The following is a 144,179-nucleotide window of genomic DNA, read 5'->3' as shown; positions in this document are numbered from 1 at the left end:
ATAAACCTGACAAAGTATACAACTTTGACAAGTAACATGGAAGGCAAGTATTGCTCAGCATTAAGAAACATTAATCACCAATATGGGGATCGCCTACATGTATATCTATTTATTGTTGCACAAAGTTAATAGCTATTTAAGTGTTTTGACACCCTTCGCTTTTCCTGTTTACGAACTGATTATTGACAGGTTTCTGTATAAATATTATTTATCAAAATAAAAGACCATTTCTTAATGACAAATCGAACTGTAATTTTGCTGTTAGTAAAGTGAAAAGACATTTAGTTGTCACTGTTGATCTAATTTGTATGTTTCATGTTAAATCAATTTCTAATAAAGACAACTGTAGTATTTTTGAGGGAACAGTTTTTAATAAACGAAGAAGTAAATTATTCCTATCTATAATCTTGTATTTGTTTATCTCGTTTTGTCACAATTTTGTATTCCATCATTTTACGACCAGGTTAATCATAGTAGTTCAAATCAATTAGACAATAGAAATAAACGAAAGAGTGTCTGTCATTTTTTTTATAATTCACTTGAAAGTGAAGGGCCTTTACAAATGCCGAAAGTCTTCTGTTAAAATTGCTACTCAAACAAGCATGGCGTGGAATTCTGTATATTCCAATAGGAGTCGACCGTAGAACAAAAGACAAAGATGTGAATAATCAAATTTGACCGTCAACAATCAGCACAACATGAAACATGAAACATGAAAACTTAATTAAACGCCTATTTCTACATATACAATATGTATTCAATGGCGTTGTACATAAATGACATATAAAATACAAAAATACTATATATATACAAAAATACAATATGTATGTACTATACCAAAAATTGAAAATATATACCGAAAGACTCCTGTCTAATAAGATGTGAAAATTCATATGAGAAAACAAACAGCCTGATTATGCTACAGCATAACTCTGGCGAACAACAACCAACCACAATAATTATTTCATAGTTTCCAGCCTTGGATGGGCACATAAGGAATATTTCAAGGTCAAACATGTTTGAAAGTGCACGACTCTCCTTTAACTGAGACAGGGGTGAACTAAAACAGCCTACATGTAAAAACACAGTAAAAAATGATCTGAGTCATCGATCGTTACTACACGACACAAAAACAAATTACAAAAAAAACAAAGACAAAAAGTACCGCTCTTATTCCACTCTCAATAACTAGTTCAAAGTCCAATTTCAGTCCATAAATAGGTTGGTCCCTTCCGTAAAACATTCAGTATGACTTCGGAATATACAAGTATTGTCAAGAATTTCAATAACGGCCGGGAAACAGACTGGTCAATAAAGAGCTCATAGCATTTTCTGAATTGAAGTATTATGTAAGATGAAAATATTTAGTTAACCTCTAGATGCAATTTGATGAGAAACTTTCTTCTTGGCGAATGCATGCCCATCAGCTTCTTGTGAAACTTTCTCTTTGGAGTATATTAGCATTTTGAATTCGTAATTCAATATTTTGCTCTATAATCTCTTGTACTAGAAACGCGTTGTTGTCAATTAAAGAACTGATATTCGGGAATAAATGCGTATGCTGTTATTATTTATCTTAATATAAAACTCGTGAAGGAAAGTGTTTTGTCTAAATAGAACTAGTTCCATCAAATTGTTTTTCTTCCTCAATTATATGGCGTTCAAATTCTTTTTGTCAAAAACAAATATAGTTTTGTTTTATGACTTCCTACACAAATCTCGGTTGTCAAATGCTTATTCACTTTTGTTTTATGGCTTTCAATATAAAAGGAATTATAAATACAGGAACAATAGAGATGAAAATTGCTTTTACCAACGACTTGTTTTAATATTCTTCACAGTACTTGTATATAAATGTCAAACAGCATTCTATCGCGTAAAAAAAGTACAAATAAATAATGAACATTATCATCACTTAAAGACATGCAAACTAATAGAAAATAGCAATACCAATTTCTGCAAGACATGACATTTAAAACTTCGATATAATAAAACCAGATTCAAGCTGGTATGAAAAGGATATCTAAGACAGAACGTTCATAACATGCTGGAACTACTAGTATAATAGTCCTAGGAAAATAACATGGACCCTCATTTATTACAAAATTACGTTATATGACTGAAGTTCTCTTCTTTTTATACCACAAATTGCGTTAATCTAATTTAGATATAAATCACTGACTACAAATTCAAATTAAACCGTATATATTCTTTAAGGTTACATTCATATTAAATCAGAGTGAGTCAAATTCAGTATATTTTTTTGGAAGATTAAAAGAGATTGCATTTTCATTTTTCAAATTAGCACACCGAAAGATTTTCTTTGTGTATATGACATCATACAGTCTATACGCTTTTAAACTGTACTCGTTAACCGAACACTTTTATTTGTAATAGTTATCTCCCTAAACACTATTTTCTTATTATGAGATTTACTTCGCAACCTTATAAGAAAGCGACAAATTTATTTTTTCCAAATTGCTGACCAGTATATCCTCCGGATGTTACGTTTAAGTTTGACCGAAGCTTTTCGAAGACTTCACATGAGAGTTATTTGTACCCATTTGTATATAAAATATTAAAGTGAAATGTAACTGTAACTGGTAAACCGTAAGTGAAAGAGAACGGTCGTCTGTAAGATTGAGTTACGTTTATCCTTGCAAAATAATAATAGTCGCTATCATCATGCTATATTTATGAATTGAGCTTTTGTTTTTTATATGCGAGTCTTCAATTTCATTAACATTAAGCAAACAATTCAATTACATTTTTGCCGTTTCATTGACAAATTGAGAAAATACTATAATAGTTTACTTTTATAAATTGATATTGATGGAAAGGTGTCTTATTGACACCCATACCACATCTTCTTACATCTATATAGTCAACACATTTCTTCGTCTACCATGTTTAGGTGCTGATGATTTGTAAGTTAATCGCATCTGAATTTCACCAGAATTTTCTTTTAATAACCAGGTTATTGTAATATGATTTCAAAACTCACAGGTTATATGTATATTTTAAGATTTCTATATTGAAAAAAATGTGTTCATTAAACATGAGAATTAGATATAAGTTCGACCATTTTCTCTTTTTGTCACTGTCGTTTTGAAATAAACAGCAATTAAATACACATTCATCATGATCAGATGAATCAAATAGTTTGATAATCGTTTTCATGCTTATTATTTCCCTTCAAGTATCATTATAAACTCAGGGTAAAATGATCTGAAAATTTCCAAATTAAAACCGATATTAAAATCAAAGTGCCCCTGGAGATATTTATCGCATTTCAATTTGAAATGTTAAAATATTCGCAAAATAGTGTCTTTTTTTTTGCATGCATTAAGAATAAAATCGTTCTGTTCAAATGCCTTTGGAGATTTACTTTATTTTTAGAATGGATCCTACGCCGACGTTTATTGATGAAATAACTACTACAATAAAATTTTATGTTTGAAAAAAATAATTCTTAAGGGAAGAAAGTCTTTGATTCTTGATTTTTTTTACCGAGATAGCAGAAGTAACATCTAATGGCTTCGCCTATTATTTCTTAATTAATTGACTACTTAATTATAAAAAAAATATACAACATCTGTAACAAGTGTAATGCACGATTCAGATGACGAGTTTCATGTCATATAGTCTTTCGTGTTTTTGTAGTGTTTGTCGTTATAATTATTTGTCATATACTTCTTCAAGTTATGATTGTTTATAGTCACCTCGTATTTTCTGCTTTATTGTATGAATTCATTGTTTCAAAAATTGGCATGTGAAAGTAAATTCGTCACATGATGATTTAATATAAAAAAAAGGATGTATGATCAATCTAAATAGATAAAAAAAAAAAAAAAAAAAAAAAAAAAAAACACGAAAAAGGAGGAACGAAAATCACTATAGATAGAAGAAAAAAGCATATTATTTTTTTTTATCATTAATTTTGTTAATCGTTTCTTTCTGTGTACAATGTTCTTGAGTAATTTACAACCGTGATGTAATTTCAGTTTATGTCGAAACATGTAATTTTCACAATAATGAAATGAACGTCTACAGTAGATAAAAGCATACAGTCAACCTGTCAATCATTGATACATCAACAGACTAGACTTCAGTAAAATTAGGTTGTCCATTGATGTAAAGAACAATTACAGGACGCTTCGAAATGACCAAGAAGGAAATTGAAACTAATAAATGTGCTTTTATTCATCAGCATATATGAATAAAACGGAATGCATAAAAACGAGATATTCTAGGTTAAATACTACTCCCAACCTCATAAGAATCATTATAGGTAAAGTACCACACCCGACATCATAAGAACCAATGAAGGTAAAATACAACCCCTGACCTCATAATAATCAAAGGAGGTAAAGTACCACTCCCCACCTCATAAGAATCAATCTAGGTAAAGTACCACTCCCCACCTCATAAGAATCAATCTAGGTTAAGCACTACTCCCGACCTCATTCGAATTATTGGAGTTACTTCCGCTGTCAGTAAAGCTAGTACCGTGTATGACCACCTCTCTCTCCGCGGCATGGATGCTATAAATGTTATAATGTTGTTGCGCCGAATTACTCGATATTCCTGCTGCAACATTTGTCGCAACTGATAAAGGGTCTGAGGCAGGGTTTGACGCTGGTGCACACATTTATTCAGTTGGTCTCATATATGCTCAATGTGATTCAAGTCCGGTGATTTGAACGGTAGCCAAGGTAGCATTTTGGTGTAATTCCGCTCTAGGTTGTCCATTGTTAAACACGCTGTGTGAGGCGTAGAATTGTCCTGCTGAAATAACTCCCTTATCCCTCAATAACAAGCATAAGGTGAGGTTGGGGAATTTAGTGTTTATGCCTTCGAGCCGTTCAATTACCCGAAAAATGTACCCGTTCCGTCTAACGGTCATAAAACCACATCATGACACTTCCTCCATAGACGCTGTCTTTTTTTTGAACACACGAGGAAGCAAAACGCCCATTCATGCGCAGGTAGACAAATATTTCCACCACGTTTCTGAAGAATAAAAAGAACCTCACCACTGAACCAGATTCTGCGCCAGTTGCGAAATGTTCTGTCTGTTTAACGGCATAAACGGGCCCAAAATACGGCCTACTTGGTCTAATGTCATGTTGTCGTAGTCGATTGTGGACTGTTTGTGAGATGGTTCTTCTCAATTCAGCTGGTATCACAACTGTAGTAGCTGTTACGGGAACGGTTCGATTCCGTATATGAAATGTCCGGGTGCACTTTTAGCAAGTTGCAAATAAAAAGAACGGAAATTTAAAGTTTAAATCTCACCTGTAAAAATTCGAAGATGAAATTGACCGTTTCATTTGACCTTGTAAAATTTAATTTTTTGCAATTTAAAGGGCACTAGCTGTCAAATTCATATTCACCGATTTTAATCAAATTCTCATATTTGATTTATAACGATGTATAACATTTATCCAAAATAAAGGCAACAGTAGTATACCGCTATTAAAACTCATAAATCCATGGACAAAAAACAAAATCGGGGTAACAAACTAAAACCGAGGGAAACGCATTAAATATAAGAGGAGAACAACGACACAACACTAAAATGTAACACACACAGAAACGGACCAAGCATCAGACAAAATCCCACGAGAATAACAAATATAACATCAAAACCAAATACATGAATTTGGGATAGACAAGTACCGTGACACGTCTTATCGAAATGTGAAATTACACTCACAAATAAAAGAAAACAAACGACGCAACGTTAAAATGTAACACACACAGAAACGAACAATAATATAACAATGGCCATATTCCAAACCATAAGTCTAAATTTTACGGACGCCATCACGAGTTGGTTGACCGTTATGGAATAACCGTTTCACAAATGATATCGGATATGTTCCTTACGTCGTAACTACAATCCCCTTCCCTTTCATGAATGTGGCCTACCAAATTAGACTATTTACCGGATTTGTTATCACATAAGCAACACGCCATCTTATTAATTATCGAGTTAACCCCTAAAGTCATCCAATGACCATATAAGCGATGTAAACATAGATATAGATATAAATATATAGATTAAGCAAACTCGTGCTGTTGAATTATTCTAGGTCTATTTAATTTCATATTATAGATGAAAAATAAGTGTTAATCAACGTTTTCACCTGTATAAGAATGTTTTTTATGGATCGAATCAGTCACTCAAATGATTTACCTTTGTGTTACGAAAAAAATTAGGCTTGTTCAGTTAATAAAAGGAATAGAATGTAACCATGGAAAGTAGAACAAGGGAAATAGACCATTTGATTGACTGATTCGGTCCACAAAACTCATACAGGTAAAAACGATTATTAACATATTTTTTTAGCTTAAACATATTTTATTGTTTAAAATGACGAAAGGATCAGACACAAGTTTTACAATTTAGTAACTCTTCTCCAAATATTGTTTTAACCTATACGATGAAATCAAACAGATCTAGAAAAATCCAATTGCACGAGTTCGTTATCTCATTGTGTATAATTGTATCTATATTAACGTTTTTATTGGGATTTATTACCATCGATAGTCTTCGGAGGTCACATAAAGGGCTAAACAGATAGCAATTAGACAAAAATACACACAAAATGCTTTTACACATTATCGGCACCATGCATTAGGATTTGTTGATTTTATACTTTTTATAATTTGTATATACGTTTAAGGGAAATCATAGGAGGGAAAAGGTGTCACTGACAAAAATATAGAGGAGAAATATAGAGAGAGAACCTTGCATTATACGAATTTTTAGAAAACAATCAGGAACAAGAAATAGCAAGTACGGATGTCCGTAAAACTGTCAATGAGAAAAAAATGCTGCAAAGGTAACATTAAACGTGAAAGAAATATAACTACCGAAGTGGTCAGTAAGACCAAGATTCTTTTTACTGTAATAGATAAGATAAACAAACACAAATTCAGAGAGAACAATATAATTATCAATAATGTACAAGATGCAAACTTGAGAGATGATAGATATGGTCATGACTTTGTGAAATTTAAAATTGTAAAGCTAGTTTTCCAAAATTTAAGTTGAAGAAGACGAAATACCGAATGGAATCAGGGTGGGCAAATCCAGGGGGTAAATTCGACATAGATAAAAAAAAAAAGAAAAAAAAAAGACAAATTTAAGTGATCTTTAGTCGGTCGAAAAAAATAGTTTTAGGAAAAAACTTAATAGTCAAAAGAATCAGATAACGTAAACATGAAGAATATGAAAGTCAGCAGCGACTTGACAAAAGAAGAAAGAAAAAAACATAATTTGTATATGTCAAAAGAGGAAGTAGAGAAAGGTGGGAAAACAAGCTATATATAATTATGGTAAGTTTAAGGGCCTCAGCTTGAGGCCAATGGTTTAAATTTGTTTTAAGAAAATACACACTAGTGCAGATTAAATCAGGATAACACTTAGATTTAGGGTTCGAGCTAAAACGGTATCAATTACTGAAGTATAACCAAAGAACAGTACATACACACCAAACACAATGGAATATTCAACAGACAACGACATATTTTCGCTAAACATAGACAATGATATTATTTGGTCATAAATGTCTTTCAGCAGTAGAAATCAAATTACATACAAAATATGACGAGAATATATTTGTTAAAATACAATTAAACAAAAAGGAATAAACTGTTGATTGGCCTTGTATATAGATCACCGAATGCTAGTGGAAACAACATCTACATCGAAAATTGACCGAAAAAACTTTGAAAAAAAGTCAATAACCTTGACTTATCACACAAAACAAACAAACAAACAAACAAACAAATATTTTATTTTATTTTATTAACATATAGTTTGTATGAAAAAACATATTGGAAAGTAGAACACTGGAGCTGAACTATATCTTATACCTCTCAGAGGTGACAGGTTTCGCTAGCTATAAAAAAAGGTCGGATGCATAATGTTCTAAAAAAAAATGCATATACAAAGTCTGAAATACTACTATCCATTCGTTTGATGTGTTTGAACTTTTAATTTTGCCATTTGATAACGGAATTTCCGTTTTGAATTTTCATACGACTTCAGTGTTTTTATAATTTTACTTTTAGATAAAGTAACTGACGAGAGGAACATTGGAGTTGTTATAGTCTCATACATATCTTATGACAACCACATTAACAAGAATGTTAACAAGAATGTCAATAAAACTAACCGGATGTTTGCCATTTTAAGGATAAGGATACTTATATTCCTTTATTTAAGACCCATATAATGACTAAGCTAGACTATAGCAAATCTAGCTAAACCTCTCATTTGTATGACAGTCAAATTAAATTCCATTATATGGACAACGATCGACACAATAGGTAAACATGTCAAAAATAGGTGTTCAGCAGTCAACATAGTGTTATCATCTTAATCACTATAAAAGCAAACAATGTAACAAAGAAGCACAAAAAGGCATACATCCAATTTAACATCCTCAGTTTGCTTTTTTTTATCATACAATTCAATTTATCCATCCATAAAGGATTGAAAGATTTTTTAATTACTGGCGTAGAATCGCTCGTTTGACGTCACACAGGTAGATAGAAAATAATTGTGTCGTTCATAAAAGGACGGGATATATAAACACAGAGTCACGTCAAATTGATATCACCAAAAACAGACTTAACAGTAAAAGAAATGTTAATAAAATAAAATAATTTTGTCGTTCAAAGTATGACGGGATACATAAGTACAGAGTCACGTCAAATGGATATCACAAATTTAGCAGTAGAAGTAATATTAATAAAGAAAAATAAAATACTATAACATGTTATTAAGATGATAAACAACGTCAGTAATTTCCAGGTTTTTCTACCATTTTCTGCATTTGATTATGGAATGTCCGTTTTAAATTTTCCTCTGCGTTTGGTATTTTTGCGATTTTAACTTTTTCAATGATTAATTTTTACACAATTGAAAATTAAACTTGTAATTAGGAGCACAGTGTAATCAAAACTATTTCTGTCTTTGACAGTTTCATTATCTTGTCAAACTTTTTGCAAATTAATTACTACTGCGTTTAAAACAGTTAATTACAAGACAATCGTCAAGTTTTCAATTAAACAATCAATGACGAATAATTTACCAATCAGTACGACTATATTGTTTAATTAAAACAGGATATTGAGTTACATGTATGTTTCATATGAATCCGCACTTTTGATTGGCAGAAAGCAATTGCGAGGCATTCAATATCAAAGTGTGTTTCTTAATAAACTTGAACATTTATGACAGCATGTGCTTAAAATGACAACTGTGTGTGTTGCATTGTTGTTTGTTTTTTGTTGCACTTCTGTGTTATTATTTCATTGTTTTTCTTTTATAATTGACGTGTTTCCCTCGGTTTTAGTTTGTAATCCTGATTTGTTTTCCCTTAATCAATTTATGACCTTTGAACAGCGGTATTCTACTATTGCCTTTATTTACAGTGTTTTAAAAGCTGGTTTTGACTGTTTAAGATATAAATCTTCAATGTTGTCGTTGAACAAGGTATTGACACAAGTATTTAACTCAGGATATTTTCTTCGAAGAGATAAGTTTTCGTTCAAACTGTGCACTATGAATTTTAATTTATCTGTACGACCATTTGCTTGAAATGAACTTCAAAAAGATGCCCTCTTTCATATCATGTGAAGTAATCAGTTATGAACGCCTTCTTTCGTTACGTCACAATCGCAATATCAGAAAAAAGACGTCATCATCAAATTCTAGTTAAACAATATTTTTTATCATAAAATTGAATACATCTTCTATAAATTGGATACAACATACACAAATAAACTAAATTTTGTGCAATTCAAATTCTAACCAATGAATAAATGAGAAAAAGCGAATTACATGTTGAGTAGAAAAAAATAATAAAAGCCAGTCATGAAAGTATAAATCGGGTAAGAAATTTAATATTTTTTAGAGTCGATACAACACAAGCTCGTTAGATTGTTCGGACTCAATTTCAGCTATTAAAGGCCCGACAAACAAAAAGTAAATACGAACGAGATAAATAAAAACTTGATTAACGTTAAAACAATGAACGAAAGACCCATATTACACACAGTAACCAACGACAACCGTTAAATTACAGGCTCCTGGCCAATGTTTTTTTTTCATGTATTAATATATTAGACATAAGTATTTCATATCTTTATAATATCTATATGAAATGGAAATATATCTATTGCCGGACAACGAATGACATGATGTGTAGGCAGTGCTGTGCTTGTACATTTATTCCATAAATAATTTTCTTTAAACTGTATTGTACCACTGTAGGGGAAAACAGAATAAATCATAAGTTGAGTTTAATGCTTCCTGATTAATACGTTATTGCCGTAGAAAGTTCTTTGTTCGGTGATTTTTGAAGGAAGACGACGTCAAATCTTAAGCTTCATTAAGCTTATGATCAATGAACGCGTAGTTCTCATTTATTTTCACATAAAGTTGGTAAAGAAAGTCTTTTGTTTTAATTATTTCTTCTGATGCAATTCAGTAAAGCTCATTGTTTGATTTATTATAATTCGTTGTTGTTACGAATTATTACATACTAATCTGTTATGTCGAAAATATACAGTTTTATTGCTTTCTTTACAAAATGAATAATATACTTGATTGTAATGTTCTTTGTTCATTATATGTCTAAGTCATAGTTTTTTGCTCAACTGGAGTTGTACTCAATCAATGTTATAGATAATGAACATATATCTCGTTTTAATAGGTTTGAATGCTCACATATACCATAACAATAATATCAATATTATTTATAAAACTCTTCTTTTTTTCAATTTATGTGTCACCTTTTTCCCTTTTCCCAAATACGAAAACAAAGTAAGGAGTTCTATATGCAATTGGAAAAATAATTTAAAAATAGATCACGTTTTATTCAGAGAGTATTTTCTGTACTATTCCATATATGAAAATTTTCTCAACTACAGAGGGCCTGGGCCCGTATGCATAAAGCTACTTAAGTTAAGATTTTCCTTAGTAAACACTTAAGTTAAGGAAACTCCGCCCTTTTTATCTAAGTGGTATGCATAAAAAATCTTAAACTAAGTATTTCATAAGTAAAATCTTAGTTGTTTTTAGTCACGCCCACAAAACTTAAGTGGTATGCATAAAACTCCTTATACTAAGGAAACGCATAAGATAACACTTAAGTCTAAGGTACATATAGAGCTACCTTAAATTTTCAAAAATAGTTAAAAATCAGTCGAAAGTTTGCGGTTTTGGTAGAACATTAATATGTTACATACAATTTGATTTATCAATATGTATATCAATAATAAAATACTAATTATTCGTTTATTTAATGCTAAATAATAAGTAATAATTAACTATCATTGTGATTTTCAAATCACGTATAATCAACAAATCAAGAGATAACAGTGAGTAGTTATATTATATAATATATATAAACTATTTCCCAATCTCGTTGTTAAATACCGAAAACTTCTGTTTTTACACACATGTAATTCATGGTACTATTTTCTTTTGTTTACTCTGTACGTGCACGTTTTTTTTTAAATTGTTAAAATGCACCGCGCGGTGTCAATTGTAACCGTTAGTTTAAACCGAATCAAGGAATGAAGAGACAGCATGCAAAACCACATTTTCTATATGTGTGTGGGGATTATTTGGGGGGGGGGGGGCGTCATTTGAATTTTTCAATTCAGTTTTATTCTTAAGATATAGGGCATACCCTAACAAAAATTCACTTACAGGGATGAAATCAGAAGCGGATTTCTTTCATAAGGGGGAGCATGGACCTCCATTTTGTTGAAACAATTAGGTTGATTGTTTAGATTCAGAAGTCCCCACTGCAACTCCCCATTGGATTCGTCGGTTATGTAAGGCATTTATAATACCTTACTCGTAATGGTATTAAATTATTTTTTCATATTACCTTATATACTCAGTGAGAAATATTGCGGTTCCGAAAATATTGCTAAGTACGTTAAGATGTGGAGAATATACTTCCTGTAATATTTTGTTTAAGTAAAGATTGTAGGACTTTTGGAAAATATCCTAGTAAGTTTGTATATGGATTTCTGGGAAAAAAAATCTACCCTCCCCCTTTTTTTGTTGTAAAAGGGAAGTGATAAAAATGTAAATTTCACATCAAAATAGATTTTTTTTAAACCATAAGCAAATGTAAGCAAGGGGTCTGGAAAGGGAGGTGGCAGCGCATAATAAGCTGAACGATTATAGTGAACATTTTATTGAAAAAAGTGTTTTGTAAAATTATTTGTTAGCACAATAATGTCATGCTTACAATGCTACACTCAGTCTTGTGCTATGCCACTGAAACCTTGATCTTGTTTTAATAGCGTTTAAAACATATTGTCTCCAAAAAATATTACAACCATGAAAGATAATTAAAGATTAAGTAGAGAAAAGTTTTGGATTACCGAAATATTTTTCTTCCAATGCTCAATCGTCAAAACATCAACCATAAAAAGCGTTGTCTTATATATGCGCCAATTGTTATCATTATACTATGTTACGTTCTATTGAATTGTTTTACATACCTATATCAATTTAATCCCAGCTCTTTCAAATAAAACCATGCGTTGATCAATAAATTTAAATAATCATAACAAACTTTTACACGGATGAGTACATGTGATGAGCTAATATATATTATACGGTAACTAGAGAAAGGTTCCAATTTAAGTATTCCTTAGTTAAGTGAAGACTTAAGTAAGTTTATGCATACCATTTAAGAATTTGACTTAACTAAGGAAATTCTTAGTGAAATCTAAGGTTAAGGAATACTTAAGTTAAGATGTTTTATGCATACGGCCCCTGAAACTAAAACACAGCTTACCAACAGACCTGATAGAAGATTTCTACATAAGATAAAGTCATTTAATAAAGTAGATTTCTAAGTGGCTGTATGTCTACTAAAACTATGATTGCTTAGTGCCAAATCAGTTAAAAATAGTACATTATATCAAGCTTATCAAGAGTCTACTATAATGGATTCAGAATTAAAGAGTCCTGGGTGAGTAATAGAAGTAAAATCAATCCTGTACTTTCTATCTTTAAACTTGATTATTAAATTGTATTCCATATGTCTTGTTCATTAATTATATTATAACAAAAACTCCCTATATGAATAGGAAGATGTAGTATGAGTGCCTATGAGACAACTCGCCTTCAAGTCACAATGTACAATTACAGGTCAAAACAGAGCATTTGCTGACACCGAACCCCAAGCTATAAAGGACCCCAAAATGATCAGTGTAAATAAATTCAAACATGAAAACATTCTACACAATTAGCACTGAACAAAAGGCTCTTGACTTAGAAAAGGTGCATAAAAATACAGCTCATTTATCTATATTGAACAAAACTTTTTTTTTATGCTAATGATAATCGAAAGAACAAAAACAAAATGCCAACATAGAACGAAATGAACCATTTGATAACAACTGCCATATTCCTGACTTTGTACAGGATATGTTTAGATAAAATGATTGACTGCACTTGGTTTATGGCTAGCAAAATCCCCCGCTTATATGACAATCATAAAATATCGCTAAAATGACAACAATACATGACAGAAATACAACACAAACACACGCATGATCAATCATCACAGAGAATTGCACAACCAAATTATATAATATTTGACACAACATGCAAACCGCAGAATATCTTCCATCAACGGCAGACAGAACAGGAAATCTCAAACAATGACGCACTTAATTAAAACATTTTGAACAAGAATATATCTAGTTGTATAAGTAAAATTCAAGCCTATCTGAGACCTGATTATTTATTCCATATGCCTAGTTCATTTAATAAAATTATAGCAAATTCTCTGACCTATCTTTAACCAAGTTTGGTTGAAAAAGACTTTAGTGATAATAAACAGTACTTCAAAGTTTCAAACAAGTTAAGGAAATATAGTTAATTTCGAAAACGTTTCAGATCAGAAAATTATTAAGAGTAAGCGTACATGCCTTTTCTTTGAGAATGAAATACATTGATACTGGAAATACAATGTAATTTCTGTAAAAATTCTGTTGAAAATGAAATCAATTATTCAATGTAATACAATGATTTATAACAGTCTGCAAGCCTTATACTAATTTTGCTTTTAATCAACGAAGACACAGATATCATACATATAACTGATAAATTGTTAAAGCAATTGCGCCTAGCTTGAGATAAAGATAAACCAACGAATAATTCACTCCAGAGCTTTTTTTAATAAGATTTTTTTATCCAAGTGGAATCTATATTGCTGGTTGTAGTTGTTTTTACTCTCCAGTATATCATATTAAGTCCCTTTTTATGAATAAGGATTAGGGGCTTTCCTTTTTGAATTTCCATTACCGTGCAAGATTTTTTTTGTTGTTCGTTCATCGTGAAATGGTATTTTTTTCTAGCTCTTCCGTGCAGATACCCCCCCCTTTACGCCCCTCTCTTAAGGATGTATTCTGCCGTTTTAGTCTCCTTAAAATCTCGTTTTGGGATGATTTATTTAATATAAGTGGAAAGTATTGTTCAATTCATGAAATATTATAATCAAATTTAACTCTGTGAAAAAAAATGTGCATTTACAATAAGACGTTTTTGAGTAATACAATTTTCAAATTTTATTACCAATCAAGTCAGTCTCTTTAGCCAATATGTTCAGAAAATTGGTATGGGGTACAATAAATGATTTTAACAGAGACATGTTCATCCCATATCAATTGTTTTCTTTTCAAGTTTCAAAATTTTCAATCATTAATAACAAACATGTTGAAATAATATGCTTTTTGTTTTTAGTTAAATTTATTCCGATTGGTCCTCTTCATCTTTATTGAATTTTTCTAAAGTCAAACTGATTGCTAAAAGCAAAATCTTATTTCAAAATTTTGCTTTTATTTATACTTGAAATAAACAAAATCATAATTTTATAATTTATCAAAATCGTAGCTTATGTTCTTTAAAAGAGGGACGAAAGATACCAAAGGGACAGTCAAACTTATAAATCTAAAACAAACTGACAACGCCATGGCTAAAAATGAAAAAGACAACCAAAAAACAGCACACATGACACCAACATAGAAAACTAAAGAATAAACAACACGAACCCCTAAAAAAACTAGGGGTGATCTCAGGTGCCCCGGAAGGGTAAGCAGATCCTGCTCCAGCATGTGTTGCTTATGTGATAACAAATCCGGTAAATAGTCTTATTTGGTAGGTCACATTCATGAAAGGGAAGGGGATTGTAGTTACGACGTCAGGAACATATCCGATATCATTTGTGAAACGGTTATTCCATAACGGTTAACCAACTCGTGATGGCGTCCGTAAAATTTACAAAGGGATGATTTCAACTTCACCATTTGTAACTCTTGGTTTAATAGCTTCCTTGTGAGCAGCAACCCTCTATCAAGAAAGTCATGATAGGAAATGCAAGCACGGGTATATCGTATCAATTGGGAGATATATACTTTAAAAAACGACAGATAATATATGTTATAGATTACATATATTATCTATCGGATAACTTCGGTTATACAGGGCAAGTACCAGAAATTACATTATTTTCGTGTGGAATTATGCCAAAATGTTATATTCCACCGCGAGATTTGAACGAAATCTCTGAAATCGTGTTAACACCATCTACACTGTGTCATAAACATCTCGACCAACAAGGAAATTGAACTATAGGTGTCGATATCTTTCTTCGTTGGTTTTATGTAGGGTTTCAACAGAGTAACTTATTCAATGTGAAATCTAGGTCACCAATCTGTATTTGTAGGATCCTTTATGACTATAGATAATTCAGCTGATCTGTAGAAATACCATCTTCATGCCTTATATATCATGTACTGTATTACGACACTAAATTAAAACTGACTAGGAAAGGTGACACCCGGTCACTGAAAGCTTTATTTTTGTGAGGCCAAGGTGGTCGAGTGGTCTTTATTTATTTTTTTATGAGTCAGACACTGGTATACAAAGTTAATTATATAAATATATAGGACTCGGAACCGCGATGATACTCCGAACCGCGATGATCACGCTGAAGTGCGATGGTTTGACGCTGAAGTGCGTTTTTTATCACGCTGAAGTGCGATGGAAGCATTGTGACGCTATCTTGTTGATAGTAACGCCGAGTTGCGATAGTGGTCACGCTGAAGTGCGATGGTCTATGCAAACGTTTTTCAATGTTTTTCATATGTCGATGCAGAAGACAATTTCTATATAAGGTTTTAAGCTGATTTGGGGGCTAACGCAATTTAATAACAACGGAAAACGGAGTGGTTTGGATGAAAGTTAACCTTCTGTAGCGATTTTTAAAAATCTACAAAAGTTTCCTTTTTACGTATTTTTACGTATACGGTGGAGCATGAAATTCTTTAAATACTTACGGATTAGCAGAAATACTCTCCGTATTATAATATAACGGTTAACGACGATCTTATAAGAGGAACAAAGTACAGAAAAAAAGGTTAATTTAGAATTATAATGTCCACAAAAAAGCCATGTAGAAAATCAAGGGGGACGATCTCTCATTTAGTGTGCAACTGTAATTAAGGACATACCTAGCAAATATTGAATGTAGATTTATATACAGTAACTAACTATTATATAATCTACATGTACTTCTCAAAATAATCTGTATAATTTTAAACTCGCCAACATGCGTTTGATAGACCATCGCATATCAGCGAACGCACCATCGCACTACGGCGTAGACCATCGCACCTCAGCGTAACCATCGCAATTCAGCGTCTCCATCGCACCTCCGAGTCCTACAAATATATTGATTGACAGCTTTAACTAATATTAGAAATTGATTACGTGACCTCTTTTATTATTTACTTAGTAGTAAATACAGATAAATTGTATGTGTAATACAATCATTGGCAAGCGTGCTGTATCGGCCACCCGTGATGATATCGATATCAGCATGGTTGCAAAAGCTTTATCACACCTTTAATCTGTATGACGTTACGTCATCGATTGCAGTCACTATTGCAAAGGCTTTCAAATCCCTAATCTGTATGACGTCATGTCAAACCTATAATCTGTATGACGTCATTTCAATCCTCTTTATCTGTATGACGTCATGTTACATAAAAAAACATCTACTTGAGATATTATAAGTTATATGGTTCGCTACTGACCCCATACGGATCCATAGAGGGTTAGTAAAATCCATAGGGGGTGAGGCCGGAGGCCGAGTCCCCTATGAATTTTATTCACCCTCTATGGATCCGTATGGGATCAGTAGTTAACCGTATAACGAATTTATCGGACGCTGGTCTTTTTCTGCGGCGTTTTGTTGAAAAATAAACAATGAAACACAACAACATTAATAGATGACGTCGCCATTAACGCGTCATGAACCCCATATGAAACTTACTAACCCCATACGGTCTCATAGGGGGTCACCACGTGACGGCATTTAACCAATCACAACGTGATAATTCATCTGTGGTCCGATAAATGTATATAATAAAGTGTATATGATATGGCTTTTTCAATATCGCATCCGTATCAACCCGAGACACCAATATAATCCCAAGTCAGGAATATGACAGTTGTTTTTAATTTGTTTGATATATTTGAGCTTTTATTTTGCTTTTGAATGAATTTTCCTTTGGGTTTGGTATGTTTTCCCTTTTACTATTTCTTTTATATGCAAGGAAACAGTGATAAATCTTTTCATTTTTTTGAAAATTGAAACCGAACAGAGGGAAATAGCCACATATGAATTCTAAAGAATAAGATATGTATATTTTTTAATTTGATTATTTTTGTTCTTTCTTATGAAATAGCTAATTATTGTCCTTTTGGTCTGGTGAATAAATATCTAAAATGCTGAAAGAATTGTGGACTTTTGTCTGCAAATATTTTTACAGATATTAAAATTTACAGATATTAAAATTCTGTAGACATGTCTAACCAGGCGATTAAAACAATTTTATAATGCCATTCGCGCACTGGTTTAATAGCTAGCCTATTTTTACAGATTTTGGGGCGAGCTTTTCATACAACACTGAAGTCATGTGATTGGTATATAACGTTTGAAAAATAATGATATTTTGAATGATGGATCAAACTAAGGTTAAAATAAACTTAATAAATGTTGAATGGGTTTGATTGTTTTTACTACAAGTTTGCATGTTAATGGGGCAGTGACGGAATTTAGGGCAAATTTACAGTTTTTTTTTAAAACAAGGACTAGTTAATGGACAGGTTTTGAAAACAATGTCGTGTGAGTGACCCAAAAATGCCGCATGACCCTATGTTGTTAGAATTGCAAAATATGTAGCGATATTTGTACTTTAAGAATGATATACTAAAGCTTCTTATTTTTAAAGGTAAAATATGTATGAATTTAAAAAGGTTTGCATTAAGTCAATGGGAGATTAATTACTAAATTTAGCGATACAACCGTTGTTTACAAGAGGAACAGTCAAACTCATAGATCTAAAATAAAAATGACAATGTCGTGGCTAAAAAAGAAAAAGACAAACAGGCAAATAATTAAATAGTACACAAGACACTACATAGAAAATTTATGAAGGGACGAGTTTTCACCATTTGGATCTCTTAATTCAATAGCTTCCTTGTGAGAGGCAACCCTCTATCAAGGAAATCATGATAGGGAATATCGTATTTATTTGGAGATTTATACTCCATATGCTGGCGCTGCAGGATTGTTGTCACATAGAAATGAAATGTTCACAATTCGGAAGCTGAAATCCTCTTTTATGTCGAAAAGTTTTGTTTTCAACCGGCCCTTATTGTCAATTGCTAGATGTAGGCGTAAGGCTGTATTTGTTGTATCCTTTATCTCTAGTTCGATAGTATAGATGCGTTCAACCTAGTAACCAATTTTGAATTATTTAGTGAGAGAACACCATCTATATAGCAGAAAGTAAAGTTAAAAGGATATTGCTAACATTTTATTTTTCTTCATAAAAAGTTGAAGTATGGAGGCAGCCTCGTAATAATAAAGAAACAAGTCGACAAGACAAGTTGTAAAACACGTTCACCAAACGTTACAAATATGTTGTCAATATCAATTTCAGAGATTTTTTTTTGGTTTTGTTTGAATCTGAGTGATGCAACTGTTTTTATGAGATCTTTTATAGATTTTCAACCCTTACATCATTTATTGTTCTTTCCCAATTTCTAAACTCACCGAATTTTTACCGAGTTGAAATTTGGACAATAGGACAAATTCAGACTCACCCTTTATATCAATATCGATTTAATTTTTACCTGTCATTTTCGAATAGGTTGGTTTGCTAGAAATGCGACACGCATAACAATTATGTGAAGTTCCTGCAGTATTCTATTGTTTATTATTGTGATGATTAAAGCAACTACAAGGTTCTTGAATTTCTAGTTTTAGTTTGTTTCATACCGACTTAAAAAAATATTAGAACGACCAAATCGAATGAGATAAAAACATCCTTATTATCAATTTACGAAGCTGATTGCTTGCACTGTCAATTTTGCTTACTTTATACGACGCTTGATGAATATAAGGTCATTTCATTTCGATGCTGTAATGATTGAGTTGCTTCAATGGAAACTTTAACGTTATCTTGGAAAAATCAAGAAATTTAATAAGTAATTTCTGCGCTGAGATAGACACATTGGTATTAAAACCTATATTAAATTCGGAGTGTTATCTTCCTTATTATTTTTGTGGTTTGATGAACATGATAAATGAAATGTTTTGATATGCGAACTTGAGAATAATTCTCATTAAAAAATACTCGAATCGCCGGTTTGTCTACTCACTAGATAGATTAATCAGAAATAGTAATTAAGGAAAGGCAAAGAGGATAAAGACTTACCTAATAATTTTGTCCTTCGAAATTGCAGAATTGTTTTTTTTTTGTTTTGTTATTGATATTTTCTTATTGACAACAATTCAATATTCTTAAGTCTTTGTAAATATGCTAACAAATTTAAAGTTAGTCATCGCCTTTTTGAAGCCATTTAGTGTTGTAAGATGAACTAGACTAAGGTATTTCAAATGTTACGGTATTTTCATTACCATCGTCATCATCAGTTTATGAATGATGATCTAATGTCCTATTTTTTCATGATTCCTACATGTATGTATTGTATTTTCCTCTGAGTTAACCATGCAAACCTTCTACCACCAAGATCAGGAAAGAACATAACAGACCACAAGGGCTTACAACTCTGATTCGTAAATTATGTTCTGAAAAGATGATATATTTTTTTGCCGTAGTTGAAAGAAAAAGAAATATTCAAATTTAAATATCAACATCCCAGACCAGCTTTAGATTTTGAGGATTATTAATCAAAATAACTGATTTCAAGATACCAATTTAGTCGTTTTTTTTCTGGTTTCAAGGAGTCAGAACTCTCTGATAGAGGTATACGATACAAATAATAAAATAGTTGAACAGCTACTTATATACGAAGTTGCACAGTATTTCCTTAATTTAAAAAAAAAAATTTAATTTAACTATATTAATTTCATAGTGATTAGCTTATGCTAATTAATTTTTGTCATGATATGTAATTTTCTAAAATAATTTTATCTATTGAATTGAACATCGATAACATGTATGACTTTTTGGCCAAGAAAAATATGTAAGTTTAATTTAGAAGAAACACAGACATAGCTAGATAATAAAATTATTTATCTAATTACTACCATAATTTTAAATTAATGAGTATTGTAATTTTCATTATTTAAACATGTTATATCAGTATTACAAACGTAATCTTTAAATCTATCCTATTTTTAGAAAATTTAAATGTGACGTCACTTTTGTGCGTCAATCTCTTCTGTTAACATATAATACGTTGTTCGGCTGTGCTTTTTTATGTGCTGATTTAGGTTGTTTTACGTATTTGTTTTTATTGTCACCACTTCTGTGTTAAAATGTATATTTATTATAGATCTACATATTATTATTTACTGTTGGCAAAAGTATTAATTATGCTAAATACTAAGAATTTTCTTATCCCAGACAGATAACCATAGCCGTATTTTTGGAATTTTGTGGTCCTCAATGCTCTTCAAATTTTGGCTTTCGAACTTTTTTGATCTCAGTGTCACTGACGAGTCTTATGTAGACGAAACGCGCGTCTGGCGTATTAAATTATATGCCTGGTACCTTTTGATAGCCTTTATTTGAGTGTTTCTCTGTCCTGTATGTTCTCCCATTTATTTAAATATAATTATGTTCGTTATTATGTGATTAATATAATTAAAGAAACAGTAATTTACCGACGTTCAAATTTTATCAATCGATTAAACAGATACAATTTAAGGTAAAACTATAAATTCAGAAATTATTGCGAGGTTTTTTTTTATTAAGACGAAAACGCCACCGGGTAAGTATCGTTTTAATACGAACTTGTGTTATGAATTCCTAAACAGATATATGTATGCATCGTTTCTTCAAATCGTAACAATTAATTCTTCAAAAATCTCAATAATTTATGAATTAACAGTAAACAAAAACTTAAAGTTTAAGAGACCTGATCTGTCAAAAGGGCAAGCTTCTGAAAATGTCTGTACCAAGTCAGGAATATGACAGTTGTTATCCTTTCGTTTGATGTGTATTGTCATTTGATTTTGCCATGTCATTAGGGACTTTCCGATTGAATTTTCCTCTGAGTTCAGTATTTTTGTGATTTTACTTTTTTCTGATGTCACCAGGTATATGAATAAAAACACAGTCAGTTCACTTGAAACTCTAGAATCGACTTCATAGTTTCAGTAGTATCACGTGATCGCACTAGAGTTGATCTTCAGTACAACTCTAAGTAACTCTAGGGCAAGGCCCTGACCAAGTATAAAAAATGACATAATCTCATTGGTAAAACTTTATTCAATGGTTTCTTGATTTTAACCTTTGCTCTTTGAGGATTGGAATCCGGGTATACGTACGAGAGATTAACTCGAGTTGTTCAAAGTAAATTTTGATTGTTGAAACCCGGTAAGTAAACTTTAAGGTTCAAGTGAACTCGGTCAAAGTGGCATAACGAGAAATAGGACATACACAGTGAAAAAATTGAGATAAGACTGGTATTTACAAATCGCAAATAGTATTCAAATAGTTATCAAAGGTACCAGGATTATAATTTAATACGCCAGACGCGCGTTTCGTCTACATAAGACTCATCAGTGACGCTCGTATCAAAATATTAATAAAGCCAAACAAGTACAAAGTTGAAGAGCATTGGGGATCCAAAAATCCCAAAAAGTTGTGCCAAATACGGTTCAGGTAATCTATGCCTGGGATAAGAACATCCTTAGTTTTAAGAAAAATTCAAGGATTTGTAAACAGGAAATTTATTACAAAAAATGACCACATTTTTGATATTCATGTCAACACCGAAGTGTTGACTACTGGGCTGGTGATACCCTCGGGGACGAAACGTCCACCAGCAGTGGCATCGATCCAGTGGTGTAAATAGTTATCAAAGGTACCAGGATTATAATTTAGTACGCCAGACGCGCGTTTCGTCTACATAAGACTCATCAGTGACGCTCGTATCAAAATATTTATAAAGCCAAGCAAGTACAAAGTTGAAGAGCATTGGGGATCCAAAATTCCAAAAAGTTGTGCCAAATACGGCTAAGGTAATCAAGCCTGAGATAAGAAAATCCTTAATTTTAAGAAAAATTCAACGATTTAATAAACAGGAAATTTGCTATTTACGACTTGGATTTTGATTTGTAGTGGTGATTGAGATTATATTAATAATATTTTGGTAGTCTGTTGGAGTGAATGTAAAAAAACTTGAATCACATAATAAATGAAATCGGATGAAAATTTAAATCGAAGAGGAACTCTTCTAGTGTTGGATAGGGACATTGTAGATAATATGTATCATTAGCGGATATGAGTCTTATGAACAAAATGAAATTCTTTTTAAAGAATAATTGAGATAGTATAATTTTCTTGCTACTAAAGTTTTATATTTTTTAACCTAAATTAATTGTTAAAAATACTTTATACTATATACAACTTACGAATTAAATGAAACAGATTTAAATGTGCGAGAAACAATGAAAACAACACGTTATAAATTGCGTCCGAAGCGTTTTTTTTTCTGAGTTAAACTTCCTCAGGAACGCCCAAAGCCGAATATTTGAAAGCAATGGATGAATAAGAACCAAAAAAGTTGTAGAGCTGAGAAATTGCAAATCTTCATGTGCGGTTGTCCAATTAGTTTTAATTGATTAAGAATCATCATGTTTCATATCGTTGCTTTGATATTTTTAAAAGCAGATATGTTAAATACTCTTCGTGTTGCAATGTTCATCCAACTTTCCTTTCTCGGTTCTTGTCGATGATTAATCATAATATTGTTAAATTGTTATGTTTGATGTAGATTTCACACAATGTTGACGTTGTGAAAGAAATGAATAAATGTCAAACAAGTAAAACGTTTCAGGTATTATATGCACAAATAAGAAAACAGCTAACGAAGAACTCGTAATTTCAGTATAGATTTCTATAGAATATATAAATATAAGAAAACATACGTGTAATCAATTTGCATAAAATGCTTTATTACAGAGATTATCTTAAATTGATAAATCTCATTTTTAGAAGAAAAAAAGGAAAAAGATAAAAAAAAGGACATTTTTCAGAACGGATTGAACTACTATGGCAGTGTTTAAATACCTTACCTGGCTATAACGCCTTTGCTCGGTCAGTTGACATTATTACATTGAGAGTATATATCACACGTGTGTATGTTAAGACTTGTTTGACAGTACTGACTATTTGCAAACTAAGATCATGTTATATCTTGTTTAGTGTCTCAATCATTTTATTTGACAATTGTTATCCATTCGTTTTATGTGTTTCAGCTTTTGATTTTTTGCCATTTGATTCATGAGTCTCCGTTTTGTATTTTCCTCGGATTTCATTATTTTTGTGATTTTACCTTTTTTCTAGTGGGTTTGGGGAAACAAATAACTTGAATAGTCACTGTCGTCTTTTGTAGACGAAACGTTCGTCTGGCGCAAATACGAAATTTCAATCCTGGCATCTATGATGAGTTTACACTAATATACGTCAATCAAGCAGGAAGCATATAAAAATCCAAAATATTCATATCTATGTATAACCCACATGGATATCGAATACAATGCTAGTATGTTTCTTTGTACTCAAGTGCCTGAGATATCTTATACTATGTCAATGTCGTTGCTTGTCAAGTATATGCTTTGTAAATACAATGCTGTTAACATATTTTGACAGATTTGATACAAAAGAAATACATTAAACCTAAGCAAAATCGAATATAAAAGAATTTTTTTCTTATGTTCATAAAATCTGTATAATCCGTAAAATTATGAGGCTATTTTAAATAAAAACATGTATCATTCCATTAGCTACGACTTGCAATTATTTCTTTCCTAAAATTAATTCCAAATCGGTAGGTAACGACAATTGGAAAATATTAGTCGTGTGAACAGATGAAACAGACATTCCATAACGGTAAACCAACTCGTAATGGGGTCCGTAAAATTTTAGAAGAAATTATGTCAAATTAATTTCTTAGAACTCTTGGTTTCAAGGTTTTCTTTTTGAACAACACCCCACTTTCAAGATTTTTAATGATAGGAAAGGCAAACCCTTGAATATCGTATCGAATGGGAAATAAAAATTAGAAATGGAAATTCACACTCATTTCTTTCGTTGTAGAGTTTTGTTCTTAACCGACCCTCAATGTTAATTTGTATATGTGTAACATATGAACAGTCTTAATTATATATTTTGTACCCATTATCTCAGTTTTATGGGATATATGCATTTAGCACAGCGACCAAACTTTTAATTCTTTAGTGAGAGGACATCTTCTACTAAGCGGAAAATGAAAAATATTTCATTATTTCACTTTCATTAATCATTGAACAAAAACAATCATACTTTAGACTTTTAATAACTCCCGTGGCTACTGCCCCTTTAAGAATTATTCAAAAAAGATCTCAAAGTTTTAATTAATTTGATGAAAATTGACGATAGGATACCAAAAATAAGCACCGTTCAAAAGATTGTGATAATACCATTTTACCTCAATGTCTAACACAGAATAATAAAGTACTTATACTACACACAATTGTTTTTGTTATGTTTTTTTATTTATTTATAAAAACGGTACTACAATACGTTGTTGCAGATGAAACGGGCGTTTGTAATGCAAAATTTCAATTATGATGTCTATAATGAGTTAATTGATAATACAATTGTACCAAATTCAAAACAGTGCGCTCCAATCTCACATTTTAGTTTATTTTTTTACATAACGAATAAACAAAATGATTTAAAGAAATTCTAAAAGATTTATCATTAATATAGTTGCGGCTATGTATTTTGCGAATAAACACATAATCGTTAATGATGTGTCTCAATGAACCACCTGTATCCCATTATAGTAACATTAATACAAGGGGATGATGAAATCCTATGCAGCCTCATATTGTTATATATAATGATGAGATCTACGTATTGTCCGAATAAAGTCATGATATCTTTAAAAACAACGAGGGGGGGGGGCATATTGAAAAAAATCAATAAAAGAGAGATAACTTCTAAAGGGGATGATGAAATCCTACAAAAGTTGATCTGGTAAAATTTCACGATGAGGTCTATCAATGGTTCAAATTTGGTATTGATAACTCCAATAGAAGCGATATGATGGCGTGCAAATAAATGCTGGAAGAAAAAAAAAACAAGAAAAAAAATAGAAAAACAATAAGATCTTTCCTCGCGAAGAGGAAAGACCTTAAGAAAGTTCCACTTTAAAAATGAAGGCCGTTTTGATTGTAACCCATCGTTTAATTGTAATAAATTCCGTAGAAGACACAGAAGTTGACTTGGTTGAGTTGATCTTCCACAAAGAAATATCTTATCTTAGCTGTATTTGGCAGAACCTTTTGGAATTTTCGGTCCGCTGTGTTTTGTCTTTTAGAAAAAACCGTTAGCGTAGTATTAAATTTTCCAGTTTTATGTTTGCCTATTGTGTGACAAGGGCAGGTGAAGGAGGTCCACTTTGGAGCGCTGTGTAAAGGTATCATTATTTTTCTAATTTACTAATGAACATCTGCAATGTGTTTATTTACAATATAAATCTTAAAACACTTTGAAATATTTCCTTAAGAATTATTAAAAAAAAAGAAAGATTTAATTTGATGTAACATAACGATTGGCAGGGATACAAAAACAAGTTCCTTTCGAAGACGGTGATGATACCATTTGACTTCAATTCCGAACACAGAATAATAAAGTACTAATACCACAGACAATTGTTTTTGTCCAGGTTTTTATTATAAAGCGGTATTTTTTTTAATTGTAATTATTTTTGCCTATGGATGAATCAATACTACTGTGTACTCTTTTAACTTGGTATCTATATTACGTTTATTGCAGACGAAACGGCCACTGTAATACAAAATTTGAATTCTGGCGTCTATGATGAGTTAATTCGTGATATGATTGTACAAATCCAATACAAAACGCTCCTAGATCATATTTCAATTTCAATTCTTCATATAATAACGAAAAAACACAATGAAACAAAATAAAATAGTTTTATGCGAATTAACACCTAATCGTTAATGATGTGTCTCGATGAAACACCTGTATCCCATTATAGTAACATTAATCTTTGTAGTTTTGATTAAATGGCGTTACTTGAGACTTGAATATTACACTAGTTACGTATCATTTCATACAATGAATGAGACTGGTAATGTTTAAAAGCTTAAAGACGAAAAACAACGCAGTGACTGCTTTGAAGATTTTTTTTATATCTAGGAAGTGCACTGCATGTAGTATGTATAATACATATAATAATAGCAGATTTATGTAATTGTTCTCAGTCTACATGTACTTTTGCTAAATGTGACTTGGATGAACAGAGAAGAAAGACGCCAGTAAATCGGTCATATAGTCTTCTAGTCTTAATCACATTATTACGTCAGTATATTTATGACATACACGTCACTGTTATTACAAGTTATGCAACAAGACAAGGATTCCTAGATTAAAATAAATTCTAACATGCTGGTTACTAATCAGGTGGTTTTGAAATTGAAATTATTTAGATCTTTTGAAAGCAACACAACTTTACCTATATTATTATTTAATACATCTGAATTAAAGACGGAATTAAAAAACAGTAATTGTATTGGAATTAAACTTCTCACAGATATATCACGATTAAAATTAGTATTTGCACCAGACGCCAGCCGAAAAGTGGTAAACCGGGTATGCGACAGGATAGACATTTCCTGCTATGCGGGTTTCAGCCGTTGTATACATCCATGCTCTGTCCCAATATCTCAATAGGGAATAGGACACTCCAATTGAATTTACATATAACAAACATAGAACTAGTCGTTTCGATCAACTAATTCCTAATTCTGACGTAAATCTTAACAGGTGACGGTTTCAGTAAATTTTCATATACTATAAACGCCATGTGCATTGCTTTTACACGAATAAGCAGTATGTGCTCATATTGACACAGTATTGTAATATGTAGAAATATACAATCAACAGGGAAAACGGTACAATTTATTCTGCCATAGGCAACAATATTAACATTTTCTAAATTTACCACTTTTTAAGATAAAAACCTGGATAAAAAAGTTATATGTTGTGCTAGTACTTTATTATTCTGTTTTAAAAATTAAAGCCAAATAGTATCATGACCAACTTCCAACACAGCTTGTTAATGTTATCCATGCCCACCGTCATTTTGCACCAAATTTATGAAATTTTGTAAGTCTTTTCAAATAATTCTTTAGAAAATATTTCAATAGGTTTCAAAATTTATATTGTAAATAATACACACTGCAGTTATTCATAGATAAATAAAAATATATTGTACCCTTACATCCAATCACAGCGCCCCTAATTTGACTTCCTTCACCAGCCTTGGGTACACAAAAGGCCAACCTAATGTTAGGAAAATTTAATACTACCATTTTCCCAACATATACTATCTTTGTTTGACTTTATTCCACCAAAAATAGACAAATATAAATAAACATTTAGCAAAATGTGTTGTATAACATTAGTTAAAATAAAATTAAGAAAGTGTTGCATGATTACCGATGGAACAAATCTCTAATCTAATACGTTTTAATATGTTTCATTATAATATGCACTTATAACTTACTTTACTATTAATCAGATTTGCAACTGTTAAATGCCTGTTAAAAGTCTTGCCATGAAACACGAGAAAGTGTTATATTCAAGCGGCATCCTTGTCATGTATTCTTATTAACAAACAAAATGTACCCGTCACTTAAGGGTGGTGTTCATTTGCCAATATGAAATGTTTACATTCTTCATGCTTGTATCTTTCATACTTTTTGTGTTTAAAGCAATATATATTCAGAGGGAAAAGAAAATAGACAATCATTGTAAGGTGTATTTAACATGAATTTTTGAAACGGTTTAACAGGAAATGCTCTTAACAGATTTTTGTTTACCATTTTATCCAAGTTCAGAACTAAAACAATATACATATTATGTTCAACAGATTGAAACCCCATCATACTGTTTATATATAGTTTGACGCTGCATCATTATTTGTATGACATATTGAATAGACTATTACTTAACACATTAAACATCAAAAAGGTAATAATGGGATAACCAGAAAGCGCTTTAAGCTTCACATATGTGAATCACTGCATCTAGCATTTTTCAGATGATCAAATAATTAAACTATAAAATGAAAATTTCAGTCTTACACTAATGTATTCCTATATTTGCCTTTACTAATATTTAAAAAAAAGTTGATTAAACGAAGGTTCGAACTCTTTGATTAGTTCAAAGCATTCCCTGTGTACGTTAATCCCGTAAAGTGTTATTCCTGGTAATTCAATGAAATTAAAAGCAACAATTTATTAAAGTCTCATCTCTCAACAAGTACACAAGACAGTTATAAATGTCAAATCAATGTAATATATATATCGAGTCATTCTTTACAGAGTTATAAATAGCAAAGCAATAAAATATATAGATATGGAATATAACATTTACCAATATGAACTAAGTTATTCAATTACATACAATTGGTATGCTAAAAGCAATGGTTTTACCCTATTGTTTCAGATTCCTAATAATTTGATACATATTAAAACCAAATAAAAAAAAAATAATGGGCTATTAAATGTAAGATGATCCAATCTATCTTGATCGTGTTCCTATCCTTTAATTAGAAAAATCTGCGATATCGAGTATTATCTTCCAGGAGTAATAAAGCTCGGTCTGTTGTTTGACTGTACCTCTGGAATTTTTCGTTCCTCTTTTATGTCCAGCATTAAAGGTATATTCAAAGCGTTTACCAGGTTCAAATCACCATTTTCTACATTTGAAAATGACTGTTCCAAGTCAGGAATATGACATTTATTGTCCATTCGTTTGATGTGTTTCATCATTTGATTTTGCCATTCAATTAGGGACTTTCCGATTTAAATTTTCCTCGGAGTTCAGTATTTTTGTGGTTTTACTTTTTACAGAGGCCTAAATAAAGAACAATTTAACTTGCTGCTACATGTCGCTAGAACACGTTTCTGGTTAATATATATAAGACGTGGTATGAGTGCTAATGAGACAACTCTAAGTAAAGTTAACCCTTATAGGTCAAAGTACGGTCTTCATCACGGAACCTTGGCTCACACCGAACAGCAAGATATGAAGGACCCCCTCCCCCCCCCCCCGCAAAAAAAAAACCAACGGTCTAATCTATATAAAAAAAACAAGAAACGAGAAACATTTATGCATCACATCAACAAACGACAACCACTGAACATTAGGTTCCAAGCTTGTTTCCTGTAAATGAATGTTTAGGCAACATTTTAGACTATTTACCGGATTTGTTTTCACAAAAGCAACATGACGGGTGCCACATATGGAGCAGGATCTGCTTACCCTTCCGGAGCACCTGATTTCACCCCTAGTTTTCGGTGGGGTTCGTGTTGCTTATTCTTAAGTTTTCTATGTTGTGTCATGTGTACTATTGTTTGTCTGTTTGTCTTTTTCATTTTTTGCCATGGCGTTGTCAGTTTATTTTCGATTTATGAGTTTGACTGTCCCTCTGGTATATTTCGTCCCTCTTTTATGTCCAGCATTAAAGGTAGATTCAAAGCGTTTACAGAAGTCTAAATATTGTACACAAAAAAACTTGCAGCAATAAAGGAACATGATACAATTGTACATCTTAAAAAACGGAACAAACATGGAAAAAATATTAAAAAAAACAAATTACTAGTATACTGAAATAAAAAAAAGATTATAATTACATATTAGAACTCATCAAAGATACAAAGCTTTTAGTTTACTACGCTAGACATGTGTTTATAAAGACTAAACATTAATTTTAAAAGTAAGGTTGGACTATCCTTGAAGAAAGCAACATGCATTGTAACATATATGTCTAACCCTTCCCTAGCATTATATCATATCTTAATATTTAAAGTCTATAGAAGATACAAAACACAAAGAAGAATATTTAACATTAATTTGACCCCTTGTTGTAACTGTATATTTTGCATCGTGATACGGGAGTTCCTTGAAGATTGCTATTGATATAACATGAAACGTTGCCGCCTTGAGCTTTCTATATTGTAAAATTAGATCGTGATGAAGGTAGAATATGATTTCAGATTCAGGATAATTTTTTCTAATGGAATAATGAAAGTGATTCAAAATGAAAAGAAAACATCGTAAAATATAGCCCAGAGATACGAAACGAAGGACATATTCACAAAGAAGATTTACAATACAATAGTTTGCTACATACATGTAGATTCTTTTCATTCTTCAAAGTAAAGGAAAGTTTTATCTTGTGTTTCGAATAGAAGATAAGAAAATGTCTTTTAATATAAAAAGAAAATAACGCTTCTAAAAACTATCATGATATAAATAATACATATTTTATAGTATGTTGACCTCGGCAAAGAACAATATGTCTATAAGATGCAAAAGTGGACAACAAATAGACTATATAATTGTCAAGCTTTTCTTTCACAAATTATTTAGAAATTCATGTGTTCAAACTATTATTTGTATTGGATATAATACATGTCGTGCATTTTGATCTTGTAGATATCACTAAATCTAGTCTGGTATAGGACCAAGGAGCAGTTGTTATTCCTGTGACCCTAAAACTAAATACTACACATGAACCTGTTATAAAATACCAGTAAATATTATTGAATTAATTTAAAAATATTGTCTTGATATAAAAAAAAAGTCCTAAATGTACTTATCTGTTATAAGTGATTGTAATTAAAAGAAAAAAGTTTATACTTATATAAACTTGAACTTCTTAATAAGCTGTGAATTATATACCCTAACTACTGTCAAATTTGGCATCTGTCGTTACCAATGTGAGGGATTAGGTCTTTCTGAAAACACCTATAAAGGATACCGGTCTTGTAATTTAGTACACTAGACGCGCGTTTCGTCTACATTAGACTTATCATTGACAAATGTAGACCAAGCTCGTTCAACAGCGTCGATAAGTACAACCATTGATTATAATTGATAGAAATAAACTGTTTTTATATTGCCTTATCAGCCTTAGGAAAACGAACTATTACGAGTTTTATGTGAACTATCCTGAATAAAATAAACTAGAAGGCTTTGAATTAGAATAACACATCTATCAAAATTATGCTATATATTAGTATTTGGTCAACCAACTCGTGATGGCGTCGTAAAATTTACGAAGGGATGATTTCAACTTCACCATTTGGAACTCTTGATTTAATAGCTTCCTTGTGAGCAGCAACCCTCTATAAAGAAAATCATGATAGGAAATGCAAGCACGGGAATATCGTATCAATTGGGAGATGTATACCCCGTATGCAGGTGCTGCTGGAATGTTGCTACTTAGAAATGGAAAGTTCACAATTGGAAAGCTGAAATCATCTCTTTTGTCGTAAAGTTTTGTTTTCAACCGACCCTCATTGTCAATTTCTAAATGTAAGTCAAGATATGAGGCCGACTTAACTGTATCTGTAGTATTCTTTATCTCTAGCTCGATTGGATAGATGCGTTCCACATAGTCACCAAATTTTGAATTATTTGGTAAAAGAACATCATCTATATAGCGAAAAGTAGAGTTAAAGGATATTGCTAACTTCTTATCTTTCTTCCTAAGAAGTTCCTGCCTGAAGTCAGTCTCATAATAATAAAGAAACAAGTCGGCAAGTAGAGGGGCACAGTTTTTTCCCATTGGAATGCCGACAGTCTGTTGAAAAACACGTCCTCCGAACGTAACAAATATGTTTTCAATCAAGAAATCAAGCATCTTGATAATATCAGTTTCAGAGAATTTTTTGTTCGAATCAGAGTGATCCTTTACAAAGTAGGATTTATCCCTCCCCAAGACAAGATACTTGTATCTACGTTGGCCATTCTTTTTTACGAAGCAAAGCAATACCAACTCTTTCAATTTGTCTTTTAGTTTGGAATGTGGAATACTAGTGTACAGAGTAGAAAAGTCAAATGTTTTAATACTGTTACAAGATGAAAGAGAGTTAGATTGTATGTACTCTAAAAGATCTTTGGAATTTTTAAAAGTATCTACATCTGATTCACGCCCCCTCTAGAATAGGCAGTTTCACAATAACTTTGAAGCCCGTCTTTGATTGCTGATAAAATAGATGTTAATAATTTAGAAAGAATTTAGAAAGAGGTTTCGTGGAGCACTTGGAAGACCCAGCAATATACCGTTGTTTGTAAGGACACTTATGTAGTTTAGTATCCAATACAGTGATGGCAGATCCAGTTCTTCATCTTTGGTTAAATTCCATAGGAACACAGAACAGACCTATGATTATCCAGGATTTCCTCTTTGGTAAGTGTCGTGAGGGTATATGTTGAGTTTCCAAGTGAATTGTCAATACCTAATTCGTTTATCAAGCAGTTAATGTAATGAGTTTTACATACAAAAACGATGTTGTTTGGGGCTTTATCTGCGGGGACAACAACATATTTGTCATGGAGGTAGGATAAGTGTTTTGCAACATTTGGGTCTTTAAAGATTGACGTAGCATGGGTATTGATAGACCCATTCAGTTTTTTAATTCTGATTTGTATCAACGACCTCACTGCCTTAATCCATTCGGAAAGTATGTCTACGTCTTTCTTCTCGCGCTTAGCCCATTGCCTGGCATAATCCTCTACTGAATCCATCAAAATTTTAAAGTTGTATTTCCAATTGATGGATTTAGGCTCACGATATTTCGGACCTTTCGATAACACATTTCGTAGAGAAGTGTTATAAACAATGTTGAGGTAATAAATTGAATATCACAATTAAATGGTTAAAACAAAAATACAAATATTTTATAACACAACACGTCTGTCCTTAAAGATATTCATACTATCAGGCATCTGAATATTGTCTGTTTTTACAAAATAAGATATATTTGAACTTATTTCTATTAAAATTGAAAATGGAAATGGAGAATGTGTCAAAGAGAATACAACCCGACAAAGAACATATATATAGTGCATATAAGTATGTTTCCGAAATTTTTAACAAATAGCCTAATTCTAGGCAAATCACGATTTTCTAGCATAGGAATTTACGAATTAACAGATGTAAAATTATGTAGTAAAATAGATGAAATCATATTATATTAATTTATAAAACAAAAATGGACAAATCATAAGAATGTAATCATTTTTGCTTCCAACATGTTGAAAAGCCAACAATAATAAGAAAAATCGACCAAACTCGCTTTAATTAAACAAATTATCCACAATAACATACAAAACAAGAACAAAAACTGGAAAAGTAGAGAATAGGGACAACAAAGAGAATTCAGGGATTCGAATCTAAAATACAAGTCCGTACCTTACACTCATTTATCTTAAGCATGAAACCTCGTGGCTACCAATTCATACTATTAGTTTGCCTATTATGTATATATAAAGGTAGAAGCCCTGTTTGACTGTTGTGCCGATGTATATCATATATTCATTTATAACCAATTGTTAGCCCAGAGGTTTCGTCGATATGTTGATGTCAGTAACACGTATCAGAATTCATGGACGGGTTCGAATCCCAGTGAAGGCATATAAAAATCACAAAAATTAAAGGTAAGTTTTTAAAACAATTCCATTAGTGAACAGAAATCAGTTAATTAGTCAATTCAAACTTAATGAAATTAGGCACACAAAGGAAACAAAAGAATCTATAATGGTGAGCCCATTTCAGCAACAGATTTAGGAAGCGTTGATTCTAGAAAAAGAATCCACGGTAAATGAATAGGCTGACGTCACCACAATGGTTTAAGTGGAACGCATCTATCCCATCGAGCTAGAGATAAAGGATACTACAGATACAGTTAAGTCGGCCTCATATCTTGACTTACATTTCGAAATTGACAATGAGGGTCGGTTGAAAACAAAACTTTACGACAAAAGAGATGATTTCAGCTTTCCAATTGTGAACTTTCCATTTCTAAGTAGCAACATTCCAGCAGCACCTGCATACGGGGTATACATCTCCCAATTGATACGATATTCCCGTGCTTGCATTTCCTATCATGATTTTCTTTATAGAGGGTTGCTGCTCACAAGGAAGCTATTAAATCAAGAGTTCCAAATGGTGAAGTTGAAATCATCCCTTCGTAAATTTTACGGACGCAATCACGAGTTGGTTGACCGTTATGGAATAACCGTTTCACAAATGATATCGGATATGTTCCTTACGTCGTAACTACAATCCCCTTCCCGTTCATAAATGTGACCTACCGAATTAGACTATTTACCGGATTTGTTATCACATAAGCAACACGACGGATGCCACATGTGGAGCAGGATCTGCTTACCCTTCCGGAGCACCTGAGATCACCCCTAGTTTTTGGTGGGGTTCGTGTTGTTTATTCTTTAGTTTTCTATGTTGTGTCATGTGTGCTGTTGTTTGTTTGTCTTTTTTCATTTTTAGCCATGGCGTTGTCAGTTTGTTTAAGATTTATGAGTTTGACTGTCCCTTTGGTATCTTTCGTCCCTCTTTTACATCACGGGATAGATACTACTGATAGTGCAAGTTTCGACCCCCAGTGTTCTACCAGCGCAGTAGTCAGCACTTCGGTGATGGCATGAATATCAATTATTTTAAAAACTTTTTGCATATGAATTATTCGAAAAACTAGGGATTTTCTTATCACAGGCATTATTACCTTAGCTGTATTTGGCACAACTTTTTGGAATTTAAGGTCCGCAAAGCTTTATATTTACTTTTTTTACTTTATAACAATTTTAGTCTGAGCCGCACTGATGCGTCTTATGCAGTCGAGACTTGCGTCTGGCGTATCAAATTTTGAGCCTTGTACCTTTAATAACTATCTGTATTGATAAATACACCATAATGTTTAATAATGTTTAATTGATAAAGAAGAATAAGGTTATTTAAAGGAAAAATACATTTAAATGAATTGTATGTCGTGCTTTGTAATAACACCACCATAAAAATATGGATGTGATTTTCCATTTGTGATAGGAGTTCTACAATATTAAAAGACCAAAAAAACAACAAACTTTTAGCTAAAAAACAGTGGTATAAAATTCATATATCTTTAAATTTAGGCAGTGGTGAATGCTAATTAAAGGCTGGATAGCTTGGGATAATAATATGCGTCTGTTATTTTTCTTCAGAGTGTGCATGCAATCATACAATTTCTCCTAAAATAATATTTTAACAAGCTTGTAAATGCACTTTTACAGCAGCTGCCAAATCCTTTTATTTTCTATATATGGTATGAATTCTATGCAAGTTTGCATTTTATTTTCGTCTTCACCACCTGCATTTATTTAATCAATATATCAATACTTTAAAGATACCAGTCAGTACGAAATATGTTTCGCGTGTTGTCTTATTAATAACAAATAGCATTGGTGCACTAAAATACAATTTTAAACTGTATAATTTCATTTGATTGATTTAGAAATGACCTAGTTATATGTTATAAATCACGAATCGTTAATGAATGATTCATGTGGCAGGTGATGAATATGCATGATCTGAATCATAGAATAAATTCACTGTAAATTCTCTTAAACTGAATTGTTTACAAGAAGATCGGCATTAAAACATTAGTGTAGCATAAATGGTGAAATTCGTATTTTAAAGAATTGTTGTGTCAATAACATTACCCTTCAAGCTATATTAATCTTTTCCAATTCAGAATTTATACAAAATATTGAGGTCTATCAGTTTGGCCCGTCATGAAATTGACCAAAGACTGGGGAATACCTGTTTTGATTGCCAAATAAAGCTATAAATAACATTATGACCGCTCTGTTGTTCTATTTTCAGCATATATTTAATTACATATATATTGAAACAGAATGAAATTATGCATACGACAGAGTTTACAAATGGGTAACACCAAGATATCTACTGTATATCATTATTGTTAAAATATGGGCAAAACACAGATATCTACTGTATATAGTTATAGTTGAAATATGGGCAAAACACAGATATCTATAGTATATAGTCATAGTTGAAATATGGGCAAAACACAGATATCTACTGTATAGTCATAGTTTAAATATGGGCAAAACACAGATATCTACTGTATAGTCATAGTTTAAATATGGGCAAAACACAGATATCTACTGTATATAGTCATAGTTGAAATATGGGCAAAACAGATATCTACTGTATATAGTCATAGTTGAAATATGGGCAAAACACAGATATCTATTGTATATAGTCATAGTTGAAATATGGGCAAAACACAGATATCTACTGTATATATAGTCATAGTTGAAATATGGGCAAAACACAGATATCTACTGTATAGTCATAGTTTAAATATAAGCAAAACACAGATATCTACTGTATATAGTCATAGTTGAAATATGGGCAAAACACAGATATCTACTGTATATAGTCATAGTTGAAATATGGGCAAAACACAGATATCTATAGTATATAGTCATAGTTGAAATATGGGCAAAACACAGATATCTACTGTATATAGTCATAGTTGAAATATGGGCAAAACACAGATATCTACTGTATATAGTCATAGTTGAAATATGGGCAAAACACAGATATCTACTGTATATAGTCATAGTTGAAATATGGGCAAAACACAGATATCTACTGTATATAGTTATAGTTGAAATATGGGCAAAACACAGATATCTACTGTATATAGTTATAGTTTAAACATTTTTTTTTACGAATAGTCTGTTATTTTTCTTAAAGAATAAGAATAAGAAAGAACACAATCTTTAACTAAAAAACTGATTTTTTTTTAGTTTGTAACTGTTTTTTAGCGACGAATAATATTGTTTTTTGTTTGCAAAATGTCTGTATATCTTAGTATGTATATATTCCATTTATATATTTCCGTTGACATTATCATTCGTATATGTATAATAATAGCTATAATTCATATTTTGGAATAAAGCATTGTAAGGCTAATTTAACGCTTATAATACAAAACATTTTAAGTTTGATAATATATTTTGATCTCAAATACTAATCTATCTTTTATGATATTCAGTATAAGGTTATGGCATCTCTTTTTTTTTTACGTCATACATGAAAGGAAGTCTGTTTGTTATAATTTTTTATCATATAAACTCGAAAAACGTAGTCACACTCGAAAAAAATATCAAATCACTCGAAAAATTACGATACAAGCCAAACACTAAACTTATCGTGTCCATAATATCAGTGTATTTCTGCTATCCGTTCTATATTTTATTGCCAAATAAAAATTAGTATAATTTTTACAAGCAAGAATTAAACAACCAGATATTCAATATTCAAAATGTTTGTCTACTCTAGAACCTAATATTTTGATACGTTTAACGTTATACAAGTGATGATAGGACATTTTGGAATCTGTTAATTTTGAATTTAAAGTTCAATTTAAAAAGTGTTTAAAGTGGCATTGACTGTCAAATTCATGTTAACCGATTTGATCTGAAGACTGTCGAAGGTCATATATGCGAGTTAAACATAAATATTGATATTAATTTATTAAGTAACGAACTCGTGCCGTTGGAATTTTGTAGATCTGTTAAATTTCATATTATAGTTTGAAAATATAAGTTAATCACCGTTTTTACTTATAAAAGAATATTTTTTTTTGTGGATTTCAGTTTATCAAATGATTTACCTTTGTTTAACTTTCAATGTTTACATTCTTTCGCTTTCAATAACTGAACACACATAAATTATGCGCAATCTAGCTTAGGGGTTGTATTGAAGGTCGCATGGATACGGATTCAAAAGGTCGAATTTTTTACAAGTGAATAATTCATCATCGATGTGTCTTTTGACAAAATTGAAGCATACTGGCTGCTAAAAGCGAATTATTATTTCATTATTTCACTTTCATTAGTTATTAACAAAAACCTCATGATATATTTTTTTATATATATATATTTCGTACCTAATGCACTTTTAAAGTGTTTCATGTACAAAGTTGTTAACAGAACATACTAAGTTTGGACAAGTTTATAACACATAAATAATGATTGACAATTTCAATTAAATACAATGACTTTTGATTTTGCGAGAGAAATATTAGATACAATTACATACGTTAAAAAATAATCTTCATACATATTTTTGAAAAGTTCCAAATTAAATGTTAGTAGCTTTAAATCATTATGGAATCCAGTTAGTGCTCAATAGCAAGCATTGAAAAAAAAAATCCAATCAAAGATAATGTGACATTTGTTTAATTACAGTCCTTGAAGTTTGGTTCAACAGCATTTCATGTCAAAACAATTCTTCTGAAATTGACAGGATTTTAATTCAACTTTATTATCTCTTTGATTTGTTCACTGATTTGAATTCAATGTGATCATTTAATTGGATAAAGTGTCGTTAGATTTTAGTAAACAGTAATGCATGGTAAGGAGTTCATCTTTAAAATGTATATGAACGTAATCAAAGTTCTGTTTATCGTAGAAGTCGTAGGGTTAGGACATGTCTTAAGACCATCACAGGACATATGTTTGTCTTAAGTTAGTTATCTAACGTATCGCAATTTAGGATTTTATTCTATGAATTGTCCTAATAATATTAACGGTATCAATTTTATTTGATAAGATATGAACTTCGACAATTCGTGTCTCTTCATAGTTATTTGAATATCTGACAGTTGAAGAGCTGATAAAACCAAAATTGAAAGATGTATACTCAACGTCAGAATAGGAATGAGAGCTTTGTGTGAGGATGATATATTTCTTAATTTAAGATTATTTTCAAAATTTTGTAACATTGAATTTAAATAACTCATTATTTCCATATTTTCATGCAAGTGCTTCACTGGGATGGTGATACCCCCAGGAACTAAAAGTAATCAGAGACATCGACCCTATGGTAATAATTGTATTAAATATACAAATTTTACTGCACAAACTGGACTAGTGAAACCCTCGGGGACTGAAATTCTACAATCAGAGGTGTAGACCCAGTGTCCTTTTGAGACACCAATTTGGATGGCTCAAGATAATCCTAACTTTTGCCTATATATCATAATAATTAAATGGTGAATGAATCTCAAACCCTCTTTTAGCACTTTTGATTATTGGAATATTGGAAATTTTACTGAAAAGTAAAGGTTAATGCTTTCAAGAGATTCCTTCTTTTGTACTGGTATGTTTTTAGCAGTAATGAAATAGTTTTTAAGAACTCTGTATTTATATGAAAAATGAACGATATTTGTGTCTTAAATATTTTATGTATAAAACTTTGAGACTTCATTCACTCATTCAAAAATGATTAATTATTTTCACTGTTTTACAATTTTTACTTAAAGTGGTTAATTTTCATAGAAAATGCATTAATACATTTTTGTTTTGCTTTTTTGTAAAAGACTACATATACACTCGTTATATAAGTTTTATTCTTTCAATATTATTATAATACTATTTATAGGATTTGATTTCGTAATTCTTATGAGCTTACCCTTTTGACTTGCAGTTTGGTATTTTTGTTATACAGTTAATATTTTTGTTATTATTTTATCATTATTTTAGTACTAGTATTATCATATTCATTACTTCTACAGATTTTTATCCTAATATATAGTTATCCTTCTTTGTTTTTCTTTATTTATGCTCCGACACTTAAGACAGCCGACATCATTTACAAGATAATCCTAAGAGAGGAACGATGTGCATGCATGCTCCTATTTGTCCCAAGACATTTCTAAATCCATCCTAAATCATGTCCTAATATATGTCTTAAGGATGTACTTAAGTGAAGTTTAGGAGTTCATGTCAAATGTTCGGACTCCTTGGTGTTTTTCCAAACAATACAAGGTAAAATATTTTGCCCCATAACACCCATTTATTTTTTTCATATAAGACTAAATAGCTCATGAAAGGTCATTTACCAAACTTTTAGAAGTTTCTTGATTTTCTTTCTTTGTTTTGAGACCCAAATTATACCAATGCAAATATAAGGTAAAAGTCCGAGTCAGCCTTTTCCCGCCATATTTTAAATCTCAAATATCTCGAAAAAGGAAGTCCATGATCTATCAATATATTTAGCTTATTTCTATCCTTGAGGAATACTCTACCAGCTTATAGTATCAATTTCAAATTTTTGATTTATTAATTTTCACCTAACCTCACCTAAGTACATCCTTAAGTAATGTTCTGGTCACTAGAACTCTTCGATCAACAGTTATAATGCATGCACAATCTATAATAAATTCAAATTTTAATTTGGTTTGTATTGCTTAAACTATAGTTTTCTGTGTACAGTGTTTTGTATCAGTTTCTTTTTGGACGTTTTTTTTTTGTTTGGCAATGATACTTTCTGGGACGTTTTTTTTTAATTACGATGTTGTTTTAAATAAATATAAGGTATAAACCCTACCTTCGTGTCTTCTCTGTCTCGTTCTCTCTCTTTACAATACATTTTATAAGACTACATGTATGTCATTACAATAAATTGAATTATACATAGGATAGTTTTTTAATTATCTTCTCAAACTTGATTACAAGTCCTCTCAAATAGTCTTAATAATAGATTACATCAAACCATTGATAAATCCGGATAGGAAATGAGTTTTATACTATCTCAAATAGATTAACCAGTGGTGTAAACTAATCTATTGTCATTGACAATTAAGTTTTCAGGAAACCTTTTTTCGTGATAAATAATTTTCAGCAAACAAGACCTTTCGTCTTATAAAAAATTCAATTTACATACCAAGGAATTTATTAATTAGCTCCAAAAACAGGCTTCATTAAACACCATGTACAGTCTGTATGTAAATGGCATATATCGTATTTCGATGAGAAGGCTGTATTTTATATATATCGTAAAACATATAGTGTAATTACCAGCAGGAAGAATCGTATTAGGGTAGGCGAAGATTTTTCTTTACTTGATTCTTTAATCAGTGAGCCAGATTTATTTAAAACAGACGTTAATGAAATGATAGAGAAACGTATATGGCGAAATTAATCCGACTGCACAGGAAAAAGTTTGGAAATACCCCCAATTCTGTTACATAGTACGATCGGGTTTAAGGTTATATTTTCCTGTTAAAACTGCTGAAAAGATAATACTTGACACGTATGCATAAGTAAACATGTACTATGGCCAGGAGATTTGTATACATATTAAAGAACATCAGTTGTTTGACTTGTTAGTCAAATGCGTTTTGTTTAAATATACTTTTTCACTTTTTTGGTCTTTTGGAAAATGTTGTTTGTGCTGTTTTTAGACCCTTCTACAACGAAATTTGTTTTACATGCACACGTACAAAAATTGCGGTTTTTATCCAACGCAATCATAGCTTTGAACGTAGTTTATATATATATATATATATATATATATATATATATATATATATATATATATATATATATATATATATATATATATATATATATATATAAAATGACTGAATAAATAGTCAACGATCAATCTTACAGGGCATATATATATATATATATATATATATATATATATATATAAAATGACTGAATAAATAGTCAACGATCAATCTTACAGGGCGATGGATCATGTAATATGATTCTGTACACTACAAAATATAATATATAACAAGTCAAAAAGGGTACAACATCACCATTAAATAACTATAAAATGAACAAATATTAGATATTTCGGATAACAGATATCCTTTTTCAATAATAGCACGATGTCAAATGAATCATGTCAAAATATTCAAACTAAGAAATTTTTTCTAAATCTCGAAATTTTTACAATTTAAGCGAACACCACAGACGCTGATACAATTTAAAAATTTCCAAACACGGCGCAAAGATTACAAAGATATGCCAAATGAAAATAGTTATTTTCGATGTGAACTGGCACAACTCTAAATTTCCAAAGGTTGTGACAGTTTAGATGTTATTATTGCATTGAGGGCAGTCCTCAAACAAAAAAATCAAAAATGTCCTAACCGATGCAAGTATGTATAATATTTCAAATTTGACAACGGTAGGGCAATTGCAACAGAAACTACAATATTTAAGCCTCCCAAACGAATAGCAGTCTAATAATGATTAGAAAAATAAGTTTGATCTAATGAGGTAAAATAATTGAACGTGGCTACGTACTTATACATCCATCCCGAATGAATGAAGCCCTGTAATTTAAACTGGTATTTAAAAAAAAAGAATTTCGAACTGTAAAGCCAGTACTAAAGCTGGAGTTACTGGAAATAAGTGATGACAGGAAAATGAGGGATTCATTCTATGTTTTTTCATTTATGCCCTCTGGGGAAACTGTCCGTAACTTTCTAATCCAAACTCTCTCCCGAGCGACTCTGTCGACCTTCGACCAACCCTCATCGAGGCTTAAATATGTAGTTTCTGTTGCAATTGCCCTATATATAAATATATATAAGTATATAAATACTTCAATGCTTCAATTTGCAGTAGATATCAGCATTTGACTCTACACAAATTTACAGTAAAAGGATGAACTATATTTAAACGAACTCTTTAAATGGTCAATGGTTGCTGCAAATATAATTATCCTTAATTCAATTTCGATGTTTGTGTTGACAACACAAATATAAAAAAGATGTGGTATGATTGCCAATGAGACAGCTGTACACAAGAGACCAAAAAACCACAGACATTAACAACTATAGGTCACCGTATGGCCTTTAACAATGAGCAAAGACCATACCGCATAGTCAGCTATTAAAGGCCCCGATATGACAATGTAAAACAATTCAAACGAGAAAACTAACGGCCTTATTTATATAAAAAAAAAATCAAATATGTTACACATAAACAAACGACAACCACTGAATTACAGGCTCCTGACTTGGGACAGGCACATACATAAATAATGTAGCGGGGTTGTCATGTTAACGGGATCCCAACCCTCCCCTAACCTGGGACAGTGGTATAACAAAACAACATAAGAACGAACTATAAAAATCAATTGAAAAAGGATTAACTCATCAGATGGACAAAAATTTAAGTAGACGTGGCGTACTTGTACATCCCGACAACAAAAAGACACAATGAACAGATCTGATAGTACTCGCAGTTATCTGACAGCTAGTTCAAAGCCATTAATAAAATCATGCATCTAAGACTAAACTATCAATCCGTACACATCCAACATCCAATTGATTTAGTAAAAGACGTCATAAACAGTCAGAGAAAAACATGACCTTGTGCAATGCCAAGTTGTAAATCCATGAATGTGTATATGTATATAATATACTAGTAATATTTAGTTTGCTTTTAATTTACTGATAACAAAATCAATATTTATACCAAAAAAAAAAAAAAAAAAAAAAAACAATATTCAATGATCTTATTACAGTGTTGAATTGGTAACCTTTTAGAATAAGTTTATTTACAGGAGCGATAAGTTTACAAGGATCATTTCTAAATTTCCGGGCATGGTTTACAACATAATAAAGTATCACTTTTGTTTTTGGTATTCTACGTCAATCTCAGGGTAACAAAAAACGCTCCATACCATCTCAAGAAGACCAAAATATCACATTTCTTTCTAAAATGAACAGCCTCATTATATAAGATATTAATTTCATAGGTCATTGTATATCGCAAAATTATAATTTGTACTCTTCCAGAATTTATTAGCGGAAACAGACATTTAGTTCATATTTAAGCTAGCTCTACATGTGAATACATGTGCTTATAAGGTAGCCCGAGAAGAAAATTACATAAAAATTGCCATGGTATCTAACATAAACACAAGGGTCTAAAAAATGACGTAAGATACCAGAGGGACATTTAAACTCATAGATGAAAAATAAACTGACAACGTCATGGCAGTACAGTCAAAACTAGAAAAAATGAAAATAACACAAAGTCTTTAGAAATTATATTCGTCCGGAGCGCTTTTCTGAAGTAACCTTCATCATTAACTTTCCAGGCCAAAATTTGAAAAAAAACAAAGATATATAAGATACAACACACGTGAAGACCAAAACGAGACATAAAAATAATAGCAAACTTTTTCCAAGGTATACTTTGTCTGAACCTTAGTTTCTAATAAATTTATATAGAATAATTGAAGGAACTTTTATGTATATTATAAAACATGTCAGTACTGCAACACTGACTACTGAGCTGATGATACTCTCCATGATTTGAAGTTTCCAAGCAGCGCTACATAATATAAATAGCACTTTATCAATTGTATACGTCCGAAACTTTGAAAGCGATTTCATTGGACCCTGAATCCGTCCCAGTTATACATGTGTGATGTCCTTCATTTCAGACAAAGCGTAGATAAATGGCTGCATCACAGGAAATATACCAAGGTTAATCATAAATTAAAAAGATAAACAGGATATTATGTACATTTTACATATCTACATATTGTTTTTAAGAAGACGCATTATAACCGTTCACTTGCAGATAAATCATGTTGTTCACAAAGGTTAGTATGAACTTATGTTGTGAAATTATTTTTGGCAAAATGTAAATGGAGTTTTCATCGTTTTATACTATTGTATACGATACTGAAATTTAAAAATATTTTCTATGAAAAAAATTCTTTTCTTGGTTTATAAAAACCCGGAACTCTCAGTGCTATATACTATTTCGTGGCCATAGTTATTGAAGCCAGAGTGCGTTCAGAGAATATGAATATGGTTTCAAATGAGTTAAATCATTGACTTGTAAGCTATAGCTAATCAGTTATGTTTAAAAGTCGTGCGCATTTCTTTAAAACTGGTGTGCACGACTTTCACACCCGTGCACAAGATATTTTAGAACTCGTTTGCAAGACTTTCAAAAAAGGTGCACACATCTTTTTTGAAGATATAAAGCAACAGTTTTTGAAATACGTGTGAACCAATACTAAATTGTTTTACGCACGCATTTTGAAGCTGTGAACAAAAGTTTTAAAAGTCGTGTGCACGATTGTTTTCATACTTGGGAGCACCAGATTTAATCTCTGGAAATCGAAAATATATACTTTAGACTGTAAAGGGGCTCCGTAGTATTTATAACTTTCCATCCCTTTAAAACATGTGTTATTTAAAATTAAAAAAATATGTATAAATAATCAGTCTGATTTTTTCAGTTTCTGGGTATAATAATTTTAGTAGCTGGTGTTTTGGGAGACGTTCATTCTGCTATCAGAGATCGCAGACAAGGTATTTATTATCTCAATGTGCTTTTATAATTTTAAAAAACTTTGAACTACAAAATTATTTTATATTAATGTGTTGTTTGTTATTTTGAAAATACTTTGAACGACTAAATTGTTTTATATCTCTTCCTGTGTGACGTAATATTCAATAACATCAAACACGCGACTCTCTACTCGAGTTGATGTGAACCTCGCCATGCATTCATTTGGGGATGATTTTAAATACATATATAAGTAGCAATGCATGTGGTTGTTAATTTTTTATTTCCTTTTTGTGCTTCTTTGTCATATTTTTTTTTGGTTTTTGTTCTGATTGAGATTGTGACACGATGATGATGGCTGTATCCGTATTTTGACAGTTTTACTTATTATGTCTGTTTTGTTCACTCATCGTTATAAATATAATGGTTTGATGTGACTGTCATACAAGTTAGAGGTTTAGCGTTATAAAACCAGATTTAATCCACCATTATCTTCATTCGAGAATGCCTGTACCAAGTCAGGAATATGACAGTTGTTGTCCATTCGTTTCATGCGTTTTTGTTGTTAGCTGTTTTTGGCAAAACTTTTTGGAACTTTTGATGTTCAATGCTCTTCAACTTCGTACTTTATTTTGGCCTTTTAAACATTTTTTGATTCGAGCGTCACTGATGAGTCTTTTGTAGACGAAATGCGCGTCTGGCGTAAATATAAAATTTTAATCCTGACATCTATCTATGATGAGTTTATTTATCATTTGATTTTGATTACGGACTTTCCGTTTTGAATTTTCGTCAGAGTTTAGTATTTTTTGTTACTTTACTTTTTTGTAAGTATACAAAGAAAGTGTCTCTAGGGAATAAAACTTCCCTCCAATACTACGCTCTACGTATTTCTAAAGATATTTCATGTAGTTTTAAAACTGTTTTTATCCGAGAAACAAAACAAAGATAAAGATATTCAACTCAGTATCAATATAATAAAAAAAACTTTATATATATTAGCAGACCTACATAAATTAATCTCTACAGAAGAAGTAATTTCGAAGAGTGATGGTTCAAAATAAAATCGTTTAAGTATTATATGTTCACTTGGAATAGGATACCTTCGTTTGCGCGACATGTTTTAAAATTACATGGTATCATTTGCGCCAAAAATAAAACATACGATTGCGCCAATTAGAAGAAAAATGACTTCCTTACTCCTTTATTCGGATTTGGAACCGACAGTACATATGGCAAATTTTTCCGTTTCTGAAACCTATCTTTTTCTTACTGCTGCTGCATGGGTACATCCCAATTTAATGTATGTAGTAGCTTGTAACTTCACTTTATTGTCCAAAAACACAAACATTGAAGGTTGAAATGCATAAAACAGTTCATAATAATTCCTAATGATAATAAAGCCCATACGCATGGTGGGAAAAAAAAACTGTGTCATCAACATATGTGACTTAAACATAATCAGCAAAAGCTTCTATTTTCTATATTGACATATCTTTATAAAATATTCAGAAAAGCAATGAGTTTTATGCTCTCTCTGTGCATGTCTAATGCATCTTAAGTCATTTCTCTTCAGATGCTCATCTTCATGGTGAAATATCTCCGAACATGTGATACGTTTTAAGCAAACGATAACAATAAATATATAGTAATCATTTAAAATATTCATGATAGATATGTGTACAAGTAAATTATTGGCGAAATTGATACATTTGGAAAACAAAATTTGGCGCAAATGATACCCCTGAAAAACAGTAATTGGCGCAAAAGGACTGCTGCCTTCGATATTATGTTCCAAGTTGTATTATTTCTAACAGGCTAACATCGATTGTAACAGAAAACAAAGTTTATTGATGACAATATATATGACAAATTATTTTTTTCAACTTTCATTTTTGATCAGAGTTAAATAAAAGCAACAGTACTATACCGTTGTTTAATTCTCTGAAATCGATCTACCGAAAACAAATTTGGTTAACCAACTAAAACCGATGGAAACACATTAACTATAAGAGAAAAACAACGGAACAACAGAAACACTCAACTGTAAAAAAACTATAAAAAACACCAACATGGAAAACCGACTATTTCATAACAACCGATTCAGCTGCTTCGGCCAGTCTCAACGTTCTCATGATATCGTTCAAATAAATCTTCTGTTTATTTTACACCAAACATTGCTTTATCTTTACTGAATATGTTGATAAATTTGACTATGCTTTTACAACTCTACAGTACATGATATTCCCATGTACCTTATACACTGTCAACATCCGGGTTATCAAGACCAAAACCAAGTTATCTTTGACATATTATCTGAATATTGATCTGCTGTATCCTGTCGTTTACTGTCACTATTAGATTTGTTTTTTTTTTTTTTAAAGTGTTGATATACATTTGTATGTTTCATTATTAAACACAATGTAATTTTGGTTCCAAAAGATAACAGACAGCCACTTACTATACACAAGATAAACAACAAAAATTCTAAAATCATTTTGAACTAGTTCTGTCGGTTTTATTATTTATTTGTTTTATATTTTATTCATTCCAGTTGATAGCTGCAGCGAAAGGCCAACTTATGGAGAAAGTGAGTACAAAATGACAGAAATTGAAATGACCATTTAAATTTATGGGTTTTCTTTAATATTAAAAAAAAACTCAGCGTTTCAAATCTATCTTTATTAGTCTACTACGTACATGCAATTAAGTAAAGATTTTAAAGAAATAAATTCATCTATCAAGGGCATTAAATCAATATAAACTCTTTTTTTACTGGATAATCTGTTGAATGTGTTTACTCATTCATTTTCAATTAAGTATAATTGTGGTGTTTTCACTTGACACATTTGTGTTCAATGAGATGTAAATGTAGTGTGTGAACTTGATACCTCATGTTTAATAAAGTATACATGCAGTGTGTTTACTCGATACATTCGTGTTTGGTGAAGTATACATGTAGTTTGTTTAATTTACTCGATACATTTGTGGTCAATGAAATATATATGTAGTGTGTTTACTCGATACATTCGTGTTCAATGAAATATGAATGTAGTGTTTTAATCGATTAACTATTGGAAACAAGTCAACACCAAACACAAGTTATCTTTATATCAGCATTTTAGTAAATCAGCTGAAAATGTGACTGGAATATATTTGAAGGACGACGCTGTGCTGTTAAAGACGGCGTTAACCAACTGTTACAGAAAAGAGATGAAGATTGGTCCTGGGGAGAACTTGTACAAGCCGAAGCAATAATTGCACTTCATTTAGCAAAGTACAGAGTATTCAAGAAGACAAAGGCATTTTTATACATCAGTGTAAAACAGATGAATATAGATCTGTTATCCGCTTTATCCAAGTAAACTTTTATTTCTATAGATATCATTTTCCTTTTTTCATTTATATTGTCCGACATCCACCCGACCTCGTTTCCGCGTCTACTGTCAAACAGTGGGTCATGATCCAATGCTAGTATATATACAAATCAGATTCCCAGAAGTAACACAAAATGAATCTTAACTGCATCGAATAGAATTATAAAAAAACTAAATCAATAATTATTACGGGTGCAAACCAGAAAAGATGTCAGTTGAATAGATTGAAAAGGCTAAGATAAAACAATAATCATATCGTTAAACCGCTACATCATTTTCTTTGTATACGATGTTCATATGTCAGGAGCCTCTGCCCTTTGTTAGTTTTGTATGTATTTTTTAATTTTAGTTCATTTAATTTTTTTTTTAAGTTAAGTACAACTTACATTTTCACTGAACTAGCTATATATAGTACACATTTTGTTTAGGGGCCAGCTAAAGCACTCCTCCTGGTACGGGATTTTCACGCTCTGCTGATGACCGATTGATGGCCTTCGGCTTTTTTCTGCAGTTTGGTCGGGTTTTTGTCTCTATGACACATTCCCGATTTCCATTCTCAATTTAATATGGCCTATATTATGACAATTTTTGAAATTTTTGTGTAATATAAGCTCTTTTTTCTATAGAGACAATTCTTTGACCAGTAAGGTGTGGGTACGTGGCAAGCTTGCATATTATGCATTAGGAATGAAAGCGACTTGTCAGGATCCAAAAGATTTTTATGGCCATGACCTGATAGACAAACTCAAGAACCATTTAATAGTGTCATCAAGCTACCTTGAAAGTAATAAATTTGCCTATTCGTTGATTCTTATAGCTTTGTGTAAAGCTGGCGAGTCTATTGATACTCACAACTTAGATGCCATATCAACAACCCCAGGATATTACACATTTGGTGTTGGTAAGTTGTTCCAATCGATCTGTTATACCGAATCGTGCCATCTTTATTAAACATAGTAATACAATATGCAATTCACTGTATTGAGATTTAAAACTTTTGTATAACAGCTAGTTTCAAAGGCCATTATTCCAAATTTTATAAAAAGTCTTGTCATGTTTTCATACTTTTCAATAGCTTTTATCTAAAAAAAAAGTAAGAACATGAGTTTTTCATTTTTTCTGCTTACTTTTAGTTTTGTCATTTATGTACTGTCAATTTATAGCATTCTCATAAATTGCTTGTTTATTTTTGGAAACATAGCAGCCAACATAATTAATTTATATTCTGTGTCAACAAAATGATAATTTTAAGCTCTTCGATTAAAACTTTTCAGATGAAGCTTCTTTAGTATACATGGCCTATCATTGTGTTGGTAATCCAACATACAAAAATGCTGAAGACGCGGCGTTCAATTTTATTCTCCAAGCCAAGAATGAAAATGGAACCTTTGGAAATGAGTACTCAACTGCTCTAGCTGTGCAGGTATATAACTGAATTTACAACCAACATAATCAATTTCTTTTCTAAAAACATTTAATCGCGCCCGTCCATTTACATTATGTTTCTTATAGTAGTAATTTAATCAGTTCCTTAACATCGTGAATATCGTTATAGTAGGGTGTTATTATATTTGGTGAAAATCAGTTTGTTCACCAAATAACCATTTGGCTTCAAAGGGAAACCCCTTAATGAACTCACCATACACTAATTGAACATAAGATATGTAGACAAGTTTCAATTTAAAGCGAATCTAAAAGATAGTAATATATGTACCTATTTTTATTTTGGATCGATCTGCTGCTGGATTATATAAAAATAATTTCATGTAAATATGAAATTTTCTATTTATCCAATGATAAGTAAAGCCTACTCTTTACTACAGACGATTTCTTCTAGAATTCGCGACAGTCGCACTGCTGGTGTGTTTGATGAGATATAAAAACCAAATCAAAACAGGTGAAGACGGGGGACCTGAACCGTACATCCAAACCGTCTAACATCAGCTTTGCTGAAGGGAGATGTGTCTTATCATTCATTTAGTCGAACTTCATTATTTCTAGATCAAAAAGGTTACAGTCATTATGGTTGATGCAGGTATCAAAGGACTCAAAAATATCAAATTTACAACCTATATGCTTTGAACAGTTTCATAAAAAAGATTTTAAATTGCGGATTCCTTTGCGGTATGAGTTTTGTTTATTGTTGAAGGTCATACGGCGACCTTTTGTTGCTTTGTCATTTTCGTCTCTGGGTATAGTTGTCTCATTGGTTATCATACCAGTCTTCTTATTTTATACATGACATATTGATGGGTAAATTATGAGGACACTTTCATTATTCTACTTAACACTTTTCTGTCGGTTGAAAAATGTTCAAATATTAGATTTTGAACCATTAAAGTTACACTATAGCAAATGTTTTGTTCTCGCTTTGCCACGAAATTTTTGTCATGATAATACTGATAAAGCATTTGGCGACGATTTTGACTCGATACTTTTAATTATTTTTGAAATAGCCAATATACTTTGAACGTTTATTATCATATAATAATTATGTAGTATTTACATTTCAATTTTAAGGCAATATTTGCAAGTGGAAATAGGACATTAAGACGACAGACTAAGACTGGAATAGAGTATATGATTAATTCAATAAGTAATTATACTATATTTTATAAAAGAGGGACGAAATATACCAGAGGGAGAGTCGTCAGACTCATAGATTAAAAATAAACTGACAACGCCAGAGATAAAAATAAAAAGACAAACGGACAAATAACAGTACAGAAGACACAATATAGAAAACTAAAGACTAAGCAACACGAACCCCACCAAACACTGGGGGTAATTCAGGTGCTCCGGAAGGGTAAGCAGATCCTGCTCCACATGTGACACCCGTCGTGTTGCTTATGTTATTACAAATCCGGTAAAAAGTCTAATTCGGTAGGAGGGTAGGGTATTGTAGATATGACATAAGGAACATATCCGATATCATCTGTGAAACAGTTTTTCCATCACGGTAAACCAACTCGTGATGGCGTCCGTAAACTTTACGAAGGGATATAGCTATTGAAACAGATAATTCCCTGTCAATTACAATATATGGTTTACCACAATTGAAAGGTTAAGACAAAAGGAACTACTCTAATGATGATAAAATAATTGACAATGGAGCCGATATGTTAAGAGTTATTGAATAAACAAAAAAATAAACATATTTAAGCCTTTCCAAATTATGTACTTAGTTGTAGTGATGAGCAAACCAGTTGTTTATATTTTGAAACTTTAGAGCTAAAAGGTCACTTATGATGCCACTATGATGTATAAACATATGTGAAATTTACAAATTTGACATAAACTTGCCATTTCATGTTTAGTTTTTGTCAAAATATATTATGTACAAGAGTTTAACCCAAATAGAAATTTTACACACATTATATCATCTTTGAAAAATACATATCTTTTTTAGTAAAGATATTTTTCTATATATTGTAGAACGAAGCAAGGTTCCATTCACATCTCTACTGCTATCAGTGTTGCCAGCGATAGCAAGAAAATCTCTTCTAGATATTGGTTTATGGCAATGTCCATCAACAGAACAAGGTAAAGCATTTGTGATAAAACTACTTCTTAATTTCGTTTATTAAGTGATTCATTCACTTTTGACATTTAATCGTCTCTTTAGAAAACATATATGAGGAAGTTTTCTTTATTCTACTTTTACACTTATCTGTCGGTTGAAATGTTCATGTATTTGATTTTGTATCTTCAAATGTACGACGTTATAATTGCTCAATATGCCATATTGAAAGAAAAAAGAAGGCAACCAGTAAGAATATTCGAAATATTGCTTCAATAATTAATAGTTTTTCTTTTACATTTCTTTCTAGTTCAATACCCAAGCACGATTGTCATTTTCTTTTTTGTCATGATAGTGTACGAATGTATGGAATTCTAAAATGAACATTTTCAATGTCATATAATGCGGCCAAATCAATTGTGTTAACGGATTGAAATTGAAATTGTCTTTCTTTGCATATGTCTGATGAAACGTGTAAATTCATTTCCTAGTTTCATGCAACTTGAAACGTTTTTTGATAACTATTCACACCACTGGGTCAATGCCACTGCTGGTGGACGTTTCGTCCCCGAGGGTATCACCAGCCCAGTAGTCAGCAATTCGGTGTTGACATGAATATCAATTATATGGTCATTTTTATAAATTTCCTGTTTACAAAAGTATGAATTATTCGAAATACTGAGGATTTTCTTATCCCAGGCATAGATAACCTTAGCCGTATTTGGCACAACTTTTGGGATTTTTGTTCCTCAATGCTCTTCAACTTTGTACTTCTTTAGCTGTATAGCTATTTTGATTTGAGCTTCACTGATGAGTCTTATGTACCAAAACGCACGTCTGGCGTATTAGAACATAAGTCTGGTACCTTTGAAAACTAACTATATCTTATGTAAAAAATGTGTTTATATTCAACTACTATAACCTGTCTGCATCATTAATGCTTTGAACACATTAGTTTTTGTTTGACATAGGCATAATAAAAATAAATAACGATATTCTCAAGCTGTACATTAAACGATCTACTCTTTATAATATAATTAGACAGGTACGAACTTTGAGTTCATGGTAAAATTGATAAAAAAAAAACCTGATAATAAAATTGTTTGTATTGATATATAAAATCGACAATTTTCTTTTTCAAACCATTATCTTTTGTTTTTAGGAACTACAACTCCTTCGACGCCAACCTTTCTTATTGGAATAACTGTATTCAATAACATAACCGCCAATGATTACGATCACACTTGGTCAGCTCCTCTACAACAAGGACAAACTTTGTTTGATGCTCTTGTTAATCTTAACAATACAGATCAGACATTTAGGTACGATTCATCGCGTAATGTTAGTTTTTTTAATACTTTTTTTCTACATTGTCTAATCTACAAGTATCAAAATCATTGATATCAGTTAATGATAATTATTATCATTTCAGTATCCTTCGAATGTTCACATTGTTGATCCGATGCCTGAAATATACATTTTTTTTCGTTTGTAAAATAAAACAGTCAATGAAAATCACATGATAAACGTTAAATTAATAATATAAAGTTGGTAAAAACTTCCTGTCTGTGTACATATATATAACTATGATATTTGAAGTTTCTTGTGTATATATATGGATGATTTATTCACTTTTCTGTATGCATCATAAACTTGTACGTCTTTATGTTTATTAAAGTTAACTTCTCTGTTAGGCTTGCATATTACTAGGATATATGTATTTTCATCAGTCGATACTTGATTTTCTTCTTTTTCCCGCCAAAAGTTTCAATAGCAAAACTACAACCTGGGGTCAATATATCACTTCTATCAACCTAATGACAGCGTCAACTGACAACAGACAGTACTGGCAAATATTAAAAACAGACGGCAATCCGTTGCAATATGGTAATTTTAATTCTTTATTTCAAATGTTGCAGCACATGACTCATTTCATGGCAATAGTGATTATACTGTTAAGTAGAGATTTCTTTAACTTAAGTGCCAAATTTTATTTATTAATTTGATTTATCGAAACAGAAATATTTCATGCTTCAATGTTGAAATACTGAATATATTATAAGCAATGGCAACACACCACGTGACCAATCATTGATGTTTTTTTCTTAAAGTATCTTCAGCAGAAGCCTTGTCGCCTCTTTTTCTTTAGTTTCGTTAATGAAGTATAATTTTTTTTATCAAATAAAAGAGACAAAACATTAATTTAAAAAATGAAAAAAAAAAACCGTCTTATTACAGAATATTGATAGCCCTGTATACATATTTAGATTACAAAAAGTAGTTGCATATTCTTAAGCATAAATTTCATTTCATTGACTTTTGTTTTCATGATTAAATAATGATAATCATTGATATTAGAAGAACAATAATAATACCTGAGGAATACTCATTAGTAATAATCATTATCATATATAATGCAACTTTACTTACATATATCTTTGTCTTTTTAGGAGCAAGTCAAACATTTCCAAGCCAGCGTGATAGATACACCTTTAAATTTACCATATGGTGAAAAAAAGAAATTTGACAGAATTGCTTTCCATGTTTTCTGGCACAACTGTTTAAGATGGTGTTGTCAAATATGAAGGTCTATATTTGGATGTTTGTTTACCATCCTAATAAATAATGCAACACTTAATTCTCTTATTATTATAGACTTTCTAGGAACAAAATATTAAAAAAAAAATCTAAGGTAAGTACAGAGAGAAAATGCCATAAAACCTGACGAAATAAAATGCTGGACTATATAAACCAACGAAACGAATAAAAAACAACCGTCAAGTCCTGACTTGATTCCGAAGAAAATAGTGGGTTAAACCTGGTTCATAGCAACCTCAACCTCCGTCTTGCATGACAGTAGTTGACAGTTCCATTTTATGAACAAAATGTTGAAAGCGACCCAGACAAACGTAATTAAGATCCAGCAGAGAAAACTATGCTAACGTACATTATAGACATACAACTCAACTGACTTAAAAATCAAAACCAAACTTTTGTAAAAAAAAAAAAAAAGATATAATCTTACTACATAAAATTGAGAATGGAAATGGGGAATGTGTCAAAGAGACAACAACCCGACCAAATAAAAAACAACAGCAGAGGGTCACCAACAGGTCTTCAATGTAGCGAGAAATTCCCGCACCCGTAGGCGTCCTTCAGCTGGCCCCTAAACAAATATATACTAGTCCAGTGATAATGAACGCCATACTTATTTCCAAATTGTACACAAGAAACTAAAATTAAAATAATACAAGACTAACAAAGGTCAGAGGCTCCTGACTTGGGACAGGCGCAAAAATGCGGCGGGGTTAAACATGTTTGTGAGATCTCAACCCTCCCCCTATACCTCTAATCAATGTAGAAAAGTAAACGCATAACAATACGCACATTAAAATTCAGTTCAAGAGAAGTCCGAGTCTGATGTCAGAAGATGTAACCAAAGAAAATAAACAAAATGACAATAATACATAAATAACAACAGACTACTAGCAGTTAACTGACATGCCAGCTCCAGACTTCAATTAAACTGACTGAAAGATTATGATTTCATCATATGAACATCAGGCACAATCCTTCCCGTTAGAGGTTTAGTATCATACCATCATAACATATATGAGAAGAACATAACCCGTGTCATGCCAACAACTGTTTGTAGAATAAATGTGTTTAGTTCCGATGCAAAGACCTTATCAGTGACTCAATATTAACGCCAAAATATGCAATCTTTAATGACTTGACAACAGTATCGTAATTATATCCCTTCTTAATAAGTCTATTCAAAGGTTTTGTAAGTTTCTGAGGTGAATACTGACACCTTTGTGCTTTATAAAGAATATTTCCATAAAAAATTGGATGTGAAATACCTGAACGTATTAGAAGTCTGCATGTTGAGCTATATTTACGAATGATGTCTTTATACCGATGATAAAATTTAGTAAATGTTTTGACTAGTTTGTGATATCGAAAACCATGGTGTAATAATTTTTCAGTAATACATAAATTTCTCTAGTTAAAATCTAAAACATTGTTACATACACGAGCGAATCGTACAAGTTGAGATATATAAACACCGTAAGATGGTGACAAGGGAACGTCACCATCTAAAAACGGATAATTAACGATAGGAAATGAAAAATCATCCCTTTTATCATAAATTTTAGTATTCAGCTTTCCATTAGTGATGTAGATATCAAGATCGAGAAAAGGGCAGTGGTCATTGTTAGTATTAGCTTTATTTAAAGTAAGTTCAACAGGATAAATTTCATTAATATACATACTGAAGTCGTCATTATTGAGAGCCAAAATATCATCCAAATATCTAAAAGTATTATTAAATTTGTTTATCAGATGTTGTTTCGATGGGTCTTTGCTTATTTTTGTCATAAATTGTAACTCATAACAATACAAAAACAGGTCCGCAATAAGTGGTGCACAGTTAGTCCCCATTGGAATTCCGATAATCTGACGATATACGGAATCCCCAAAGCGAACAAAAATGTTATCTAGTAAAAATTCAAGGGCATATATAGTATCAAAGCATGTCCAATTAATATAGTTTTTTTGTTTATTGCTACTAAAAATGACCTAAAAGAGTTTGAACATATATATTCACATTCTGATTTTTTGAATGCCCATTTAATTAGGTGTGTGAATTTTTTCTTAATGAGAATGTGAGGCAATGTGGTATACAGGGTAGAAAAATCAAAACTTTGAACAGATTCAAAATCACCAATATAAGCATGCAATTTATCAAGTACTTCCAACGAGTTCTTGAAACTCTAAAAGTAATTTATTCCACTATTTTCGAAGGCCTTATTTGAACAATTTATTATCAGGTTTTTAATTGTACCAAGTGTGCTGGTAAGAAGAATAGACAATTTAGTAGTTGAACAATGGCTTGAAGACGAAATAAATCTATATTTGTAAGGGGTTTTGTGTAGCTTCGGAAGCCAATACATAGTTGGGACTTTCATTGTATTTGGCTCTGCTTGTAAAGCGGTGGCTAAAAGTTTATGTTTGTTACAGATTTCGTTTTCTGAAAATGGAGTCAGTTGGAATGTTGGTGAATTGGTGATTTCCTTTTTCAGAACCTCAATGTAAAATTTACGTCAAACAATAATAATATGATTAGCAGCTTTATCGGCCGGGACAAAAACAAATTCCTTGGCTAGTTCTTTTAGTTTATGTTTGATACGAGAAATAGGTTTATTGTGGTTATTGTTAATAGTAAAATGTTCTTTAAAATGTTGAATACGTATATCAACTATCTTCATTACTGAATTAAAAAAAGAGTCCAAAGATTTTTTGTCAGCTTTTTCCCGTTTTATCCATTTCATACAGTAAGTATGGAGTGAGTCGTGGATGATATTACGACACTCATTCCAATTAATAATTGACGGGGGACGATATTTAGGTCCTTTACTGAGGAATGATTTTAACTCTCGGTCTTGAACGATGTTTATAAGATCTCCTGTTATAACATGGGAAATGGGTCCATAAATATATTCGGAATTACTGCAATTACATGAAGTAGGTGTATTTTCACTGATCTTAACATCTTTACACAATTGACTATAATTAAACACAAATTTCCGGGTAGATTTCTTGTAAATATAACAAATAAGAGGTAGCTCAGTTTGTCAAAATATCCAGGAATTTGTTCTTTAACAGAATGGTCGTTAAATATACCGGCAATATTTACAAAATCAAAGCCTTTATTGACATACTTAATTTTAATAAAATGTTTTTTATGATCTTCAGGGCGATCATTTTGGGAAATAATTTAGAATAACAATATGCCATAATAATTTGAACAATTTCATACTTAGGACTGCTATATGAAATTGTGTTGCAATCCTCCAAAATTTTATTTAACTTATTAACCGGTAACGAACAATGTTTTGTTAACAGATAATGTCTGCCGTTGTTTTTTGAAATAGAAATTAGGTCCGAAATATTGGTATGATTGGCCCGAAATTTTCTTTGATTGCGATTTGTTCTACGACCGTGAGAACGTTTTTTACGAACAGTTTTAGAAACTATATCCAAAATGTTAACGGAATTGGTTCTAGATATATTACCAATTCCCATGATATTATCATTTAGACCGAGAGGGTAAACTGTCTGTAATTTTTTAATCCAATTTAATTGAATTATTTTCCGTGATCGTACAAACTTTGAATGCGATTCACCAGGCTGCTTATTTACTACTTCTAAAGGTTGAACTGCTAAATATTTAAAAGGATGGTTGTGCTTCTTAAGGTGTTGGTAAATGATACTTTTTAATTTATTGGGTCTTTTAAAACGATACAGAGTTCTTGAGTGCGTTTAGATAAATATCGTCCAGTTTCTCCTACGTACTGAATACCACACCCTGGTTTGTTTCATTTGAGTAAATAAATAATTCTGTTTGTTTTTCAAGTTATATCAGTTTCAAAATTTAAAGAAAATGTGCGACCATTAAACGTGGACCTTACCGTATTGTTGGTGGAAAGACGGGGACATGTAAGTCATTTTTTTGGCATGACACTTATCGATAGAAGGGTAACCACGATTTTTATTGTTAAAAATGTTAGCGATGGTAGTATTTTTAGATAACCGATTTTGAAGATTGAGACGTGTAGATACCCTTTGAACAAGTTTAGTATTTAGTAATTTTCCATTTCTAAGCTTCATAATTGTTTTGTTAGTGAATTATATAATAAAGGAGCAAAGATTGGCGTCCAGAATATGAACCAGCATACAATAATTTAAGTTATATAAAATGGATAAATTTGTTCGGCTAAAAATGTCAAACGCTATCAGTATAAATTACCCGAAAAAGATAGGGTATATCAGGGTAGGACTGATGGCTGACTAAATAGTAAAATGGGGCTGAATATTGAAATACTACTTTTTGATAAATATTCCTAAAGTAATGAACTAGAGCAGTGCTACATGTACTCCTTCCAACAATAGATTTATTGAAAATAAAAACATTTTTGTCTGCAAGTTCAGATAATCATTGAGGATTAAGTAATATCTACTGTGTAGTAATTTTAGCTGGGGATCAACCATCTGGGGTCTAGCTATATAGGGCAGTATTGTACATCATGAGTGTAGAAACTTTATCTCCCGCCTGAGGCCAATGTGTGCTATAGTCAAATAAGGAAATGGATAAGCCAGTTTTTGGGAGGGACAATTAAGATCAGATTATTGCATGAACTTGGACATGCAGTCATTCAGCTAATTTCTCTGAAAGAAGAAACATCATTTATTTGAAACTTGGAAAATATTTTGTAATTTTTTGCAAAAACCCACCCATCTTCCACCCAATCTTAATGACAGTTTTAATCATTCTTTTTATTGTTATTATTTTATCATCTTAAGATACAGGATGTGTGATGCTTCACAAGATTGTTTTTATTGTATTTATAGTAGTATTTTTCTATTTGTTACTGTAATGTATGATATACTGGTTGAGGCATTTTCTTAACCCCACCTTTGCTTTTTAATGTCATTGTCATTTATTTGCTACTATTGATATTGTTAATATGTCATTCTCAATTAATTATAAATTTTGAATTAATGACATTTTGCTCAACTTGAGTTTTATATTAACAGCAAACTTAGCTCGGCCTCCCTTTAGGTTTGTTGAACATCATCTTGTAGAACATTGACTGTCAAAAAAATCATTATAATGACCTGACTATGCGTTATTTTATTTATTGGCATTTTGTCCAAGGTTATAATTTTCTTTATTGTTCTACAGCTCCCCTCCTATTTTTCAATATTGAATTCATGTTATCATAGATCAAATTTATTCATTCAGTGTATATTTTTTCGTGTTTTTGTTTATGTCTTTTAGATTGAGTTACACCATTTCAATAGATATTTTATAGTGCATCTTTCTATATTGTAATGTAAATTAATATTTCAGGTAAGGGTGAAGGTTGTCGGCTGTTAAATATTTTAAACCCGCTGCATTTGTTTGCGCCTGTCATAAGTCAGGAACCTGGTGTTCAGTGGTTGCCGTTTATTGGTGTGGTTCATTAGTGCTTCTCGGTTCTCGTTTTTTATATATAGATTACACTGTTGATTTTCCTGGTTGAATTGTTTTACACTAATCATTTTGGGGCCATTTATAGCTTGCTATTTGATGTTAGCCAATGCTACGTGTTGAACGCCGTACTTTAACCATTAATTGTTTACTTTTTACACATTGAGACTTCGAGATAGAGTTGTCTCATACCACATCTTCTAACTTCTATATACAAATAATACATACAGTAAAACTTAATGACAAGATGTATACAATTTACCAATAAAGTACAAATTAAGTAAAATATATATGCAACATGAAAACAAGACTATAAAAACCTCATGTGTCCGACCCGCCTTTCTGGATCCAATTGGACCAGGAACGCCAAAAGTGAAAAATTCGAGTTGGATGCACAAATACCGAGTCACATCAAAAGTCATGTCAACAAAAGGCACATAACAGTACAGAAATTATTAAAAGGACGGGACGTTCTGGGCAAAATTCTGCCTCATTATTGTTTTGCTCAGACACCGGTTACGCGTTCCAAAGTATGCGTAACAGCTGCTAGCCTTTGAATATCTTATTAATCTCTAGAACAGTAGTGCATATTAATGCGATCCAAGCAGTAATGTTTGGCAGAAAAGGTTGGATTGTAAATGGGAAGAACATTATCAATACACATGTGTGTGAAATTAAATGATCTAGCTTCGTTTATCTTCTTGTTTTTCGTAAGTGACTGAAGGAACTCCAACACATATGAAAATACGAAATAGTCGACAAGGAGATGTGATCAGTTGGTTCTTATAGGAATGCTGACAGCCTGCTGAAAATGTTAACCACCAAATTCAAATATATGTTGTCAATGAAAAACTCCAGCATACTGATCACTTGTTCTTCTGTGTAGCATGTTTACAAAATATACCGAATTGTACCCAACACAATAATATGAAGCGTTTGTTACTAGAAATGTGGAACATATTTTTTATATGGGTTCCAGTTTTTCATGTGGTGTGATTGTGTAAAAGGTGTTTAAGAATTTATCACAACGATTCTTTATTAGAACATGCAGATGAGCTGGCAATGTACCGTTGTCTAAACGGAGCTTTGTGAAGTTTGAGTATCGAATACAAACAAGTCGAGTCATCAGACGTGTTATTTAATGAGACCACGAAGGACTTGTAGTTTATCAAGATCTGATCCTTATCAAAGATTAATGATACGAAATGTAGAACAATATTCCACTGTATTCTTATTTTATAGTTATATACGCATATAACAATATATTTTATTAAGATTTATTTAGATATTGGTGTTGAAACAATAATCATTCAAGTAATCAAATGTAAATGGACTTTTAAAGATGTCTGCATTCACATCCGATAGGGCCGCAGAATGAAGCTGCTTGGTTTGGTTCCCAGTTTGGATCAAGCTGATTTAATATTTGTTCCACCTCTGCCACTGTTACTTGGTTTTGACTTGCCACTTGCGTCAAACAAGGACAAAAAAAGTAATTCTTACAGGTTTCTAAACTATTTTGTATTCCTGAAGCAAGTTCCCTCAGTTTAATAGCGTCAGAAATCAACTTACTGTAATCAGTTGATGTAACAAGAGAACAGTCAGGTCGGAAGGGTTCTAATTTTATAAAATCGTATGTCTGTTTGGATGGATATTCTTCCGATATTACACATATGACGTCTCTATCAGTAACTGAACTTCCAAATGCTGCAACATCTGAATCGCTTACACCAAGATACGCATTATGAACAGCATCTAAAAGTCCTGTAAGAGACTCCTCTGTATTACCATTCACAGATTTAAAGACAATTTGTCGCATAAGTCTAGATTTTCTCTGCAACAATGCGTCAAACGAAAGGTCTTGAAATGCTGTATTATTTACCTCACATCGAGGACGGAATGAGTCTAAAGGGAAATAATCGTATTCTGATATATCAGCACGTAAAATAGATACGGTGCACACCAAATCTTTTGATGTCAACTGATTGCCAAAGTTTTTCATAGTCTGTGATGAACTGAATTGCAAAATGCTTTTAACATCATCAATAATGTCTGAAACAGGTTCACTGTTTTCTGATTTAGATAGCGTATTGTTATACAATACCAGACGGGCCCTCATTTCATCTTCAATAACAGTCATATTATTGTCTACGTCTTTCAGAAAATCTATGACGGCAAGCTGGTTTGGGGCTAGTGAAGTTTGAACCAGTTTAACAAAGTCAATGGTAAACAATGGACCATTTGTATCTACGGGAAGTTTTGCTAGTCCTACAACGTCAGAAAAGTTACTGTTTTGTGACGCATTTATCATCAAAGCTTTAAATGGTAAGGTGATATTCTTGAAAATATCAATCGTTTCGTTCCATATTTTAGCTGTTTCCTCTTTTTCTTCGCGAAGTTGGGTTAAGTTGCTTTTCAAGTTGTCATGGTACTTTTGATAGCTTTCACGGGCCTTTTCCATTTCAGTGGCAACTTTGCTCCATTCCTTGACTGTGACATACTGCATAATGCCATCCCCAAGCATACCTATTCCGGTCATTATACCTTGTGACCATGAAAGCTTGTAATTTTTTACAAATTTTGTCCTTACAGCTGGATTCGTTATGAACTGTTTTACGCTATTCATCTTTGCAATGGGCTTTCTGAAGGTATGGTTAAGTTTACCTTTAAAGCCTTTCCAGTTATTAATTCTTTTCCATTTTTTTATGCTTGCTCCAAAACCACGTACATTCTGACCAAAGTTCTTTGCCATTTGTTTAAAAGCTTTTGGTACAAGTTTTAATTTCTGAAGAGTTCCTCTCTTTGTTTCCACATCAATTTCACTGTTCCCCATTCGGTCCCATAATGATGCTTGTGTTGTTGCAAGAATGTCTTCGTTACTTACCATGTTGTATGCATTTTGAAATGATTTAGTAAACTTACTGACGGCTGCTTCCACTAGATAATGAACTGCTATGCCTATAAGAGCGTTTTGTTTATGAGTTTCCAACATTTGGCTCAGGTCGGCAAGTCTGTATTCAAGTTGTCCCATTACGCTATTTAGGTATAGGTCCAATGTAAGATTATTGATTGATGACGAGGCTGGTAACTTAAATTCAAGTTGTGCTACCAAAGTTTCCTCGATATCTTGCAGAGATTCAACCGTCTGAATAGTATGGTTTATATAATATGATATATAAGCGTTATTTGTTGTTGCTGTTTTCAAATCGAAGTAGTTCTTCTTGGCCAGTACATATTCCTGTTCATATTGACTAACCATACCATTTATTATATTGTCAAGACGTTTGATTTCGTCTCTGTTAGTGCAGATACTTTTATAGTATATACACCCATCTGGAAATAAACATATGGAATATTGAAGTTGGATGTATAGAATCTGATGACATTATTGCTATGATATATATATATATATATATATATATAATTTAATTTTGGATGTAACGCGTCTTCTGATTAGCTGACGTTATTTTGTTATGAGCCCATAGACATAATTTAGTCATGTGACCGTGACGTCATCAACGTTTTTTCATGGTTTTCTACGGTTTAAAATAGAATTTAGAATTAAATTATAAGAAATGACTGTAATATTTTTTCTGTCTATGAAGAAATAACATAAAAAATGTGGTGCATACTGTTAAATAACCCGCTACGCGCGTTATTCAGTGTGCACCAAAGTTTTTTTTATGTTATTTCTTCATAGACAGAAAAAATATTACAGTCATTCCTTAAATATAAAACGGCTAAAAACAGAGAACTGAAAAGTTATCCAAAACCACGAATGCATACACATACAGCCAATAACGACCATCTCTGGTTCATAATTTTATGTATGATCGACATGTTTTTGTTCAAACTAAATGGTCAATAGTCATATATTAGGTTGATATTTTTTCTGGTTAAAGAGAAATAAGCGCAATTCAGAAACAATTTTCATCGCCTATTATGCATAAAGGTATATTTGGTAGGTCCGTTAAAAAGGTTAAGGTCGTTTTCTCCGAGGACCTCTAATGTTCCTTTTTTTAATGTTAATAATCAATTGTAAATGGCTTTGTAAATATTTTTTTGTATTATATTGAATTGAAAATGAAATGCTATAGAAGGGTATGTTTGTTGTTTGTGTCGATGGGTTACTGTCTCATTGACAAATTTCAATTTCATGTATTTATTCATATAAATAAGCTCTTTATGTGATAAATTTAATACTTATTGATATTTAAACAAGGGTTAAGCACTAATATGAAGGCGAGAAACACCGGCGATAATTAATGAATTTACCTGATATTGCAGCACCGAGCACAAGTCCTAGGCTTGTTGTTCTAAGCAATATTGATGAGCCTGTAACTAAAATGAAAATATGCATGTTAAATTTACGTAAATTATAGACTCTGAAGAGCCTGCGTCGCTCACAAAGGTATATGTGCATCTTCAACAATAGATTATCGCCACTGATCATTGTGGACTAGAATAGAATTCAGGATAAAACTCTCTTTTTTGTTGGTTTTTTATTGTTTATCATTTTTCTGTAACAGTTTCTCTTTATCATTCGAACTAGAGCACTATGTAAAGCTAAATCTTACGAAACACGAGCGATCTGTGCTAGCCCAGTTTAGATGCGGGATATTACCGATCAGAATTGAGACTGGTAGATATATTTGGGAACCAGTGGAAAACAGACTGTGTCGATTTTGTAATTCTCAAAATGTTGAAAGTGAGCTACATTTTCTTATAAACTGCACATTTTATAATGATATCAGACAAACTGTTCTTAGCGGGCTATTAATGGTGCCTGACTATACGCAACTAGATGACCAGCGAAAATTAACATTTCTAATGGTGAACCATCCAAGGAAAATAGCTAAATACTTAGCAGCGTCACTTTTACGTAGAAAACAAACAGTTTACTCTAGTTAACATTCTGAAACCTTTTTTACAAACTTTAGATGAATAATATATGAACTCTTACAAACGTTAATTCTTAATCTATAATCATCTGTATTTAAATTTAAATTGGCAATTGACACGTGATATTAGAACATTTATATTGAAATGAAAGTAAAAGGTGACGTATTGGTCCATTGGGCCGGGTGTATTATATATGTAATTATATTTTGTACAAATTTATATATTTATGCTGATTTACACATGTCACTATAATAAACAATTTACTTACTTACTTACTTTACTAAAAATACATTATCTTTAGTGTTTGCCCAAAACAAATTAAAAGGTAAACAATCGTAATTAAAGGACACTCACTCCTATTAAAGGTATACCAGCAATTTCAACAAAACTCAAACCATTTGAAGACCTTTTCTTGCTGATCCTGTTTTCTATTTAAAGTGTTTCTCTATCTTTTATAGTTTTCAAGGTAATAGGCAAGACGACAAATTAAAAAAAGAATAAACATTTTAATTAGAGACGAGAAACCCAGAAAGGTTTCGACGGACGATTTCAGCCTTGTTGATTTATTTGTAGATCTCATCTTGCTGATAATTTTTGTTATTTAACGTGCCTTTCTTTCTATTGGAGTTTTCTAGATGATAGGCAAATAAAACGCACAAAAAAAGTAAGCATAATCATTAAAACGCAATAAATAATATAAAAAGTCGGCAGACGCTTTCGACCATTTGACTTTTTTTGTGGATTTTGTGTTGCTGATCATAACTGCTTATCTAAGTTTTTATATATCATTCATAGTTTTAAGATAACGCAAAACAAATGTGTTAATATCGTCATTAATGGGCAAAAAGTCCAATAAGGAGTCAATTGACTATTTCTGCCAGGTTTTTTGTTAATCTTTTACTGATATTTGTTTCTTATTTAAGTTTTTATCTTTTTATTACTGTTATAAGGATACCCAGCTAAAATATGTTTATTGTATTAATATTTTGGAAGCTGTCAAAAGAATTCAAAACCTTCAGTTTAAATTAAATTGTCAATATTTTGAGTTAGAGATGATGACGTTTTCTATAATTTTGATATGATGTGTCCCAAAAGTAGAACACCACACTGTAAAAATATTATTAAGAAAGCGTAGGATGGATTTTTATACTTTCATGTATTCTCTAAAAGAAATTACTACGAAATAGTTCTCGGGTCACCTGATGGAAAACTATTTCCAATAGACATTCGTATGCACGAGAATCATGCTTTACGTTGTTTTATATTGGTCTATAAAGATTGATCAGCACGAGCCAAACAAACATCCTGGAGGAGGAACCCAGGTGTACCGGAAGCAGTTATTGATTTGAAATAACTTGTAGGAATGCAAAAACGTCTGCAACTTATAAACACTATAATTGAAAATGATATGATTGTAATACTTACATATAAGGGCACCCCATCCTCTTCTATAACGATGTAATAGGATTTCGTTATCTGAAACGTTATGAAAAATTTATATTATTATATTTAGAAGTGAAAGCGATTTCTAAAAAAGTTTTTTAATTCTTGAAAATTTCTTTTAATTATGGTGAAACAATGATTGAATCCTTCGACTCAGAAATTAAGTAACAAGCAAATTTGTGGCATAATTTATTTAGGATTTATTTAGATAATTCATTTTCTATAATATTTGCAATTTCATGATTTAGAATATATTGAAAATAAATGTCTATGGTTGAAGACTGTATGATGAATGCTGCATATTTTAATGGTATCGTGTTATTTGGTCTCTTTGATTCTACAGATATTTTAACTCAAAAATATTATCAACATATACTTTATGTTTAAAAAATAAATACTAAGTTGCATAATATTATATATATATATATATATATATGTTGTGTACAAGTTGTATTGTTGTACAAATTATAATTTGTACAGATTTTTTGTACAAGTTTTCACTGATGATTTATGAACCACTTAACACAAATGGATGATGAAAGCACACAGTCTTATGTTTTCCATATTTCTGTCATATTTATATATCGTTGCGAAATCCGTCATGTTTTTTTTTATTCCTGGTTTATCACGCGTTACGATATGCCATCCAATACCAATCATGCCCGTTTCTGGTACTTAAAGTGTTTCCTGTCACCTACCTTGGCTATCACCAATCCCTACGTCGTCAGTAACTTTCTTTGGTAAAACATTTGCTGTTGATAAAAAGAAATTCAATAAATTATACATATAGTCTAAACAGATATTTTAGTACAAGTTTTATAATTTTTCAGCTAAAAGTTTAGATTTGGCAATTAAACCAACAAAAAGGAAATATAGTACATCTATTTATATTGCCATACAGACATGACAGAAGCAGTGCTGAAGTATCAATTTAATGACAACAAAATAGATGCAATTGAGGATCATTCGAAATGCACAACTACAAAATATTTTCTGAAAATGTTCCTACATCTGTACAATTTCAGATAATGCATTCCTGTTTATCAAAACAAATTTCTCTTTTTAGAACAATTAAAAGAATAAAATAACATCTACGTAATTTTAATCAGATATAGCCGTCTCATATCATCGGGGCTGACGTCTCTCAGGTAGGAGAAGCCTACATCTAAATTTATTCATTATAATGCACATTAAACATTTTTTTTTAAAATCATTTGGATTGACAACATACAAATAAAGTGAAATATTATAACAACGATTATTCCAAATTACTTTACAGATGAGCGTAATGTAGAGAACATCAACCACAGAAATATACGACGTATTTACATAAATAATTACAACCTGTCCTATATAAAATTGATAAGAAAAAAATACATTACCACTGCAAGCAATAATAATACATAGTAACCACACTACTTTCATCCACATTCCAAAGTCTAAAACTGCAATAAATAAAACAAATAATCATACTAATAATAACATTGATCGAAAATTGAAGTGAAAGTCAGATTTTATTCCGAACGTATTTCAATGTCCTTTTTTATAACCTTCAAAATAGTTGTAACTTATTAAAGTATACACTAGTGTTCTTACCCTTGTGTAGAAATTATTAAGTGAAAAATAAATGTTAAAGATTTTGTTTCATATTTATAGAGAAATAATAATTGTAAACATAACTATATCCTTGATAAATGTCTGTTATGACAAATGACCACACCAAACAAATATCCGTTTGACATCTATTTGACGTAAAAGGTCATTAAAAGTTGGAAAATAAACCACAAATAAAAGTGCTTTTAAAGATGTTTTCCTTAGATTGGAAGAAAACATTACTCATTGAATGTTTGTAAATAAAGATTTCCGGTCATTGTAAAATTGACGTAAACAAAAGTTCACGAACCCCTGTAGACATGTTGTAACAATGTCCACAACTTTTATGGATCTAGCTTCGGAATAGTACGGGAAAATTCGACAACATTAGAAGATATATCAGGTTATAGTGCAAAATTGATATTAAACTTGGAACCAGTTAAATTTAGAGACACTTTGAGAACATTCTTACATTTGAAATTAAGAAACAGTCTGACTTTCTAATTCCCTAATACATTTTATTGATTGATTTATTGACTTCGTTATAGATGATGTCTTTATGAATTTGATCAGGCTTTTCATGGTTTTACTTCTGTCCCAAGAATATTACGTGTGATAATATTTTATGAGGTATACGAATCCGGCTTTGAAATCATCAAATTGGTCTTTAATGTACATAATGGGCAGATCGGTTATATTTTGAATTCATTTACTCATGATTTCGTTTGGTTGAAATTTGATGATATAAGCTTTGTAAAAAAGACAACAAAATGATATGTCCTGCTATTATAATTGTTTTCCAAGGAATCAGTACATATGATCTGTAAAGTTTCTTAACTTTCTCAGGAATGCAATATTTTTTGTTAATATTGTAAACAATCTGTGAACAAGTGAGAACTTGCAAATCACGTGCCTTTTAATTGAAACAGAGACATACATGTGTATATGTGTATACAAGTCTTTGATTGAAAATTATAAGTGATTCACCATTTTTTGTTGTTGTTAAAATAGTGTATATTGTTTAACAGCGACTAAGATTATAACACAATGTTGACTGTTGTACCCCTATTTTGACATTTTTACCTATTTTGTCTATTTGTTTTGCTCACATATTGCTGTAAATAATAATGGAATTCTTTGTGACTGTTATACCAGTGAGAGGTTTAGCTAGCTATGATACCACGTTTAATCCACCAAGTCCTATATGGAAAGAAATGCCAAAACCAAATCAGGAATATGACTGTTGTTTACCGTTTGTTTAATGTGTTTGAGCTTTTGATTTCGCTCTTTGATAAATAACTTTCCATTTTGAATATTTCTTGAAGTTTTGGTATTTTTTATATTTTAAATATATTTCACATAACATTCTTAAATTACATAACATGATATCAAATTATATTTGAAGCTAAGAAATAATATGTTAAAAAAAGGTCTTGGCAAACACTCGTAAATTTTAAGGGGAAACACGATAGGTGGTAGTGGGTAGTGGGAATCGACCGCTTTTCCAACATCGTTAAAATCACGTAGCTTCACATCGGAAAAAAATGGATCACATGTCTGAAGGTAGTTCATAGGTATACATTTCCTTAGATATATATTTTTTTTATACTTTGCTGAAATGTAGGTTTCACTATGTTTTTTTTTCAAAAATATAACAAGTAGTATGGGCAATCGTGCTTTTTTTTTCAAGCTACGGATCCCTCAAAATTGCCCAAATTTGTTTAGATTGTTCATGCAAAAACACATTTTTGTGCATAAAAAGAAAACTATGAAATATATTTTTTTAAATAAAGTATGAGAAATTAGGTTTTGTAATATGTTTTAAGAAAATAAAAAGATACCATTGTGACACCGAATTTTTCTTCTTGCTACAAGTTAAATAATAAAATTTCCCAATCAATCCAGTATTTTTTTTTTTTGCTAAAAGAGATATTTCTCCTTAAACCGCTAAGTTGAAAAATTGCTTTTAAAAACACAAATATTTAGTATTTGTTTTAACATTTCGAATAATGCAATACCTCACTAAGTTTTCTAAATTTTAATAAACAGTCTAAGTAATTTATTGCAAACCTGTCTCTAAATATGCAGTGCTAAGAACTAGACCGATTGTGTACTGTGGTTGTACAATCCAAGATGGTGGTATGCCATGAATCTGCCTTAATACTTTCCAATTAAAAAGCTTGGTTTTTATTTTATAGGGTAGTAATAAACGCCATTTAAAACACTAATTACATTATTATTATCCTTTTTGTTGAAACAAATTGTGGTCCCTATAGTTACATAGTATTGGTCCATGTGTTTTGGTAAGTAGTCTGTATACTAGAATCCTTGTAACTGGACAGTCATGAACATATTTCGTTCTGTCTTGTAAATCTGAAGGAGCTGAAGTGGATACATTTTGAATTGTTCAAATGAAGAGAAGACAGAGGTTGTCAATGTCCTCAAATTGCCACAAATGCTCTGGATACTGGTGTATAATATTTGAGATATCAGTAATTATGATATGAGACATGATACTAAGGAGGCTGATATGTAGCATTCATTACCGGAGGAATAGTCACAGAATAGCTTAAAGTGTATCCGTGTTCTAGGTTTGTACAAATATATACTATATACTATATTTATCGCTATTTTGTGCATTTTTCCTTTGATCTTTTTTTGTGATATTTTTCATATCATGCTACTCACTTGAGATGGAAAATAATCGCTAGTAACTAAGCAGACACATGGCGTTGCTAACGAAATTGACATGAAATTGACAACGTCGTCTATACCAGTTGTTTGCATGACACGGGTTATGTTCTTCTCATATATGTTATGATAGTATGATACTAAACCACTAACGGGAGGGATTGTGCCTGATATTCATATGATGAAGACATAATCTGTCAATCAGTTTAATTGTAGTCTGGAGCTGGCATGTCAGTTAACTGCTAGTAGTCATGTTATTTATGTATTATTGTCATTTTGATTATTTTCTTTTGTTACATCTTCTGACATCAGACGCGGACTTCTCTTGAACTGACTTTTAATGTGCGTATTGTTATGCGTTTACTTTTCAACATTGGCTAGAGGTATAGGGTGGGTTGAGATCTCATAAACATGTTTAACCACGCCGCATTTTTGCGCCTGTCCCAAGTCAGGAGCCTCTGGCCTTTGCTAGTCTTGTTTTATTTTTAATTTTAGTTTTTTTTTGTATAATTTGGAGTTTAATATGGCGTTCATAATCACTGATAAGTATATATATTTGTTAAGGGGCCAGCTGAAGGACGCCTCTGGGTGAGGGAATTTCTCGCTGCATTGAAGACCTATTGGTGACCTTCTGCTGTTGTATGTTCTATGGTCGGGTTGTTGGCTCTTTCACACCTTCCCCATTTCCATTCTCAATTTTGTATATCCAGTTGTATTGGTTTCGTCAGTATTACTGTTTGTTGTTGCATTATTAGTAATAGTTGACTTTACAGGCATTTAGTCTCCACCAGGTTGATCTATATATGTTTGAGCTTCATTCTTTCACTCAAAGTTATTAATAAATAATATGTTTATGTTGGACACTTATGGAGGCAGCACTTTTTTCTTGTGAGTTGGTATCTGCTTTATTGGATACAGAACCAGTATCTTCAATGAGTATTATTTATCTGTAAATAATTCTATTGGGTTTTTCAATTATGGTTTTTAAGTTTCTTACATAAGAATAGTGGATTGAAAGCCAATATTTTCAGCTATGAGCTCTGAATTTATCATTCCCTTTAATCTGATGTCATCTTATTCCTTTGTATTATGTATTGCAGTTGGTTTTCTAGTAATGTATTGCTACTACTAGTAGTCATGAACTAATTATTTACATAAGTATGGGAAATCATGTGGTGAATTGTGGGCAACTCATTTACAAGTTCAGAGAGTAACATATTTGCATTGCTCAATAAGTTTTTGTTCTTCAGTTAACCTTAAATGTGTAACTCTTCTTTCATGTTCAGTTTGAAAAGTGATAGCATCATCAGTGGTTGTTGTGTATTATGTTATTTGCAGTAGTTTGGTGAGACCCTCTCTTACTGTATGGTGAATTACTCAGATATATGACCTATAGTTAAAAGTACCCAAGAAGTCTTTCATCAATTCTTGTTCAAATTTTTTTAATCAGCCTTTTTTTTTTTAAAGCAAATCATCGTACCATCGGTAGTAAAGTTCAAATATATGTTAACCCTTCTTATTATTTGGTGGCGATTACTTTTTCTGAATTTTTGTATGAGAGTTAGATATGTAATTGTTGTTAAGCTCCCTAATTTTGCAATTAACCTTGACTCTGTTCTACATTGTCTTGCTCATAAAATCTATGTATGTCGATTATTCTTTTCCCATTTGCCCAGTTCCAGGATACTATTGAATATAATAGGACTTCCAGAGTTGTTACTGCAAATCCAGGGTGAGTGTTTATACATTGTTTAATTAAATTTGATTTGATAATTATATCATCAATACTAGATTCGTTATGTTTTCAAAGTAATATTTTTTCTCTGTTGTTGTGGATATAAAATTGTATAGTTTGCCATCTATTTATATTTTAAGTGTCAGTTTTTGTGCTATTTTGCAGAATTGGTTTTGTTTATAGTATGGTAAAACCAAAGTTTTGTTTTGAATATTTGCGGACCGGAAATCCCAACGAAAGTCCCATCCCATTGTCTGATAATCTTCTAAAATATTTCTTAATTGGAAATACAATTGGTGTTTATTTTTACTTTTTGGCATTGTCAACAAATAAACTAAAATATTTTCTTTTAATATGTTTATTGTACACTTCAAAACATAACAAGAGGCTGTCAGAGCGACAGCAAACCGGATTTATTAATATCTATTCGTGTCCTGGCATTTTTCAATATCACAAGAACCATAACTGATGAACGGTTAATGTGAAAATCATCAATATGAAACTTGACCTCCATTTTGTCATCAGTAACAACATATTAAAATTTGAAAAGCTTTGTTTGATTAGTTCATGAGTAAATGCAACAACATGATTGGTAACACAATTTTTAAATCTTTCAAGAACCATAACTCCAGAACCGTAAAAGTCAAAATCGTCATTATTAAAGTTGACCTCCGTTTTCTTGTCATTAACAACATATTAAAATTTTAAAAGCTTTGGTTGAACGGTTCATGAGTTAATGCACGGACAGGACTGGAAACGCCATTTTTCAATCTTTCAAGAACCATAACTCCAGAACCGTAAAAGTCAAAATCGTCATTATTGAACTTGACCTCCGTTTTGTTGTCAGTAACAACATATTAAAATTTTAAAAGCTTTGGTTGAATGGTTCATGAGTAAATGCACGGAAAGGACTGGAAACGCCATTTTTCAATCTTTCAAGAACCATAATCCAGAACCATAAAAGTCAAAATCGTCATTAATGAACTTGACCTCCATTTTGTTGTCAGTAACAACATATCAAAATTTTAAAAGCTTTTCAGAATTGTGAACGGATAAACAATTTTAGAAATGCCTGAGTTTAATTATGTATATTATAGAATTCAAAGCAGAAAAGATGAGGTTTAAGTCTTGTTTGAAAATCATGAGTAATTTAAAAATATATTACGCAAAACAAATAGATAATGTAATTTTATGTTATAATATTAGGAAAATGTGTAAAAGGTCATGTGAAAAGCTTACACGAATAATTAAACTGCAAACAGTGATCTAGCGATCATTGACTGGGTCTTTCGGAGAGTCCTTATAACAATAAAAGTAAATATGCTAATCCAATAATCAGAAAATTTGAGGGTAGTTCCTGAACGCCCACATTTGTAATTTTGCATTGAGTCATAACTTTGAATTATACATCATTATGAGTAACAACGGGTACCGAATCATAACATATACCACAACACTGTATTATGAGTACTGAGCCATAACTTATAACGCAACATTATAATTAATGACAGGCACCGAGTCATAACATTATATCACCTGATTGTACTATACGAGCAATGAGTCATAACCAATAAAACAGCAGTGTGCTACGGGTACTAAGTCATAATTTTTAACACATAATAAGTAACAACGGGCACTGAGTCATACCATAAAACACAACATTGTATTACGAGTACTGAGTCATAATTTTGAACACAAGATGAGTGACAGCGGGCAGCGAGTTATAACACTGTACTTCGAGCACTAAATCAGAACTATAATATATAATATCACAAAAATACGAATAGGCCACCGAGTCATTAAAAATAGTAAACAACTAAACAAATGTAAGTAAATATTTATTACAATAAAATTTTAAAAAAAAAAGAAAAAAATAAGTGTAAATAAAAAAGAAAATATGTTAAGTTTTATATAATGAGATCGAAAAAATGTGGATATTTTCATGTTGTATAAGATACATACATCCATAGCTCAATCTAAGAAATTCAGCATATATCAAATTGTGTTGTAGATGGAAAACATGTTGATGAGCATGGACCCTCGGGACATGTATCATTTGATATGTATTTATTATGCCATATGTGATATAAAATAAAAGTTTGCCATTTTGATGTGAGGATTCCAAATTGTCCTTTCAGTATTGGTTTTATCAATGACATAGGTACATTACTCGTTTTAAGATTTTTCATTGTTGTAATAAATGCAGCGTCAATCTTGGCATTGTTTATTTCATTGACATCAGGTGTGCCTCGGATGCTGCTGAGATCATATCCCCAATAACAATCCTTATTTGGTAAAATGTGATCCGCTATGTATCGTATAACGGTAAACCTACTTCTGAAAATAGTTCCGGTTACTTGGCGGGCAATTCTACACACAGGAATATTAGTTTTCACTCCATTTCTTATTTCATTCGTCAGATATTCAATCTCTTGGCTATCGCAAATGGAGCTTTTTATGTAGTTGTGAACCGTTGTGACCCCTTTACGAATTAAGTTAAGGTCATGACCCCAATAACAGTTGCGATTAGGAAGAACTGATTTGGAAATAAATTTGAGAAGATCAAATAAATTGCTGTACATTTGTTTTGTGAGTTTTGGTTTATACATTTTTATAAACTTAAATATGTCTGATGGTTTCTCCGATTTTTTTAAGATTTTGTTTTTTATTTCTTCCAAAAAAACATTAGCTTCCTTTATTTCTTGTATTTTCAGTTTTAATTTATCGATGCTATTGGACAAAACCGTTATTATTGGCTGTAGATAATTATTTGAAAGGCGCTCAAGAGTGTTGCGGTTTGATTTTTCTATTATGTGGTTATAATAACATCTATATTTAGAATGCCCGTAAGTTTTAGAGACAAACTTATAAAGTGATAGCAATTTTGGTTCATATTGTTTGCCCTTACTTGACAGATCATAGAGAAATTTCACAACATACTGGCAGAACTTTTTCTGAAAAGTCTTCATACTTCTAAATGCAGAATTTAATTGATTTCTTGACTTGATAAGTGTATTTTTCTTTTCTTGTAATTGATCCCGTACACGTGCCTCTTCCTTTACACTAGAAACAACATCAACAATGGCAAACCCAACAGCTAGGACAGCACCGATACCCGATGCGGCTAGTGCTAAGGTAGTAGCACTTGTTGCTACCAATACTGGCAATGTCATCAATATTTCTATAGGAAGGAGATTGACCTGTAAAGCCGCTGCAGATATAGTGTTTTTCACCCATTCATTGTAATCAGATAATATGTCTGCATTAATATAAGAAAAGTCATCCTTAATAGAACTATACAGGTTTACTAAATCTATCAAATTCTTATCAATTGCGGTATCCAGTTCTTTTATGATCAGAATTTTGTCCTTTATATCAGTGACTTGGTCATGGATTTTGCTGGCTGCAGCCTCAATCTGACTTGACTTACCATATTTTGACAGGAAACTATTTCTTTTTCTAGTCACTTCAGGCAGAAGATGCTTTTTTATTTCGTCTCTAAAAAAAACAAGAAAACTACTACATGTATAAATCTGTATAATAAAAGCATAGTATATAATATACTATATAGTATAACGTATACAAACCATTCATAAACATTACCGTATCAAGGAATACTCGAAGATGCTTAAAGTAGGTTGAAAATACTTTACCTGTTGATATAATGTCATAGCTGTTATTCTGCACATCTTGGTCATAACTTGTACAAAGACAAAAAACTACGGAGCTTGTAGTCTTAATTATCATGCCGTCCTATATTTTTGTGTGTACGCAGTACACCATGATCATTACAAAACACGAATGCGTCCATATTACACAGATGCCTCACTCGCACTGTCATTTTCTATGTTTAGTGGACCGTGAAATTGAGGCCAAAACTATAATTTTGCATTATAATTGTAAGGGTCATATCATTGGGAACATGTTTACTAAGTTTCAAGTTGTCGGACCCCAACTTCATCAAAAACTACATTGATCAAAAACTTTAACCTGAAAATTTTTAACCTGAGAAACTTTACTTTAAATTGGGACAGACGAACAAGCGGACTAACGAGAGGACGCACAGAACCAAAAACATAATTTGCTCATGAATGGGGCATAAGAAATACAACTACTGATTGAGTTTAAATTACTAATTAAAAATAATAAAATACGGTATGACTGAAAATGAGACAATTCTCCATCCAAGTCAAAATGTGTAAAAAGCGAAACGCAAAACATTCAATTACACCAAAGATTTGATGGTCAGTTCTTAATCAGTTTAATGATCTTTCATCTTGATTAATGTGACACTTTATACGATACTTGAGTTGCACAGTAGAACTGCAATATCATTTACAAGTTTATCCAAATAATCTAAGACCACCATTAAGCAATATATAATCTAAATTAAGAACAGATGTTTATAGTACGATCTTGTGAGAAACTTTATGTATTGGTCAGTTATATTGGAGTAGTAAATTGAAGAAACATGTTGGTTTATAGAGCTGGAATTTAGTAACGCTTTGTATTGGAAGTTATAATTGTGAACCTTCAATATATTATATACATGTACTTTTATACGATTAAACATGTGAACATTAATTAGACTTAGTTATACATGCAATTCTAATAGTGACTTTATAGTGACAAATATGCCAGTGCTAGTTCCCTACATTAACGGGCAAGATGGAGTTATCGATTCCGGATACATATTCCCGAAATAATGACATGTAGTTCAAAAACACATACACACAATAAAGACCCGTTACACCACATCAACATACGACAACCACTGAACAACGAGCACCTTACATAGGACAGGTGCATACAAATGCAGTCCTTTTAAACAGGCACTAAGTTTCATCCTAATCTGAAACAGTTGTGCAACATTACAACATAAAAAGATACACTATACAATATCAATTGAAATGGCTCAACTCGATCGAAAAGACATATAAACGAAAAACAAGGCTACATACACTGAACAAATTGATTTAATATATAACGCAATATAAGTACAAATTTGATAACACTAACCTCATTTTACAAACCTTTGGATAATATAAACACCCTTTTGTGGCTTGTACAACTTTTAGAGTTGTAGTTGTAACAGCTGTAACTACAGTAATGGTAAAAATAAGAGTACTGAAATATAAAAAATATAATACAATATGCTTAGAGGGGTGGAATGTTTACTCAAATAAGCTAAGTCAACGACAATTACATTTGTACTCGAAATTTAGTGGGCGAAAACCAATATATTGTGGCGTGGTCATTTACATCAAAGATTTGATGGTCAGTTCTTAATCAATGGACAGTTTATACGGTACATGGGTTGCACAGTGGAGATGCAATAACATTTACAAGTTTATCAAAATAATCTAGGACCATTAAGCAATGTTTAATCTAAATTAAGAACAGCTGTTTATAACTCGATCTTGTGAGAAACTTTATGTATTGGTCAGTTATATTGGAGTAGTAGCTTGAAGTACTTGAAGTAACATGTTGTTTTATATAGCTGGAATTTAGTAACGTTTTGTATTGGAAGTTATATTTGTGAACCTTCAAATATATATATATATATATATATGTGTGTGTGTATATGTACTGTTATACGATTAAACATGTGAACAAGTTTTAAAAGTTCATAGAAAACTCACAAAATAAATCTTTTTTGACGTAATCCATGTTCTTCCTCTGTAAATGATGAAAATGAAAAATAAAATAATTTTAATTACTTCAATGCATACAACAAAGAAAATAGGTTTTATATAAAAAGTATGTATATAACAATCCCCTATAAGTACTAAGAGCACCAGTCATGTACACAAACATATGTGAGCATTACTGTGAAGACCAACACATACAATGAGAACTTTATGGTGTTCAGGGGTAGCTTTAACTTCTTGAGACAAACACATATTGAGAACCTTATGGTATTCAGGGATAGCTTCTACTTCTAGAGACAAACACATATTGAGTACCTTATGGTGTTCAGGGCTAGCTTTAACTTCTGGAGACCAACACATATTGAGAACCTTATGGTGTTCAGGGGTAGCTATAACTACTGGAGACCAACACATATTGAGAAGCTTATCTTGATCATGGATAGCTTTAACTACTGGAGACCAACACATATTGAGTAACTTATGATGTTTAGGGGTAGCTTTAATTTTTGGACAACAAACACATATTGAGAACCTAATGGTGTTCAGAGGTGGCTTTTATTTCTAGAGACAAACACATATTGAGTACCTTATGGTGTTCAGGGGTCGCTTTTACTTCTGGAGACCAACACATATTGAGTACCTTAAGGTGTTCAGGGGTCGCTTTTACTTCTGGAGACCAACACATATTGAGTACCTTAAGGTCTTCAGGGGTAGCTTTAACTTCTGGAGACCAACACATATTGAGTACCTTAAGGTGTTCAGGGGTCGCTTTTACTTCTGGAGACCAACACATATTGAGCACCTTATGGTGTTCAGGGGTAGCTTTAACTTCTGGAGACCAACACATATTGAGAACCTTATGTTGATCATGGATAGCTTTAACTTCTGGAGACAAACACATATTGAGTAACTTATGATGTTTAGTGGTAGCTTTAATTTTTGGACAACAAACACATATTGAGAACCTTATGGTGTTCAGGGGTGGCTTTTACTTTTAGAGACAAACACATATTGAGTACCTTATGGTGTTCAGGGGTCGCTTTAACTTCTGGAGACCAACACATATTGAGTACCTTATGGTGTTCAGGGGTAGCTTTAACTTTTGGATACAAACACATTTTCAGAACCTTGTGGAGTTCAGGGGTAGCTTAACTTCTTGAGACCAACCCATATTGAGAACCTTGTGATATTTAGGGGTAGCTTAACTTCTCGAGACAAACACATATTGAGACCTGGTGGTATTCAGCGACATCTTTAATCTTTTATTCAGTTAAAGAAGAAGTAAAATAATAACGAATGTACTAGAATTTGTAATGTCGTTTTTTGGTTATTTAGTATTTACGTCAAACAACGAAAACAAATTGGTTGCATAGTAAAATATCTAGATAAATTTTGACAGCCATTTAACGGGTTTCTAATAGTGGTGATATTGATAAAATCTACGGAAAGACTTGTACGCTTTTTTTAAGTAGTTTTTTTTTTTTATTTAATTTTTTTTCACAGCATATCCTGATTCAATTTGAATTACATACAGTACATGAATATCATAAGAAGTAGAAAATGAAAAAGCCTTGTTTCATTTGGTGCTTATGAAGCGTTTTTTTCTGCGTAGAATAAATTAAGTATGAAATACAGTATCTCAAATTTATTTTATGAAAAACTCAGAGTAGGATATTCCAAACTTAGTAGTCGGTTAAATGTTATTATTTTTATTTGCCAATTTGCCAGTCATCTTTTGAAGCCACAATACATCACTGATATATTAAAATACCTGTAATACACTCCAAACGATAAGTTAAATCTGACTTCCACGTTATACTTGTTCCGGTTTGTCGTGGTATTAACATTCCGGGGTTTCCTTCTTCTGGGTAAGAACCGTTTAACATTTGAACCATGGCTACACTATTACCAGTTTCATTCGTTTTACCTGAAAATATAATTTAAATACACATATTAAAAGCAGAAAATCCCAAACTTTTCTTCAGCAGTTACCAATTTTCCACTTAAAGCAAGTATTTTTATTTTAAATCATGAGATTTGTTATGGTATTTGTAGCTTATATGCTATTTATTTCATTTATATATTTCCGTGTTATAAATGCAACGTTTTGTTGAATTATACCGTAGACTAACATATTTTCGGTAATGTCATTCTGAAATTAACGCTCCAGTGCGATTCATTTTTGCAATACGATTGTAAAAATATATACTTTATGTTGCTTGTGGTGTATATTGTTTAAACTTGTAGTAAATGCATGAGAAAGAATAAAACTGTACATAAAAGAGTACATATATCAAATATCATACATTTCGAGAGAAAAAAACAAACTTGGAAGTAAAACGATATTCATTAAGACATTTCCGAATTTGTATTAAATGCGTTTCCATCATTTTGGTGAACATCAGCAACACTTCTCAATTACTTATATTTTGAAAGTTCGACTCATTATTTTTGTTTTGTTTTCTGAAGCTGTTAGTAGTGTTACTTATATGAAGAAACTTCCATAACTGACGGGATTTCAATTTTTTCATATTATTATCCGTTAAACGTACCTATTGCCCATGCGCCAAGCTCACTTGAATAAAATACTTGAATGTCATCCCCAGCAAGGGAACGATATTTGGTTGTCAGTCCTGTATCATCTCCAATCCTTTCAAATTTAGCTAGAGTTGTGTCAGACGGAAAATCTTTGCCTCCAGTGAGCCGTAACATCTTGCAACCACCTGAATGAAATAAGATGTCGGTGACACTTTTTTTTTTTTTTTTATATATAAAATCAATATCTCCTTTCCAAGTTAAAATAAGGAAAAAAATCAGTTTTGTCTTTTTAAGGATTATCTATTTCCTCAAGTGTAAGTTATTTTAGTTAAAATAAAGAATTACTCTTGTTATTGTTTCGCTATCTAACTTCGACGAGGTTTCAACTCAGGGGCGTAGCTACCCGGAGGCACGACAGCACGTGCATCCACGTCGTTTTCACACACAAAAAAAAAAAAAAAAAAAAAAAAAAAAAAGCAGAAGAGAGAGAGATGAGTTGGTCAATCGGAATCGAAGACTGTTGGTGTCTTTTCCGTCTATCCCGGATATTAGTTTGACAACCTAGTTACAAGTGTTGATGAAGCTGTTCATTCAGAAAAAGATCGTAGCTCCGAAGTTGCGTGCACATTGATTCGGCATGTAAAAATAGAAATGGCAAAACAAAAATTTATAAATTGAATGTTAAAGGAAACAACTATGTTGTCACTTTTTTTAATTGATGAAATATCATTAAATAACGACATTTGGTTTCAAAATAATTGGTTTTTTTTTGGAGATTATGACAAAATCGGAAGGTTACTTGTATCTTTTACAAGATTTTTACTTTTGAATTTGTAATACTCAGTCTAAGATATGTAGTTTTGGAGCACATTTTACAGTGTACAGTTCATCAGTTTGGAATGAGATGTACCAATCGGCATTAGAATTATCAGATCCCTTCGATATCGTTGAAAATATGCCGAGGCGATGTGGTTGACAGACTACCGGAGCCAATCACCCTGCAACCACGCCAAAACAGTATTGGAAAGTCTCATTATTTTTTGCGTTCATATGATAAGGCAACTGGAGAGTGGGGTCGCGTCAAGTTATCAGAAAATCGCTTCTTTGTGCTGTATCTGCTTCATCGTGTTGTAGGAAATATCACAAACGAACAAATCTCAATATTTATAGATTATCGTTGATTATCTCAACGAGATTGATTTTCTCGCTTGAGCTGGTACAGCGAAAGTGAGAAAAGCAATCGAGTTGAGATGACCAATGATAATCTGTTTATCGCTATTTTACTTATGACGACGTTGTCTATTTCAATGTCAATTTCGTTAGCAACGCCACGTGTCCTTAGTTTCTAGCGATAATTTTTCCATCTCAAGCGAGAAGCATGATATGAAAATTATCACAAAAAAGATCAAAGGAAAAATGCACAAAATAGCGATAATGTCTGAAACATACGAAACTGACCTAGCATGTAATTTTGACGAATTCAATTGGGAGGTCGCTCGATGCCGGACACGTACACTGGTTTATAACATCTCGCGAGTGCTACCATGCCATGATGGCCCTGAGATCTATCAGTCACGGTACTACGTATGTAATTGAAAACAAATGTACGATCAACAATGAACAACGAAAGTTACATAGCATTACTGCATATTCATCGGGATTTCAGTGTAAATGTTGACAAAGTAATAGAGAAGTTTGTTTCTGCCCAGACCCGAAGAGCAGCCGGACAATTTTGAGTAAATTCTGTATCACAAATATGTGTTGTTTATGTATTACTATATTCAGAAGATTTATTAATAGTTTTACATTCACAAATTTTTATCTACATATAGCTCCTCTTTTAACCGTCCTATGACCGAAAACCGAAAAAAAAAAATTTGCTGCATAATAGGGTCCCAAAATTTTTTCGCTTCGCTCCGCTCGGCGGTAGTTGCTTCCACATCGTTTCTTTCTAGCTACGCCCCTGCAACTCCACCTTTGCAACGATATGTTTTTCATACCATGAATAGCGGTACATCCACCCTCTTTTTCTGTCCCATTTTTGTAAAACAAAATAAAGTTTGTAAATGTATAATCTACGTAAAAATGACATTGACACAAGCAAAAAAGAAGAAGAAAATGAAATCAGAATTAGAAAAGTAAAACCTACCGCAGGAAACAATATTAGTATCGGGTCCAATCTTTTGCTGACATATTTTCAGGGAAAAATAACACGGTGATTTGTATTGTTTGCCTTTATTGTCGCACACCATCCCTCCTTCGTCAGAGCACCTTGCTGTTCTGTCATCGGCACAAACGCAATCCACGCCATCATAAACTTCCCATTTAGGGCACTGATCACCTATTGATTCAAAATAAAAAGATAAAAAAGTATACATCTCATAATTATGAATTAAATGTTTTTGCAAAAGGTACTTCTATTTATATCTTTATTTATATCGTCAACAGTAACTGCTATGTGTAATCTGTGTTATGTTGTGTATATTTGTTGTTGAAAGTATTCGTATTTTTGCATTTGAGTATCTGAATTTTATAACTTCTTTTCATATTTTCATTTAAAAAACGTTTTATATTTTATTTCAACACTTTAAGAAATAAATAAATTCAAAGGATCTGTTTTCCGCGACTAATGCCGTTTTCAGTTTTTTTCTTTTAGCATGTTGTTTATATCAGTTATATAGACTGTCTCAACTTTGTCCAGAATTAAATACCACTTTTGCATTTAAAACTTTAACTTCAGTGGTCTTATTTTAGAGTTAGTAAATTTACCAATTGTTTTTGAATTTAGGTATTGTGTTAGACAAGAGATATTCGCCATTTCCCTGTTGATTGATACGCTATATGGTCAGGTGTGACTGATCAAAATATTTAAATGAGAGTTACAATGCGGATGTCTTTAGTAGAACACCGAGTTCATCCCGATTTTTTGTGATGTCTGTTGTTTCCGGTGTAGTTTTTTTGTGAACTGCTGTTTATGTTTTAGTAATTTTTATTTTGACCGAACTGCTGTATGAGTATGATTTTCTTACGACTGGTGCATAATGTATCATATATATTTGTTATTTTCTCCATTTTTTTGTGCTTGATTTTAATATTCTTCAAAATATAAACTAACCTTGCTGTAAATCTGTATCAGCACTCACTGACGTCAATGATCTGTTGAAAGCTAGAGCCAGGTCTAAAACAAAAATTAGTTATTTCATATGCACTATTAATAAAAAGTTGCATAATGATCCTGACGTGGACTAAGAAGTAAAATTAAAGACGTTTGACAACTGGCATGATTTTACGAGATGTATTGAAGTAATGTTGTTTTTGCTCTGTATTTTGAATTACGTGAATGGATACCTTAATCAGTTATTGAAAGTTTTAACATGAAGAAATTGAGGTTGACCAGCTTAAAAGACTTGCAAACAAGTAATTAATGCCCGTATCAAAAATGTTAATTTCCAAAATTACTTCATTGGAATTAAAAGACCGGCGCATTTCAAAAAAAAAAAAAGTCCGACTTTCCGTAACGAACAAAACCATTCACAATTTTTCGATATATCTCGCATGCACAACATGACTTGTTAAATATGATATGCTTCTAACACTATGAAGATTCCAGTGAGACCCCCCTTTACCCCGGGACAATAGAAAAGCAAAAATAACAATCCCAAAAATAAAAACTAAGTAATAAACCATATCACAAGCTTCTTTTTATATTATTCGACTTGTCCACTTAGCTAGCAAAAATAACAACCCCCTTAAAGACAAAAAAGATCCCATTTTTTCATTACTATTTTTTGCTAAATTCGTTTATTTTTTTTTTTTTTTTTATGTCGTTTTTATTTTTTAAATGTTCATATAAAACACTTACTTGCTGGTTGCTGGTATAATAGAAACACACAGAAAATGAGCCAGTAGGCCGTATACAATTCTGTTGTACTCTTTGTATTCATTTTCAAAATTATAAATTCGGCCAGTTTACTTTCAAACCCAGTATATATTTACATTGCTTTACCTTCGTCATCGACGGATAATATATCCGGGAAAATTGTCAATAAGGCGGACCTTTCCGGAAAATAAGTCATGCAGGTCATATTTAATTGTTTTGTGTTTATTGATGTGATGTTAAAGGGTGATAGTTATGCCTCTATACGTTCTTATTAAAAGGTTGTCTTCCCATCTCTAAACTCACACCTTTCTTATTTAAACGATATCATAAACAAATATAAAAAGAAGAAAAAGAAAGAAAAAAATGGAAAATCGACAGCAATCATTGTCATTCTGTCTTTGTTTTGTACTGTACAGTGTTTCTTACTCAGGTCTCTTTAATACAAATATTCTTGCTCTCGATTAGACCATGTACGTCAAACTATAAAACGAAAACTTGTTCTTATTTATTTTCACCCTCTACCAGTAAAACTTAAATAAACTACTTCAAACGAAATATTGAGTCTACTCGCTTTAAAAGGGTTATGTATAAATGTATCTAAATAAGGCAATAGTTTTAATGTAATGTATTTCAGTGACAACTTTTAATGTTTTTTGGTTATGTTTTTAATATTATATTAGTGGATTGATTTATTTTCAGCAACGATTAAGATTTTTTTTTTAATTTTGATATATCAATGGATCTAGACGTGTAATGTGAATACAAAGATACTACTGCATATATATGTGTGGAAAAACAGATCCGACTTTACCAAAAGACCTTATAAATAAAGTCTAAATCTTAAAACGGATATCAATCATTTTGTAAAAATAGTTTCACACGTTTAAATTATTCGAGAAAGTAAAGATATTTCAGAATTAACTTAATCACGTGACATTCATCCTCTAAGGTCTTATGATTCAGCTTTTTGTTTGTTTTCGCTATTGTATGTTTATTTTTTCTGTTTACAGTCGTGACCTTAAGAACGGATGGTGGTCATTTTTGCTACACGTCCCTGTTAGGTTTCACATGGTGTCATATACAAATATTACAGTAAAAGTTACTGAAACCCTAAAAAAAAAGTTTTTGGGATCCACCTGTAGCATGGATGTAAACAATCTTCTTAATTCATAATGTTTTCCACATGAAGAGCTATTTAGAAATTTTATAGGCATGTTAATAATTTAGACACATTGTAAAACGCCTGAAAAATTTAGGCATTTTCTAAAATGCCTGCAAGATTTAGGCAATTTATATACTGTAATTTTTTCAGGCTTTTTATATTTTTTACAGGCCTGGAAAAATTGAAAGGCATTTTACAAAATGCCTGAATTATTGTACGGATTGAAATGTACATAAAAACGGGGTCATCCAAAGTTTAGAACAATACATCAGTTACATCTACAGTGGGTTCATTAATTTTCGTGGATACCAATTTTCGTGTATTAAGGTCAAATTATATTTTCGAGGATATTTAATTTCGTGCTTTTACAAAAGTCAGCATTCATAGAGAATCTTAACATAATGGGACGTCTAAATTCCTGGTTCAAACGTAGCCACGAAATTCCCGAAAAATTGGTAACTTACGAATAATAATTAAACCACAGTTGAATGTTACTACTTGGGTTAGAAGATATTTAAGGAGTAGTCCGTGATAAAAAAGATAAAGGTATTAGGTAAATGACATATATGTTATGAAAAATGTCTAAATTTAAATTTCCCGTAGTTTTTCATGGAATTTTGAACTTTTTTCAGCTCTAATTCAAAATTTTGCACATTGACCTATACTTTTCTATTAATAATATCGTAGAATAAAGTCTTGTGAATAATTTCTGAATTGTTTTAAAAATTTCTTGTTATTTTATAAAGGTTAAATCAAAGGTTTCATTTGGATGTCATTCTCTTTCCCGTACTTTTTTGTTTATTTTTTATTACGGGAAAAACACATTGACTATATGCCTTGAATGCACAATTTTTGCAGAAAATAAAATAAAGGTATATTTTTATTGATATTAAAATATATTTACATTTGTATGAATTGTTGTTATAATCAAACTTCAATGCAGATGTTCCAATTCTTTGAAAATACCGGATTTTGCAATACTGACATTATGAGTGACCATAAATGCCATCCTTACGAAAAATAAGCGCATTGAACTATATTTTTTTTCATTTTTCCACTCCAAAATGAAAGGAGTTTTAAAAAAACACAACAGGAAAACTTTCTTGTTATTTTGAATTTCAGTAGCGAACCTCCTTAAAGGGGATAAATTAAGGGTCACCAGTTTGGAGGTTTACATTAGTGTGTGTAATTACTAATGATTTCATTAGGAATATATGGCTGTTTAAATGTGTAGTAGAAACATTTTCAAAAGTAAATTTTGAAAATTTCATTGTAATTTATTATATAATTTTTCAGCTCTGATAACATTTAAAAACGTTTGAAAACATGGGGTTTCGTAAACAGCACACACATGATTATCTTCTTTTCGTGTAATTCCAGAGTATTCGAAATATTATTAGCGTGATAATGTTGACCATCTTTTGGGTTATAAGATAATTCACCAGATTAAAATAAGATTTCGTCGCAAAGAAGGAGATGCATGTAAAGCAGGGGACGATCATTGTTATATTCTAGCATCATTGCACTACAGTCGGATGAATTCGTCAGATTGTAAAGACATACGATAGTACTTGAGGCGATGCAGATACTCCTATTTACTTTACAACCAAACACGACCTTGTACTGTGAAACCAATGCTTTACATGGACATACGTTTTGTGGTATCCAACATTCTAATAAATGTCACTGAACGCAAACCACAATCAGTCAACCAAACAGCACCCTTATTTTTCTCTGCTTCATATTTCACAAAAAAATGTTTGTAAATTTTGATTTATTGGAAGAATAATTTGTTCTTCTGTCACCAAGGAAGTTTTAAATCAGTTAATTACTATCTCAAATACAAAGTAGAGTACAGACGTTTTAAAGTTTCACTAGAAAAAATTGTACATACATACAAACTTTCCAAAATTTTACAAAATGCTTAATTTTAGTAAATGCCTGCATCATTATATATATATAACAAGTCTAAAAGGGTACATCAAAATATAACAATAAAATGAACAAATTTGAAATATTTCGGATAACAGAAATCTTACATCAGTATGATCATGATGTAATATATATATATTTATAAATAACTATTGCTATCGCTTCACCATGCAGTTCAAAGAGCGATAATCCTGGAATCAAATGTATTCGTATGAAATTATTCCCACGTTCTACATGGTTAAAGGAACATAAGCTACGAATTAAAAAAAAAAAAAAAAAATTTGTATAGCAAAACATGTCATTCGTGTACTTTCGAATAGTTATAATCTTTCTAAAGTGGGTATAATCGTTTGATTGTGTGGGATGTATAAATACACAGTCACGGTCGGTCGAAATCAGGGCGTTAAATCTAATAACTCGTTAAACTAGTGTGTCATGTTCTTTTCTCGTTATGAAACCCCTGGAACAAGTCTTTCATAGGGGTCCGTACGTGGTCTGTTTCAAACATATTACTCTTTCTATTCTTCAGTGTAGTCCCATTTTGTATAACTTAACTACTAGTATAATATTGTTAATTGTTGTGGTTCAGAATATGTATGCTATAATTGCTATTGGACTATAAACAGAAATGGTCGTAATACTATTTGTTAAATTGTTTTTGTTCTTTATATGCATATACCATTCGCCACAGGACGTGAATCAATAAATGAATCGAGTTATCTATAAATATCCGATTATGCTTATGAAGTACACATTAGTTGATGTCACATTCGAGGAAAAGAAGACGGGATCGCGTTTAAGACAACTGTACAATATCCGTCGTCATCTTCAAAGCAAATGTTGTCGGTCGAGCTCTTTTCTGGATATACCTTCACCAGGAACCTGGTGCTAGAAGATATAAACATTTCATTATAGGTTTCGTGTGTTCAAAATGTTCTTCTTGGTTAATCTTCACCAGAAACGCTTAATAAAAAATGTAAATGCCATTTTGTATAAATATTTGAATAATTGATTGGAGCAGCATGCATTTCGTTAAAGACATAAAACCACAGCAAAAAAAAAAAACACCCAACATCTGACTTTGTAGTATAGGTTTTGCTCAATGTTGAAAGCCGTATGGTGACCTAAAATTGTTAACTTCAACGTCATTTAGTCTCTAGAGGAGATTTGTTTCATTGGAATTTATACCACAAATTCTTAATTTTATATCAATCCACCATGCTATCAGTTGCACCAACCAAGGGCTAGAAAAGAACATTTTAAAATGTTGATGCGTCCGAAATGCCAGTCTCCCACAGGATGTCTCGAGTTAGAACAATGAAAGCTATAGTGATGTGTTATCACGTTAAAACTTGAGGAGCTATATGAATAAACATGCGTCTTTCGTTATATTTGTTATGTTGTTGTTTAAAAGTTTTTAGTTGTTTGCCTTGTTGTGGAAATCCAGGTTTATCTTTTCACCGAATAGAATATTCATTTTATTATTGTGCGACTGTCATACAAGTGAAAGGTTAAGATAGCTATAAAACCAGGTTTAATCCACCATTTTCTACACAAGAAAAATGCATGTACTAAGTCAGAAATATGACAGTTGTGTTTGGGCTTCAGATTTTGTCATTTGATTAAGGACGCCCGTTTTTATGTTATTTTTCCTTTTTACATATAATTAAATTTCAGACTAGCGGTAACCTTTCCAATGCAAACAATTCAAGGTTTATCATTCATTTCATTACAAAGTTACACTGAAAATACTGGCCAAGATTTTAATTGTATGCTTTGTAACTCTTTTATAATTGACTGTCTTTCCAATGTTAGTTTCGAGCTGATACATCATATTAGATAGTTTGCCATGTATAGTATTTTATATAAAAAAGAATATGTGGTATGATTGCCAATGCAATGAAACTTTATGTATGTTTTTGAGTCAGATATTGGTAAATATCTGAATGAACTGAAAGAAAGTTTTGAATTTCCCATTGAAATCTGCTAGATTTTTTTTTTTAGTTATTATTGGCTCTGAAATATCTGTAAGTAACTGCGAGTAATCCCAGATCTGTACTTAGTGTCTTTTTATTGTTGGGATGCATAAGTACCCGTCCAGTCCTAGTCTAACTTTAATATCAATTTTGCTAGTAAAGAGTAAGCCCGAAGTGTGAAGAATTACAATATCAATATACCAATGTTTATTCTTCGAGGAAAGTCTGAAGTTTAAAAAAATGGCAATATCAATGATAATTCTAAGAAATGTAGTCAGGAGTTTGAAAAGTTTTAAATATGCATGTATTAACTTATACTCTTAGAAGATAGTCTGGAATTGAAGAGTTATAATTTAGTGTTTTTTTTGTACTTGGATGGGAGTCTGGAATTTGGTGAGTAACCGTACGTACCAGTATTTGAACTACTTTGAAGGTATTATGGAGTTCGAACAGTTAGAATAATAATGTTTGTCTGGAGTTTGAAGAGTTACCATATCAATTTTGAACTAAGATGGCAGTCTTGAGTACATTATTTTTTGTACTAAGAGGGGCATACTCAGTTGGAAATGTTGTCACTAAAATTCGTGTACTTATTATCTAAAGAATTGTAGATTGGTCTACTTCAAAACTTCCTATAAATGATAACAAGAAATCTATAATTATTTGTTATTGTTCCGAATAGGAAGTGGGTTCAATCGTATATTGTTGTAACAACAATGGCGACAAAAAAAGAAGAAAATATATAACAAGTCATGACAAAAAGATTCAAATGGATTTGAAGTTTGCTTGCGTATTGATATGAACATATATATAACTCTTGCGCATATGTGTTCGCACTATAAGTTTGTTTTCCATTATATTTCAGGAATAATTCATTACGATGTAGTAGCACATTAAGATTTGTTCAATTATGTTTCAAGGATATTTCAGTACGATGATGTAGTAGCCTCTTCTTCACTATCTGATGCCATCATCCCAACTTTCATTTGCTTCACTATATAGAAAAACACTTTTTTCCAAGCCGTCGAAGATTCTTTTGTGTACTTTTCTTTCAAATATGACTCAAGACCATAACTGAGAGCAGGCCATAGACGCTGAAAAAAAAATGACAAAGTCACATTCATCTGCATGTTATAAAAAGAATGAAATACCAATTAGATAATGTCACTGCTTTCTGTTAAATACTGCGCTGAAGTACGTCCATTATTCATTATTCATTTTTAATATTGAATAGTGAATAGTGAACTATTTCATTATTCATTATTGAATAATGAATAATGAACTATGAATAATGGACGTACTTCAGCGCGGTCTGTTTAATCATGTAAATGCTATTATAATACGTTTCATGGTATGAGAAATGAGAAATAAAAAAATGCATCAACAAAAAACAAACTTTGACGGTAACATATAGTTGTTAATTTCTGTATCATTTGGTCTCCTGTAGTGAGTTTTCTCAATGGAAATCATATCACATCTTCATTTGTATAATTGAACTACATTTACCTGATGTAAATATCGATGAAATCATTTATTTTTTATTTAAAAACACAATTTATATAAAGTTTGTTTCATTCGAGTTTGATTATTTAAAAAAAAAGTGATTAGTTTAAATGTATATTAACAAATTGTATGGGAATGGACTACGTACTTGTTTAGCCTCTAGCGTATAGGATATGATTTCATATAAGATTACGGAAAACAAATAATTATGTTGTTTAACTACGGAGCCCCTTAAGTGCCAAAGATGAAATTAAAAATCTTGTGCTCACAACTTTAAAACTTTTAAACTTGGCGCACAACTTTTAAACTTGTGCGCACAACTTTAAATCTTGTGCGCACAACTTTTCATCTTGTGCGCTCAACTTTTTAAAACTTGTGCGCACAACTTTTTTGAATTTGTGCGCACAACTTTTGGTACCTTGTGCGTGCAACTTTTGTAAACTTGTGCGTACAACTTTTTTAAACTTGTGAGCACAACTTTAAATCTTGTGCGCAAAACTTTAAACCTTGTGAGCACAACTTTAGTAAACTTGAACGTACGACTTTTTAAACTGTCCACATAACTGTCAGTCATATATATCTATAAACTTGCTTGCATTTACCAGTTAATCAAAAAAGGATGGACCTGGTTTTTACGTATATTATTTTGGGAATATATCATAAGGATATACATATACTGCATTTTCTGGCATTGTAGCTTATTCGCATATTTAAACTGTTAGCCGAAAGACCATTTTAGCTATTGTCATCAATAAGCGCCAGTCGTTAGAGCCGTGGTGTAGTGGTTAGCGCATCGGAATACTAACACAAAGGTTCCTAGTTTTATCCCCGTTCCGGGGAGAAAAATTCAGGGACAGAATTTTGGGCTCTCCCTAGACACCATTTGCGAGTATGGTCTTGAGAAACGATCATGATAGTCTGTTGGAAGGGTACGATAAATGGCTGACCCGTGTTAAGAGAGAGAAATGTCTCTTGCACGTAAAAGACACACATGTAGATTTCTAAAAAGAGCAGGCTAATGCCGTTACAAGGCAGCAAACGCACCTGCAAAGTGGAAAGGGATTAATATAAGTTGTAATAACTTGTTTCTCAATCCACTACACATAAATATGTTCAAACTAAGCAACTAATCGCCAGTCGTCCGCCCGTCCCCAATTCACATTTTAATTCTTTCCTCTGAAACCACTGGGCCAATTCGGACCGAACTTATTAGGGATAATCTTTGGTATATAGCAGGGGATTCGTGATTTTTTTCTCAAGTGGTGGTCAATAGGTCTGTGGGGTCTAAGAACTTGAGGTTAACTTAAAGTTTAAAAAAAGCTTAATAACCAGCAGTAATGCAGTCATATTGTCTGACTCATCAGAAAGCACGATGTTACAAGTTTGTATTAATGAAGGTCCGGATTCCAAGGGGTCCGAGCAACTGGGGTCCATAGTTAAACATTAGTTTTGATTTGATTTTTTTTTTTTAAAGTCTTGTACTTATGAACCAACAGTAGCAATGCAGTCATATTTTGCATGAAACATCAAAAGGATAGAAGATTCAATTTTGAACAAATGCAAAATATTTGCACACGAACCAGCAATGATGAGGCAGTCATGTTTTGCATGAAGCATTGATAGGACATACATATTCAAATTATACATAATCAATGCCTAGTAATCTTCGGGACCAGCATCTATAAGTAAAAAGTATAGAATATTCCTTTATGTACAAAAGCTTCAAAATATTCTTTAGAACCACCATTGATAATGCAGTCAAATCTTGAATGACTAAAATTGAGAATGGAAATGGGGAATATGTCAAAGAGACAAGAACCCGACCAAAGAGCAGAAGGCCACCAATGGGTCTTCAATGCAGCGAGAACATCCCGCACCTGGAGGTGGTCCTTAGCAGGCCCCTTAATAAAATTGTATACTAGTTCAGTGAAAATAGACTCCACACTTAACTCCAAAACATATAAATGAACTAAAATTTAAAAAAAAAAAACATACAAGACTAAAAAAGTCCCAAGTCAGGAGCCTGTAATTCAGTGGTTGTCGTTTGTTTATGTGTTACATATTTGTTTTTCGTTCATTTTTTTATATAAATAAGGCCGTTAGTTTTCTCGTTTGAATTGTTTTACATTGTCTTATCGGGAACCTTTTATAGCTGACTATGCGGTATGGGCTTTGCTCATTGTTGAAGGCCGTACGGTGACCTATAATTGTTAATGTCTGTGTCATTTTGGTCTTTTGTGGACAGTTGTCTCATTGACAATCATACCACATCTTCTTTTTTATATTAACAAAGGCCAGAGGCTCCTGACTTGGGATTAACGCAAATATGCGACGGGGTTAAACATGTTTTGTGATATCTCAACCCTCCCCCTAAACCTCTAGCCAAATATAGAATCTTGAACGAAGTATACAAATAGTATATACATATATATTATGAATAAATTGTATCTTTTCTGAGCTGCAAGCAGTGGAAGTCCGAAGATTAAAATAAGCTCTAATTGGAAAAAAGCTATTAAAATCCTCCATATAACAACGTTTTTGTCGAGATAATCTTTTTTAGTCCTTAATTTTGATATTACATGTTATATCTGTAAGCATAAATAATAAGCATATTAAGATGTCTGTGACGTTCTCTAACTGGCATATAAGGTATTGTATGAAGAAGGCCGTTAAGAGAATGTCATCGTCTCTGATGCTGAAAACGAAATAAATATGAAAGTTTTGCGACTGATACAATTGTTATATCGGCTTGTATACCTTACCACAAAATTGTTTTCATTTACCTGTGTATATTATTGTATATGGCGGCTTTTTATCAAGGTTTTTGTTGATTTGTTTATATTGTTTATCATCTCGCAGCGGTATACTACTGTTGCCTTTATTTATTCACCCCTTATTTTATGGATTTTGTATTTACATTGTATCATATATCAAATTTATGAGTTCAGTGTTTGTTCACTAGTGTTAATATGTCTTTTGATTGAGTTCAGCCATTTCAATTGATATTTTATAGTGTGTCTTTCTATGTTGTGATGTAACACTATTGTTTCAGATAAGGGTGAAGGTTGTTACCTATTAAAACGTGTTCGGTGTGAGCCAAGGCTCCGTGTTGAAGACAGTACTTTGACCTATAATGGTTTACTTTTACAAATTGTGACTTGAATGTAGAGTTGTCTCATAGACACTTAAACCACATCTTCATATATCTATTGTTAAGAACTGAAATTTAGAAATCAATGCGTACATTTATTTTTGCAATTCCTTGATAACTATCCAACATTTGCGGTTAATATTTTTATTGCGATTTCAGTAAATGTTATATAAAATAGTTACTGATAAAATCAAATGTTTTTATCAATGCGACAAACATCTTGTTGCATTATTCGCATTAATAAAATCATCGCAATAATTTCTAAATTTGCAGTACTTTATCAGTCCTGAACTTCGAGCATTCATCGTTAATATTTGGTTTGCTTGTCCTTCGGTACTGTCAATTGATGTTAGAGTACTTTTTTGAATTTTAAATTGAATACCAGTACATTCCGGTTAATTTGTACTGTTTCTGTGTGTGTGTGCGTGCGTTTTTTGTTTGTTTTGTTTTTACATGAAACCCTTGAACAAACTATTTTCACTCTTCCGCAAATAATTTGCGTCTGTCCCAATTCAGAAATTTGTGGTCATTGGCATGTAATTGTCTCTTTATATGTTGTTGTTGCTCGACATTTTTGCAGATTAATTGTTGCGTATGCCAATTTATCCACTTGTATATTTTGCTGGAGATATATTTTTTTAAGGCTCGTCATATGTTAAATGGTTTCCAACTTTATTGGAGATCAAGTGTGAACTCCAGATGTCTAGTTTCTTAGGGAATGCATGTTGTCTTTTTGACATCACTACATATTCCTTCTCCTTCATTTTCATTTAAAGATAAAAATGAAATAAACACAATGTGTTTACGTGTCAAAATATTTCTGGAAGAACAAGAAGGGGTTAATGAGCCAAAAACAGTCTTTTAGGTCGTTTTTTTTGACTGTCGACTAAAGGAGGTGTCGAAAAAATAAACTGTTTGACAAATGGGGAAGTCGGACTTGTGGACTGTCGGAATACAGCTACGCACCCTTCTCATCTCACAAAACAACCAGCAAATAAACAATAAAAAAATGTGGTATGATTGCCAATGAGACAACTCTCCACAAGAGACAAAATGACACAGAAATTAACAACTATAGGTCACCGTACGGCCTTCAACAATAAGCAAAGCCCATACCGCATAGTCAGCTATAAAAGGCCCCCAAAATTGATACTTATCGCCCAAACTACTTCAAACAGATGTAGATTTACCGAGTCTCTAGCTGTTTAGGTGTGTGTGCCTGTAATCATGTAATAACTCATTGGCGTGCGTTGGTAGTCATTAAACCATTTCTTTCAGTTATAAAATTATCACATCAATGAAATAACGCAACCAATTATTCATTAGAAATAACACATTATGATTAAATAATCAGCCTCAAAATGCCCTTGTTATCATATAATCATGCAATCAAAACCCCTAACACAGTTCCGTATCATTATAGACATACATCAAGTATTCCGTCTTGAACTTGCATTGCAGTGAGACCGTTGAAAGAATCACTGTGACTTTGAGATGAAGAACAGCAATAAAACTGCTGTTCCGTTGCTTTGGGCTTTGTCCAGTGTATGAAGAAATTTTGTGTCATGAATTTATACACCATATGCATTGTTTCTTATTACCCAAACAATTATTGACGACAGACCTACACATTAATACTATAATAAATCAAATACTTGCACCAGAATAGACATTGAGGAAATATGTAAGTTGGGCGCCCAAGATTAAAAAAGTTGTACGCACAAGATTAAAAAAGTTGTGCGCATAAGTTTAAAAAAGTTGTGCGCACAAGATTAAAAATTGTGCGCACTAGAATAAAAGTTGTGTGCACAAGTTTAAAAGCTGTGCGCTCAAGATTTAAAGTTGTGCGCACAAGTTTAAAAGTTGTGCGCACAAGATTTCAAGTTGTGCGCACATGATTTAAAGTGCGCACACGATTTAAAGTCGCGCGCACAAATATTCAAAATTTCATCTTTGGTACTTAAGGGGCTCCGTATATAACGTCTTTTAAAAACACCAATGTGTAACTTGATTCACATGGAGTCTCATACATGTACGTGTTACCTTCGTCGATACACGTTAAGGTAAATTTTTCCTTCTACGTGAACAATTTTTCAAAACGCATAACGATTGCGCGAAATTTACAGGTTGAAAAGTTACTACGTATGAGCGAATTAATCAAAATTTTCTTACAAAATATAACTAAAAATTCGTCAACTTATATTGAAAAGTGGTTTAAACACGGCCATGAGATAGTCAGATCTTCCAGCGGAGAGAGTTTAGTACAGTTTTGTAGATGATTTAATGTCAAATGGTACAGCGAACGAAAGCTGCAAACTATTCGCTAAATAATGAGTTGAAAAAAAACGTCACCATTGAGACGATTATATAACGCCAAGAAGGAGGACGACTATTCACAATCAAAGCACAAAAACGTACCAACAATTGCAAAGAGGTTTTTTTTCAATGTGAGGACTTACATATATTGTTCCAGTCGAAATTACACACTGTGCGTTATGTTAATTGAGATTGATTTATCTTAATTACAAATTTTGACATGGTCCTGTACTTTCAGTTACGAACAAGAATAGCTGAAGTGAGTAATTTGTGTGGTATATTATATTTGTCGTCTGCATGATGTTTTATCACATTATAGCGGGGTTGTTGTTTGTATCAGACTTACCAATATAATTTTGGATTTTACATTACGCTTAACATGCTGACGGCCCACTTCTAGAAGGACGGAATTCAAGGCCTCTGATTCGTCTAGACTTTCAATAGCTGCAGCTAAACTGTGCATTACAATTGTCGCATGTTTCCTTAGCATTTCTATATCTGTCCCAAGTTCTAGTTCATTTTGGTCATTTATCCGAACAATTTTAGGAAACAGTACCTTCAACTTCGGTTGAACTTCAAAAAACCTGTAAATATATACGAACCATGTTACATGCTAATGCCAAGTTTTATTTATACCAAGAACAAAGTCTACATTATATTTGTGATGGAAAGTTATTGAAAATATGAGATGCAAACTGATATCTATCGAAATTTCGGTAGCAGAAGAAAAGAATCCTACGGAGACCCGCTAGGGACATGCAAAGAAAAAAAAATATATGGTGAGCACAACTTAAATATATTGTGCGCACAAAATAATATATAGTGCGGACGAAATAATATATTGTGCGCACAATATAATATACTCTGCGCACCAAAATAATATGGTGTGTGCCCAAAATTCGGAAAACAGTTTTCACTTGACCATGACTTCATTTTATGGATCATTGAACAAGGATAAAAGTTCGTGGTTTAGTCGAAATCTCAGATACCAAATGCAATAATTCTTCAATATTTAGTTGTATGGAACGACTTGAATGTCCACTCGACAGGTGTCATCTGACCTTGACCTCATTTTCGAAGAGAAGTGGTCCGGCAAAGTAATTTTTTGGTGTTTTGGTGTATTTCTCGGATACTATAAGCATTTAGTTAGATTTATTTGGTGAATGCAATGTAATGTTTGTATGGTGTAAAAGAGGGAAGAAAGATAACAGAAGGACAGTCAAACTCATAAATCGAAAATAAACTGACAAGGCCATGGCTAAAAATGAAAAAGACAAACAGACAAACAATAGTACACATGACACAACATAGAAAAATAAAGTATAAACAACACAAACCCCTCCAAAAACTAGGGGTGATCCCAGGTGCTCCGGAAGGGTAAGCAGATCCTGCTGCACATGTGGCACCTCAGTGTCGTGTTCCTCATGTTATAACAAATGCGGTAAGTAGTCTTATTCGGTATTTAACATTCATGAAAGGGGTGGGGATTTGTAGTTACGACGTAAGGAACATATCCGACAACCAACTCGTGATGGCGTCCGTAAAATTTACGAAGGGATGATTTCAACTTTACCATCTGGAACTCTAGGTTTAATAGCTTCCTTGTGAGTAGCAACCCTCTATCAAGAAAATCATGATAGGAAATACAAGCACGGGAATATCGTGTCAATTGGGAGATATATACCCCATATACAGGTGCTGCTGGAATGTTGCTACTTAGAAATGGAAAGTTCACAATTGGAAAGCTTAAAATAATCTCTTTTGTCGTAAAATTTTGTTTTCAACCGACCCTTATTGTCAATTTCTAATTGTAAGTCAAGATATGAGGCCGACTTAACTGTATCTGTTTTATCTTTTATCTCTAGTTCGATGGGATAGATGCGTTCAACATAGTCGCCAAATTTTGAATTATTTAGTGAGAGAACATCATTTATAGTGGAAAGTAAAGGATATTGCTAACTTTTTATCTTTCTTCCTAAGAAGTTCCTGTATGAGGTCAGCCTCATAATAATAAAGAAACAAGTCGGCAAGAAGAGGTACACAATTGGTTCCAATTGGAATGCCGACTGTCTGTTGAAAAACGCGTCCTCCGAACGTAACAAATAAGTTGTCAATAAAGAAATCAATCATTTTGATAATGTCATTTTCAAGTTATTGTCTATCTTGTAGTAATATTAATCTGACCTTGATTTTATATTCATGGTTCAGAACTCTATTTGTTTTATGGAATGATTGTAATGTATATATACTTGTCTGGTCGGTATCATCTGACCTTGACTTTATTTTCATGGTTTATTGGTCAATGTTAAATGTCTCAGAATTGGTCTATTTTTCAGATACGATAATAGAGGTAAAGTTAAACTGTATTTAATGTACAACAATAATTATAAGGTGCGCATGTCGTATAAGGTTTGTTTCTCAGATATATTTGATTCTTTGGCAATACAGCAAGAAAAATCCTGCACCCAAAGGCGTGCTTCGGCTTGCCCATATACAAAAATATGTACTAGTTCAGTGATAATGGACGTCATACTCAGAACGCATTTCTTTATAACATATACGATGCAAACGACTAAGCGCGCACATGTTTTGGTCATCTGTTTCTAACATATGCTTGCAAAGTTTACATAAACTTTGACAAACTATGCACTCGCTAAAAATGCGTCTACAGTTTGTCATTTATCGTTTGTTAGTACAAAAGCTACATTTGTTTCTAATTTCAACCTGATTAAACGATGTTTTCTTTAGAGTTGTAATAAGTCTGTTAACGATGTATTTGTTTCTACATTTGTATCGTTTAGAAAACAAAATCAAACGCCACACAAAGTTTTCTAAACGCTAAGTAGAAACAAATACATCGTTTAGTAAGTCTTTACTGGCCCTGTTTGAACTTTCAATAATGCATGATCATGTTGTTGGTAGACAGAATTTTTACAAACGTAGACAAAAAAAATCTTTTAACCAGGTTGAAGTTAGAAACAAATGTAGCGTTTGTACTAACAAACGATGAACGACACACTGTAGGCGTATCTATAGAGAGTGCATAGTTTGTCAAAGTTTATGTGAACTTTGTAAACGCATGTTAGAAACAAATGATCAAAACATATGACAGTGCGCACTTAACCGTTTGCACTCTTAACTTCATAAGTGTTTCTCATTTCTCGTTTTTTTTATATAGATTAGATCGTTGGTTTTCCCGTTTGAATGGTTAAACACTAGTAATTTTAGATAACCCTTTATAGCTTGCTGTTCGTTGTGAGCCTAAGTTACGTGTTAAAAGACCGTACCTTGACTTATAATGGTTTACTTTTATAAATTGTGACTTGGATGGAGAGTTGTCTCATTGGCACTTATACCACATCTTCCTTTATCTATCCAAAATGTATACAAGAAACTAAAATTAAAAATCACACAAGACCAACAAAGGCCAGAGGCTCCTGACCTTGGACAGACACAAAAATGCGGCGGAGTTAAACATGTTTTGTGAGACCTCAACTCCCCTTTTATACCTCTAACCAATGCAGATAAAAAAAAAAAAAAAAAAAAAAAACACACACACACACAGCAATATCGACAGTAAAACTCAGTTTAAAAGAAGTCCGTGTCAGATGTCAGAATAGGTAATAAATGAAACTTAACAAAATGACAATGATTCATAAATTAACAAAGGACTACTAGCAATTACTGACATGCCAGCTCCACTCCTCAATCTAACTGATTGAAAGATTATGTCTTAATCATATGGATATCAAGCACAATCCCTCCCGTAAGGGGATGGGTATCATATCGATCGGGCTACAAGTTTTTGAATAAATGATGCCTCAAAAACGGACCATATTTGGAAAAAATGAATCATAATTGTTTTGTTTGTTTTCAAAATATTCCACTGAGGAATACATTTTCATTGACTATTCCTAAATTGCTTTGTAACATTTCACTGATGAGTCTTATGTAGACGAAACGCGCGTCTGGCGTACTAAATTATAATCCTGGTACCTTTGATAACTATTCAGTTTCATAATGAATACGAACAACATTCTGTAAAATTGTATAATGAAATTGATCAAAAATAGATATTATAAGTGACCTCTTGTCCTCTCTTCTTTTAATCAGAATGAAATTATAACTTGATCTGAAACATTTGCACACAACTTTGATTAAATTTAAATCATAATAAGCATACTGTTCTATGTCGGGAGCTTGTTATTCAGTGATTGTCGTTTATACTTTTCTTTTGTCAAGTTTTTTTTTTTTACATCTATGGTAGTTAGCAGAAAAGTTCCAGTTTCCGATATACACCAAACTATACGCTTAACCTGTTTCATAAAATTCATTCAAATTTCACAAGGCTTGGTCCAAATAGCTTTTTCCAGTTCAATATCGTTCAAGTACGAAAAGACCGTAATAGCGTAAATTTTGTGTATCATAATGTTTGGTACTTGCAGAATTATAGAAAGTTGATCATAGATTTGGTCTTAAACAAAATTTAAGACAAGATAAGAGTTAAAAGATACAAATTGAAAAAAATTACCAAAGAAATCGATATGACGTCCGAAAAAGATAATAACCAAGATATACATTGTAACTATATAACACGCCCGTATGGAATGTTTGAATAATCAATGTTAGTGAAACACAAGGTTAATTCCTGTGTTTGTTTTTTCAAAACATTTGATGAAGGCATTGAGAACTTTTGGTGACCCAACAGAATAAATTTCGAAAAAATCGTCTGTGACGCCCTCTCATTTCGACGTGATTAGAAGGCGTTATAAAGACGAACGTTCACTTTCACCTAATCTGACTTAGTCAATTGATGACATGAGATCGCAAAGAAACTGGCTCGTCCACACTGTTTTGAAAACGATTTTTAATTTCAAATAAAAGATATGTATTTATTTAGAAAAGATAAAAATAGAACGAGATTTGTAAAGACACCAACCCAACAACAGTAACTAATCCACTCGGACATTAATATATTATTAAAAGACATTTGGATACATTGTTTATTTGTGTATTTCTCTGTCCTGTATTTCCTTTCACGAAATGTCATGTAATGTTCTTACATTTATTTGTACTGTAGTCCTGTCATGTATGATATAATTCTAGTTTTATATATATTTAATATTGCCATAAAAGCGCGAGGTTTTGTTAGCCACAAAACCAAGTTCAACCCACCATTGTTTTTTCTAAGAATGTCCTGTACCAAGTCATGAAAATGGCAATTGTTATCTTATAGTTCGTTTCTGTATGTGTTGCATTGTCGTTTGTTTTTATTGCACTTCAGTGTTTCTCTTGTTTCGTTGTTTTTGTTCTTTTACATTTTTATTTAGAAGAACTACTGACATATCTAGATAATACAATTAATTGTAGAATAAACACAATTCAATAATAATATTCTTGTAATTGATATAAAATGTATCTAATGCCATAGTTACAGTATCAATAGAAAACCTGTGACATCACTTTAGTGGTACTGATTGAGTCCTGTGAAAGTCATTTCGTGGTTCTGTTGTGTTGTTTTACGTGTTCGTTTTTATTTTGTTGTTAGCATGTCGAAATGGACTATTGTATTGTTTATTTGTCTATTTCTCTGTCCTGAATATTTTTACATTTATTTGTAATGTATTCCTGTCATTTTGTGTTGTCATTTTAGTGTTATATTCAAAGCATTGCCTTAAAAGCGCGAGGTTTGGCTAGCCACAAAACCAGGTTCAACCCAGCATTTTTTCCTTAAGATGTCCTGTACCAAGTCAAGAAAATGGCAGTCGTTATCTTATAGTTCGTTTATGTGTGTGTTGCATTGTCGTTCGTTTTTTGTTCACTTCAGTGTTTCTGTTCTTTCATGGGTTTCCTCTTATAGTTGATGTGTTTCCCTTTGTTTTAGTTTGTAACGCGGGTTTGCTTTCTCTCAATCGATTTATGACTTTCGAACAGCGGTACACTACTGTTGCATTTAATTGGTTTCAACGTTAATATCAGGTTTTTAAAGTTTATTATTACAGCAATATAAAGGTTATAAATCCAAATAAAAAGTCTTGAGTGTTAAGTTTACTAGATTTTGTAGGAGAGTCCTCAAAGAGGAAGAGCCACTTTTAATTTCACATGAAGTTATATCACATCAGTGTCATTTTCTAAAAAGTCTTTTAATATTTGCTTAATTCATTGTATCATAGCTAAATAAGGTTTTAACACGATTATGACTTATTTTAAAATAGATAACTAAATTATAAACGTCTAAAGATAGCAAAATTCAATGACAGATTTTTGCAAATTTTGAGTTGTTGACCTTTCAATATTTGAAGACACAGTGCAATTAACCAAAACCAAAAGTGTTTTTCAAGTAGAACTATAGTTTGCCTTTCGGCTACTAATTTTATCTAATGAACTATAGTTTTCTCGTTTGAATTGTTTTACATTGTCTTATCGGGGCCTTTTATAGCTGACTATGCGGTATGGGATTTGCTCATTGTTGAAGGCCGTACGGTGACCTATAGTTGTTAATGTCTGTGTCATTTTGGTCTTTTGTGGATAGTTGTCGCATTGGCAATCATACCACATCTTCTTTTTTATATAGTTATCAATCTTTCTCGATGCCAAATTTTACATAAAAAGACTTGTCAAACGTTCATTTTTAAAATAAAATGCCTTCAAATGCAATGTGCAGTTATGATTAGCATATTATATTTGTCCTTCCTCCGTATCTATACGAATTAATCGTTTACTTACTTATAAGTTAATAAAATGTTTATATTCGTTTTATAATACGGCGTCACACATCAGCGTATAGCTCCGACGAACGACGGCGTGTTAAACAAATCATGTACGCTGCCAATACGCTAGTAATTTTGGATGCATTTAACCTGTTAATAATATCTGTAATGTGTGCACAACGAGCTTTAAGCGTGTATTTGGCGTACGAGAAGCGTACCTAAGCGTTTATCGGGCGTTCAAGAAACGTATGTCGGCGTATTGTCTGGCGTTTGTCTAACGTAGATGGAATGCACGCCAAGAAGGAAAAAAAATCTCGAGGAACATATTTGAGACGCGTTCCAGTCGTGTCTTGGACGTTCTATTATGGGGTGTTTGTTGCAAACACACATGCATACGTTTTAGTAAAAGTCGAACGATCTTGAGCGTATACAACGTGCCTTAAAAGTGTCTCAAACTTATCTGTAGCGTGTTAAACGCGCTTGTAGCGTATATATAACGTGTGTATAGCGTACAGGTATACGCTAGACACACGTTTGAGCTGGATGAAAATTTTTATGCTGCATAAAAATTTCCACGAGTTGTAGCGTTCACCAAGCGTATACCTTTGTATTTCGATGTACTTCAAACTTATGCAGCGCGCGTTTAACGATTGCTTAGCGTTTCTCTTGCGTACAAGTAACGTATACTGACGTTGTCAATTTTCTCTGTACGTTTGGTGCACGCCAATGTGTGACGTCGGCATACTGATAATTATATTTTGTCAGTTTTACAAGGGAAACATGCTTTAAAGTTGAGACATGAGAAGATTTTCTATCCCTATCAATACATTTTCATTTACTTAACAGCGAAATTCCTTTGTCTCCATCAGCGAATGTAAGAGGATCAGAGCATTTGAAAATTTGCCATTATGTATTAAAATTTCACTAATTACGTACAAGAAATGAAAAAAAGAAGCATATATATTGTATATATGTACAAAATTACAAAAGAACTCGGCTATGATCATTCGACCCAATACACAGGGTATAGAAAATGCAAGACTATGTCATTATAATAAGACTGTTTTTGAAAACTAAGGCTTTTCTAACTCAGGAATAGATTACCTTAGCTGTATTTGGCAAATTTTTAGGAATTTTGGTCCTCAATGCTCTTTAACTTCGTACGTTATTTGGCCTTTTTAAACTTTTTGGATTCGAATGTCACTGATGAGTCTTTTGTAGACGAATCGCGAGTTTGGCGTAAATATAAAATTTAATCCTGATATATATGATGATAAAATTGAGAATGGAAATGGGGAATGTGTCAAAGAGACAACAACCCGACCAAATAAAAAACAACAGCAGAGGGTCACCAACAGGTCTTCAATGTAGCGAGAAATTCCCGCACCCGGAGGCGTCCTTCAGCTGGCCCCTGAACAAATATATACTAGTCCAGTGATAATGAACGCCATACTAATTTCCAAATTGTACACAAGAAACTAAAATTAAAATAATACAAGACTAACAAAGGCCAGAGGCTCCTGACTTGGGACAGGCGCAAAAATGCGGCGGGGTTAAACATGTTTGTGAGATCTCAACCCTCCCCCTATACCTCTAACCAATGTAGAAAAGTAAACGTATAACAATACGCACATTAAAATTCAGTTCAAGAGAAGTCCGAGTCTGATGTCAGAAGATGTAACCAAAAAAAATAAACAAAATGACAATAATACATAAATAACAACAGACTACTAGCAGTTAACTGACATGCCAGCTCCAGACTTCAATAAAACTGACTGAAAGATTATGATTTCATCATATGAACATCAGGCACAATCCTTCCCGTTAGGGGTTTAGTATCATACCATCATAACATATATGAGAAGAACATAACCCGTGTCATGCCAACAACTATTTTTAGAATAAATGTGTTTAGTTCCGATGCAAAGACCTTCTCAGTGACTCAATATTAACGCCAAAATATGCAATCTTTAATGACTTGACAACAGTATCGTAATTATATCCCTTCTTAATAAGTCTATTCAAAGGTTTTGTAAGTTTCTGAGGTGAATACTGACACCTTTGTGCTTTATAAAGAATATTTCCATAAAAAATTGGATGTGAAATACCTGAACGTATTAGAAGTCTGCATGTTGAACTATATTTATGAATGATGTCTTTATACCGATGATAAAATTTAGTAAATGTTTTGACTAGTTTGTGATATCGAAAACCCTGGTGTAATAATTTTTCAGTAATACATAAATTTCTCTCGTTAAAATCTAAAACATTGTTACATACACGAGCGAATCGTACAAGTTGAGATATATAAACACCGTAAGATGGTGACAAGGGAACGTCACCATCTAAAAACGGATAATTAACGATAGGAAATGAAAAATCATCCCTTTTATCATAAATTTTAGTATTCAGCTTTCCATTAGTGATATAGATATCAAGATCGAGAAAAGGGCAGTGGTCATTGTTAGTATTAGCTTTATTTAAAGTAAGTTCAACAGGATAAATTTCATTAATATACATACTGAAGTCGTCATTATTGAGAGCCAAAATATCATCCAAATATCTAAAAGTATTATTAAATTTGTTTATCAGATGTTGTTTCGATGGGTCTTTGCTTATTTTTGTCATAAATTGTAACTCATAACAATACAAAAACAGGTCCGCAATAAGTGGTGCACAGTTAGTCCCCATTGGAATTCCGATAATCTGACGATATACGGAATCCCCAAAGCGAACAAAAATGTTATCTAGTAAAAATTCAAGGGCATATATAGTATCAAAGCATGTCCAATTAACATAGTTTTTTTGTTTATTGCTACTAAAAAATGACCTAAAAGAGTTTGAACATATATATTCACATTCTGATTTTTTGAATGCCCATTTAATTATGAGTTTATTTGTAGCAGAACATTGAAGTAACAATGAATGATTTAGTATTTACTGTTGTTAATAATTGATATGGTCATACCAATTCTTGTAAATGAAGATAAGTGATCGCTCCAACATCATAAAACAGAGGAATAATTATGATATTCCGTGTTAGGCGAGTTGCATATTCCATTTGTTAATTGTAGACATTATGGTTATCATCGATTTACGTGGCCCAAAAAAAACTGTTGCTAACATATGGAGTTTTTGTGAAAATTGACTACAGAAAGTTTCAAAAAGTTTTAAATTTGCATTTTACTTCGAAATTAAATCTAAAAATTAAAGAGACAAAACAGATTGTTCTTTCACTTCTGTCCCACATTCTTTGAATAATATTGTTGTGCTAATGGAAATCATCAGCTATAACTTAGTCTTGAGATGGTGAAATTAAGGTAGCTGTAGATCAAAGGATAATTAGTCACGAGCTCCATAAAGCAAAAGGGAATCGTTTTTTTTTTACGAATTTACTAATTACCACTAATTTAAGAAATTTCGAAACAAATCATACATCAATACTATTTATTTCAGGTAATAGATTCTAAAATCATATTTTGTAAATGTTCGGAAATAACTGTATACACACGATTAACATCTACAATGAGAAGGAGGGTATTTAGTCTAAACTATTGGACATATCATATTACCAACAATAAAAGACAAGAAAATTTGGTCATACCAATAACTGTTGAACGCGAACGAGATTGATTGTTATCTTAGCTTAACAATTAACTATTTTATCAATTTGAAGACAGTCGTGATCGTATTTACAATAGCGCCCAAATGTATTGACGAAGAAAAAGATACATCAAACTTCCAGTCGGAACACAAAAAGTAGATAATTTTTAGCGCCAATTATATATACGAACAGTTGTTGGAGTATATTTTTTGATGGTATGATACTTAACCCATAACGGGAGGGATTGTGCTTGATTTTCATATAATGAAGATATAAATCTTTAAATCAGTTTAATTGAGGTCTGGAGATGGAATGTCAGTAACTGCTAGTAGTACTCTGTTAATTTATGAATCATTGTCATTTTTAAACTGAGTTTTACTGTGCGTATTGCTGTTGTTTTGTTTATTCTACATTGGCTAGAGGTATAGAAGGAGGGTTTAGATCTTACAAAACATGTTTAACCCTGCAACATTTTTGCGCCTGTCCCAATGCTCTTTGATCGGGTTGTTGTCTCTTCGACACATTCCTCATTTCTTTTCTCAATTTTAAACTAGAAAAATGTGTTTCAATCGATTTCTGTTATAGTAACTGTTATAAGGACCGGGATCAAAACATCTTAGTAAAATATTTACATGTTTGCTGCTGTTATACCGTACAGCAAGTTGAATAAGTGTACACAAAAAAAGCTTTTTAAACATTTGGGTGAGTCTTAAACACACCGGCTTTTAACACCAAGATGGAAATCCTGGTTGTTATTTTAAAGCAATGGAGCCGTTTGGAATTTTCATAAATTTTCTTTTCTGGTAAAAATTATGCCCGAAAGTCAGACCAGATCAACTTTTTAGATAATAACATCTGCACAGTTGTACAATTACTGTAAGTGATATGGATCCAGTGTATTTGAATAAAACACTTTATCACTTAGATATGACCATTGATTTCCAGCTTCCACTGAAATACTTCTCCAATAATTTCAGTTCATTTTTTCGGAAACATCCCAAATGATTATTAACTTGTAAGTTAACAAGCAAGACATTACGTAACTTACAATCAGATCAGATTGCAGGTATCATTATATCAAAAACAACATTTTGATTATCATTGATAGTTATAAAATTGTGTTAATAGATGGCGAACTGTTTATTGTATGTAGTGAATCAAAATAACAAATTCTTTGACAAGTTTTCAAAACCTGTTTATTATATATTTGTAACTAAAATTCAATCTAACAGTTGGAAACGGCTTTCTTATTCTTATTATTACATGTCTAGATGTTAGACGAAATGTAAATTAATGACTATGTAATAACAATGATAATTGTAATGATTTTATGGTCCTGGTCATGCCTGGAATTAGATGTATATGATTTATATAGAATGGAGCTAATAAAATCTGTCTAAACTTTTTAATGTATCATTTCGATGTATATAAAAAAATCTGTTTCAAATTATGCTGAATTGTTTTATGTGTACATGTCATGCTGCCCATAAAGGGCCCTTGATTGGAATAATTGATATTCTTATTCATATATTCTTATTATACGTTTGTTTCCGTGATTCCAAAGTACCAACATCTGGTACACTTGTCTTTTTAAGCTGTGCTTGAGGTTTTAAAAGTACAAAAATCTGTATATAAACATGACAACTGAAATTAGGATAGTTTTTTTAGACAAAATATTGATTCTTTTTAGGAATTGATCTTTTGTATACCTGAAACTATTTAACAAAAAATGTTTTGCCACGAGGTACAAAACTAATTACTATGTTCTTATATCGGTGAGGGACAGGAATTTAAACGTGTACAATTTCTAATGTATATCACTATAACACGAACACAATGTACTTTAAATGCAAAAGTCGAACATTTTTTGTTTTCTTCAATAAATAGCCAATTATTTACACTACTATCGAAAAAAAAATAACTATTATAAATACTTAACTCTGTTTTCCACAAAAATAGCTATTAAGTATTTGGAAAAGATGCACTTCAAAAACAAGAAGATAATAACTCATTATTGTTGAATCATAGATTAAAGTTCCACAAAATTATTGATAAATCTAGTAAAAAAAAACCTCTGATTTTTACAAGATCGTATCTGACTTTATAAAAAAACAAACTAATTCGGTTATCTAATAATTGTTCTTGCAACACGTTAGTCTGATCAAAATCTAATAAGTTAGTTTTAATTCGGCAATTTAAATAGCAATACAACAAAAGCTGATTAAGATATATAGTGAACTGTTTACTAATCCATAACAATAAAATTGAGAATGGAAACGGGGAATGTGTCAAAGAGACAACATTCCGACCAAAGAGCAAAAACAGCCAATGCCACCAATGGGCCTTCAACACAGAGGCATCCGCTGACCGCTAAACAATAATGTGTACTAGGTCGGTAAACATGGACGTCATACTAAACTCTAAAACACATAAATGAACTAAAATTAAAAAAAAACGTTCAAGACAAACAATGGCAAGAGACTCCTAACTTAGTACAGACGCAAAAATGCGGCGGGGTTAAACATGCTGTGTGAGATCTCAACCCTCCCCTTTACATCCATCCAATGTAGAATCAACGAGTACAAATCAACACGCATAGTAAAACTCAGCTGAAAAGAAACCGGAGTCCGATGTCAGAATAGATAACAAAAGAAACTAAGAAAAATGACTAGCAGTTACAGACATGCAGCTCAAAACCTCAGTTCAACTGATTGAAAGATTATGTCTTCATTATATGAAAATCAAGAACAATCCCTCCCTTTGGGGGTTTAGTATCATACCATCATAAACTATATAAACTATGAGAAGATCATAATCCGTATCATGCCAAAAACTGGTTTTAGAGTAAATGTGTTAATTTCTGATGAATTAATCCTATCAGTGAATCAATATTAATATCAAAATATGCCATCTTAAATGACCTGACAACAGTATCGTTAGTATATTCCTTCTGAATAAGTATGTTGGATGATTTGAGTAGGTTCTTAGCTGAATGACGGCAGGTTTGTGCTTTGTTTAGGATATTTAGAATATAACCATAAAAATATGATATGAAATACCTGAGCGTATATTAGATGTCTGCATGTTGATTTGTATTTACGAATGATGTCTTTGTACCAATGATGAAACTAATTTAACGTTTTGACTAGTTTATTTATCGAAAACCCTGGTGTAATATATTTTCAGTTATCCAGATATTTCTTTTATTGGCATCAAATGCGTTGTTACATTCACAAGCGAGATACATGAACACCATCAGATAATGACGGTAACGTCACCATCTAAAAATTAATGGATAAATAATAGTAGGAAATAAAAAATCATCTCTTTTATCATAAATTTTGGCTTAAGCCTCCCGTTCAAGGAATACATATCAAAATCTAGGAAAAGGTTCAGTTCGTTGTTAGTATTTGCCTTATCAAAAGTCAGTTCAGCAGGATAATTGTTATCAAAGATACCAGGATTATAATTTAGTACGCCAGACGCGCGTTTCGTCTACATAAGACTCATCAGTGACGCTCATGTCAAAATATTTAAAAGCCAAACAAGAACAAAGTTGAAGAGCATTAAAGATCCAAAATTCCAAAAAGTTGTGCCAAATATGGCTAAGGTAATCTATGCCTGGGATAAGAAAATCCTTAGTTTTTCGAAAATTCAAAAGTTTTGTAAACAGGAAATTTATAAAAATGACTACATTATTGATAAAACTCTTTATTGTACACACTGAAGTCATCATTATTGAAAGCCGATATATCATCAAAATATCTAAAAGTGTTTCTATTTTTTTTCTGCTCTAAGAATCAACGAGAAACATTTTGAGGAGGATTTCGTAATTTTTCTCTGATTCAGACAATTGAGTACGACCGCGTGCACAAAAATGAAGGCAATTGTAAAATGCCCTTTTAAAAATAGTTTTACACAACCGTGTTTAAAATATCTTTTGAATAGGAAGTTTTTAAATGATTAAATGATGAATGCTAGTTATTGAAATCCTCATTACTAGTAAGGTTATCAAAATTAAATCTATGAAGTATGAAACGAACACTCAGAAAACCGCAAAAACATGTGAAATTTGAAACATTAAATAAACATAAAGTAGAGTTTTTGAACTAAAATTTATAAGCAAAACATATGATTTATACATGTATTTGAAATTCATATATTCCGGAATATAACTACAATCAGATTATGATTACGTTTCTATCAGTTGAGATATTGTACCTTTTTCATCACAATATTTTGCTGTTTTGAAAGTTTGAATAACACATTAATAACACATAGCTTTAAGGGTGATAACGCAGTTTGTTACCCCGCAAAAATATTGTCAACTGCGGCGATGGACAATGTCTTTTCGAGGGGTTCCAATCTGCCCTATTTCAATCTAAGCTATGTTTATTTATTTATTATACTGACTTTTCTCTTATTTAAGTTTCAAATTCATATTAATATAATAAAGCCCACAACAAACAATCGTGTGCGTGAATGTTTATCCCAATTTATCTTGTCTGGGTATCAAGTTTGCAATACTTCAAATGTTAGCAAAATTAAGGCATTTAGCTCACCCTAGCATATAAGTTCATATCTTAACAGTACATACTACATATGTAAATTGGATATAAATCCCAACCGTAGTTCCTTAATAATTGTCATTAGACTCTTTATAGAATTGATACAACTACAGTTCTTTGCAGAAGAAAAAACGGACCATATTTTGGAATGTATCCGTGAATGTTGCTTGCCAAGAAAGCAGATCAGAAGGAAAATGATGAAATTTATCATTTTTTATGTGAAGCTCTACATCCTACACTAATAGAATTGCATCGAATGTCCGATTTTGATATTAAAACAAAAACGAAAAATTGACGTTTTTTCGGACGATGTCATGCTGTGGGTAATAACATGATATGTTGACCGTTGATGTTATGTCTATACATAAATTCTTTATTTTGACACATATTTTATGTTTATAGGTAAGATAAAGTATATGTTTTGCAGGATACCTCAAATCACATGTGTTTATCAAAACTGACGATTTAAACAACGCCTAGTGCATGTCATTCGTGTATCCTGTTCAAAAACTGATAATGCTTTGATAACTATTAGCATGTCGAAATGTCCTATTGTAATGTTTATTATGTATTTCGCTGTCCTGAATGTTCCTGCATTTATTTGTACTGTAGTCCTGTCATTTAGTGTTGTCATTTTAGTGTTGTCATTTTAGTGTTATATTTAACACTGTCATAAATGCACGAGGTTTTGCTAGCCACAAAAGTCAGGAAAATGGTAGTTGTTCTCTTCTAGAACAAATCTGGGTTACAAAATAAAACCGAGGATAACACATCAACTGTAAGAGGAAATAAACGTAACAACAGAACACTGATCTCAGCAGCAGTTCCTTTATTTATGTCATTAGACTCTTTATACAAATAATACAATTACAGATTTTTGAGGAAGAAAAAATGCGGATAATATTTAAGTAGGTATCCTTAAATGTTGTTTGCCAAGAAAACAGATCAGAAAGAAAATAAGGAAATTATCTTTTTATGTGAAGCTCCACATCCTACACCAATAGAACTGCGTCGAAGGTCCGTGTACATTAGTTTTCATTTGTTTCCCGTCTTGTTAGATCCAAAATAAAAAAAGAACGAAAATATAATCGATTTTGATATAAAAGCGAAAAGTGGATGATGTCACGCTGTGAGTAAGAACATGGTATGTTGACCGTTGATATTATGTCTCTATATATATATTTTTTTTATTTTGGGAAATATTTTAGATTTAAAGGTAAAATAAGGCATATGTTTTGCAGTATACATCAAATTGCATGTGTTTATCAAAATTACCGATTTTAACAACGCCTATTGCATGCCATTCGAGTATCCTGTTCAAACACTGATTATTTTAGTATTAACTGTATTCAATGGCATTCTCTGCCCCATTATAATTCTTATTCGTGTACGTGCATGCTGCACTGTTCAATGTGTGTACCATCCCCATACCCTAACCACCCACCCATATACCTAATTCCGTTTAGGTTTATAAAATAAATATAAACTTGGTATTTGAGTGTTTTATTCATTTTATTAGATAAAATAAATTTCATTATTAATTTCTTCCATTGAGAATGTACACGAGTCATGATTCAATATCATCAACAATTACCTGATGACTATTGCCAACTTTTAAACAACACCAGCAGTGCAATTGTATATGACTGTCAACTTATTTTAAATGAATGGCAATTTTGAAAGCAAGCTGTCAAAAGCTGCTAGCATGTGTTCAAGATGGTTGTCCAAAATATACGATAATGTACTATAGCCAATGGCAACTAAGGATAACATCTCGGAGGAAATGACCGACATTAACAATACTCCACTGCTACAAGTTCACAGAAATAGTACTACTGTAACAGTTTTAATGTATCGTTTGCACGCGATAGAAATTATTTCTGTGAATAATAAAAACTCACACAACGTTAAAAGGCCAAAAATATTTTACGTTCGTTTTTAAAATCGCTTTTATTTCCTATATATATCCCTTAGTTAAACTCCAACGAATATTTGTCGAATTAATAAAGTTTGTATGGATTCAGAACTGAGATATTATAGTATTATTAAATACTTAATTTCACCGAAACATATGTATTTAATTTTCATACACTCATAAAACAGATTGATTTTTCTTTGCTTATTGAGAAAAAAATCATATGATAGATAAATTTACCAAATATTCATACTCTGCAAATATCCATATGCATGTGTACAGTGTAGGAATTTTATGATGCGTAAGAAAATTACACTTAAAAGGATATTAAAGTAGCTTGTAAAAGGCATTATTCTACTTGCTTTGTCACAAAAAAACTTCAACATCGTAATTTATTTTGCCTTTTTATTTTTTTTTTATTCAAGCGTCAGAGTTGCATGAATAAAGGCAACAGTAGTATACCGCTGTTCGAAATTCATAAATCGATTGAGAAAAAAAAAACAAATCCGGGTTTCAAACTAAAACTGAGAGAAACGCATCAAATATAAGAGGTAAACTACGACACGACAGAAACACAACATTAAAATGTAGAATACAAAGAAACGAACTATGATATACCAATGACCATAATCCTGACTTGGTACATGACATTTGAAGAAAAAAAAATGGTGGGTTGAACCTGGTTTTGTGGTATGCCAAACCTCCCGCTTTAATGGCAATGCATCTGCTGCAAATACAAAATTTCAATCCTGGTTTTATTTATGAGTTTTTTTCCCATTAAGATATAGTAAGAGCACTTTAAAGTCAGCAGATAACAACTGTGTGTTGTTAAATATTTGCTGTGTACAGATATAAAACAAACAAAAAAATAAAGTTTCTTGTTTAAGTGAGAAGACACATAGTGAGAGACTTGTGATTTGCAATGGCGATCTCTACGTTCAGTGTTAATGTGTGCGAAGTGTTCTTTTCAGTCTTCATATGCTTCTACCAAACAACAGCACCAGATTACTAGTGTTGTTTGCATTTCTATCTGATACAATAACAGAACATGTTCTGAAGTATTTGATTTGTTAAATAAACGCATTCCATACTTTATCAAAGAGTTGTACAACGAACAAATAAGCTTTCAAGATTTGACAGAAATGCTTTCCATTTACATCAAGTACACGATACTCAATACAATTAATTCACAGCATATATTTGACATCGAAATACATTTTACAAACTTATCTTGAAACCAGTGTTTCAGATTAACTAAAACAATCTTTGAGCATTTGTAGAGTGTTATATAATTATTATGTCATCCATTAAACATTGCCAAATCCAATTGAGTGACATAGACTACGATGTTCATTAAATCCAACATCTGTTAAATTTCATGTGTTCGTCCAAGAGCAAATAGGGATAATGCATTTTCCTATTATTAAACTAAGAAATGATAAAGTAATAACCCAACATTGTATAGTGCAGAAGCAGTCATATTCATATTAAGTCTATAAAAGCTGATGTGTTTACTTCTGAATTTGTTACATTGTTTATGTTCCGTCGTCAGAATGACTGTTTTTGACATACTCCTTTCCTTGCGTTTCTTCGAATTATTTGTTATACAGAATAAATTACCAACAACAGCGAGAAAATTACGACAAGATTTGTTATGTTTTCCTGTCACGCGACCATGCCTTCACATAAAGTTTATTGGTAAGGGCTACAAATGTTGATAATTACAAGATTTGATTAAGTATAGAAGTACAATTTGCATGTGAAAAAACATTGAAAAAAATCTGGAACTGCAGTTTGGCATTATAATATATTTTAAAATGTAAGACAGTAAACTTCCGTATAATTAACATTAACTTCAGTAGTCTACTTGATATGTTTTATGTGTATGCTTTTGAAAGATTGAACAGGTACATATGGTATTGACGTATCATGATACGTTTTGCAGCAAACAATTATAAAGTCATACAAATATTTGAAATTTTATCATCTTTGTACTTGCTAACCAGTTACTCTTTTTTGGGGTTATATAGTAGTTACTGTATTTAAAATATAATAATAATTGTTTTTCACTTATTAAACACCTTTGTTCTTGCAACCGGTTGATACTTATATTCTGGAATTACACATGATCATGCCATTCTCAGAAAGTTTATGACATGAGTTGTACTGAATGATAGTCTAGTCTAGGAGTACATAATCAACGTATACGTAGCTTTACACTAGCTTTTATTAACCTTACCTGTATTCAGCAAAACCTTTTGGAATTTTAGGTCCTCCTTGTTTTTAAATTTATTGGACTTTATTTTGCCTATTAACTGACTTATTCGAGCGTCACTAGAAGTCTTAAGTAGACGAAACGCGTGTCTGACGTACGAAAATTTAAGCCTGGAGCCGTGTCAATGAAAGTATCCTGGATATGTCCTAAGATATGTCTTAGGACATTATTTAGGATGGTCTTAGGACGTGTCTGAGACATGTCTTACGATGTAAAACAAAGCTATCTTAGAATAGTCCTAACTACGATGGTCCTAAGACCATCCTAACACATTTATTTAATTGAAAAAAATATGTAGGGAATTCAATGACATATATTTTTATTCTATTTCACTATATGTGTAGAGGCAGAAAGGAGGACTCTTTTATGGAAAACAATTTATACAAAATAAAAGTTTTAACGTAATACTTGTAGAACGTTATTATACACGACAAAAAAATATAAATGAATTGCATACGACAACAAAACTAAATAGTCACACAACTTTAAATGAGATATTCGATTCGTGTTAGAATTTAATGTTAGTATGTAAATTGTTTTGTCTTTGTGTCCACTCGATTTCATTGCATGTATTGAATAAGGATTAAGTAAAAGGAAGTCATTTCCCCCCACATTAAAATTAACATGGTACCGTTTGGTTAGGTGCAAAAAATGTTACTCATGATGATAGTATTTTTTAAGCAAAAAGGACAGCCCCATTTATTCCATATAAATGTATGAGCGTAACGATATGACATCGTCAAACATACTTTTTGGAGATTTTCTCTTGATGTCCATTTCATATAGAGTTGTGTACAAAAAAGCAATTTTAGTTAATAGTAAAGAATTTCACCAAATGACTTGTCCGCAATATCTCAATGTAAGTTCTAGCACACCCACACAAATGTCTTGTAATATGCTTATTATTCCCAAAACTCAAGCTAAATACTATGAACGCTTTTATTTTTCTATCTGGAAGCATTTTAAATAACAAATTTGTCTACAAATTGAAAATAATGTAACACAATTGAATCTTTAAAAAATATTGAAAAATTTTGTATAATTAGTTTATTTTTTATAACATTATACTAGTTTATTATTGTATTAGTATTTTTATTAATGAATTTATGCCATATTTGTTATTTTTATTTCGTTATAGGACATCGTAACTTTTAGGACTATCCTAAGACATCTATTTTTATATCCTAACTTTAGGACAAAATTTAGGACATATCTTATTTTAGGACACCTTCGTTAACCTGACTTAGGACTAAGACGTGTCCTAAGACCATCCTAAGACATGTCCTAGTCCTAGGACAGCTTCGTTGACACGGCCCCAGGTATCTTTTATGATTGTTTTCAACAGACTTTTGAGGATAGAACTTTTGTGGTTAACGTTACCAGCTCATTTAAAACCGCTGGATTCAAATTTTGGCATCCACTTGCTTTTTGTATCTTATACTTCTTTCTACTAGTAGTGGTATTTTTTTCAATCATGGGACATCTCCATTTTATGTAGAATAGTTTTAAAGTGATAGAAATAATAATGGCAGATGTTCTTTTATAGACTGCGAAGGAAATTTTCTATAGATTATAAGAAAAGGCATTTTGTTTATTTGAAACATATGTATTTGTCTTGAGACAAATGCATACCGAGCAAAACTGAGTTGTTGAATGAAAATATCTCCCTCGTTGATTTTCATGTTCAGGTTAAACAGCACTAAAGGGGTATATTAAACATCTATTCTTTGGGGTAATCAATTATGGAAATTTAATTTTCTTATTGCCTTTTGATATGATAAATGAGTTGTTTCATTCTTTATTTTCTATTACATACTGGTATCTATTGAGACTAAAGGGTGAAGTAAATGTTAGTCTTTTAGTTGTTTTTTCTCAAAAGTAAACGCAACACTTCATCAGATTGAAAGACTAAAAGGATATTATTATCAAACAATCAACAATGATATTTTTTGTGATAAAGGGGAGATTGGTTGTTGAGTTACTAATTTTTTCTCCATTTTTTTTTCTTCTTTTAATAACTTGTAACAGACAAGTAACTGTTTTGTATATCTGATATTTGTATTTGTAGCAACTTCATCGTCCTATCTTCTTTCGCCTGATTTTTCTGATGAATAAACAGATTGTGAGGTATGCGTTGATGAGACAGCATACAAACAAAACAATGATACAACAACTGTTAGCTAGATAACCTAGGTCTCAAACTATAAACAGATTTAAAGTTTAAACAACAGTAACGTGTAAATCTGAAAATTACCCAGAGACATGCCAACATTAAATGTTGATCTAAATCTAGACAAGCTGTGAATGCATTCAAAATGCTATCCAACATTTGCTTTCATCATCATACTTAAAGGAACAAAACAAACCACATCAACTACAAATGGGGTACTTTATTTGACAAATAATAATTTGAAGGAGTGTGTGCAGATAACCCTGAGCAAACACATACGCATGTATCATCTCGTGCTATCCTACTTCTGTTTCGAGCGATTGGTTACTTTCAAAACGCTTTTTACGTCGCAGTTTATTTTGGTGATTTCATCTTCAGAGTCCACGTGTTGACAATTTAATTCAACCAAAATGTCTTAAGAAACATTTTTAAACTCGTTTGCCTAATAGATAATATCATCCTTGAGGACTAACATTCTATTATATTTATGAAACAATAATAACATTTATGTAATGCAGATAATATTATTACTGCAGTTCTCATCCAATCAACATAGAAAAAAGTAAAGTCACAAAAATACTAAACTTCGAGGAAAAATCAAAACGGAATTTCCTTAATCAAATGACAAAATATAAAGCTCTAGCACACACATCAAACGAATAGACAACAACTGTCATATTCCTGACTTGGTACAGGCATTTTTTTATGAAGGCAATGGTGGATTAACCCTGGTTTTATAGCTAGCTAAACCTCTCACGTATATGATAGTCCCAGCAAATTCCATTATATTGAGAACGATGTGTGAAAAGAACAAACAGATATAATAGGTGAAAATGTCAAAAATAGGGGTACAGCAGTCAACATTGTGTTATATAATCTTAATCACTATAACAACAAACAAATAGGTAACAAAATACATTAGCAAAAATGAAAGACAAGAATATTAACTTTACAATAGCACAATAAAACTATGACGGGATTTATAAGTATAGAGCTACGTCATATGTATCAACGAAACCCCAAAAGGCATATAGACAAATCACATTCGCAAAATGAAAATAAAAAAGAATACAAAAGTTATCATAGAAAATGACAGGATGTTCCCATAGGAATGCCGACAATGTGCCAAATTTAACAGATGTTGTCATAAGAAGCTCAAGCATACTGATCACGTGTTAATCTGTGTAGCATGTTTTTCCTTTTTGTTTACTTTTTACAAAATATGCCGTATGGTATCCCAAAGTAATAAATTTTTAGTGTATGCTACCATTTTTATGCTGAAATGCATTGTGGATTATTTCTTTAAGACGATTTTTCAATTTCAAATCATTAATGGTGGTATACAGCCATACACGGTTGAAAAATCTTTAACTGTCTTGATCGGGATTGATCGAATTGGTCTGATCGGCAGTGTGCTTAATAGAGACTAATACATTTAACCCATGTACTTGAGCACCTTAGTTCATTCCCTGTATGTGTGTTGCTAAATATTTACTTTTCTGTATTGTGTGTTTTTTGTTTTTTTTTTATCTCCCCCGTTTTTTCGTGTCATCTCCCCTTTTAACTGGACAACTGAACATAAGTTTCTTTAAAACATATTCACCACAGGACGTACCGACAGTTTGACGTTTGTCTTTGTGTATATGTAAGAACAGGCATTCACGATGGCAATTTTCAATTGATAAAGACTCGCTGTGACATGCGATAGATTTGTCATTACGTGACAAAGTATAGAATGAAATTAATTTTCCAACCAAAATATTACTATCGTGTTACCTTTCTTTATTTATTACCTCTACCGTAATGTTTTTTTTTTCAAGTTCAAAAAGGAAAATCTGTGCGTGAAAAGCTACGCTTTCAAGAATGTTTCAATTGCAGAGTCTTCACACCTAAATAATTTGATTATCAAAGATAATTGAATTCTAATAAACTAACGGGTCTAATTATTTTAACGAACGTTAACGGAGAATTTAGATTAAAAAAAAATCGTCATAATAATTGCAGAATTTAATGAAATTGGTGTTCGAAAAAAGGTTTGATTTGTTTTTCCTAACTTAGTTTACAAGATAGCTTCAACGTTTATATCTTTCCGTCAGTAATGTCGAACTTATGTTTTCTATCCTTTACAGATTGAAGTTAATTCAGTTTTGCAGACTTCATTGTTTTATCAGATGTCTGCATGGTTTCAATCTGCATTTGTTATAATCAGTATTATATAATTTGTTTGTACATTTGACTTGTATTCTGCTCTTATTGAGTGGTACATATATCTCTAGAGGGAATATATGTCAACATCTGTTTTACAGGATGTTGGAAGACCTGTTTCATCACTTTTATTTAGTTTTAATGGTAAAGTGTAAAACATGGTAAAACTATTTTAGTACAAAAAATAAACACTTTGTAATTTACTTGTTATTATAATGAAATCGATTCGAAAGTTCAAATGTTACGAGTGTTTGTTGTTTGCTATTCTTCGTCTAATTACTTAAAATATGTTGAGCCAAAATTGTAAACATCTAAAAAGTACACAAAAAAGAGAAAACAACTTATCCTCAGCTTATGTTGCAAAACAATACGAACTTTTAATGACAAAATCACTTTTGTCTGCCCCCTTTTAATCAAAAACCCCAAAATCTTTGAAATGTGTGATTCTAGACGTCGGCTTCTTTCCAGTTGGAAATCTATGAAATAACCGGGTTGTGTGTGAATTATCAGGTTTTTCCCCTAAATGATCACTGGTGGTAACAACTTCACAATTATATCATATAATATATTCAAAAAATAAAAGACACGTTTAAACTGTTGACTTGATCTATTTAATATTAAAGAGTAAAGACCATCACAGATTTACTTACGACCATCCTCAACATTTTTATTGTTTTAGTTACGACAATCATGCTCGAATTTTTGAATTACTATTTTACGAAAGTTTGAATGATTTTATATATCAAATTTTATTTCAATACCAACACACTGACGAAAATCGGAAAAGAAAAACTTACTTCCAGAGTAGTCTTCCATTTTAGGCTTACCGTAACTTTGCGTTACGACCATCCGCTCACCACCAGTGAATGATGTACTTAGATAAAATTAAAAAAAATATCTAGCATTTAAAATTGATAATATAAGTCAGAAGAGCAAGACCTAAAGAACAAAATAATCTAAACAAAATTGATAGATTATTTGGAACTCCTTTTGATATATTTGATTTTTTTTAAATGGCGGGGTAAAGCTGACTCGGACATATTACCTTTGAAATTATTTAGCATACGATTTTTTGGGTCTCAATTTATAAGACAATAACTTGAATCTGTTTAAAGTTTGGTAATGACATTTTTGTGTATTGATGAAGTCTTTTAAGAAATAAGAAAAGGAAAGTGGATGATATAGGACAAAATATGCTACTCTGTATCGTAGAGAAATAAACAAAGGAGTACGAAAATTTGATAAACATTCACAGACCTGACATGAGTACATCCGTAAGGGATTAATGTTGTTCTAATTGGATAATTTGTCTTTCTTATAATTGAATATATTGCTGGCAGCAGCAGATCTGTGGAAATCTCTGTTAGATTTATTTACAAATGCTTATACACTTGGGTGGCATACATTGTGTAAAATCATTTAGCTATTGTTATACTTTTATAATATTTCATTTTGAATTTAATTTTGCACAATTGCAGGGTGTCAATTTTACACTATTGTACTCCTTAATGATAAGATAGTCAGTGATAGTGTTGAAGTTTTAAGACTTGATTAAACTCTTATTCATTAGAGGATTTGGGAGAGGCGACAGTTCATAGAGATTTAAAAAATATTTTAGATATCTTCAAGATTGACACATGGGGTCTTTAGGTGATGCTGATCAGGCATAAATACATTATATGTTTTGATTCATAAAAAAATCGATGTTCAATTCCAGTCAATTGTTTGCAACCGATCTCATAACTGGCTTTTGTTTAAAAATACAAGTTATAGAAATATTAATGCAAATAAACTACATAAACACAAGATCTAGCATGTCAAATTGAAACTGATAAACAAAACATATACAAACATATAGAAGTCATGAACACAACATAATTTCAAACATAGAGTGCATAGTAAAATATCATAGAAGATATCAAACTCCGGACAGTGATCGTTTCCGTTCCGGAACTGTTTTCCCTTACTCCATCAATCACTGCCACCGGCTTTCGAAATTCGTTCCAAATTTTGGAACGATTATCTACGCAATAAATTTCCTCAGAACCATTAGTTACCGGCTTGAAAAACTTCAATTTGATAATTTCTTCCCAAAATTTAAACAACTTTTCCTAGATTTAAAAAATGAGCATTAAATTTACGTCCCACACAGGACCTTTATTATGTGTGCATTCTTATCTAAGTTATCTCCCCGAACCCTTTGGAAAGTAAACATGGAGGGAAACGTGAATCAGATATATAATTGAAATGTATGTTAGGCGCATAGTCCCTCCTAAGTCCAAAGGGAAAACAAGCCCAAATGCTGCAACATAAACTTGGACAGGTACAAATGATGATTTGAATGAATATGCGGTTGTCAACGGAGGAAGTTTGGTCTACCAAATTATGCAAGCCTTTCCATGTTTCCTTTGGCTTTTCTCATTATGAACATAAAGGGACATCTTTTATCCATTTATAGTCGGATCCAGGGTGGCCCAGCCCCCCCTTTTTTCCCTGGAAAATGTTGGTTTATTATATAGGGAATCACTGAAGCATGACTGGAAACACCCCCCCCCCCCTTTATTAGGTCATTCAGTGCCCCTTCCCATGTAATATAAGACTGTAGGTTCATATCATTTCTGTTCAAGGTTTAACATTGTTAGTAAAAAATACCAGATAGAAGTAAGGTTCTCTGGGAAAAGTTTTTGCAAATAACATAAACATAAAAATGTACGTGCCATTTTCATTCTTTTCACTTTTGTACTTTCACTATGACAAGACATTCTCAGTATGAAGTAAAGAGGTTGTCAGTTAGACTACAACCCTATATATATAAACTTTAAAGTTTGCATCATTGACATATAGTGAACACATTTGTGACTAATTAACAAATGACCATGTTAACTTGCCCTTCAATATGTTCACTAACTTGAGTAGCACATAATATATTGGCCATTTGATATTTATACAATGATTGGAACAGAAACTCTTAACACATTATGTGCTGTAATATACATGATGATTAAAATATGGAGTTCAGGTATGATTGCTAATGTGACTATCCACCAAAGTTCAAATGATATTGATTTAAGCAACTATAGGTCATACGGTATAACCTGCATGTGCCACAGTCTGCAATGACTAAAACTTATTTAGTAATCTCAGTCATTTTGTCATGTCAAACCTTACAAAATGTGACATATTTTAACATGTGTTCCAGATTTTCTTACCTACAATAGCAATTATAATGTTTATTCAGTTTTATTTTATTTGTGAACAACCACACATCCACCGCTTGAACTTTTTTATGACATCATCAACTCAAGTATGAATATGGTCAGTCTTTCTTTTCACCAATCATGACAGAGGTGTAATGAAACAAGAAAATTCATGAAATCAGCATTTATGTACGTTGTATCTATAATAATTGTTTTCAAAAGTGAATTGTTAAAATAAGTTTGTTCCTTCCAAAATATAATGCTCTGTTGGCATGGTTGGGTGCCGCTAGATACTACCCAGAGGTGGAACCCTGAACAATAATGGACACAACATTCAAGCTTGATACAGCTCTCAATTTGGATTGTGATTATATATATATTTGACATAGCTTGATTTCTTGCACAGATTGAATGTGGACTAAGAACTTTAAATTTTAAAACTGGATATTTCCCTTATAATATGTACATGTAATATGGTATAATATTCAAAATATAAATACATGTTGAGATTCAGCATATCAAAGAATCAGAAGAATTGAACTTTTAATGAAAACTAATTAAGTTTAGTTTTGGACCCTTAGAACTTCAATGTGGACTAATTTAATAATGGGGCTCAAAATCTAAATTCATGGTTAGATTCAGCATAACAAACAAACCTTAATATTTATTTTTTATAAAAATCAAACAAAAACTTTAATTTTGGACCGGTTGGACCATCTTGTACAGATCCCTTCTCTTATACTTTAGTTATTGTCTAAAAACTAAATGTCTCCCAATGATGACATCACCATACCATTACACATTAGTGTAGAGTAGTATTCGGGCCCGTATGCGGATCGGAACTGGAACTGCCGGGGAGTTTGAGAAGATATATAAAAGTTAAAAGGGTGCCGTATACGGTGCAGGAAATGCTTACCATTCCGGAGCACCTGATTTCACTCCCGGGTTTTAGTGGAGTTTGTGTTGTTTCTTATTTATTATTTGTAACTATTGATGTAAATGTCTTTTGGTTTTATGAGTCTTTGTTTACTCCTTGGTTTTGATTGTTATTGTCTTAAAAGAATAGGATCTCACTTTCATCAAATTAATATCATTCAGCTATTCTTTAGATTTATTTTGCAATGCGTAAAAATAAGATCTACTCACCACTACAATAAACTTTATGAAATAATCATTTTGGTTCTAAAGATTAAAAGTAGTTTACCATATTCATTGAGACATGCCGTAAACAAATTTAACAAAGATTACAAAAGGTTCGTCACTACTTTCTAAATGTTGATGATAAATATAAAGGTGATGAGTATTGACTGACAATTGATTCCTTAAAAGGGCTGACAATACTTTAAAAGTACTTGATAATTTCTCGTTTTTAACTAAAAGTACATCGGAGGCCCGGTACAAAGTAAAACACAGTACTTTATAGCAGTATCACAGCCTATACGGTACAAATTTAAAACACAATACTATTTTTAAAACCGTATCACAGCCCATAGGTCTTCATTGTCTGATCCTTTAATATTAGTAGCTGTATGTAGAGTAGTTTTATACACAAACGCCATACATGAACAGTGTAAAAACACAATCATTTCCAATACCAAAGTAAAGATGTGAACAAAACTTTAATACAGTAAAAAGAAAAAGAAATAACACACTTAGTTTGGAAAATAAAAAGATAAATAAGATCAATATATGTTCTAGTAACCTTATAAAAAAAAAAGCAAAAAACCTCGGTGGTAAACTCTTCCTTAGTAAAATAAATTTCATATTTGTCGATAGATTCATTTAATTTTGAAAGATTTCAAATATTGAAGAGATCATTTATAAGAGCTTAACGAAAATTTGAGAAGTACAATGTATAATGAAAATTAAAATACTGGTAAATTGTAATGAAACATGCAGAAATATTGGTTTACTATATTGATAATAATTTTAAAACATATGAAGCATTTTATATGTTTGAACTACATTATCAATAGCAGTAGAGCGGAGAAAAGCTTATAACCCTTCATTAATTTCAACCAGATTTTCAGTCATTACAAAGAATACAAACCATAGTTTATCTCGTAATAATATTGATATGCTAGTTTCATCTTCCTTTCAGATAGCAAGATGAAGAATCATTAATAATGTTTTATTACACAAATATTTCTTATACCAACCTAGTTCTAAGTAGTGAAGAGAAATTTACTGTAAGTTTTAAAGTAGTTTTGTCTGTGATCAGTTTGCATTATTTTTGTGCAGTGTAAAATGCTTCCGTCCAACAGTGGAAAAATATTTTTTTTTATAGTCTTTTTAAGTCTCGCAAATGTATCATTGAATAATGAGAAATCCGTTTTTGATTTTGTTTTCTCTTTATGTATGATATACGACCCAAATAACCTGTTTTGTTTAGTCTGTAAGGCAAGACTTAATGAAAGTTAAAGATAAATTTTGTCTAGAGTATAAATTTATAACTGAGTCTTAAAACTAACATAAGAGTTATATATTGCTGTAAAAGTTACTCATTTTCTTTCTTTAAAATATCTATCAAATGCAAGGATACAATGCATGCAAAGCTTAGATATTGGCAAAAGCTTTTTTTAGAGGGTAAAGATAGTACAAAAACAAAAAGAAATATGTATGCTGAATTTTATATACATGTACAATGAAAAGTATTTATTTATGTTGTTTTAGTTTAAACATATTTTATTTGTATATGTACAGCTCTTTGTAAGAACCAGGCAGAGTGCGATACATGATGGTTTCAGATTTTATCTATAATTGGCCTAGTAGAAGCAGTTAATGAATATTGCTCAAAAAAAAAATTTAAGTGGGAAAATATGAGTGGTTGTCATGGTAACGGACACTTTATTTTTTGGTCGTTAAGCTTGGTAAAATCTTTAAAAAACAGCTAAATCACCACAATTCAGAGCCTGCTTATGAATAGAATCATGCATTTTTCATTAATGTTCAAATCTAACATTGATAGAACTTGGTTTAAGCTTCATTTTAATGAAGATTGCATGTCAACCAAATTTGTAATTTTTTTGAAAATTTTTGCGAAAAAATGCATATTTTCAACATTTCTGAAATTGGGATTTTTTCGAAATTAACAAATTTTCTCAGATGTTTTTCAAAAAAGTGCAAATGTGTACAGAATAGTTAGCACTGTAGTTATGAAGTTTGGATACTACTTTACCAAATTGAATAGAAAAATGCGTGGGATTTTTTCAGTTTTATCACCATAGCAACCGATTTTTTCCTTGGAAACGGAGTTTTATTTGCAAAATATTGCAGTTTAAGAGCTTAAATGTCTTGGATTTTTTCATTACCGATAAGAAAATACATAAAAACTTTAAATTACTATCATCAAGTGTTGTTGACTTCAATTGTTACCACAGAAACACATATTAACCATAGCAACATCCGCTCTGAAACTGCATAAATAGAAATTTATGTAAAAAAATACATAAATAGAGGGTGTTTATTTTCAAATTGGAACATGACTGCATGCTTTGCTTCACTCACAGTCTTGTCTGTTTTTTTTTCCTTCAGATTTTTCAATAAATGTAATATATAATGTAATATTGGGGTTAGAAAGTAAAAAAGGGGGGTAGGTTCAATTTTTTAAAGATATCATACATGAAGATTTTTGAAAAGATAACGTTTGGTCGGCAAGCCTGATTATAAATAGAATCATTTTTTTTTCTCTCAGAAATTTCTTATATAACATCGATATAACTTTGTTTTAGCTTCAGAGCTAAGTTAAGGTACATTGTAGTTGTCATGTTTTGGGATTTTTGTCAGATTTTGGGAAACCTCAAGTTTTATTCATTTGAATGCCTTAAGAATAAATTTGTAAGGGTTCTGCGGAACCCAGTGTCTTGCCTACTTTTGCTGTAAATCGCAGGCTCAACAGAAATGAGGAAAAAAATCGGTAAAAATATTCCTCTTGATACTATCTTTTGATTGTAAGAAGCTTCTGTCCAAGTTTGGTAAAAATCCAGGATCGTTTATGAATCTAATAAATGTTTTAAAAACTTTTACTGCAGACTGTATGTCATGTTAACTGGAAGAAAATCTAAGTCCATTTAAAAGTAAAATACGGAAAAAATGGATTTATCTTTTTACAAAATTTACTTCTTGATACTATCTTATGATCATAAACAAGCTTCTGTTCAAGTTTGGTACAAAACCAGCATGCCCAGGATAGTTTGAGAAAGTTATTAAAATTCTAAAAACTTTAACCACAGAGTAAATGTAATGTTTCCCCGCAGAAAAAAATAAGTCCATTTATTATAAGTAAAATACGGAAAAAAATAGAATTTTATTTTTCCAAAATTTACTTCTGGATACTATCTTATGATCATTGGTATCTTGTAGAGAGTTGTCTTATTAACAATTATACCACATCTTAAGATCAAATGGTCACTTTTAGAAATTTCTTTATAGTTAACCAACAACATTCAAACTTGATCTCTGTTTTGTGGTAATAAGCATTGTGTATACATGTTTCATAAGATTTGATTGAGGCAAACTATAATTGCTTAATAGAAACCAACTTTGTGACGACTAATGTACTGACGGACATAGATTAAACCTACTACAACGCCCCCTCTCCCCTCCCAAATTGCGGCGCGGCCATAAAAGTGTTTATTTTAGTTTTTGCCATTGTACCTTGAATCGATCAAATGTGTGCACAACGCGTGGGACCTCGGATATTTATCCTTTTTTAACACATGGGACACTAAAGTCTTGTATTCATGAATGATTACAACTTGTTGGGACTAGAAAACATTGATAATTACAAAGAAAAATAGCATTGGTATGTACTGCGCTGTTTCTAGTGTTGCATTTAATTAAATAAGACCATGTGTGGAATTTGTCTTCAAATTATTACTGTTATTAATCTTGTATTTATACAAATATTCTCAGCTTAGTGGTTTCATTCCAAATCTCGGGATTAATGCAGTCTTTTATAAAGGTTACATATTTATCCAAATATGTAACCTTTATAAATTTAAAAAGGTATAAAAATCCCAAAACATGACAACTACAATGTACGATTAATTACGTTTGAAGTTGGATTCATAACAAACTGGACTTATATATATTACAGTTAATTGCTATTAATAAGTATTGCAATATGCATTTTGTTTTTATAAATTATCAGTATTTAGTTCTAATATAATCTTTAAGCAATCCTAATTCTATCTCACTTTTGAATTATAGTTTTTCATGTGTGACGTCATGCTGTTTCTAAATTTCATAAATTCAAATGTGGCATAACGTTTGCCTTTTCGCCATCGTATGTGACGTCATTTTTTTTAATTGCGTTGACGCCTGGACTGATTCGGGTGTGTCTATGCTGTATTGAACTTGGCATCATGTATTCGGGTTTAGTTTTCTGTAATAAGTTAATACTTCAGTTTCATTATGAATATATCTTTCACATTCATTTGTTCAAATTTACTGTTTGCAATACTAGTAGCATGAATCGTTCTATATAAAAGTGTTCTTATCCCGGGCATAAAAACAATGCCGTATTTGGCAAAACCTTTTCAACTTTTGATCTTCAATGCTGTACAACTTTGTACTTTTTTCAATTTCGATCTTTTATATCTGGGCGTTATGTATTCGGGTTTAGTTTTCTGTAATTAGTTAATACTTTAGTTTCATTATGTATATCTCTTTCATATTCATTTGATAAAATTTACTGTTTGCAATAGCATGAATTGTTCTATATAATAAGAATGTTCTTATCCCGGGCATACAAACAATGCCGTATTTGGCAAAACCTTTTCAACTTTTGATCTTCAGTGCTGTACAACTTTGTTCCTTTTTTTCACTTTCGATCTTTTATATCTGGGCGTCACTATTGAGTCTTGTGTGGACTAGACGCGTTTTTGGCGTATTGAATTTTAAACCTGATGCTTTTTGTTATCTATTAATCATGCTTTTCTTTGTCTAATATGGTCTCCTTTTTATTTGTATTGTAGTCCTGTAATATTATGTTGTCATTTCAATGTTATATTTAACTTTGCCATTAAAGTGCGAGGTTTGGCATGCCATAAAACCAGGTTCAACCCACCACTTTTATTCCCCTTTAAAAGTGTCCTGTACCAAGTCAGGAAGATGGCCATTGTTATAATATTGTTCGTTTCTGTGTGTGTGTTGCATTTTAACGTTGAGTCGTTTGTGTTTTCTCTTATTTTTTAGATAAGACGTGGCACGGTACTTGTCTATCCCAAATTCATGTATTTGGTTTTGATGTTATATTTGTTATTCTCGTGGTGTTTTGTCTATTGCTTGGTCCGTTTCTGTGTGTGTTGCGTTTCGGTGTTGTGTCGTTGTTCTCCTCTTATATTTAATGCGTTTCCCTCGGTTTTAGTTTGTTACCCCGATTTTGTTTTTTGTCCATGGATTTATGAGTTTTGAACAGCGGTATACTACTGTTGCCTTTATTTACAGAGACAGATACAGAAAATAGGGGCGTAATTCATGTAAAGGTTAAAAAAAACGTTGAGAATAGCAAAATATTTTTTTTGAAATTTGAACCTAAAACAAGATGCTCCGCAGGGAGCAGCTTTATACGACCGCAGAGTTCGAACCCTGAACATTGGGGCAAGTATGGACACAACATTCAAGCTTGATACAGCTCTGAATTTGGATTGAGATTAAATAGTTGACACAACAAAGGTTTCTGACGCATAATGAATGTGGTCTCAGAACTTAACTTAAAAGCTTTAAATTTTAAATTGGACATTACCTATTATGGTCCAATATCCAAAATCAAAATACATGGTTAGATTCAGCATATCAAAGAACCCCAAGAATTCAATTTTTTATGAAATCAAATAAAGTTCAATTTTGGACCCTTTAGACCTCAATGTGGACCAATTTGATAACCGGTCCCAAACATCAAAAATCTAAATACATGATTAGATTAAGCAAATATCAAAGAACCCCAAATATACAATTCTGTTGAAATGAAACAAAGTTTAATTTTGAACCCCAATTTGGACCAACTTGAAAACTGGGCCTATAATCAAAAATCTAAGTACATGTTTAGATTCAGCATAGCAAAGAACCACAAGGATTCAATTTTTGTTGATATCAAACAAAGTTAAATTTTGGACCACAATTTGGACAAACTTGAAAACTGGGCCCATAATGAAAAATCTAAGTACATGTTTAGATTCAGCATAATTATCAAAGAACCCCAAGGATTCAATTTTTGTTAAAATCAAACTTAGTTTAATTTTTGACCCTTTGGACCTTAATGTAGATCAATTTGAAAACGGGACCAAAAATTAAGAATCTACATACACAGTTAGATTCGGCATATCAAAGAACCCCAATTATTCAATTTTTGATGAAATCAAACAAAGTTTAATTTTGGACCCTTTGGGCCCCTTATTCTTAACCCGTTTGGACCAAAACTCCCAAAATCAATCCCAACCTTCCTTTTATGGTCATAAACCTTGTGTTTAAATTTCATAGATTTCTATTTACTTATACTGAAGTTAGGGTGCGAAAACCAAGAAAAATGCTTATTTGGGCCCCTCTTTGGCCCCTTATTCCTAAACTGTTGGAACCAAAACTCCCTAAATCAATTCCAACCTTCCTTTTGTGGTCACAAACCTTGTGTAAAAATTTCATAGATTTCTATTTACTTAAACTAAAGTTATAGTGCGAAAACCAAGAAAATGCTTATTTGGGCCCTTTTTGGCCCCTAATTCCTAAACTGTTGTGACCAACACTCCAAAAATCAATCTCAACCTTCTTTTTGACACACACACACAAACACACACACACACACACACACAAAACAAGATATAATGTTATCGGAGTCTTGAACTTATGAGATGTATGTAGAACGACGCATAGTAAGGAATAATTCATAATTGATATAATTAGTTTGCTTGATAATTTTGATATGATAATCTTGCCGGTAATAGCATTATTATTTTACCGGGATTAGCACAATTCCAACTTAGCAGATGTATTCTATTTGTCTATCTCGGAGATCCTGAATTTTAATTGCGGGATAGTAGTACAACAAAGGAGTTATTAATGATATGTTAATAGCTACATGTATATTTAAAGAGGATTCCATTATACTGGACTTCTGATATTAGCGATCAACAATTGACTATTATTATTTTTTTTAAGTCACCACCAACTTAAAATGTGTTCAATTTGCCTGTCCATCTATCCGTCCGTCCATCACACTTAGTTTCAGTTTAGAAATGCTTTGACCAAATGATTCTATTATTGGTTTGTTAATATTATGTTACTGGTCAATTTTGTGATTTATGCTGGAATAACATCTTAGACAGGTGTGTGCCTTAAGAAATTAAGAATTTTCTTACAATTGTTAGGGCCATATCTATCTTGCCTTGCCATAAGCCAGGTTGGCCCAGTTATTGTAAACCCATGAAGTTCATCATCTGCTAACTTCCAAAAATTGATAATCAGATGATGAACTCGGAACAAAGTCCAACCAAATGCAATTATCTTTTTAAGTATCTACTTGTATGCAACATTCTAAAAAATCAACATACCCCCTACCCCCCCCCCTCCAACCCCAATGTTACATTATATATTACATTTATTGAACAATCTGAAGGAAAAAAACCCAGACAAGACTGTGAGTGAAGCAAAGAATGAAGCCATATTCCAATTTGAAAATAAACACCCTCTATTTATGTATTTTTTACATAAATTTCTATTTTTGCAGTTTTAAAGTGGATGTTGCTATGGATAATATGTGTTTCCGTAGTAACAATTGAAGTCAACAACACTTGACGATAGTAATTTAAAGTTTGAGTTGGCTTTTATGTATTTTCTTATTGGTTATAAAACAATTCAGGACATTTAAGCTCTAAAACTGCAATATTCTGCAAATAAAAACTCTGTTTCCAAGGAAAAAATCGGTTGCTATGGTGATAAAACTAAAAAAAATCCCACGCATTTTTCTATTTAATTTGGTAAAGTAGTATCCAAACTTCATTACTACAGTGCTAACTATTCTGTACACATTTGCACTTTTTTGAAAAACACCTGAGAAAATTTGATAATTTCGAAAAAATCCCAATTTCAGAAATGTTGAAAATATGCATTTTTTCGCAAAATTTTTCAAAAAATATACAAACTTGGTTGACATGCAATCTTCACTAAAATGAAGCTTAAACCAAGTTGTATAAATGTTACATATGAACATTAATGAAAAATGCATGATTCTATTCATAATCCGGCTCTAAAATGTGGTGATTTAGCAAATTTTTCAATGATTTTACAATGCTTAACAACCCAAAAATAGTGTGTCCGTTACCATGGCAACCACTCATATTTTAACACTCAAAATTATTTTTTGAGCTTTACTTGTTTATTGCTTCTATTAGTCCAATTATAGATAAAATCTGGAACCCCCCATATATCACATGTATATGGCACTCTGCCTGGTTCTTATAAAGAGCTGTACTTAAATACAAATTGGATAAGACACAAGTCAAACAGACTTATGAAGTCTTCTCCATTTAACATTTATAACAATATGATACAAAAATATATGTATGAGCATGCATGTTTAGAATGGTATATCTATTTAGTATATATATATATAAATGGATCAAAAAACGGAAAATTGAAGAAAAAAGAAAATAATAATAATACAGAAAAAAAAAAGAGAGAAAAGATGAATAAATAAATGAATATTTAGAAAACAGAAACATAAAAAAAAATTTAATTTATGTTGTTTAAGACCGTATGGTGTCCTTTCATAGTCAGTTGTCCCAATGGCAATCGTATCACATCTTCTTATTTCTACATTTTGATTGATTAAAGTAGATTTGGGTTCTAAATTAAAATCCATAGATTTTTTTTTAATAATTTGACATAATGTAATCTATGTCATCTTTTTTTTCTCTTAAAAATATAATAAAAAGTATTGATCACCGGCACTTTTTTTTATTACTTCAGGTTGTGCAAAATTGTCAGATTTTTTATAAATTATGCAGGAAATAAAAATCCTCTTACAATATGCTTTTAGATAAGAAAAAGCAAACAATGGGATCACCGGACTTGTTTTCGTGCTACAAAATCACATTCGCAACACATTTATTAAAAAAATAACTTTATCTAGATGTATCTTCCTTATATGGCAAAGTTATAATTAAAAAAAACACCTAATAAAACAAAACCATTCTGTATTTTGGTAAAATACAGCCATAAATATAATTTTCTTTATAAACATGAAAAGTCTTACACACGAATTACATACTACTTTTGAAATTTGCGCATTTCATTAAAGATCTAAAACTATCGTTATCTGCTATTTCAAAATCTAAGATGGCGGAAAACGGCATAAGTACCCGAAGATGACCATGCGAGGGCTTTACAGACAGTCAGTGTAGTTAAAAACCCCGTAAGGTACATTAAACGAATAAAGAAAACCACGTATCTCAGCGGCATCAACATTATTTTCTCTAAGAACAGAAAATATGAGGAGACAGCCAGGCACTAATATTTTTTCCTTATCTAAGAAATAGCAAAAGGTCCGTTTTATTAACACAGAAACTGCGACTTTATCAAATGTTCAAAATTATGTATTGTGTTGTTGGGTTTTCGACTGTTTAACCGTATTAACCAACATCAGGAACATAAACATTGACTGTTAGATATACTGTTCCCAGCCAACATCTTCCTTTATCATTATTTTGACCTATTTTCTAGCTGATGACATCGTGCAATAACCCCATAAAAGTATTTTTAAAAGTATTTTCATTTCATAATTCTATCTGAAAAACGAAATATGTCCTCAGACACACTGAAAAATCATTAATAAAACAAATAAAAGTATAATACAATGAACATATTTTAATAAAATTAATGTTATTTTGACATTTTTTATGGCTTTCATTTATAAAAACAGGATGATTTTTTTTATCTTTAACTTTATCATAATTAGCTATTTTGTAGATTTCAAATACTGAGCATGAAATAAAATTATAAAAATCAGGAGATGAGGTATGATTGCCAGTGAGACAACTTCACATCAATGATGGTTGCCGTACGGTCAAACAATGAGCAAAACCCCGCATACCACGGTAAGCTGTTCGGAATGACAAAATATGAAGCAACTCAAATAAGAAAACCAGTAGTCTGGTTTATTCTACAACAATAAACAGAAACAACTATAACAACAAACAACTGGTTTTAATGGCACCCTAAATACCTGCTACAAGACATGACTGGGTTAGACATATTTGTGGACGCTCAATCCTCCCCTCAACTGCTACGGTTAAAATCAGTTGTATTGATCGTTGATTGTTGATTAGTTTACGTCCAGACAATAAATAAATTCAGTACGCCATTCAATAACGTTTAAAATGAACACCATTCTAATAATGATTATGCACTGTGTTACATCTAAGTAAGTTCTATGGAATAATAAGCACAACCATAGATGTTTTTGTTTTTTATTTATTCAAATGGTATTTTCATTCAGACAAAATTCAGCCTTGGTAATGGAATCGGTATTATCTATTTTGAATACTAAACTGATATAAATCTGTTGTTATAGTTACTAATATACCTATTTCGACAACGGATAGTCGGACTAATCAATATGATACTGTAAAAATTGACATCAGTAAATACTAATATATAATGCTACAATGCAGTTGGTTTTTGAATTAACATTTGCTTGGAAGTATTTTATATAATAAATCGGGTTATCTTAGTAACTTAATATCACATTGCTTACAAAAACAGGTTTATGGTTCTTCCGTGAACATTCCTTGCAAAACTCAAAATATACAAGTAATCTTTTTCTTTACAAGTGATTTTATATTAAAAGTATCGCATACAATGTCAGTCTGGCTACTTTATATCAATTTGGTGTACTGAATCCTTACATAAAATAAAAGGGTAAGTCCAATAATCTGAGACTAAACTATAACTGACCTACCCCATCCCCCACACCCCCAACACCACCACCACCAAACCCTAATTAACTTGTGACGAACCAATCATTTGTTGCTTGTGATTTCAAATATTTTGAGATGAAAAGCGAAAAAAAACCTAGGTAAACGTTTTATGCAGGTTAATGTTGTACACACGTTTAGACTTGTTAACAGGCTTGGTATCATCGAAGGTTTTAGACTTGTTAACAGGGTTGGTATCATCGAAAGGTTTTAGACTTGTTAACAGGGTTGGTATCATCGAAAGGCTTTAGACTTGTTAACAGGGTTGGTATCATCGCAAGGTTTTAGACTTGTTAACAGGGTTGGTATCATCGCAAGGTTTTAGACTTGTTAACAGAGTTGGTATCATCGAAAGGCTTTAGACTTTTTAACAGGGTTGGTATCATCGAAAGGCTTTAGACTTGTGAACAGGGTTGTTATCATCGAAAGATATACATTCTTTGAATGGCCGATGAATTGAGAGGGTTTAAAGAACAATACCATCTTTTTTTCCACATATAAGCCTTTGTCAAATTGGCATTTTTCTTAAAACATTGTCCAGAATTTATCTTTGATTCAAATAAAGAAATTTTTGCCGTGAGTGAAGTTGTATCATGTTCAAAAGTACAGTGAAAATTTGAAATAACATTTCATTGAATATAAGGTAATCACTGGAAGTAAAACAAACCAAATTTTCACTCCCATATCATGTTTACAAGCTTTTGATATATCGTACATATTTTAACTTTCTAAGAATTCGTGACCTATTACCATAACCGTAAATAGCACTGATTGTAATCATAAACGCTTACTGTTTTAATAATTTTTTTTTTATATTTATGTTTACGCAACACGTCAACCTATTGGCCTTGTAAACTGTCAACACTCTTAACCAGTCTAAAAATAATTGTCGAAAATAATTAAAGAAACGCATTATTCCTTGAACTGTGTCAACAAGTCAATAATAAATTGTTTCTATTTACTGTACTCCTTCGTCAAAGCAATGCATATCCGTACATACAGGTACTTGATACTTCAAATAATAGAAGACCTACAAAAACAAGGACCAACCCTTAACTATAACTAATCTACCTGCATACCAATTAAACCATTTGCAAATAAAACAATGTTTACACTTTATAATTTATAGGATGATAAGGAACTGAAAAACAAAAACAAATACTTTTGACAACAATGCAAACAAGATGGTTAATCCAAGTGAAGTAATCTGAAACTGCGTCGAAATAATTACACATCCTTTCATAAAAGCTGAGCGAATTGACCGAAAAATAAACTGATTATAACTGTAAATTGTACGCAGAAAATATGTTTCCTATAAATACCAAATCACTCCCATAAAACAATTGATTAATATATATGTATGTGTATTATAATGTAATCCATATTGACAGTTGCTGGAAGATGTTCAAACTCAAACTAAAACTACAATACAACGAATATATAAAGTCATGAAGAACATTTAAGAAATTATTTTATGAGCTTTTCTTCAATTATAGTGAAATGTGAAATATATTACTACAAATATATATGCAAAAATATACTGTTAAGCCAAAATAATAATAACATATAGACTTGAACAGAGATTAACACTATATGACGTTTCAATTGACGTTCAACGTGGGCCGAAAAATAATGTAATAATCAACAAATTCAATTTTAGTTTTGACAAATCATAAAAGCTACGTAATAACTTACGTTATTGCGTAAAAGCTTAAGAAACTGTCATCATTTATTGAATATTCTTCTGATGATTTTAATATACTGGTCGACAAAAGTAACGATGCACAAGTTTAAATTTATCATAAAATATAATAAATAGGAAAAACAAAAAAAAGCAAACAATTATTATAGAATGCATATATGAGTAAAGTAATCTGATCAAACTGAAAAGCGAGAAAATACCACGTTATTGCAAACAGGGGTCAAATGTACTTTGCAGAAAATGATGACAAAAGTCGGAACTTAATTCCGAAAATGAGAACTAAATATCAAAATATCTGCAAAGTCATTCGAAATTGTAAGCAGTTAAAGTTTGAATTTCTAATAACAATTTATTTGAATTTTGGGGTTTAATAACAAACATTGCAAACACAAAAAATCGCGTATCTGAATTTTTAATCTACAAGTATAGTACCATTGCAAGTTTCGCCGTGATGATGCTGGACAAAAGTTAGGGGACAATACCAAGTCTTGACAATTAGAACCATGAGTTGAAAAATAATAATGGTCAAAAACAAAATGGACGATTAAACAAGTAGCCGTCTATAACACACAAACAACTAAAAATTGAGCAATACAAACAACACGAAAAGGGGGTTAAACTCATTTTACTCTTGAAGGGTACTTAGTAATCATTTCCTGCTCAACAGCAAATAACACCCCTTAAATATATGTAACCTCAACTTATTCGTATATTTAAAGATCCTTTGTGTCAATTGCTTTGTAGAGGTCCAACTATTTCAATTAACCATTATATTCTCCATATCTTTCAGAACTCCACAAATGAATTAAGCATTTGATTTTTGTTCATCCTGACGATCTCGGTAATATTTTCCACTGGATATATCATTTGAAACCTAATGTGTTTTTCATCAGGCAAACACTGAATATTTTTAGGATCTCTTGACTACAATAATATCTAAAATTATTAATAATTAGATGTTAACTGTTTTGTATTGATTGATTGATGTTTGCTTAATGTCCAGTGTCAAAAGTTGTATGCAATACGATAACTAATTATCCTAAACTAAACAAATCAACACATTAGTAGGAACATTATATTGACTATCACATCTTTCATTTGTAATACAACTGTTAAGTAGAAATTGGTAATCTAAGTTACTTTATAGAAAACCCGAAGCGTATTTTTGTTATTTCAGTTTTGGATTTAACAGAAAACGTAAATTTTACAAATGCTAACGCCTTTCTGTAGCATATCTGCAAAACTGATGTTAAATGGGACAAGATCAAATGCAACTATCTGAAATAGTTTCGACCGGATATATTTGTCAATGGTTTTGAGTATTAGGAGTACAGAATGGAAAGAAGGAATGTGTCAAAGCACTACTAACACGTTAGCTCCATACAAGGAATTCTATATTTAAATATACAATTCCTTGCTCTATACTATAGATAATCTGATTGAATGAATCAACCACGATCCCTCCCGTTAGTAGAGTAGTATCATGCCAGAATACATTTTACGAGAAGAACATAACCCGTATCATGCCAATGACTGGTTTTTGAAGAAATGTGCTTATTTCAAATGCAAATACCCTATGAATGAATACATACACAAGTAATTCGATTAAGCTATGAAAAAACCATACGATGGAGGCAAGGTTGCATCACAATCTAAAAACGGATAATTTACAATAGGAAATGAAAAAATCATCTATTTTATCGTACATGTTAGTGTTAGGTTTCCAGTAAGAGATATAGATACTACAACCCAGGAATAGGCCGTGTCCATTTTTTTTTTGTATAAGCTTTATAATTTTATTTTAAGTAAGTTCAAGAAGATAAATCAATTATGTGTACAAACTGAATATATCATTGAGAGCTAAAATATCATCCAAAAATATCTTAAACTGTTTTTTTTTTAAATTTTAGTATCAGAATGTTTCGATTGTTTGTTTACTATTTTCAATCTTTACAAGTTGATCTCTGATCATCATTCCGTTATTATTTTTTATGCGGTTTTATTTCATTTAAAAAAAAAAACCAGAAGAAACAGGTTGTTAGATGAAAGTGCATGTTAATAATTAATTGATAGAAACTAACCTCACAAAAACTACCAATCCTAGATCAGACAGATCATCCTTCAGATCATCAAGATTCGCTTGCACAAGTAAACGCTGTCTTGGTGTCAAATACATATTCAAGTTTTCCTTTCCAACTTTCGTTTTTCCGGGCGTTTTATTTCCCATTTTCGAAATGCTGTCTTGAAATATCACAAATGAAAACAAATTTTACATTTCAAAAAAGAAATTAACATGACAGATGTGCGAGCACATTGTTTTATCAGAGAACATCCTTTTACATGTATAAGCTTTTCTATTTAAGTCCATGAATACAAAGATAGAGCAGCAATATGATTGTCAGAATTAACCATTAAAGCAACTGTTCTGTGACGTGTTAAAGATCGTTTATATTTCTCGAAATAACCAATTGCTATAGAGAAATTGTAATTGTAGTCACATGCTAGGACTAATCCAGGTTGTATCAATCTGATCCATGATAAAAACTGGTGTATTTAAAACGTTAGCATTTACGTTTATTTGTTTTGACAGATAAATTAGCGGAACTCTATTAACACGAATAGAAACAATAAAAACTGTTCTTCTCAATAACTCATATCGTAACAAGAAACTTTCTCTTTCTGCTACCTGCTTCGACATAAAGATAAGATTATGAGTGCATTGATGCAATTAATTATTATGTCTATATTTAATGCATGAATAAAAATGAACTGTTCATCATCATACAGTTAAAGAGTAATTAAGTCAAATTAAGTTTCCGGAAGTGAATTAATCTCTGCCAGATTTCTTTAGTGCTTTAATGGTAGTCAGATAATTGTCTTGATCTTTTCAATCTATCGATTTGATAAACATGTTGATTGGTATATAAATCAGCTACGAAATGAAAGAATAACGTTGGGTAATCGTAAAGTTCTCACTGATGACATAAAATTTGACTTGTTTCAACTGTAATTCTAATAAACTAAACATAAAATCAACTAGTATATAAAATGAGTCCCTTTTTTTACATAATTTAGGAGTTTAAGTGCGGATTCAAACATAGTTTTACCTCGACCCTATGATACTTGACATTTTCGTTCAATATATCATATTAATCGTTACATGTGGATCAATATGGCGAATTGAGACAGGTAGGCGACAATTGTATACTATTGTATTATACATATATGTAGTTGTTAATTTCTGTGTCCTTTGATCTATTTTGGAGAGATATCTCATTGGCGATCATTCAGCATCTTCTTTTCATATTTTTCTAAAATTCCTCCTTCCATATCTCAAACTTGGATATGTATGCGGGCTCATTTCGAAGGTGAGACATATTCACAAATAAAATTTTGGGGTACGAAGTTTAAATCATTTTTCACAAAGTAGGGAAATCCCGAAAGGCCCCATGTGATGCCGCTTCAGTAAGTAAAAATACCTATTTTTACACAGTTAAATTTTCTAAAAATTCAGTTTTACACAATTTAATAACTTTTTGTACTGTCTTCTGGGTGTTTGCCCTTTAGATAAGAAAAATGGTTAAGCTCAGTCAATTACATAAAATAGCATCATGTCCAAAACGATTGCTTACAATATTTGTTTCTCATTTGGCCATTTTTTTTTTCGTTCGTTCCATTTGTCCACATACTCCTACATTTGATTTTATCAATTTTTATGAAGTTTCCCTTTTTGATGAAATTTTCTTGGAATTCGGTAATTTTATCGATACCTTTTTTGTAGAGTTTACATATCTAATTATCTATCACTATGCATTAATTGTTTATTATTCATACGCAACATAGCCTCGGAATGTTTTATGTTTTATTGAAATTTTATCAAGTAAAACCGAATCACTTTTTTGAAAAAAATTGTAAACGAATTAAAACCACTGAAAATTTTTAAATTATAAACATGCAAAGAACCTGAATCGCAAAAATAATCGTCCATATCGTTTAGTTCACTTTTACTTAGTTTCGGTCTTGAATCCGCATGTGATTAACCAGTTTCTTGATCTTTCATGATGGGAATAAAGCTTGGATTTGGCTGTTCACTCTGTGTTACATTGTGATTTATTACGTTTCTAGTATTAACTACATTTCCTTTCTTCCCTGTAATCACGTACGGTTCTGGTTGAAACATGGCGTAAGTATTAAACATTACTGACGTTTTATTAATATTAATAACTATCTGCACTTACATTCAATTTGTAGTCAAGAGCTTGCAGCTGCTACTCAGACTTTGTAAATGTCACCAGTGACTGAGCAGAAAGTTGTATGCCAAGGAGACGAGACGTCCTTTTTCCAAAAAAGTTCATCGGAAGATACCAAGACCGCTTGTCTCTTTTATTTATTATTTTAACCGTGAATTTAAAAAAATAAGATGTGGTATGATTGCCAATAAGACAACTCTCCGCAAGAGACCAAATGACACAGACATTAACAGCTATTTTCGGTAATATCCATTTGACGTGGCTAGGTACTTATAAATCCTGTCATTGTGTTATTGTACAATGGTGTATATTTGTATTCTTGTCTTTCGTATTGCTAATGTGCTTTGTCTATATGTCTTTTTGTTTTTCTTTGTTGACATACTAGTATATATATATTTTTTTATAGTAATTGATATTATACCACAATGTGGACTACTTTGCTCCTATTTTTGACATTTTTACCTATTATATCTGTTAGTTTTTATCACACATCGTTGTCAATATAATGGATCTTTATGTGACTGTCATAGAAGTGAGAGGTTTAGCTAGATATAAAAGCATTTTCTGAAAATGTCCGTATCAAGTCAGAAATATGACAGTTGTTATCCATTCATTTGATGTGGTTCAGCTATTCATTTTGCAATTTGCTTGGGGACTTTCTGTTTAAAATTTTCCTCTAGTTTCTCGGTATTTTTGTTATTTGCTTTTTTTGTATATGAAGTTAAAGCGTCTCTTTGTCGACTTTAATATTGGTCTTTCAAGACATTCACTTCTGTATTCGAGCTTTTTTAACTTTTCATATTTACATCAGATCGACACGACTTACAACTGTAACTTTATTAGGTGTACTTCAATATGCCTTTAGAAAATGTAGTAATTCTGTTTTCCAATCCTTCCCTAAACACTACTGAAGACTTTCGACAATATCCCATTTTGTCTTCCAATCCCACAACTTGGGATGCAGTAAGGTTCATGCATTCTGGTGCACCAACGAACTGACAAGAATGACGTCGTCTACAAAGGGTCTCAACCGTTTGTGCATTTAATGCCATCTTACTTTCCCTCGGTTTAATCATCGTTTTCACTAGCGCTCACTGGTCTACATGCGCTAGTTGTAGTAGAATCCGTATTCCTGAGTTTATAATAATTTGGTACAACAATTCTTGTTGTTTGGGTAAAATGTAATAAATAATTGTTACACTTCGTTATTCAGTTTTCACAGATCGACATCTAGTGTAATATTTTTTCACTTTTCCCTAAATGGAGCTGGCAAAGCATAAAAAAAGACTTTTAAGAACCAACATCAGTTATTCGGCAATCGTAGAAAATTCATAGCATCCGAACCATTTCTCAACGGGCGAGTATTTTAAACAAATCCCTTTTTTTCTACGTTGTAACTGTTTTAAATATTAACTATTCAGTTTCAGATGAAATTACAACATTTATCTCTAAACCAACATGTAATATTTTAATGTTGTAGCGGTCTCCTTTATCAACAATATTTCTACCAAAATGTCCTGATCTGATTACCAAATAATTCCCTGAAACGAAGGTTTAATATCTAATGGGATATGGCAAGTGATGCATGTATATGAGGAGACGCATATACTGTTTTTCTTTTGGAATACAAGGACGCCTTGCGAGGGAAATGAAAATACCGGGTGTTCGTTCAATTCAACATATATATCAATAAATGTTCTACTCGGGAGGACAATGGAGCTCTGTTCTTTTATTGTTTGTATTATTTTCTCTTTTTATTAGTTTTTAATTGATTTTAGAGATTTTTAGAGGTATACTACTGTCGCCTTTATTTATTTTATGTAAATGAATCTGTCCTTTTCGCACTACATGCACTAGGTTTTAACTTCAAGGCTTTACATTTGAAACTCATGTATTTCTATACATTTGAATGCACAAATTTGCAATATGCACCTAAATCAATGAGCAATTTCCCATAAATCTTGTTTAATGATATACGGATTCTTATTTTTATTTCCTTTTTATATGAACCCATCTCTATAAACCCGCTATTTTACTTTATTTGTTTGCGGTTTGCAATCGGTCTGTGTATTTTGCGTTTTCTTATGTTCTTGAAATGTTCCGACATTTGTGATATTTCTTATCATTGTTATTGTACAATCTGATGTGAAATATGCAGTTTTGTCACATCTATAGCATTTTAACAACTTCTTCGAAGTGATAGTCTCTCTATCAAAAGTTGGCTAATCACTGCATTAACCATTTCAATGTTGTTGTTGAGTTTTTAAACCTTACTGCTCGTATGCCTACATTTGTACTCCCCACAATATCACTAGATAGTATGGTATGTTTTATAAGTTAAGTCTTATTCACAGTTACCTCTCTCTGTATTGTAAATCCTGGTACCTTTGATAACTATTGTAAAGATTTACATTCGATCTCTTATACTGTCATCTCTGTTTCGTTTTTAAATGTTTAGGTAAATTTCTTTCGACGAGACACATGTGCATCTGTAATCTCTTCTCTTTCTCGTGTTGCCTTTTTAACATAAGTCTTTTAAACAGGACATGCTTCCTGATTTGCGCTATTTATCTAGCTTCGTA

General features: G+C 31.7%; 3 protein-coding genes and 1 long non-coding RNA gene across 4 annotated transcripts; 1 reads left to right on the top strand and 3 right to left on the bottom strand.

The window, feature by feature from the left end:
- Positions 1-44,794: 44,794 nt before the first annotated feature.
- Positions 44,795-55,162, top strand: LOC143067491 (cobalamin binding intrinsic factor-like). Its single transcript, XM_076240799.1, has 11 exons — positions 44,795-44,929; positions 45,578-45,650; positions 48,182-48,217; positions 48,790-48,988; positions 49,631-49,905; positions 50,279-50,427; positions 51,525-51,600; positions 52,440-52,547; positions 53,687-53,846; positions 54,290-54,411; positions 54,975-55,162. The coding sequence occupies exons 1-11, from the start codon at positions 44,915-44,917 to the stop codon at positions 55,034-55,036; spliced, it is 1,275 nt and encodes a 424-aa protein (XP_076096914.1). The 5' UTR covers positions 44,795-44,914; the 3' UTR covers positions 55,037-55,162.
- Positions 55,163-61,817: 6,655 nt separating this feature from the next.
- Positions 61,818-68,529, bottom strand: LOC143067490 (uncharacterized). Its single transcript, XM_076240798.1, has 6 exons — positions 68,501-68,529; positions 68,287-68,343; positions 67,603-67,656; positions 66,887-66,937; positions 64,835-64,900; positions 61,818-63,892 (listed from the first exon to the last, which is right to left on the bottom strand). The coding sequence occupies exons 2-6, from the start codon at positions 68,333-68,335 to the stop codon at positions 61,899-61,901; spliced, it is 2,214 nt and encodes a 737-aa protein (XP_076096913.1). The 5' UTR covers positions 68,336-68,343; positions 68,501-68,529; the 3' UTR covers positions 61,818-61,898.
- A 6,314-nt stretch (positions 68,530-74,843) lies between these two features.
- LOC143066369 (uncharacterized) lies at positions 74,844-85,139 on the bottom strand. Its single transcript, XM_076239319.1, has 8 exons — positions 84,975-85,139; positions 84,228-84,290; positions 83,262-83,453; positions 81,127-81,297; positions 80,346-80,501; positions 78,566-78,602; positions 77,943-78,050; positions 74,844-76,421 (listed from the first exon to the last, which is right to left on the bottom strand). The coding sequence occupies exons 1-8, from the start codon at positions 85,054-85,056 to the stop codon at positions 74,909-74,911; spliced, it is 2,322 nt and encodes a 773-aa protein (XP_076095434.1). The 5' UTR covers positions 85,057-85,139; the 3' UTR covers positions 74,844-74,908.
- A 5,575-nt stretch (positions 85,140-90,714) lies between these two features.
- LOC143067488 (uncharacterized) lies at positions 90,715-140,047 on the bottom strand. Its single transcript, XR_012975957.1, has 3 exons — positions 139,429-140,047; positions 97,379-97,616; positions 90,715-91,156 (listed from the first exon to the last, which is right to left on the bottom strand). It is a non-coding gene; the product is annotated as an uncharacterized LOC143067488 (long non-coding RNA).
- Positions 140,048-144,179: the final 4,132 nt, after the last annotated feature.

Source organism: Mytilus galloprovincialis, chromosome 3 (assembly GCF_965363235.1).
Source record: "Mytilus galloprovincialis chromosome 3, xbMytGall1.hap1.1, whole genome shotgun sequence".
Taxonomy (NCBI): domain Eukaryota; kingdom Metazoa; phylum Mollusca; class Bivalvia; order Mytilida; family Mytilidae; genus Mytilus; species Mytilus galloprovincialis.
The sequence above is the reverse complement of the archived record's forward strand: the minus strand, read 5'-3'. Positions and strand labels throughout refer to the sequence as shown.

Excerpts from the sequence above, each read along its gene's own strand:
- LOC143067491 (XM_076240799.1), top strand. Across the intron at positions 48,989-49,630 it reads CTGTTATCCGCTTTATCCAA|AGACAATTCTTTGACCAGTA; the intron begins GTAAACTTTTAT and ends TTTTTTCTATAG. Across the intron at positions 52,548-53,686 it reads ATGTCCATCAACAGAACAAG|GAACTACAACTCCTTCGACG; the intron begins GTAAAGCATTTG and ends TTTTGTTTTTAG.
- LOC143067490 (XM_076240798.1), bottom strand. The coding sequence starts at position 68,335 with ATGTGGATGAAAGTAGTGTGGTTACTATGTATTATTATTGCTTGCAGT. Across the intron at positions 67,657-68,286 it reads TATTATTATTGCTTGCAGTG|CAAATGTTTTACCAAAGAAA; the intron begins GTAATGTATTTT and ends TTTTATCAACAG. Across the intron at positions 64,901-66,886 it reads AGGATGGGGTGCCCTTATAT|TTACAGGCTCATCAATATTG; the intron begins GTAAGTATTACA and ends TTTTCATTTTAG.
- LOC143066369 (XM_076239319.1), bottom strand. The coding sequence starts at position 85,056 with ATGAATACAAAGAGTACAACAGAATTGTATACGGCCTACTGGCTCATT. Across the intron at positions 81,298-83,261 it reads TACTAATATTGTTTCCTGCG|GTGGTTGCAAGATGTTACGG; the intron begins GTAGGTTTTACT and ends TATTTCATTCAG. Across the intron at positions 78,603-80,345 it reads TCGTTTGGAGTGTATTACAG|AGGAAGAACATGGATTACGT; the intron begins GTATTTTAATAT and ends CATCATTTACAG.